Source organism: Scatophagus argus, chromosome 6 (assembly GCF_020382885.2).
Source record: "Scatophagus argus isolate fScaArg1 chromosome 6, fScaArg1.pri, whole genome shotgun sequence".
Taxonomy (NCBI): domain Eukaryota; kingdom Metazoa; phylum Chordata; class Actinopteri; family Scatophagidae; genus Scatophagus; species Scatophagus argus.
This window is the reverse complement of record NC_058498.1, coordinates 26,675,394-26,818,649: the sequence shown is the minus strand read 5'-3', so window position 1 is coordinate 26,818,649 and position 143,256 is coordinate 26,675,394. Positions and strand designations below refer to the sequence as shown.

At 41.9% G+C, this 143,256-nt stretch overlaps 4 protein-coding genes and 1 long non-coding RNA gene across 10 annotated transcripts; 1 reads left to right on the top strand and 4 right to left on the bottom strand.

Moving 5' to 3' along the window:
* Positions 1 to 9,780: 9,780 nt before the first annotated feature.
* On the bottom strand, positions 9,781 to 28,671 carry ndufa11 (NADH:ubiquinone oxidoreductase subunit A11). The gene is made up of 4 exons (XM_046392286.1): positions 28,517 to 28,671; positions 25,442 to 25,534; positions 22,155 to 22,277; positions 9,781 to 10,012 (listed from the first exon to the last, which is right to left on the bottom strand). The coding sequence occupies exons 1-4, from the start codon at positions 28,593 to 28,595 to the stop codon at positions 9,900 to 9,902; spliced, it is 408 nt and encodes a 135-aa protein (XP_046248242.1). The 5' UTR covers positions 28,596 to 28,671; the 3' UTR covers positions 9,781 to 9,899.
* A 12,616-nt stretch (positions 28,672 to 41,287) lies between these two features.
* On the bottom strand, positions 41,288 to 43,806 carry mrpl55 (mitochondrial ribosomal protein L55). Of its 2 annotated transcripts, none has more exons than XM_046392548.1 (3): positions 43,692 to 43,806; positions 43,026 to 43,245; positions 41,288 to 41,746 (listed from the first exon to the last, which is right to left on the bottom strand). In XM_046392548.1, exons 2-3 carry the CDS (start codon positions 43,230 to 43,232, stop codon positions 41,597 to 41,599), a joined length of 357 nt encoding a protein of 118 aa, XP_046248504.1. In that variant the 5' UTR covers positions 43,233 to 43,245; positions 43,692 to 43,806; the 3' UTR covers positions 41,288 to 41,596. The 2 variants fall into 2 exon arrangements, with proteins under 2 accessions (XP_046248504.1, XP_046248503.1); XM_046392547.1 differs by having other exon boundaries at positions 43,563 to 43,735.
* Positions 43,807 to 59,188: 15,382 nt separating this feature from the next.
* Positions 59,189 to 97,521, top strand: trappc8 (trafficking protein particle complex subunit 8). 5 transcript variants are annotated; one of them, XM_046391168.1, is made up of 29 exons: positions 59,189 to 59,489; positions 61,489 to 61,698; positions 65,265 to 65,354; positions 66,215 to 66,389; positions 66,733 to 66,886; positions 67,309 to 67,399; positions 69,328 to 69,590; positions 69,901 to 70,016; positions 70,143 to 70,293; positions 70,527 to 70,627; positions 71,257 to 71,362; positions 73,394 to 73,525; positions 73,966 to 74,190; positions 77,118 to 77,223; positions 84,434 to 84,628; positions 85,166 to 85,329; positions 85,448 to 85,522; positions 86,668 to 86,773; positions 87,040 to 87,197; positions 88,196 to 88,626; positions 89,948 to 90,104; positions 90,193 to 90,289; positions 90,753 to 90,821; positions 90,904 to 90,962; positions 91,804 to 91,998; positions 92,230 to 92,331; positions 92,609 to 92,748; positions 96,042 to 96,131; positions 96,758 to 97,521. In XM_046391168.1, exons 1-29 carry the CDS (start codon positions 59,333 to 59,335, stop codon positions 96,990 to 96,992), a joined length of 4,350 nt encoding a protein of 1,449 aa, XP_046247124.1. In that variant the 5' UTR covers positions 59,189 to 59,332; the 3' UTR covers positions 96,993 to 97,521. The 5 variants fall into 5 exon arrangements, with proteins under 5 accessions (XP_046247124.1, XP_046247123.1, XP_046247122.1 ...); XM_046391167.1 differs by having other exon boundaries at positions 69,325 to 69,590; XM_046391166.1 differs by having other exon boundaries at positions 67,306 to 67,399.
* Positions 97,522 to 104,464: 6,943 nt separating this feature from the next.
* LOC124060187 lies at positions 104,465 to 105,007 on the bottom strand. The gene is made up of 3 exons (XR_006843527.1): positions 104,843 to 105,007; positions 104,710 to 104,771; positions 104,465 to 104,630 (listed from the first exon to the last, which is right to left on the bottom strand). It is a non-coding gene; the product is annotated as an uncharacterized LOC124060187 (long non-coding RNA).
* Positions 105,008 to 114,481: 9,474 nt separating this feature from the next.
* ctns (cystinosin, lysosomal cystine transporter) lies at positions 114,482 to 131,722 on the bottom strand. The gene is made up of 11 exons (XM_046390819.1): positions 131,568 to 131,722; positions 129,923 to 130,011; positions 129,513 to 129,591; positions 123,280 to 123,370; positions 122,713 to 122,816; positions 121,613 to 121,750; positions 120,614 to 120,713; positions 118,118 to 118,237; positions 117,585 to 117,755; positions 117,074 to 117,191; positions 114,482 to 115,210 (listed from the first exon to the last, which is right to left on the bottom strand). The coding sequence occupies exons 2-11, from the start codon at positions 129,996 to 129,998 to the stop codon at positions 115,062 to 115,064; spliced, it is 1,146 nt and encodes a 381-aa protein (XP_046246775.1). The 5' UTR covers positions 129,999 to 130,011; positions 131,568 to 131,722; the 3' UTR covers positions 114,482 to 115,061.
* Positions 131,723 to 143,256: the final 11,534 nt, after the last annotated feature.

The following is a 143,256-nucleotide window of genomic DNA, read 5'->3' as shown; positions in this document are numbered from 1 at the left end:
GGCACAATACTGTCCTCACAGTACTGGATATATCAGGTCACAGTATCTGTATACTCATCAAGGCTATCCGCAGCAGCCCTAAACACGTCCCAGTCCGTTGAATCCAAACAGAAACGAAGGTCTTCCACAGCCTGGCTGGTCCACCTTTTAGATGTACTCACCACAGGTTTGGCGAGCTTCAGCCTTTGTCTGTATGTGGGAATCAGGTGGACCATGACGTGTCAGATAGACCAAGAGCGGTGTGGGGCACTGCATGATATGCTCCGTTTATTGTGGTGTAGCAGTGATCCAGTGTGTTCTCCTCTCTGGTCGGGCATTTGATCAGCTGATTGTATTTGGGTAATTCTTGGCTCAGATTTCCTTTATTAAAGTCACCAAGGACAATAACTAAGAAGTCTGGATATGTTTGCTCCACACACAGTACCTGAGCCGCGAGTACGTGCTGAGCCTTGTGCACGTCCGCACTCGGCGGGATGTAAACAGCGGCCACAATGAATGAAGCAAACTCACGCGGAGAGTAAAAAGGCTTACAGTGTATGAATAAGTACTCCAGAGCAGGAGAACAGTGCTGGGAGATCACAGTCACATCGGTACACCAGCCACTGTTGACGTAAAAACAGACACCTCCACCTTTAGTTTTGCCGGAAGGTTCCTTGTGACGATCCGCTCGGAGAAGTTGGAATCCCTCCAGCTGCAGCGCGCAGTCCGGTATCTGTTCACAAAACCACATCTCCGTGAAGCACAAAACACAAGATGAGGAAAAGTCCCTGTTATTTCTCATCAGCAGTGTCAGCTCATCCATTTTGTTGCAGAGTGAGCGTTCGTTAGAGAGAAAGATCCCAGGTAACAGTGTGCGCGTTCTGCGTCTGCGGAGGTGCACGAGTGCACCCACTCGCTTTCCTCTGCGTCGGCGCCTCACTTTTTTGACTAAAATGCGGAGTAAATCCGCAGCAGATGCTAAAAAAACTGGAGATAAGTCAATGGGTGTGGAATATCTGATGTTCATGAGCTCTTTTCTGGAGCATCTGGGATCATTTCAAAGATCCAGAAATAAAAAGATTAATCCCGTGACTGAGGCTTACCAACGGTGAGGGGAATATGAAGTGAAAGAATCCAAAATAACAGGAGCAGCCCATTCATACATGGCACACACAGCAAAAAGGTGAAATACAAAAGAAATCAAATCCTGGGGTCACAGCACACGAAGAGGAAACCACCACCGGGGACACCACCACCACCGTTGGCTCACTGCAGACTTATCTTAGCGTCGATGGTTCCAACACAGGTCCCGATCGGCAGGCGTCCTCCTGGTGAGGGACGAACCGAGACGGCTCTGCACGATCCGGTGTCACCCGGAGCCGTCGTGGTGCGCCGACGATACGTTCAGGGTCCACTTTACTTTTTAGAGTGTACGGCGGACAAAGATGATCGCCACCGTTCCCTGAACCACAATGGCCGGCTCCTTGGAGAACGACGGAGGAAGGGGAAGGTGGGAAGGAGGGAGGGCCCTCGAGCCAGGAAGCAAGAGGGTAAGCGGGAGACGCAGCCTTCTTTTATCCCTCGCCCTTCGCACTGATAGGCTAATGAGCCAGGTCAGGTGCAGAGCAGCAAACTTGCCTACATATAGCGAAAGCAGCATATTGTATTGCTACACATGGTTCCAGTGTGCTAATTGTGGGGCGGCCCGCAGCTATTTAAGCCGGCGGGTGGTTGCGCTCCTGTCTCTCTTCTCCCTCCTTGCGCGGTGGTATCCTGCAGCGGTAGCTGCGGTGGTATCCTGCAGCGGTAGCTGCGGTGGACGTGGGTGCCGTGGTGCTCTGGTGTCCAGGTATGCGTTTTGTCCCTTCCGTCTGTGTACCAAGGTACATTGAAGTCACAGCTGCTGTGATTTATTTTGCAGCGTGCGCTGTGGCGGCGTGTGTGTGGTGGGGCTGTCGTCTCCTCTTGCCTGTGTCCGTTTGTGGTGTTGGGACGGTAGGTTGTTGCAATTGTGTGCTAGCTGGATCTACCTGTGCTGACGCTATTCTTTTTTGATCTGCAGCAGTGGTTGTGACGGGAGTGGCTCACCCGACGTTAGCGTGGCTTCCCTTCCCTTCTCCTTCTCAGTGCACCGGGTAGGTGCTGCTGTTCTGATCGCGCTGCTGTTCTGATCGCAAAGCCGTTCTGGACGCGGAGCCCGTTTGTCTGTGGGACTGTTAAAAAGACTCTGAGTTGAACGTAGCAGCAGCCATGTGAGATTGCGTTGGTTGCGGTTTGTGTTTTATTTTTTTGTTTTGTTCCTCTTGATTATTTGCAATTTTGATTTATTGTGTAAATTTAGATTTTGTTGTAATCTCCATTGGGGTTGGATTATGTATGTATGTATGTATTTACATTTCTTTGGATTGTTTTCTGGGTTAAATTCAGTAAGGTATATATAGTTATTGTTTTTTTTTCTATTTTTTCTTTTTTCCTTTGTTTGTTTATTGGAGTGTGTGAGTGTATGTGTATTTTAGGTTGCCATGTTGTTGGGTCCCTGTGATTAATTTCTCTTTGTTTTTGCTGTACAGGAGCTGTGGCCTGGTGGTGGTGGTCCCCCTTTCCCGGTGCTGGGTTTTGTCTTCACATTCTTATTTAATTGGATTGTAGTGTCACAGTTTGTAGGTTGCTCCCTTTTCTTTTTTTGTGTGTGTGGTTTCCTTCCCACCCTCAGTACACCACAGCCCTGTTGGCCTTTGGTTTTATTTTGCAGGGCCCCAGCATACCTCGTTTGTGATGGGCAACAAATTTTAGTATTTATGATCGAATTTTATTGTTGTGCCTGTTTTTCTTTTTTTTGGGATTTAATAAAAATTGTTAATTGTACCTGTCCCTTGCCCTGTGTGTGACCTGTACCTGTGTGCCTGTTTGTATTTCCTGGGGTTGAGACACCTCTCCCCCAGGTGGCGTTGTCAGCAACTGTTGTCCATCTTTTACTTCCCTCCTGAACTCTGCCACATAAACATTTTGCAATGAGTTTTTTTGGTTTTGAAATATAATGATAGGCACAATCTGGTTCCGGTTGAGTGAATGCTGGCGCATTTTTTAGCTGTCGCTGCTCCCTGGCATCTTTTTAAGTAATTTTAATCTGTGGACTCTGCAGTTCTCTGGAAGAGGACCGGATCTTTTGTTAATCCAGTCTGCCTTTTATAGTATTTGAGCTCACATCCGTATTTGGTTGTGTTTGGGCTAAGTTGGCGTTGTAATTACGCCCTCCCGAGAGCGCTGCTGCAGTTACTGCAACTTGGCAAGAAGGGGGTGGGGGTGGAGGTACGGTCACTCACCGAGGTCAAACCACTGGAATAAGGAGGAGGGGGAACGGGGATCCTCCTAATTGTCCCACAGTTATGGAATCAAAAAGCACTCAAAGTAAATTTCATTCATAACACTAGATAGTTCCCTACTGTAGGCCTATTTCAAATTCCATACACTCTTGTTTATCGTCTGTGGGTTGTGCGAAGGCCAATAATACAGCCTTACTATTCAAAAATGAGATTCTGTACACCACCAATGTATTGGTTTAGTCTTGACCCCTGCTGTCCGTCACGTCAGAGAGCATTGGCATTAGCGTAACCTTTTGATTCTCAAGGCGACTCTGATTCAGGTAATACACATAACGGCCAGAAAAAGGCCAAAGCTATCGGGTGCTTATTTCAGAAAGAAAAGGAAAGAAGAAGAGGAGAAATGGTCCACAGACAAAGGTATGTAGCCAATGTTCTCTCTGTAGCGTACGTCTGTAATTACATTATGAAAAGGGGCTAACGTTAATTGTTTGGCGGTCATTAGCTTGTTTGCTGTTTTGTGTGCTAGTTTACCTGAGCATTATCTGAGTTAACATACATACATACCAATAACTGTGTCTACAATTAAGCCATCAGCACCTTTGCTGTCATTGCTTTGTGGCCATTTGGTTATCGCTGGGTACTGTATTTGGCCGTCGGAATTTTCCATGCAGTAAGTTGGCTTAAAAAGACGGACGTTGCCCACATTTCGCCCATTATTTTCTGTCTCAGTATAACGTTAATAGAATTTGGGCAATGTAGCATTTCTTCCCCGTTGGTTAATCTGTAGGTTAATAGCATGTAATAGGCGTAATGACATTAAGTGATAGCTAATGTATTTAAGTGTGCCGTTCGTGCATGTTTACATTGATGCACTTTTCCAGGGGCACTGCTAAAATATTTTGGAACGTCTCCTGCCCAGGATGAGTCTCCAGCAACAGAGGCCTCATCCATAGCAGAGGATGAGGAGATCCCATCCACCTGGCCGCTATGGCTTCTATGGCATCTCCTGCCATGTCTCAGGAAGGCCACGAGGAGTTTGCTGCTGCTTCTCCCCAGCGGGAGCCTATAGGTGGGCGGTATTTTGCTCTCATTTGTGTGTGTGTGTGTGTGTTTGTGTGTGAAGATAGAAGTAGCAGTGTGTTTTATCTGTGAATTTTACCTGCCTGTACACATTTTTTCCTGTTAGTTGTGATTAATCCAGTTTTGCTATTTCTTAAAACCATGTTTTGTTCCACTGCTGTATGCTTTGAATAACGTGCCAAATCAAATGTGCTGTTCTACAGAAATGCCTGAACCCCCACAAAGTTCAACTGCCACTGGGGAAGAGCCTCTTTCAACAGACCCTGCAGACTGTCCATCACCTCTGACAGACAGCATAAGGACAGATTTGGTACACAGAGGGCCAAGTTAGGTGGCATCAGATTTCTTTTTTCCTTGGAATGAGAGTGATGGGAGGTGTTGTCACCAGAAGGGTCAGGTTTTAGTTCTCTGTGTGTGAAGGATTTGTGTATTTTGAATTGTATTTTTATTTTTGTTATTTATATTCAATTATTCTTATTTCTTTGTTGTACTTTTCTATGCTTGTGATGTGCTTTATTTATAAAGCACTTTAAAAACAATATATAAATATATATCTTGCATATATTTATGGTTGTGCACATTAAATTGGTTGTTTAATGTTTAGTTTGTTTTATTGTATTTCTATCTTAATAAAGTTTATACATATACTTTTCACCCAATGTTCTCTTTGGGTTGGTGGGGGCGTGAGCCGGGGGGGAGGCTGTTCGCCCGGGGTACCATTCAGGCTAGGACTGCACCACTGTACCAAAGTGTATGTGAGGAAAGAGTGTTAGGGCATAGACCTATCACACAGAACACAGACTGAAACCAAATGATAATCTATTTTATGAAACTGTGCTCAATGGCATGCACTCTGAGTCCCAGTATCATGGCAATGTTGTTGCAGCAGGCAGTGTTGACTCCTGTTCTGGCACCAACTCATATTGTGCTGATCGGTTGTGGTGGTTCAAAAACAAAACAGGCCAGGCATGTGTGACCTTGAGATGGAGGTCTATGGTTGCAGGGTGATTGTGCCAATGTTAGTGGTTGATGGCCAGAGTGAAGATTTAATCATTGGTAACAATCTGCTGAGGTATTTGATCCAGCACTTGAAGCTTGATGAGAGTTTGTCAGACAACAAGTTGTCAACATCTGGTGGTAAAAGTGATCTCCAAAGTAGGCTGATGGCTGATGATGGCTGGGGTGGATCAGGGCACTGCAGACATGCCTACAAGAGATGGGACCAACTGAAGAAGGCTGTTGTTCTAGAGCCTATGACTGAACAGTTTGGGGCATGCTGTGGCAAATGGGTGATGTGTCTGCTGGTTGTACTGTCAAGATGGAGCCCACAAATGCCAGGTCAAGACATAGGTCAGTCTTGGTTGGGAGGTCAGTGGCCATGCTGAGAAAGGATGGGTGGCTGCCTATAGAAGTGATAAAGCCCGCTGACAGTTATGTTACTCTGAGATGCAATGCTAAGCTAGCTGATGTGTTTTCATGTGCAGTGTTTGAGAATTTTGGATCTCCGGCAGTTTCCTGTACCTCACAGTCCAGCTTGCAACAAACTGTGATGCAGCCAAGTACTGACCCAATTGTCTGTGTGGATAAGCACAGCCTGGTTTCTGAGATATCCAGGTCGTTGCTCTCACAGAAGACCTAGCTTTGGAGCAGTTGGAGCTGGTCTTTCGGCCGCCTCAAGCTTGCTCCAAGGAAATGCCACTTCCTCCGAACATCTGCCAAGTTCTTGGGTCACATTGCACTGATGGCATAACATCTGATGCAGATAAAGTGACAACTATCACGTCATTGATAGAGGCAGATCTTATGGAGCATGGCATGAACATCCCTTTGCAGCAGGTGTGGTCATTTCTTGGCATGGTGGCGTTTTACCAACCATTCATTGAAGGTTGTTCTGCCCTTGTTTGGTCTTACATCAGGCAGTAAATTTACTCGCGGAAAGGGGAGGAAGCACCGGGGGGTTCAGCAGAAGCTAAGTGCTGAGGACTGGACAGAGGACTGTAAAAGGTCCTTCCAGCAGCTGAAGAAAGCCCTGCTGGACCAGGTTACTTTGGCTCACCCTGTCTTAGGTAGGCCCTTTGTGCTTTCAGTGGATGCATCTAGTAACGGTCTCGGAGCTGTTTTGTCACAGGTTCCAGGATTCACAGGTTGGGTCGACTGCAAGGCCAATCGCCTTTGTTAGCAATTCACTGAACTATGGCCTGTCGAGGTACCCTGCACACAGATTGGAGTTTTTGCTTTGAAGCTTGCTGTGTGCGACAAGTTCCACCATTGGTTGAGGGGTCATCGGTTCACTATGCTGCCCGACAACAATCTTTTGATATATGTATTGTCCAAGGCTCTACTTTTTTTCAGTTTGACATCAAGTATATTCCTGGCCCCAAAAATGTGGTGGCTGATGCTTTAAATAGGGAGCCATTTGTGCATGCCAGTACCCTTCATCAGTTGACAAGGTGTTAGGATCTCTAGTCATGTGCCCAGGAGAACAATAGAGAGGCCCACTGTCCCCCCAGAAGCCTGAACTAGAGTGACTGACCGTTAGAGACAAACCCCACCCCTTTAACTTGTTAGATTAGATAAACTTTGGTTTACTGACTCCGTTATTGTGATGATAGTGTGGGACTCGAAATAACTGAGGTGGGCTCTTTATTTCCTTCTTCCATCCCTATCTCTTTCCCTCACACTTTTACACCAGGCATTGAGGCAGTGAACTACCTGTTCACTGAAGTATTGGGACAAGTTGGCAATGAAAAATGGTGTGCTGTATCGTGTAGCTAAAGACATCATGACTAAGAGAAAGATTTACTTGTACGTTGCCCCTTCTTCACTGCGTTCGACAGTGTTGCAGGGAGTCCACGATAACACTGGTCACCAGGGATGGCAGCATACATTGTATCTGCCAAGGCAAAGGTTTTATTGGCTGGGGCTAAGCCAGGATGTGCCAGAGCGGTGGTGGTGCGTTGTAAGTAAGTCACCAGAACCTGAGGCCAGGGCACCTCTGGAAAATATTCAGACATCTGAACCCCATGAGGTGGGGTGTGTCGATTTCTGGACAGCTGAAGACTCGTCCAACAAGTCTTTGGATGTATTCGTTGTCACTGATCATTTCACCAAAATGGCGCATGCCATTTTGTGTCTAAACCAATCTGCAAAAGCCGTGGCACAATTATTTTTGCAACTATGGATTTCCTCAGCATCTGCACTCTGATCAGGGGGCCAATTTTGAGAGCACTCTAATTGCTGAGTTGCTGTGTGTGGGTGGCATCCAGAAATACCACACAACGCCCTACCCCCCCATGGGCAATAGCTCCTGTGAGAGAATGAACAGGACATTGGGGAACATGATTCATGCCCTTCCCCCAGAGCGAAGCAAAGGTCGCCTGATGCTCTGAAGTCTCTGACCTTTGCTTATAACTGTACAGTTCATGAAACAACGGTATATGTCCCATTCTTGCTGATGTTTGGAAGAGCCCTGAGGCTCCTTGTTGATATGTTGTTTGGCTCTGTTCTCGACAATCCCGAGGTTTTCAATACAGTCGCTACGTTCAGTTTTTGAGGACGGAAATGAGAGAGGCTATGACCATTGTACAGGGTATGGCATCCAGGCAGTTGCAGCGGCATACAGATTTGTATAACCATGAGATGCATGGGGTGCCTATGGAAGTGGGAGACTGCGTGTTGCTGGCCAGCAAGGTGCCCATGGGAAGCGGAAATTTGCTAACTGCTGGGAGTGTGCCATTTATGTTGTGACTGGAAAGAATGATGCCTGTTATACTTTTAAGATCCAGCATGCCTGGAGAAGGTTGTGCATCACAATGCCTATTAACTTCCTTCCATTGACTGCCGTCTGAGACTTCCAGTACTGTGAGCCTGGAGACTGTTGATCGGTCTGTGGATGCCATAGGTAGGGGGAGACATTTGAGTCTGTGAGGAGTAGGATGTCACTAAACAAACTGCTCTCGATCATGGACAATCCATCCTGTCCATGGAGCAAGTTCTTTTTTTCAAGACTCATTAGACTCTGATGTCACTGAGAATGTTTTAGGAAATAATTCTTACCTTTCACCATAACACTATATAATAGCTTATCTCTATGTGGATGTGTCTCCAAATTCTTCTAAAAACTGGGAGTAAGGGCTAGTTGGTCTATGGAATACCACAAGGGGGAAAACATTTATTAGGGAACAGAAGTATAGATGTTGGAGATGGAGATTGTTTTAAGAGCCTCAAGTGAAATAAATTTGATATCATGTTTGGAGTTTAGGTTGAAAGACATAACCTCTCTATCACCAGTGTATAAATGTCTGTGTGAATGGGAGCATGCTGGCTTGTGTTGTAAAAAACTCATTCAACAATGTCTTTGTGGACCTTGCATTGTGCACTGGGGGATAGTCATGCTGTAATAAAAAAAAGGGCTTTCCCTAAACTGTTGGCACTAAGTTGGAAGCATAGTGTGACAGGTTGTCTCTCTCCCTGTCACTACATGGCACTGTCAACCCACTGAGTGCTCTGATTGAGGGGCGGCACAATGTGTCCCTATATAGAGAGGTGCAGATACACCTGCCTCTTCCTCTTCCTCCGCTTCCTTCTGGTTGCCACTGGTTTGGCGTGACCACCGTGATTGTTTGACGTGGCTGTTGCGGGTGCACGATCCTCTTCATTCAGCACGACCGGCTGCCGGGGCCGTGAGGATGCATCGCTCTGGTGGAGGCAATTCCTGGAGGTGCTGGCCTGCTCCTTTCACTGAGTGACTGACCCGCGACATGAGCTGGTTGTCCTCTGCCTCTTTTTGGCGTGACTGTAGCCCTAGTGAATGAGGCCATAGTAAATTGCCGACTATAATCAGCCATCCCTCCCTGGGTCTACACTGCTGTTTTGGCTTGATGTAATTTTGTTTCCTCTTTCGCTTCTGTGTCATTTTCCTTTTTGGTCCGGACTCCAGCAGCTGGCGTGACTGAAGCGCCCTCCACCTTTGTTCATTGGGACCGCGCTGCGTTTTCTGCTTGAGTGTGGCACGGACTGTTTTGCGACTGTATAGTGCTCACGCCAGCGATGCGATTCCCGGTAGTGTTACGCCATCTTTTATAGTTGTGGTTTCCTTTTCATTGTATTTATGAGTTTATTAAATTGCTTTCCTTTCATTTTCCCTTTTATTTAGGTAAATGTTTGTTTAGTTCACACCAGTTCGGTTGAACTTTTGGGCTTGTTTTATTAACTTTTGTTTCTTTTGTTGCCAGGTGTTGTGGGCTCCCTAAACAGCACCATAAAGCATGTCTGGATACTTTTGTCTATATAGTGTATGTTTGCATACATACTGTAATGACAATAAAATAATCATTAACAATACACAACAATTTTAAAAAACACAAAATGTAATAAAGCAGAAACTGCTACATTAAAGTAAATTTCAGAATTTATTATCTGCAATGATCAAATGAATTGTTTCTGGCACTTTGCCATTTTCAAGAACTTTATTACACTCTTTTTACAATACAACTCATAGTACAGTAATCTTCCTCCTCATACTCTGGGGGGACCAGCTAGCTTCCAGCCCTCCATCTTGCCGACTTTTGTGAAAAAGGCCAGTGTACCCAGACCCAGACATGCCGATGTACCGGTCATAGCACTGTGGGCTAAGAGAGAGAGACACACATACACACAGAGTTTAATTTTTACACTCTACTACAAAACAGCAATTAAATGAAAGAATTAATTAGTCACTTTATTTGCTTATTTGTTCCCAAAGGGACACTGGTTGCCGCTGCTGCTTGTGCCTGTCCTGACAGGTACTGCCCAACATTGTGGGCTGTCCCTATCCCTAAACACAATGTGGAGGAGCAGTATTCAATCAACACCTCCCCCTTCCTCCCCTGTGCATCGGAGGGACAGCGGTGGAAGTGGTCTCCAGCTTCAGGTACCTGGGCGTCCACATAACGGACGACCTCATCTGGAGCAACAACACTTCCTGCCTCATCAGGAAGGCACACCAGCGCCTCTACTTCCTCAGGTGCTGGACTGGGGAGCTCAGTCCTGACATCCTTTTACAGATGTGTGGTGGAGAGCGTCCTGTGCTCCTGCATCACTGTGTGGCACGGCAGCTGCTCTGCAGCAGAGAAAAAGGCTCTGCAGAGGGTGGTGAAAGCTGCACAGAAGACTGTGGGACACAGCCTATCCACCACCACAGACATTTACACCTTGAGGTGCAGGAAAAGGGCCTCCTGCATCATGAAGGACCCCACCCACCCCTCACACAAACTGTTTGTCCCTCTCCCTTCAGGCAGGATGCTGTGAAGCATCAAGAGCAGGACCACCAGACTGAGGAACAGCTTCTTCCCAGAAGCTGTGAGACTGTTGAACTCTGGAGGTCCTCTGTAGCCCCTGCTACTACCCCATACCTTACACCCCACCCACACACCCACACACACCCACCCCTTCCCGACAACCAGCCATGGAACACTGCACAATGCAGCCATTTGCACAGAACTCTGAACTACTCATTTCATTTGCACCACTGTCATTTGCACTACTCCGCCATTTTCACAATATAGCAGTACTGTTTATATCTCTTATTCTGATTGGTTTTTTGTATTTATATAGTGTTGTTTATATTTATTTGCATTAGGTATTTTGTTAGGTAATTGGGCTTATACCAGGACCGGGGAAACTAATTTCAGGCTTTTCAGGCTTTTCAAATTTTTCAGGCTTTAATTTCGAGGATTCATTTTATTATTGCACAACTACAGTTGCTTTCAGTCAATCCAAAATGTTAATAAATTTCAAACCTGAATATTTAAGGAAGTAAAAGTGGGGTTTTGGCTTTCTTAGGAGAATATCTATGTGTGCACAATTATTGGGCAACTATTAGTGTGCAGAATTATTATGCAACTAAATGAATAATAAACAAACAATTCAAATTTACAAATAAACATTTCTGACATTTCAAAAAAAAAAAAAAAAAAAAAAATCAGCGACCAATATAGCCACCCTTCTTTTCAATAACAATCATAAGCCTTTCATTCAGGGAGTCTGTCAGTTTCTTGATCTGCTGACAATCAACCTTTTGTGTAGCAGCAACCACAGCCTCCCTGTTCAGAGAGGTGTACCGTTTACCTTCACTGTAAATCTCCCATTTAAGAAGGGTCCATAAGTTCTCAGTAGGGTTTAGGTCAGGTGAGGAAGGGGGACAGATCATTATTCTTTCATCTTTAAGGCCTTTACTGGCTAGCCATGCAATGGAGTACTTCGACACATGCGATAGAGCATTGTCCTGCAAAAAAAAAACTGGATGCAGACTTTTTCCTGTACCACTGCTTGAAGAAAGTGTCTTCTAAAAACTGGCAGTTTCAATTTATGTGTCTTGCTTGGAGATGGAAAATATGCAAAACAATGGTGATATGGTCAAAGTGTAAATACCCTATATTCATGATGCTAATACTTTGTTTATATTAATGTTATACACAGTTATGAGCGGCATGAAATATGCTGTAGTAAGCTTGATTTGCTAATATTCTTTTAGTTTTATGCTGACAGTATCGCCTGACAGCCTTTAGACAATTCTTGAGTGAATTCTCAAAGGCGAGAGACTAGGAAGAGGCAATCACATCATTGTTTTGCTTGCTTGTGTAGTGCAGGCCATTAAGACAAAGTATCCATCACCTGAGGGATTGTACTAGGGATTCAAAGAAATAACTGATGCACAAGATGAACTATAATGATTTGATTCTCACATATTTTTTTCATTGACATTTTTTTCAGGAGCAGAACCACAATGTTCACCTCACACAATCACTGCAGTTTGCAACAGATTATTCATTTTTTCCAAAGCTTTGGTAAATAAAACTTTGAATATCTGATTGAAAAATATGGTTTGTGCTGTAGATTATATTTGCACACAGCTATTGCTGAAAAATATTCATTCACTCACCTGCATCATTAGTTGAATATAATCTATCATATATTACACCAAATTATTGTAATAAATTGCATTAATTGTATTGTAATATAGTGTTTATTCAGGAAAAAGTCTGATACCAAACTATAGAGATGCTGAGCTACTGATTTCCACACCAACCAGGACGCCAAATGTTTTTGTGCCAATAAAATTATTGCAGTAAGCACAAAAAAAATTGTAATCCTAGTGCATGAGTTATCATACATATAATTAATATTTAATTCTGTAACATATCCATGCTACTTGTGTATATATAACAACACAACCCACACCTGGTGATGTAGTCAAGCCTGTCCAACAGGAGCAGCCTAGGAGTGGCCTTGGAGGGCAAAGAACAGTTTTTTTTTAACTTTTGAGCTTAAGTGAACAGACATCATTAATAAGAAGCATCTTGCATTCATTAACATTCAATCTCTATCAGTACATACCAGAGGTATTCAACTAAAATTTAAAGAGGTCCAACTAGAGAAAATTTCTTGAAGCAAATGTCCGGAAGATCATAATGTCCAACTATTAAGTGTGATACATACTTAAGTAGCCTAGCAGTTGTATCAGCATCTGCATGTAATTGCCACGCCCTGGGTTTGTGTCATGTTTCATGTGTGTCTTGTGTTTCCATGTGTTATGATCAAGGATTTTGTCATGTCCTGTTTTATTTTGAAAGTGTCACTTCCCGTGTGTCCCTTTTTCATGTAGCTTTGCTTTTGTTTATCTTGATTGCTTTCTCCTCCCTTTATGTGTTTCACCTGCGTCTCATTATCTTGTCTTTTTAGTCCTCGTCTTCCCTGTCACTGTTGTCTGTGCGTTATATTGTCTTTTGCCTTCCATGGCAGGATTTTTATTGTCTTCTGTTCAGGATTTGCTTAGACCAGGGGTGTCAAACTCAGTTGCACAGGGGGCCAAAACTCAAAGCACACCTTGGATCGCGGGCCGATCTAAAGTTAACACTTTGAACACATTTTTAAACATACAGAATAAAAACAGACAGGAATATCATTCCAAAATAAATAAAATAAATTAAAATCTCCTGTCAAAACAAGTAAAAATACGAACATGCTACAAAAAAAAAAACTTTCTCACAAGAATGTTTGTAATAAGCTGAAAAGACTTGCAAGACATTATTGCTTGAGTAAATGGCATGATCTCACAGAGGACTTATTATGGCTCAATTAAAGTAGTTGGAATATAGTTTTATATATTGCTAGTGAACTACAATATTTATTATCACCATCAGGCATAGTTTCATTAACTTTCTTTGTAAAGCGCAGGCCTGGTGTTTGTCACCATATGAGCAAGTAGCAGATCAGGAGATTTTGTGCCTGACATATCAATGACATGTTACGGATAAACAGAAATAAGCAGAGGAAGAAAGCCAGCCATTCATTTTATTTTCAGAAAAACACCACCAACATCAGTCTGAAAATGCCGTGAACACACCAACATGTGTCGGGTGATTGTACTGAAAGTGATGTTTGGTCGTCTCACGGCTGCTACCCAGGCCATTCGGTGTCTCCTTGTTAGCTCACAGATCCGAGGTCCTTGGGTTTGCGTGCACGTAGGAAATGAGAAAAAAACTCACCCGATCGTTTATTTTACCGAAGCGATCATGTGAACGACTGTGGCAGTTAACGACACAGCACGTTGGCACCATGTTTTAACTTGTTGAAACAAAACAACAGAACACAAGAGCAGTATCATGCAAGCAGCAGGCGTAAACACACTTTTCAGTTGCCTGAAAAGCCCACAATGCACTGCGGTTTTCCCACTCCGATACATCACTCTTTCGAGCCCGGGGCGGCACAGATGAGCGTGTCGTGACCGTTTTCCGACAGGAGGGAGCAGTGCGCTAATTGCGCAAGTAGAGACGTTGTTGTTGTGCTGAAAGTAATCGTAAAAGAGCAAGCTAGGCCAACAAAATCAACAGTCTCGGTTGTATAAGGCAACAGAGCTCGACTTGATTGACGCAGGAATGTTCCCAGGTAGCCAATAGTAAGGCAAGGCGGCAGTTGCGCTGCATTATGGGACCTGTAGTTCATGTGTTATCAGCGCTTCATATTGGCGGGCCATTGGTCACAATAATAATAGATCTATATGAAATGAGCTCGCGGGCCGGATATAATTATACGCCGGGCCGGATGTGGCCCGCGGGCCTTGAGTTTGACACATATGGCTTAGACCATGCCAGGAAATCCAAGCCAAGATTTTTGCCACAGTTTATGTTGATCCCATGCCACAGTAAGTGTGTGCCTGTTTTGTTTTTTGATAATATTTATTAGAGACCGTTAGTTTAGACCTCTGCCTTGCCTCCCAGCTTTTTTTTTGACTCTGCGGTGGGGTTCTGCTCTTTCTGCGTCAGCGACGCAGTACCTTTGTGACAGTAATCAGTAACTGACTGTCAATTCAAATGAATTCAGTACTATTCAAAAACTTTTTGACAACATTTATTGTCACATAACATAAAACTGAACATTTATGTATGACTGCAGATATGTTTTAACATTCTCTCATTAACTAAATAAAAGCAAGGCTGCATTTCAAAATAAGAGAAAATCACTTGGGGGGGGGGTTAAATCAAGTCAGGGATCAGCCCGATGGCGGCGCACAGTAGAGCACCGGCTTCTTGAGCTCCCGGGACTAAGCCCTATTTTAGCTACTCAGAGGCCGTTTTTAGCACTAGAGCTAAATCCCCGTGTGAAGTAGAGCCCAACCGAACTTATGCTCATCAGAGATAGTTCGGTTACTACGATCTCACTGAAGCTGAAATCTGCACTTGGAAGACAGGCGCTCCTGAGGACGACGGAGTGGCGCAGCAGAGTACAGGGAGCGGCCGGCAAGAGGAAACGATGTGCCCGAAAACAAAAGCGAGGAAAATGGGCAGGCGCGCTTGCCCAGCTGAAAGCTAGCAGGCGACCAATTCCAACTCTCTTCCTGGCCAACGTCCGCTCCCTGGACAACAAAGTGGACCTGTTACGTCTGAGGCTGAGTGTTTCCACAGAGATGAGGAACTGTGCTATCCTTTGCCTCACGGAAACCTGGCTAAATCACAAAATGCCGGACTCAGCGTTCCAGATCGACAGCCTGCAGCTCTGCCAGGTGGATTGCGACCACCGGTCGGGGAAGTCACGAGGAGGAGGGCTCTGTGTGTACGTGAATGAAGGTTGGTGTACAAACTGTGGACTGATAAAAGCCTACTGCTCTGAGGCGATAGAGCTTATGACAGTGAAATGTCGGCCGCACTATCTGCCTCGGGAGTTCACCGCGGTGTTTGTCACCATTGTTTACATCCCACCGGGTGCTAATGCTAACAAAGCGCTACAGGAGCTACATGAAACTGTTAGCTCGCTGCAGACTAGGCACCCGTGGTTGCGGGGGACTTTAATCATGTGAAACTGAAGGACACTATGCCCAGGTTTTATCAGCATGTCACCGTACCCACACGGGGAAACAACACTTTGGACTGTGTGTACACCAACATCCGCGATGCATATAGAGCTCTTCCTCGCCCCCACCTCCATCCTGCTGGCACCAGCTTATCACCCCCTGCTGAGACAGATCAGGCCAACATAGAAGACTGTCACTGTGTGGCCCAGTGATGTAGCCACTGTGCTCCAGGACTGCTTCCAGTGCACAGACTGGCAGGTCTTCAGAGAAGCAGCTACATATGAGGGAGAGGTGGACCTGGAGGCATACACCTCCTCCGTCCTCGGCTTTATCTCCAAGTGCACTGATAATGTCGCCACTACCAGGACAGTAACCTGCTTTCCCAACCAGAAACCCTGGCTGAACGCTGAGGTGAGAGCTCTCCTGAAAGCTAGGGATGCTGCGTTCAGGGCAGGTGAGGCATCAGCACTGAGAGTGGCGAGCAAAGAACTAACGGCAGGCATCAACAGGGCCAAAGCCACATACGCTCGCAAAATTTAGGGGCACCTCACCTCCAACGACCCCTGGAGCATGTGGAAGGGCATAAAGTGCATCATGGACTATAGCATCAGAGATGCACAATGCCCAAGGGACCCCTCCCTGTCGGACAAACTCAACAGGTACTACGCTTGCTTTGAGGATCCTGACCCCCCCGCACTAGACTTACACCACTACCCGGTGACACGCCTCTCTGTGTGTCCACAGAAGATGTGAGGAAGACCCTCAAAGGTATCAACCCCCGCAAAGCTGCTGCCCCAGCCAATATCCCAGGGCGTGTACTGAGGAACAGTGCACACCAGCTGTCTGAGGTGCTGACAGGCATCTTATCACCTGTCACTGGCATCCGTCCCCACTTGCTTAAAGACTGCCACTATTGTCCCCATCCCAAAGTGTTCCACAGTGACAGGCCTGAATGACTACCAAGCCATAGCTCTGACCCCGGTAGTCATGAAGTGCTTCGAGAGGCTGGTCATGACACATATCAGAGACTCCACTGATGTCACTGTGGACCTCCACCAGTATGCCTACAGGAAAAACCGTTCCACAGATGACGCCATCTCATCAGTGGTCCACACAGCCCTCACCCACCTGGAGAGCAGAAACTCCTATGTCTGCCTGCTCTTCCTGGACTTCTCCTCTGCTTTTAACACCATCATCCCCCAGACCCTGGTACAGAAACTCTCCACCCTTGGTCTGAGTCACACACTTGGGAACTGGATCCTGGACTTCCTGACCAACAGACCTCAGACTGTCAGGATCCACAACTTCACCTCCTCCTCCATCACTCCTCCTCCTCAGCACCCTGTGCTGAGCCCCCTCCTGTTCACTCTGCTGATGTACGACTGCTCGGCGAGGCATCCCAGATGTCATGCAGTGAAGTTTGCAGATGACACAGCAGTGGTGGGACGCATCAACAACAACGATGAGTCGGAATACAGAGAGGAGGTGGAACACCTGGTGCAGTGGTGCAGAGAAAACAACCTCTGCATCAATGTGACAAAGACCAAAGAGATGGTGGGGGACTTCAGAAAGGACAGGCGCCCCACCCCTCCGGAGGAGTAGCTGTGGAAGTGGTCTCCAGCTACAGGTACCTGGGTGAGCATCTAACCGAGGACCTCACCTGGAACACCAACACTTCCCGGCTGGTCAGGAAGGCCCACCAGCGTCTCTACTTCCTCAGGAAGCTGCGGCGAGCTGGGCTTGGGAGCTCAGTACTGAGGAGTTTCTACCACTGCGCGGTGGAGAGCGTCCTCTGCATCTGCATCACTGTGTGGCACGGCAACTGCACCGCTGCTGAGAGGAAGGCTCTGCAGAGGGTGGTAAAGGCTGCACAGAGGACTATGGGGGGCAGCCTCCCCACCACCTCAGACCTCTACACAGCACGATGCAGGGGGAGGGCCCTCCGCATCATGAAGGACTCCACCCATCCTGCACCTGGAGTCTTCCAACCCCTCCCCTCAGGCAGGCGGCTGAGGAGCATCTGGAGCAAGACCACCAGGCTCAGAAACAGCTTCTTCCCTGAAGTTGTCAGACTGCTGAACTCCAGCCATGCCCTGTAGTCCCCCACCCCCACCCATACACACACACACACCCCTGACCCCCCACCCCACCCCCGTGCACTACAAACACTTTATGCTACAAGTGCAATACACAACAATGTTAAGGACTCACAAGTGCAATATTAAGGACCCACACGTGCAATATTAAGGACTACTTTCTGGACTACCTCATACTTGCACACACTTGCATATTTAGGCTGCTATATGTTAAAACCGGCTTCTAATTTAATGTTGTTTAGCTTATTTAAATGTCTAGTTTTATATTCTTTTTATATTCTATTTTCGGTTTAGCTTATATTCTATTTACCTCGTACTTTTATATTTTTTATATTTTTATAGTCTACTTACTGCTCCTGGGACCTGAGTCCTAATTTCGTACCATAAACATGTGAATGTGAGTTGGTATGACAATAAAGTTGAGGTTGAGTAGAGTTGGGTCTTGTTGATATTTGGAGACTATTGCTTTCTTTTTTTCACATCCTCACTCAAGTTATTCTAGGACAGATTACTTTTTGTTATCCTGTAATATGGTCAGCCAGGTACTGAATTCTACAATTGGAAACATAGTACTATCGTACCATGCACCAGTGGATTTAGTCCTCTACCCTCTAACTGAAGCAAAAAAAGCTTGAGGTGGCGTTTTAACAACTGTATGCTGAACAGGGAAGAAAACGGCAACTTTATTAAATCTGAAATGCAGGAATTCTGCAAGCACAATGAAGGCTCTATAGAGGACCATGGGTTTATGTGGGATGTTGTCAAATCCTTTTTGAGGGGGTGTATTATTCAAAGAAGTTCACATATCAAAAAAGGAGAGAGTCAAAGGCTACTTAAACTAGATCAAGATATCAAAAAGCTTGAAAAGCAACAAGACTCACATGGATACATAAAGTAAACTGAATGTACTTAAATGTGAATTAAATGACATACTGAACAGAAAAACTGAATTTGCCCTCTTCTGTACAAGGCAGAAATATTCTGAGCGGGGAGAGCGAGCTGGTAAAGTACTGGCACACAGAGTAAAACAAATACAATCTCTAATTATTATTTCATCGATTTTTGAGACAATAACCTTATCAAAAGAGAGTTTTATCAAGAATGGTATACATGGGGTCACGTGATACGCACGCAGCTGAGCTAAGAAGACATCTGTTCCAGAGCTCCAGAGTGATGGGGCTGCCTGAGGATCTTCTCAGCTCTCGACCTGCATCGTTTGATGGAAATGTCGGGTAAAGTTGTTCTGAATGTCTGCTCTGCTCGCGTACCACTTGTTGTCTAACAGTTGCTGTGGACAGTCCAAGATCACACAGCTTACTGACCAGCCTGGAGGGGACTATAGTATTGAATGCTGAGCTGTAGTCCACAAACAGCCCTCTCACATAGTTCCCCATCCTAATGTCTACGTGGGAAAGTGTTTTGTGCAGCAGGAAGGTTATGGCGTCATCTGTGGATCTGTCTGGGCGGTATGCAAACTGAAGGGGATCCAGGTTGGGGGGCAGAGAGGAGGTGATGAATGTTTTGACCAGCTTCTCAAAACATTTCATCACCACAGATGTGAGGGCTATGGGGCGATAATCACTGGGGTTACTGGGCTGGGCTGTCTTTGGGACGGGGACTACAACAGACTTTTTAAAGCAGGTTGGAATCACACACTGTAAAAGGGAGAGGTTGAATATCGTTGTAAACACCGGTGCAAGCTGTTCAGCGCAGACTTTGAGGACCGGACTGCTAGGCCCTGCTGCTTTCCTGGTGTTTACAGTTCTTAACATCCTCCTCACCTCCAGCTCCGTCACAGCGTCACCTCTCCACCAGCTGGGAGCACAGCTTCTTGCCCGCTGTCCGACTCGAAGCGTGCAAAGAAGTTATTGCGCTCATCAGCTAGAGAAGCGTCGTCTCTCATCGCGGGTGGATGTGTAAACTCTGTAGTCTGTGATGGTGCGTAGTTCCTGCCACAGCGCCCTGGAGTTGCTCCCCTCCATCTGCAGCTCCAGTCTTGCGGCGTAGCAGCGTTTAGCCTCCTTCACCGTCCTACGGACAGCGTAGGTGGCTGCCCTGTACAGCGTCGTGTCACCGGTGGCGAGTCCCGAGTTGCAGGCAGCGGTGTGGGCCCTCAGCGCATCGCGGACAGCTTTGTCCACCCACGGCTTCTGGTTGGGAAAAGTTCTGGTGGTGGCTGTTGGTGTTACGTCTTCCACCATTTTCCCAATAAATCCCACAGCCGCTTCCGTGAACTCGTTGAGGTCACTGTCCGAGCTGCACCGAAACATATCCCAGTCCGCTGAATCCAGTGCGCCCCGCAGAGCGGCCTCTGATTGGTCAGTCCCCCGTGTTACTTCTCTGACTGCAGGAGATTCCTGCTTCAGCCGTTGTTTGTATTTCGGCATGAGAATGACTGCACTGTGGTCCAAAAGGCCAAAGGGAGGCAGAGACTTGGCCCTGTAACCATCCTTGAAAGGAGAGTAACAGTGGTCCAAAGTCCTCTCTCCTCTGGTGGGGCAGTCGATGTGTTGTTTAAACTCCAGTATCACCTTCCTCAGGTTAGCACGGTTAAAGTCCCCGGCCACGATGAGGGCTGCATCAGGCTGGTTAGCTTGATAGGTGGATATAGCCTCATGTAGCTCGGTGAGAGCAGTGTCCGTGGTCGCCTGAGGTGGGATGTAAACAGCGCTGATGATGACCGAAGTAAACTCACGGGGCAGGTAGAAAGGACGGCACTGGATGGTCAGGAGCTCCAGGTCAGGGGAACATGAGTGTCTGAGAGACACAACATTCCTGTTGTCACACCAGTTGTTGTTTACCATCAAACACACACCACCTCCCTTTGATTTACCGGACTCTCCCGTCCTGTCCTTGCGGTGAACTGAGAAGAACTCCGCTGGTTGAACGGCGTGGTCCGGAGTCAGGGTGGTCAGCCATGTCTCAGTGAGGTAGATGACGTTACAGTCTCGTATATCCCTCTGGAACTTTATTCTGGCCCTGAGTTCATCGAGCTTGTTTTCCAGTGACTGGACATTGGCGAGTAGGATGCTGGGCAGAGGTGAATGGTGTGCTCCGCGTCTCAGTCTGTTCCTAACGCCGGCTCGTTTCCCTCGGGGCTTCTCCGTCTCCTGAGCGTCCATTGTTGTTGTTGTTGTATCCTGCCCGTAGGATGTCGACGGGCCAGGTCGGGTCCGGGATTAAGTTGATAGGAGCACAGTTTGAGTACTGTGCTCCAAGGTTGATTAGTGTCTGTCTGTCGTATGTGTTACGACCTACAACAGGATGGCTTAACAAGTTAAAAATTACGCTAAAAACGACTATATACAAACAAATTTCGGGAGCAGGTACGACAGCGGCCGACCTCACCAGCGCCATCTTGGATGAAAGGCATCATCATTTTCAATGAAAGGGATCGCGATACTTCCCGGAATGGCAAGCTAGTGGGTGTGGTACTAGACAGTTTCAATTGATGATGATCCCAAACAGGAAACCACTCCACAGAGGGAAACTCTGCCTGGCTGTATTTTAAGCTGAATGCTTTCTCGCGTGGGCTGTCTGCTCCAGGATTTCAATTCAGTGAAATGTGTTTTTTGAAAACATATGAGACGAGAAATGAATCATGCAGTATATCATGCAGCAATATACCTTCATTTCAGATAGATGACATCAGTTAATGCGTTTTTGGCTGAAGTTTTGCAAGGTGTCAAAGTTGGGCTGGACACTGCTCATCTGCATGAAGTTGATTTTCAAATTCATGCAAATGAGCCCAGCACCTCATCCTTCAAATCACAACACGAGTCCACCAGAACGCCTAAAACAGACCAATTCCAGTTCCTGGCCAGTCGATTGATGCATCTCTACTTAGAACGGTAACCTGCTGCAAAAGTAATATATTGGAATGATTACACAGATTTGCAAGGATTCCATGACCTATCCAGCAGAAAAATATTTCACTTTTTAACCAGTGAGATCTGGCACTTACACTAGTAGATCAGACAACTGTATTAAATGTGATTATTTGAGTAATTACATAAATATTTACCTATGGTAACAGTTGTGCACAACAAAGGAGTGCAGTTAATAAACTGGCCTGCTTGCAGGCCATTTTATCTTATCTTTGTAAAGTATTCATTTGAATATATTATAAGTCAAAAAAGATTTGCAAATCACTGCACTTTGTTTTATTTACTCTTTCCACAGCATCCCTCCTCTCTCTTCATCACCTCTGAGATGCATTTCAGTGTTTGGAGCATCCTCCACTATGGCATGTGTCACCAGATTTCCAGGGTCACTGGCTGGAGTAAGTCAGGTTAACTGTATACGTTCAAAGCGCCCAGGACCTCCCGTGCCAAACCTGATACTTACTTCTGGCTCCCAGGAAGATCCCAGAGGTACAGCCTCCGATGAAGTAATTAAGTGGGTCATCTGGAGCTTCACGAGCCTGAGCACTGAGGCACGTTGCCATTCCGAAGATGGCTCCCATGGTGGCTAGTAGAACACAGACATATAAGCACATCAGCATTAATAAATATGATACAATCTGTGGAAATGAAATATCAGTGCCAAATTAAGACAAAATGTTTGAACTACATTACTAAGACACATGCCAGTACTACAAAAATGTTCATGTAGCCCATGAACATTCTACTCAAGTCTCAAGTCACTGACATCAGTTCACTCCAAAACATCCCAGAAACAAGCAATAACTGAAGCTGGTCGCAGGGCTTTGCAAGTTCCAGACTTGTGTTTTCATTATTGGTAGCAGAGAGGTCAGTTTCTTTACATTGGAATTATGGACCAATCCTTTAAGAGGAAATTCTGTTTTTAAAGTTTCTGTTTTCAAAAGTCTCTCTTCATAGCAATTTTACATGGGTCATACTGGTTATACTAATGTGTTGTTCAGTTACTTTGCTTACTGCCAAATGCAGAAGCAGTGACAGATGAATTTGCTCAACTTAAAGCCAGTGGCAAGTAAATAAAAATAATGTTGACAGAGTGAGCCCCCAATGCAGACAGAATTGCAAATCAGCTTGTTTCACTTGCACAACTCAGCTGGGATATTAAGAAAAAAGTGGGGTTGCAAGGTCTGAAGTATGTATGCTTTATTTCCCATTGACTGGAATAGCTTAAATAGACAGAATTCTAAACATTGGCAAAAATTAATGTTTTTGAGATAAAATTCTGAAATTTACCACACTTCATCTACAAAGTTCAGACTTCAGAGTCTCTTCAGTCCTGTCAATTTTACGACTGAAGCTTCTAGATTTGCTGCAGTGATATTACTGCATGCGTGGAAACATTTAAAATTATTCAAAGCAGCATCTATAACTAATTAACTAAATTGTTAAAGAAAACATCAGTTCAAAACACAATAGACACCCCCTGGAAAGTTTGGGCTGTTGCTGTAAAAGGTAATATAGCATACAGAGACCAGTAGAGGTGGAATAAAATGTCCTTGCAGATGCAGGTTATCTAAATTTGTCTGGATGAATGACAAGGCAATGTCAGAACTGCACCTTACTTAAGTGTGCACTGTGGGTTGGGTATGTATGTGTGTGTGTGTGTGTGTGTGTGTGTGTGTGTGTGTGTGTGTGTGTGTGTGTGTGTGTGTGTGTGTGTGTGTGTGTGAGTGTGAGAGAGAGAGAGAACATTTCCTTAAAACTACAGTACTCCTGCATTATAGAAAACACGCCATATCTAAAAGTAAGACATTTGTCATAGTGTACAATGCAACCTTAATTTGACCAATAGTTAAGCGTGCAGTAGGATTTGGGTACCAAACTCAGTATTTTTAAGAGCACAGGCCAAAATACGTCGGTACTACCAAGTACCAATTCAAGTTAAATCAACTAGTGCCAAAATTTGGTAATTGAAAGCAAATCTAGGTGAGAGAGCAATTTAAGAGTATGGAGAGAAAGAAACAAAGAGAAGTCACTACTACAAATGTGGCAACATATTTCAAAACTCAACTCAGACAACACTTGCTGAAATATCTCTAATACAATACGCAAAGCTGGTCAGGGCAACAGTGTATAACTTGAAAAAAACATCTAGTCCAAACTAAATATATCTACAAGCGGAAGAGTGTATTGTATTTGACGGCCTAAAAGCTAAATCTCCTGCAGCTACTGCTATGGTGAGCATGATTGCAGCAAGCACTGTGTCCAGTATGCTATTTAGTGAGCTAAAAATGTCCAAAAGATGAGTATAAAACCAATAGTATGTAAACTGCATTCTATTTACAAGGAAATATTACAATATGTAAGGATTGTGGTAGTACAGTAGATAGTCAAAGCCAATGTTTTTTCTTCAGAGAAGCCAGAACACTTACTGCAGTGATGTACTGCTGCCCTCTAGGTCGAGTAAATTATAATATATTCAGAGTAAGAACTGTTTCTCCAGCTGCACCTACTGTATTATCATGTTTGGTAACTCATTTTTTACATCTGAAATTACATTTTTGTTATTAGAGAATAAAGTACAGCAAAATGTACACATGGGTACCAATACCAAATTCCAAGTCCCTGTTCAAAAGACCAATGGCTACTGTAGCCAACCCTAATGCACATTTGCTGAATGAAGTTTCAAATTATTGTAATGATTTCTGTTTTATGTCTTTTCTTTTCCAAATACTGTTGTGAGTAATATTGTTAAGTTACAGATACTTTTTGTATGCTTCTTTATATTGCAACCCTGGCACAACAATTTCCTGCGGGATCGATAAAGTTCTTATCTTATCTTTTAATTCACTGTATGGACCTAACAGCTATGCTGTTGGAATTTGGTACACATAGTACACCAGAGACAGTAAAAGATGCATATCACTGATATATCACTGATGGCTGATTTTAAACATTCCTAAGAAGTAGAGATGGTTTGTAAAGTTCAGTGCCAGTAGAAGCACATTAATGGTTTCTCAGGAAAACTCTAACCTTTTCTAATGGATATATCAGTGAAAGTAGAAGGCATTTATTTAATGATGATGCACTCAAGTACACTTTAAGACCTGCGCCAAAATGCTTTTGTTGGAATAATTCCATAGATTTGCAAGGTTCCCATGACTTCATGTAACATGTGACACAAGAGACAACTGTGCACATGTGGATTTTTTTAATAATAACATAACTACTGTTACGGCAATTTCATTTTCTGCCTGTAGTGAGTTAAGTAAAAGGAAAACACAACAAATCCGGAAGATAGCATGTACCAAAATGTTTTAATCTCTATAGAGAGGAGGCAACACACAGAACCAAACGGCAGCAAGGAGTTCAGAGTTGTGCCCCACTGGTTGAAGACTTCATCTCAACCAAGTCCAAAAATCTCATTTTATACTTTCTGATGTGTCTCTGGTTCTTTGTTTGGAGCTTCAAAGACATTCCTTCACGGTTGAAGGAAAAACAGACAGGATGCAATAACTGTTAGTTCCCCAATTCAGGTTTATCTCTTGTGAGATGAACATCTCTTCCTGCCCTCTGCTTTATCCAGGATGTTATTTATAACGGGGCTATAACAGTCAGTTCACCAGGTCATTACTTGGTCACTATAACACTACACAACTAAAGCTACAGATTAACTACATTAAGTCTGAAGTAAAGGTAAACATTATGTCATTGTTACTACAAAGCATACAAAATTTCCATCACACTACTTACCCATGGTAACAGTTGTATTGGTAGCCCTCTGCAGCGCTGTCAATGCAGACTCAGGCTGGAATGCCACGATGTGATAGGCTGAACCAACCAGGCCTGCAAACACACAAACAAAACTTGAAATCAACTCAAATGCATATCTGAATGTCAAAGTGTCCTTGTGTAAGACACTGAACCCCAAATTGCTCCCAATTGCATTTGATACCATACATTAAATATCTACATTATCAGACATTAAAACCAGGTGTGTTATTTATGCTTGTACTTGTAGTGAGTCATAACTATTCCATAAGCACCTTACAATTTGACACAATAAAAGCCAACGACAATTTTAAAATCCAAGTCTGGTCAGTATTTAACCAACACCGTCTTAGCATCACATCCCCCACCCCCCAAAGGCAGGGGAGGCAGAAGAAAAGTAGGGTAACTAATTGATGCAAATACCACCAGCAAGTGTAGCATTACACTATACCATCAAATAGCAATAAAGAATTGCAATAAATAGCTAATATTGTCTAATAGTGTGGATATATTACCAAGTATAATTTTTGTTTTTATTCCGTTTTTATGTGTAAAAACAACAAAACTTAAATACATAGTTTTCATTCTATTCTATTATTCTATACTATACTATTTTCAAATTATATCCCAGGGTGAGAAATAGGATGTAAAACAGGCAGCATGATTGCTATAAACACATAAACATGCAGTGACACTGTACATAATACTGTATGATGGATGACTCATACTGACAGACTCATACTGTCACTGCACTACTGGAGGACTATGTGAATGGAAGAATTAACAATATGTGCTTTCTAGCTTCCACCTTACACACCAAGTAGCTCCATTTGTGAGTCAGGGAAATTCCTTTGGGGACAAAGTGTATCTATCTATAAACTCTGACTTGTGTGTATGAACACTTCAGAGACAGGAGAAATTAGAGACTGAAGATATTGAGGCAGTGAGTTAAAGAATGTATAATAATGCCTCCCACATATCATATCAAATATTAACTATAGAGCCAACTTATCATTCAAACCAGCTGTGTTGTTTGCATTTGTAGTGAACCATAATAATTGTCTACTATCACCAATATTACATACCGTTAAAGAATTGCAGAACAGATAACAGTGCAACATTTTGATTAATACTTTGTGATGCAATACATATACATGTATTAACAAGTACGATTTTTGTTTTCATATTCATCTTCTGCTTAAAACGTCCTGCAGTCAACACAACTGTGCTGTCAGGTACACAGTGTTGGTGGCTGAAGAAAATCACTCTTCTTCATCTTCCTCTCTTTTGCTGCCATGGTTCACCATAAAGAACCACTGGTCAGCAAATTCATTTATGCACATCTATATAATGAAGTGCTTCACAGCAACAATTTATGGTTGAATGTGGGGATGGAGAGGTACAGATAAGAGGCTGGTCCACATTCCCATATATCCAAGTTCACTGTTTATAAAGAGAAAGTTGCAGCAGGTGTCTGCACGCCATTTTCAGTTTTGTGTGCACATACACTTTTAGTATGGATCCTATGCACGGTCTCATGAAAGAAACCCCAGAGCACTATAATAAATATAAAAACTTCAAAGTCAGAAGCATTTTTTAATATCCAAAAACATCTGTTCTAATTGTCTTATATCACTATATACTATAATGCAAGTCACACTAGACAATTGAAAGTTTAAGTTTATTTAGAGGAAGACAGAACCAAGAGTTTGCGTAATTTATATTTGTTTTGTGGCTTGCTTGAAACATTTAAACTTTAAACGTTTGCGTATGAACTCAGAAGTAGGACAATTAGAAATGTTTCAGCTGGCGACATATACTGACCAGTCACTATATCAGTGCTTCTCAAATAGTGGGGGGCGCGTGTTACCCTGGGGAACATGCTTTTTTTTGCCGTACTAGAATAAAGTGTAATTGCACATCCCCTACAGTAGTTGGCAGTGGCGCTCTCATTGTCAGAGTGTGCGCAGGGAGTATTAGCTCTTGGTATTAGCTATTAGCAGGCGATATGAAGTGCAGTAAACGAACCCTTAAGAGACAACATGAAGAAATTTTTAACAGGGATGAGAAGAAAGGCGGAGAGAGACGAAGATAATGAGACAAAAGTAACTCACCCGAAAGCTAAGACGAGGAAATATGACTAAGCATATGTAGCGCTTGGCTTCACTACAGTGACTACAGTGGGAGACGAAAGACCGGTGTGTTTACTGTGTCTAAACATGCTGGCAGCGGACAGCATGAAGCCAAATAAATTAAGGCGTCACTTGAAGACATTACATCCCAATCATGCTGATTAGCCGCTGGAGTTATTTAAAGATAAAGATGAACTTTATTGATCCCGCAGTGGGGAAATTCACCTGTTGTGGCAGCTCACAAGAAGAGTGCAAAAAGTGTGCATAAACAGTTACAAAAAATATAGAGGTGAAATAAATTAACAATTTACAAGGTAAGTAAAAATAGTACACTATAAAGCTATATACAAGTCCTCATAAGGGAAGAAAGAGGACTAGACCATAGAATTATACAGTCTAACAGCAGCGAAAACGTGCCGAATATTGCCAACAATCATCCCGCTTTGTGAATGCTACTTCAGTAAACCAGCGAGCACTGTTAGCATCATATTATTACATATTATTATTACTATTATTTATAGTCGCGGCGGAGAGTGGGGGGGCGCGAATTGTTTTCTTCTTGCTAGGGGGGAGCGCAACAGAAAATAATTGAGAAGCACTGCACTATATTAAGAATAAGGTAGTATTAAAGTCTTTAATGACAATAAAAAAATATTGAATTTTTGGTATGAATCACCCTCATCAAGCTGAATTTCAGGAACTGTGCCAGAAATCTATACAAGTCAGTCACTATGTGTTAGCAACAACCGTTAGTGTTGTGTTGGAACCCGAACACAGCTCGCTCTATACTAGCCCTGGGCTAACCTGCTAAGCTAGCTCACAATCATAAGCATTAGCTAAAATATTAACGCAAAGGCAGCACTTATCTTTAACTATCTTGTGCAATAACCATGATCTATATGGTTTTATAGTTGCTGATATTTACCCAAAGCCGTGCCTAGTTTGGTAGTGAGCCATGTTTTTTCGACGCAGTCTGTGCCCTCTGGTAAATCCCAGTACCCCATCTCAACTTAGCAAGGACAAGCTGGACTGGAAGGACTGAAATTCTCGCGAGACACTACTTCGTCGTTTTGTCTATGGTCTTGCTCAGGAAGAACGCCTTTTTTTTTTCTTTTTTTAAACTGCTTTATTCAACAACCATTTATGAAACAAACAATAATACATAAATGGTGGACAATATACATAATAAAAACTGAGAGAGAGGTAAATGATACCGAAAATAAAAAAACAGAAGTAAATAGACAAATAAGAATGAAATAAATAAAAATAGAAATAAATACATGCCCAGGGTCACAAGTAAAATAGGAAAAATAATTAACTTGAATTAAAAATATTATTAAAGTGGGAGCACACTCTCATAGTTTTAATAGCTTTCTTATTTTTAGAAGAAGAAACTGATTTAAAATACAATTCAAGTTCTTTCATAAAAAAGCAAAAAAGAGGTCTGGCTTTGGAAAATTTACATTTGTGGATGTATTTGCAAGAATTCTAATAAGATTAATTAAATAATATTCTCTTTCAACTGAAGTGTCAATCTTGAAAAAACCAAAGAGCACATCTTGCAAGAGGAGCTTAAAGTCACAGAAGATATTATTTAAAATAAAATCACAGATATCTTGCCTCAATTTACTGGTATAATTACAACTCCAGAACAAATGGGTAACAGTCTCAGCATGGGAGTCACTAAAAGGACAGTTTAAATTTAGATCATCATATTTGAATTTGATTTTAAAAAAGGATAACTGGGTAGCACAGATGAATAATTTAAAATGACATTTCTTTCACTTCATTAACCACAAAGAATTTTTGAGGGAGGGACCATATTTTTTCCCAACATAAGTTATTTACACAACTATTCCAAAAAGATATTCCAGGTGAAATAGAAACAATATTACTTTGGAAAAGAGCACAGATCTTACGGTTATTCTTACAACTAGATGGGTTGAAGCATACTTTACCAACTGGTGAGTCGGTTACAGCTGTAAAGGGGACATCAGGCATAGAAGCAGATATATTATTCTTGATTAACACAAGAACACCAGATGGTATAGCATCGAAGACTATAGCATACTGTTCAGGTGTTATAAGTATCCCACAGTGTTGAAGGTTCCTTCAACTCCTGATAAGAAAATAAAACACCATTGCTGTTGAATAGCTGTTTTACTCAGATAATATTATTGTTAAACCACTCCTCAAAGAAAAAGGATGCGTTTCGGTAGAGTAAACCCTTGTTATTCCAAATAGAGTAACGGTGTGGTGAGAAATTGTGCTTGTATATCATAGACCATGCAAGCAATACTTGTTTATGAAAGTTGGAGAGACAAACAGGAATTTTCTCTGTGTTATAGTTGCATACCAAAAGGAATTTTAGACCACCACAGATAGGGATACTATTCCACATTGAGTCAGGTTTTCTCAGGAATTGTTTGATCCAGTTAATCTTGAAGGTGTTGTTCAAAGATTCAAAATCCAAAAACTTAAGCCCCCTATTCTCATATGAGTTCATGACAACAGATTTTTTTATGTAATGGGTTTTATTCTTCCATAAAAAGTTGAACAATATCTGACCTATGTGTTTGATGGTTTTATTATCAATATGTAATGAGAGGGCAGTGTAAGTTAGTCTGGATATACCTTCTGCTTTTGTTATTAGCGTCCTACCTCGTAAGGATAGATCTCTTAGGAGCCAGATATTAAATCTTTTTTGGGTCTTTTCTATGACCGGGATAAAGTTTAAAGCAATTCTAGCTTTCTGATCTTTAGCGATGGAGATTCCTAAATATGTTACTGTATTTTTGACAGGGATGTTTGATATTGAGCATGTAGCTGAGTCTTTCACTGCCATTAACTCACATTTGTTTACATTTCAATGTAGCCCAGAGACCCCAGAGAACACACTGATTATGTTTATAGCACAAGATATCTGAGCAGAACCTTTTTTAAAAAATGGTTGCATCATCTGCAAGCTGACTGATAACGATTTCTCTTTCTGCAATTGTGATGCTTTTCAGAGCTCTTGATTTAATATGAATAGCTAAGAGTTGAGTGACAAGAAGAAAAAAATAGATAGATAGGACAACCTTGCTGAATTCCTCGTTTAATGTCAAAATGTGGAGTTGTGCCAGAAAGTTTAATAGAACAAGTACTATTAGCATATAAGGTTCGAATAGCTTTGCTGGTGTTCAACTGAATCAAAGGCTTTATAGAAATCTAAAAATAGGATATAACTGTTATCAGAGATTAGTTCAGAATAATCTAACAAGTCTAAAACCAATCTGATAATATTAGATATGTGTCTATTGTTCATGAATCCAGATTGTGATTCGTCTATGACAGAATCCAAAGCTAGCTTAAGCCTTATCGCAAAAACACCTTATAATCATTGTTGAAAAGACAAATGGAGCGCCAATTATCAATAAGCAGTACATCCTTATTAGGTTTCGGAATAAGTGTTATTAAGCCCTGTGTTAATGTTGGAGCAGTTCATTGTCTATGTTTTCTGTGAAAACCTTCAATAAGAATGGGGCTACCTGATCCACAAAAGCTCTGTAAGCTTTGGAGCATCACATTACCTCTGTCTGCATCATTAATATTATTCACCTCAATAGAGTCTAAAAAGGCAGATGCACTCCTTTCAACACAATCATTCCACAGACACTGATCCACAAGCTCAGTACTCTCAGACTGAGCTCCACCCTCTGCAACTGGGTCCTGGACTTCCTGGACAGACAGGCTGCAGACCTTGAAGACACACGATTGCTCAGCACAAAATCCGAGCTGCCTGATCATGAAGTTTGCAGATGATACAGCTGTTGTTGGACGCATCGTCAACAGCGACGAGTCTGACTACAGGCAGGAGGTGGAACACCTGGATGGTTGGTGCAGAGAGAACAACCTAACGTGAAAAAGACCAAGGAGATGATCGTGGACTTCAGAAGAGGCAGACATAACCCCCATCCTCCCCTGTACATCAGAGAGACAGCGGTGGAAGTGGTCTCCAGCTTCAGGTACCTGTGTGTCCACATAACGGACGACCTCATCTGGAGCAACAACACTTCCTGCCTCATCAGGAAGGCACACCAGCACCTCTACTTTCTCAGGAGGCTGAGGCGTGCTGGACTGGGGAGCTCAGTCCTGACATCTTTTTACAGATGTGTGGTGGAGAGCGTCCTGTGCACCCGCATCACTGTGTGGCACGGCAGCTGCTCTGCAGCAGAGAAGAAGGCTCTGCAGAGGGTGGTGAAAGCTGCACAGAAGACTGTGGGACACAGCCTATCCACCACCACGGACATTTACACCTCCAGATGCAGGAAAAGGACCTTCTGCATCATGAAGGACCCCACCCACCCCTCAGACAAACTGTTTGCCCCTCTCCCCTCAGGCAGGAGGCTGTGGAGCATTAAGAGCAGGACCACCAGACTGACGAACAGGTTCTTCCCGGAAGCTGTGAGACTGCTGAACGCTGGAGGTCCTCTGTAGCCCCTGCTACTTTCGTTCCACCTCATGTTTCTACATGTGTGAAATGACAATAAAGTTCCTTGAAGGTATACAACTTACTATAGAAGTCTGACAAAATGTAGCAATTAGCACAGGGTTATGACATACTGTACTATTAATTTTAAGTTGCTGGATAGAATTGGTTTTGGAATGAGATTTTTCCAACCTGAAAAAATGGCACAATTTTGTTCTCCCTCTTCCATCCACTTCAGCCTCGATCTAATAAAGGCACCCTTTGCTTTAAGCATACAAGTTGTCCAGCTTACTTTGACATTCAGTTTCTTTTTCATTTGTAGGGAGACAATCCGGGGGCTTTTGAGAAAGAGAGGTTATGGTAGATACTATCTCGTCTTCTTCTAAAATTCTCAGCCTGGCTAGATCAGAGCTATAGTTCCTTAAGTACTTAGTAATTTCAAATTTCATAAGTTCCTACTTGATACAATATTTATTGACAATCTGAGCATCATTCCAATATTTCTGAATAAGTCTTCTAACTTCAGCTTTTACATCTTCATAATTCAAACTTGAACTATTCAATTTCCAATATGAGGAGTGGTTAAAGCAATCAGAGGAGAATAGAGGGATAACAATATGTATAGCTTTATAATCAGTTAATGGAGTATCCGTAATTTGCATCGTTGTATTCTCTCTAAGACCTCTGGACAACAGCCAATAGTCAATCCTAGATTGGGAGGATCCAGTCTTATTAGACCATGTGTATACTCTGTCATTAGAAAATTTTTCTCTCCAAATATCTGTCAGGTCAAATTTTTGCATGAAAAGCTTTAAATAACAGCTTACATTAGTGTTTTGTCTTAATGGCCATCTGTCCACTACACCATCAAAAGCAACATTAAAATCTCCACCAATTAAAAGGAAGGCATTAGGGAACTTGTTTAACTATATTAATAACATTTGTTCTATGCTGTCAAACAGCATTTCATCAATCTTGTTGAAGTCAATTACCTGACATATAAAGTGACCATTAATATCAATATCCGAGTGCGATATGCGGTATGTTGCATTTCAGAGTGCCCACATCTGTCAGAGAAACGGTGTCGTGACTGACGCAGAAAAAAGGCTGAACCCTCATGCAGAGTCAAATGCAGGGATGCGAGGCTGAGGTCTGAACAAAAGTCTTTATTTAACAAAATCAAAACTCAAAAAGCACACACTTACTATGGCATGGGATCAATGGAAAAAAAACCTGTGGCAAAGTTCATGGCGAGGCATGACAGATCAAATCCTGGCATGAACCCAAAAGACAATATAATGCACTGACAACAGGTGACTGGAAAGACAAGGACTAAATAGACAAGACAATGAGACACAGGTGACACACATTAGGAGGGAGAAAGCAATCAAGAAAACCAAAAGCAAAGCTACCTGAAAACAGGACACACAGGGGAAGTGACGCTTTTCAAAATAAAACAGGACATGACAAAACCTTGAACATATGGAAACACAAGACACACATGGAACATGACAAGGACTCAAAAACCAAAATACAGAGAACCAAGGCGTGACAGAAACCTTGAACATAAAACATGAAAACACATGAGAGACAAACATGAAACATAGCACATGGGCTCAAACATAAAACATGGAAACACAAGAAATATGACACATACATTCAAAAACAAAAGGACAGAAAACTAGGACATGACAGAAACCTTGAACATAAACCATGAAAACACATAGGACAAACGTGAAACATGGCACGTGGATCAAGAAACTCAAGAAAATCAAGAAACAAAGCATAACAAAAACACCAGGCATGACAACACCTGCTGAATGTTCTGACCCATGTGACAGCCAGATATCGTTCCCCCACTGTAACCTCCAAAAATTAACCTCATTAGCTGTGGAATGAGTCTCTTGAAGAAAAAGAAAATCTGCTTCAAATCGCTTAGCATATAAAATAAAGCTTTGCGTTTTCCACTATCCCTTAGGCCCCTGGCATTTAACGAAACAAAAGATAAGATCACGATCATGAACCGTAACAAAGGCGTACGTGGCGCCCAACGGCTTTCGCGCATTGTTCTGTTCTGTGGACACGTAAGCCACGTCACGTGGGCTATCACCCCCTTGGCTCTGAATAACACGCCCGGCGTATTCTTCTGTTGCCATCTTGGTTTTGTTGAGTCATCACTCGAGTGTTCATTTGCTGCTTTGTGTGCTGAGTCACCGTTTGTGTGGTTGTTCACCATTTTGTGTGCTGATTCTCACTCATGTAGTCATTCGCCATTTTGGTTGTAGTTTCCCCACTCACGGGGCCATTCACCATTTTGGTTGTAGTTTCCCCACTCACGGGGCCATTCGCCATCTTGTTTTGTAGTCTCCCCACTCACGTGATCAGCCGCCATCTTGTCTCTCTCACACACACACATACACACACACATACACACACACTCCTGTATATATGTACACCTATGTATAGATATACTCTTGCTGCTGTACCTGTGTTATCTTTAGTTGTAGTTATTATAATAGTGTTTATTACAAGCGATACTTATCTCTGGATGGTTGTTGCTGGTTAATAAATCCTGTTATAGTTTAACCTGTCGTTGTCTGTGGTTACTGTGAATGTACTTGTAATAACAGTTGAATTCATGACAGTCAGTGCTCGGAATCATCCTTCATAATTTTAAGAGACTGTTATTATTACATATTAATTAATTTGGCTATTGGTCCCTGGTGACAGGGTGGTGCCCCGATTTTTATGTGTATAAGGCATACACTGATTTTTGCTTTAATGATTATTCCCCATAATCATTGACTCTTTTGCCAATAACCAAATTGCTCCTACCAGTGCACAACACCTCTTTAACACAGGTGAGCATAAAGATGAACAAGAGTAGAAAGAGCTCAGACTTGGGCTTCATCTTAGCTAGGGAAGGATGTAAAGCTCGTAAATTGTTCAAACTCTACTTTAGGCACTTGTGGTCAGAAAACAAGAACAACATAAGATTTATATGTACTGCATTCTTTATGATCGAAAAACGAAAAAGCAAACAAAAACAGTTGAGTTTGAATGTTCAACTGGTCAACAGGCAGTCTCTATTCATATTGTAGACTAAGTAAACAAAAAGAGCCCAAAAGTATTAGTTTGGTAACAGAACACAGATTCACAATTTGAGTAACGTGCATTCAGAGTAGGAAAAAAAAGTGCCTTGGTTTTTTGCTACATGAGGAAGAAGGATTTTTTTTTTTTCCCTCTTTGGTTTATGTATTGATTTCCTTCATAACAGTTTTATCATTGTCTTATTTTGATGGTGGAGGGAAAATCTCCTTGCTTTCAATAAAACCGCAACCTCCAACGAAGACACTTTTCTTTCCTTTCGGGCAGCTTCCACCAAAGGCCACAGCTTCTTCCTATTTTCTCTGTCGATCTCTGTCGAGGTCTTCTGCAAACCGCAGACCATGGTCACGCAGGTATCGGGAGTTTTTTGCCGCTACCCAGACAGCCGCCCTGTGAACCCGGGATGAAAACTGAATGCTGACACTTCTGGGCCCTTTCGCATTCTTTGTACCAAGGCAATTGACGGTGGCAATCACTTCTGGTAGTCGTTTTCTATCCTCTGGTAAGACGGCTTGACAAATTTTGATCACTTCGAGCCTTACCTGCTGGTTCTCTACTGTCGCAGAGCCGTAGGTTCCAGCGACGAGAGTATCTTTCCAAGTCTAGAATCCGCGTTTCTAGGATGACAGTATGCTTTTTTTCTTTGAGGTAAAGTGCTCAACTTGAGCTACCTTACTTTTCATTGAGTTGACATCCTCACAAATAGAGTGGATTTGTTTCTTCAGGTCTGTTATCACAGTTTTGTTTTGCAGAATCAGTGACTCAAGTTTGTCGGGCCGAGTCAAAAGTGAGGAGAGAAACTCTGGAGCGTCCGCTAAGTCAGATACCATAGTGTCGCTGGCTGTACCATGTTTACTTTTCTTACTGAGAGGTGATTTAGTTGGGGTAATTGGCAAGTAGGGGAGTTCATCTATGTCCACCACACTGTGTTTCATCCCTTCATTCACCGCATAATCATGGTAGTTGTCTATCAGAATGTTACAGTTGACATTAGCTTTGTTGCTAGCAGCTCCCATTTTCCATTACGTGATTTTCTTTTGTCCGCACCCGAACTCGACATTTTCCCATTTGTTTTGACAAATTCAAAAAGGATACGCTTGCAACAGTCGTTTTAATCAAAGGCAGGCTTTCTATGAAAAGTTATTCACGTTAAAATAACGTTGGTAGCGGAGCTTGATACAAAGTGTGTTCACAGCCCCATCTTGGTCCGCCCCCTTCCAAACATATTGTCAGGAAGAACTCCTACTGCCCTTCCAAGAAAATTAGAAGAGTTAGATATTAGAGTTTATAGATAAAGAGTTTCTTTGGAACTGTCACTCTCTTACGCCCTCGGTTAAGTAGTGGGCGCTTGCGAGATATAAATCGCAAAATGTAACTTTTATGGTGCAAAAAATATTTCCCTGTTAACCTTCTGTATGTTTTCGGTGTGAGCGGTAGAGAGATACATTTCTATTAGATTGGAATTCCCTGGCTTTTTGTGATGAAATACACATACTAATACAAATAATACAACAATACAAAAGTATACGCACCAGTTTACGGCATTCGCCATTTTGATTTCACGCATCAAGCACAACTTCGTGTTTTGTTGTAACCATGCTTCTAACTTCTGTTGTAGTTGTCGTTAGGCAAATGCATTAGGACTATAACACACAAAATCTAAACCGTATTATTGTGGTTATGTTCACGTCATGATAAGTAAAATTAGTCCACCGTAACGAAACGCTACTAGTCCTCAATCTTTAACCGACCAATTAGCATACATTAGCAGAATGCTAGCGCTTTATGGGCAAAACAGTCTTCCCTGTAAGAACAACGAATGGGCATTAGTATTTTCTTTTCAATTCTGAAATATGATGGAAATTTTCATCTTGTAAGTGTGTAAATAGTGTAAAGTCTAGTTCAAATAATTAGCCAAGAATCTAAAATTAGCCCCATTTGAGCTTCCATTTACTCCCATTTGTTTAGGACTATCTCGCGAGTGCCCCCTTGGTGAACTGCAGTCAACTCTCGGTGCAATGGGTTTTAATAGGTAGTGGACAGACTGTTCTTAGAAGGGCTGTGGTCTTCTTCTTCCTATTATTATTCGTTTAAAGGCAGCTTACACCCTTGGAGTCATCTCAGACCAGGATCTCATATATGAAACAGTGAGAAGGATCCATGAAGTCCATCCAAAAGTATACATTCACACCAAAGTCAAAATGACGTGCGCTAAATATTGTAGATTTTATAAGACAGTGCACATGCAAAACACACTTATAAACCACATTTTACCTGGAAATGTGCGCACACTGACTCATATCCCGCCCTTTACACACTCACATTCAACCAACCAGCCAGGGGGGGCGCGTGTGACCCTGGGGAACATGCTTTTTTTGCCGTACTAGAATAAAGTGTAATTGCACATCCCCTACAGTAGTTGGCAGTGGCGCTCTCATTGTCAGAGTGTGCGCAGGGAGTATTAGCTCTATGGTGTAGCGGTTTTTTTGCACCAAGCAGGCGATATGAAGTGCAGTAAACGAACCCTTAAGAGACAACATGAAGAAATTTTTAACAGGGATGAAAAGAAAGGCGGAGAGAGACGAAGATAATGAGACAAAAGTAACTCACCCGAAAGCTAAGACGAGGAAATTTGACGAAGCATATGTATCGCTTGGCTTCACTACAGTGACTACAGTGGGAGACGAAAGACCGGTGTGTTTACTGTGTCTAAACATGCTGGCAGCGGACAGCACGAAGCCAAATAAATTAAGGCGTCACTTGAAGACATTACATCCCAATCATGCTGATAAGCCGCTGGAGTTATTTCAGCGAAAACGTGCCGAATATTGCCAACAATCATCCCGCTTTGTGAATTTTACTTCAGTAAACCAGCGAGCACTGTTAGCATCATATTATTACATATTATTAAATATTATTACATATTATTATTACTATTATTTATAGTCGCGGCGGGGGGGGTGGCGCGAATTGTTTTCTTCTTGCTGGGGGGGCGCAACAGAAAATAATTGAGAAGCACTGCATTAGGGAATATTATCCAGAAGAATTCCATCAATTTTCATTGCTATGCTGATGATACACAGCTATACTTATCTATAAAACCGGATGACATCAATTTGGAAAACTGTCAGAAAGACATTAAGTCCTGGATGTCCTATAACTTCTTATTACTTAATTCCGTCTTTATCTGTTAAACTGTGTAGTCTGGCCTTGGTGTCTTGCACTCTCTGTGTCTTCACAGATTTCCCCAGAGCTCCATCCCCCTGCACCAACCTCCACCTGCATCACATCCTTCACTCTGCTTCTACCCTGCCTGGCGTCCCTGTTCATTAACCAACCTGCTGCTCCTGCTTTCCCTGTTTACGGTCCAGCCTGTCCACCAGGAGCTGCCTCCATCAGCTCTCCCCTGACTGAACATTTCCCATCTATCCCATATTTCATGTTGTTAACTGCTTTCCTGCCTGTATAACATTCATTGCACGCCTGCCTGTCCTGGGTGAGGGATTCCTCCTCTGTTGCTCCCCTTGAGGTTTCTTCCATTTTTTTCCCTGTTAAAGGTTTTTTCTGGGAGTTTTTCCTTAGTTGATGTGAGGGTCTAAGGCAGGGGTGGGCAAACTTTTTGACTCGAGGGCCACAATGAGTTCTAAAATTTGACAGAGGGGCCGAGCGAAGAACAGATGGATGGAATGTTATATAAATTACATACAGGATTTGACCTATTAATGATTAATGATTAATTTAATTACATTTCAGTTGAATAAACACAGCAGGAAAACACACCATCAGTTTCAGTGGGAACAGTGTTGTTGATCTCCCTGTTTTGTCAGTGCATCAAAGTCTGAAGTTTTGTTGTAGCAATTCTCAGGATAGATCCGAGGTGTTGGTCAGTTATCCTGGATCTGTGACGGGCTTTGTTCATGTTCATACAATGAACGTGTCATACAAATCCTCTCCCCGCGTTGTTCCCTTCAGGGACTCCATGGTGAAAAACCGCCAACAGCTTGCTGGCATAATTGGCATGCTTCGTAGCAAAGTGACGGCTAATATTGTATTCCTTAAAAACCGCGACACTTTCTTGGCATATCAAGCATACAGCCTTTGATCGGACTTCTTTGAAAAAATATTTTGTTGTCCATTCTGTTTTAAACACTCGGCACTCACTGTCGACTTTTCTTTTCTTTGATAAACTCATGTTTGTTTTTAGAAGGGGGAAAGCTTTACCGCGGAAACCAAGAAGGAGAGTGCTTCTTCTGGGACCGCGGGAACCGCGAAGAAGAGGGGGCAAATGCTCAAGCGCGCCATCTATTGGGGAAATGTGGACATTACAGGGAAAAGTAAATGAACAAGGTTTGCCGGTATATTTTGATATAACTGGGAGATGTTTGGCGGGCCGGATTAAAAAGACCAACGGGCCGTAGTATGCCCATGTCTGGTCTAAGGGCAGAGGATTGCCGTTTGAGACAAACTGCTTGTAAAAATGGGCTATACAAATTAAGTTGTTTTGTCTTGTCTTGCCTCAGTTCTTTAATGTTTGATGTTTATTGGGCTTCTTCTTCTTCTGCAATGGCTGATGATATCATCATCAAGAAGTTACCTTACAGTCTGGTCCTCTCCTCTGCACTCCAGGGGTGGAGAATGTGATGATAAGACAGTGCTGATTAAATACTGAACATACTGATTTAAAATTATAGTTGGCTTGTATCTCTTTAAATTGAAAGGTGCTTATAGAATAGTTATGGCTGATACTGGTGCCAAAGATGCTGTACCCCAAGGACCTCAACAGCTAAAGGTCCTCTCTGCTGGAGAAGGACTCCCTGCAGGAGACTGACTGCACAGAGGCAGGCTGCTTCACCCCAAAGTGTTTGAAGGAGCATTACCTGCTTGATGTGAGACTATACAGCCAGCACTGCTCTCAGCAGACCCCATCCACCCCACCACAAACTGAACTTCAGTAAATCATTGGGCAATATTGTGAATATTGTGTTTGTGTATAGTTTCTTTAAGAAACATTTAATGTAAATACTCCCTGATTTTCTTTGTATATTTTTATTTGACTTTATTCGATTTGAACCTTTATTCGCTATCCTTGTGCTGCTGTGTCAATGTAAACTTTCTCTTCTTTCTCCCATTCTTTGGGTTTTAGAAGGGTCTGCAAATGTTACATACCTTTAAGTACTTAATTGAAAAGACACCATCTCCTACCTACTCTAGTACAACTTCTTGATTGAAAATGGAATCAAAGCCTCATTTTCACTCAGTTAATTTGAATGTTTTTGTATTTTTTTCACTTGTGTCTATGATACACACATACAGCAATGATTCGTCGACTTCTTTTTGCATCAACTAGATTGACATTGCCAGATTTGTCCCTAATCCAAATCTTGACATTCGTTTGAAATCTGTACTTCTTCCCAGTAAATTTTATTCCACAAAATGGAATTTGCATAAGTTTTCTCCTCTTCCTCCCTGATTTCTTTCCACCGTTCATTTCAAACTCACCCAAGTTCACATTTCTCACTGCTCACTTTCCAATTTAAGGTGTATTACTGCCACTTACTGAAGTGGAGTAAGAAGTATCACATTGGCATGAAAATAGAAGAAAAAAATACATCAAATCTGTGCTCAAGTTTTCTTAATTAAGTAAGTAACAGAAGACTCAGTCACATTCATTTATTTAGCTCAATTCAGTTTTCCTTTTCTCATTATGTTTACTAAAAAATGACAAACATACTTCTGCTACTGGGTGTTCATGAAGTGTCTAACTGAATGCTTTGTTCTAACCTTAAATAATAATAGCAATTTTGCTACCCACATACTTTTATATGAGATTTTTTATGTTTTCAACATCACAGTAATGTACACAACAGCGTTCTTCCAGTCTGTATTAAATTAATCCAATCTGGTAAGCCAACTCCAGGATAAGGTTTTGATTGGAGGGTTTGTTTAAAATGTCATCTAAGGGTTGACAGATGACATGTGGTGGTAATGCCTGATTTCTAAACTTGCCTCACAAAAAGGTCATGGTCCCATCAAGCCCATCAACATTTCTCAAAAGCAGAATTTGGAGAGCTTCAAGCAACATGTTTGTGTGTTTTGTTAAAATGTAATAAATGGATACACAGCTTTCAAACAATTTATTAACTTAACATTGTTATGGTGTCCAGCTTTAACAGGTTACTTACAATTCAAGTAACCCAAAGTCTGAACATATCTCAGCATCAGAGCTTCCCCTTTGACACATGGTGTTCAGTCATCCCTCTCGCCATAAAAACGTCCCACAATCGAATCCTCTGGAGGACTTTTTTTTCTGGCATGTAGGCAATTCAATTTAAACATACTGTATGTATATGGAAGCTTGAGAGTGAGTGGGAGTCAGATTTTTAGATATGCTGTCCCATTTGTGCTTTATATTCACATATTAAGACGTTATTTATTTTTCCAAAACTGGCTGTATTTATCAGCTTTGAAGTCATCTTCATCATGGACAGTTGTCTGTTTTTTTGTCTTCTTTACTTGTCTCTTTTTCTGTCGAGCTCGGCGCTCCTCTTCAGACAGAGTAGACAAATTAACCGGCATCTTTTAAAACACACAAAGAAACACGAATAAACACCAATATGAAAATAGGGACCCATATGGTATTGGACCAGTGCACCTTATTATCTTGTTATTACAGCAATCTGTCTGTTAGACAGTGTTAACAGGGCTGATTTAGCATTGTGACAGAGCAGTACTACACAACCAGTGAAAGAAGTTCTCTGCCTCTTGCAGAGCTTAGTCAAGTCTGACAAAATAACCCCAATTTACATATGACACATAAAAAAGGTTTTGTCTCTCCTCTTTCACTGCCATATACTACAATTATATAGCAACAGGCACTGTGCAAAAGCTTGAAAACCATCACAGGATTGTACCTTAAAATAACTACCTATTGTGGCTTATTTACTCTGATTCATATGGTTAGCTTGAGAGAGTAGCCTCAGGCAAATATTGAACAATAATGCCAATATTATATGGCATTATTATATAATAACATGCTATATACCAATGGGTAAATTAATGTCACAATGGTAACTGCAAGTAGAGGGTCAAAATTAACACCCACTAAGCACCAAATATGGGCAGATTTCAAATGTACCAAGTAAATCTCTAAAGGTTATCCACCACGCTGGCAGGTAAATGGTTGTGCCACTGTTTACCATACAGGACATGAACTGCTCAGCTGTCCTCTCCACACATTAGAGAGTTTAAACCCATAAATGTTGTGGCACTGAAGCTCTGTCAGGGGTGGGAGGCCAGACTTCATGGAGTTTAAGTTGACTGAAATGATTAAGCATTCAGTATGTTGACATAATCTTCAAGTTTACTTTGATACTTTACCAGAAAACACTTAAATAGAATTTTGAGATCAAGACTTCTTGAGCTGTTCAGGGTTGAACTTATCAAAATAAAAAAATAATAATTTTACTTTAAATGTTTTTCTGCATCCCCTTGTCCAGTGACTCTGAAAGGTAATTTCGGACACTGCATGTGGACATACCAAAACGGCATGACAGTAAGAATCATCATGAAGACAGGGGACAGTGACATAGTATTTTACAGCTAACTTTTGATCTCAGAGCTGCTGCAAATTTATTAAAATTTGTCCCTCTTCAAAGGGTGTCTTAATCTTGTGAGCCTAATTTACTGCATCTGCTTAAAAATGCAAATGTTGATGCTGGTCCAGATTCCATTGAAAATAATAAACTGTGTTGGAAATTGCATTTTCATTTAAGTGGCTTTATATATTTATCTCTTATTAAGTGGTTACAAAACTGCACAGAGACAGTGATGAGAGTGAAGGAGTTGGTGTACTAACCAAGAGGATGCGTCTGGGTTCTTTGTATTTGATGTTTACTGTCGAGCCATCAGGTAGGACCAGTATCACAGGGTACAGTCTCTCGTATCTCTGCCTACCACAGCGCACCAGTGCCGTCCTGTTGGAGCTGAGTTGTGGAATCTGAGTATGAACCAGCGAAGCCTGGCCGAACCCTGCAGTGTGTGCACGGAGCGGTAACAGTGGCATGCGACCTGTACGGCTGAATGCAGGGCAAACAGACCCACCCACACATGCACACGACCACCACACGCACACACACACAAACAAACGTTACTGTAGTGAACAATCGTCGAGACAAAGCAAAACGGACACTTAAGTCTGTTTACCTTATACAGATGTAACGTTAGAAAACACGCTATCTTTTGTCATTGGAGGAAATTAAACATAATCTGGGTTTAACGTAATTTGACCTCAATCCTCCTCACCATTTTTTCCAGGATGTCCGAGCACTAACCAAGTCCTATCTTACTCTACTTTGCAAACATGCAATTCCAAACATTATTCTGCGACTCTTACCATAACAGACTCTGTGCCACACATAGCTTCATTAAAAACATGACCACGACGAATACGTTAGTGAATCAAGTCTTCTTGTTTAATCGTCGACAGCAGCCGAGAAACGATGGCGCAGACATTCACCCTTATCCGAAACAGGAAACTCATGTACTTCTACTACTACTTCTTCTTCTTCCCCTCCTCCTGGTTTTTAAGGGCGGATGGCAATCAGCATATTAGGTGCATCACTGCCACCTACCACTCCGGAGTGTGGACGACAGATTAAATCCCACCCTTTAATCCGAGGCTCAACGCAGAGGCAAGTTGAAAAAAAAAACACATTTTAATATACTCACAAAATTAATATATTACAAGTTGACAATATTATCTGCAGTAGCGGAAAAATCAGCCGAAAAGGGGACACGATACAGTATCAGACTCCTCATCTCTCTGTTCCTCCGCTGTGTATCAGCACGGCCACGGACATGCTGCATTCAGTTACACTCGGAATATGACGTTTCTCTTTTCTTCTCTCCCTTAAGTAGCTGATGTACTTACCCAGAAGTATTTTTAAATGCTCGAAAGACGTCCAAACAAACATAAACTTACTGTGACTGGCCATGTTTTCCGAGGTTGCGCAGTGAAACACATTTAGCTCGGAAGTCGGAATTTCCGACCCAGATCCGAGTGTAGATGAACGCAGCAGAAGCAGCGTTTTCTCAGCCACACCAGGCTGTAGTTCTGCACTATTTTGTTTCAAATAATCACAGCGGTTTTTACAAAGCCAACTTACTTATTTTCCTCCCAAGCTTCCAACATCTCACAAAGAGAAAGTTGATGCATCCGTTTTTCAGAGTTTTTAAAAAGTGCCGTGCTGCTCCTGCCTGTGACCTGTACTGATAGTACAGTCGTGGATCAGCGGTTAAGATGAAGATGATGAAAGTGACATATTTTGTCATTGGAGGGAACTCACTCCAACGAAATTCGTGCTCTGCATTTAACCCACCCAAGTGACGTGCACACACACACAGCAAACCCGGGGCAGTGGGCGACCGCATGCAGCGCCCGGGGAGCAGTGGGGGTTAGGTACCTTGCTCAAGGGTACCTCAGCCATGGACACCGGTACGGGGAATCGAACCAGCGACCCACCGGTTACGGGTCCGATACCCTAACCGCTGATCCACGACTGCCCCAGTCGTTAGAGAACCTGGTTAGAGAACTCAGCTCTGTCATGATCACAGCAGCCTATATGCCAGCGTGAGCTAATGCTAAGATAGTGCTGGAGGAGCTGTAGTGCCTGATTAGCAGTCAAATGAATGCTAATCCAGAGGCGGCTGTGATCGTGGCTGGGGACTTTAACCATGTGGAATTAAAAGCTGTTCTCCCCAAATTCCACAAATTCATCAACTTTTCAACCAGAGACTACAACATACTGGACCAGGTTCATTGCAACATCCCAGGAGCATACAAGACTGTAGCAGCTCTGCCTACAGACCTCTAATTTGCTGCTGACCTCAAGGAATACATGTCATCTGTGCTGTCATATGTTCACTTCTGCACGGATGCAGACAATCACTGTTTACCTAACCAGAAGCCATGGGTGGACGCCACAGTGTAGCTCCTGCTAAAAGCCCGGGATATAGTCTATAGGTCAGGATATAGGCTGGCTTACAGCAGGGCCCAGAACGAACTGAAAAAGGGCATCCAGTTGGCAAAAACAGGTACAAGCAGCAAATTGAGGAGCACTTCAACAACAACAATCCACATAAAGGAAACAGGACCATCACTGATTACAAGCGCAGCAACCAGCAGGCCAGCCATGACCCCACTCTGCATGATACCTTAAACAGCTTCTTCACACGCTTTGACTCTCCAAGCAACAGAAGCATTGCACATCATCTCAGCTAGTTGCAGCATCAGCCTCTCGTCCTGCAGCTGCCCCAAGTGACCTCCGTCTTGAGGAAGATCAGCATCAACAAGGCTGCAGGTCCAGACAAGGTGTCAGGTCATACCCTGAAGTCACGCGCTGACCAACTGGCAGAAGTTTTCCTGGACTTCTTCAACCTGTCCATGCATCTTTCCATGGTGCCTGTGTGCCCGCAGTCCTGTATCATTGTGCCTGTTCCTAAAAAAACAACCATCACCCGCCTCAACGATTACGACCTGTCGATTATCCTGAAGTGCTTTGAGAGGATCCTCCTAAAATACATCACAGGTGCTATCACCGCTGGTCTGGACAGCCTGCAGTTGGCCTACAGGGCCTACAGGGAGAACCTGCAGAGGATGCTGTCTTGTTAGCACTCAAGACCCTGACTCACCTGCAGCATCCTAACACCTATGTTAGATGAAGCTTCGCAACCTGGGCTTGTCAACTTCACTCTGCTCCTGGATCAGGAATTTCCTCACCAACAGGCCCCAGGTGGTGAGGATAGGGAGTCTACATTTGCCCCACTGATCCTCAACACTGGCACACCGCAAGGTTGTGTGCTCAGTCCTGCCTTATTCACCCTCTTCACACATGACCGCTCTGCTATCCACCCCACAAACATGTTCGTTAATGGACAGCATTAAGTTCCTGGGCATCCACATTTCCTCTGACCTCTCCTGGTCAGTGAACACTTCACACCTGGTGAAAAAGGTGTAACAATAATAATGGTAGTAGCTGTACAGAAATCAGATTATGACTAAACAGTAGTAATCGCAGTAGGTTTAGAGCAGGACCACAGCAGGACCGCAGCAGGAGGTCCAACCACGATCGATAGGAATCTGTGGGACAAGAAAGCACAAGGACACCAGGGAAGAAGTTGAGTTAGTAATATGCATTAATGGGACATAGATGTGTGCAGAAGGAGAAGGAGAGGAAGAAAGAGCTCAGACACAATGTATCAGGAGCTACCTACTCTCCTTTCAAGTGCATCAGGAGTGGCAGCGACTCACTGATAATACAATTGTGATGATTATTGACCCTCAGCTCCCGTGTGCTCACTAGCCCATCGGTAAGGTGGTTAAGTAGAATGAGAGTCCAGATGGATACTGTCATGCCTGGTGTTTTTCGTTATGCTTTCTTTTGATTTCAGTCCATGTGCCATGTTTCATGTTTGTCTTGTCATGTGTTTCCATGTTTTATGTTCAAGGTTATGTCATGTCCTGTTTTATTTTGAAAGTGTCTCTTCCCCAGTGTGCCCTGTTTTCATGTAGCTTTGCTTTGGTTTTCCTGATTGCTTTCTCTCTGCTGATGTGTGTCACCTGTGTCTCGTTATCATGTCTATTTAGTCCTTGTCTTCCCAGTCACCTTTGTCTGAGTGTTGTATGTTTTTTGTTTCATGCCAGGAGACCCCTGCCTTGCCAGGAGTTTTTTGTTTTTTCTATGATCCCTTGCCACAGTAAGTGTGTGCTTTTTTGATTTTGTTAAATAAAGTCAAGTCAAGTCAACTTTATTTGTATAGCCCATTTTTACAAGCAGTTTGTCTGAAAGGGCTTAACATAACATCAGCAACATCCTCTGCCCTTCGACCCTCACATCGACTAAGGAAAAAGTCCCAGAAAAACCTTTAACAGGAAAAAATGGAAGAAACCTCAGGGTGAGCAACAGAGGAGGGATCCCTCACCCAGGACGGGCAGACGTGCAATGGATGTTGTACAGGCAGGAAAGCAATTAACAACATGAGAAATGACGTTACTAAAAAGATAAGTAAAACAAAATCTCAACTGTTTAGTTTCACTTTTTGCTACCACCTCAATATGATTTTAACATTTCACAAGTTATAAGAAAATTATAGTAATGAAAATTATAATGAACTGCTGTAACATTCATGTATTCTTTTTTTATGTGATGTTGAGAATCACTATCCTATCAGTTCGATTTTGGTCCGTAGGGAGAACCACCCCGCGATAGTCGGTACACAGAGGAATGACAGGCAGATGTCAACAATACACATTGGGTTGGTCACAGAGCCGGCTACAGTTCAACTTGAAGATCTGGATGGAGAGATACCTGCAGAAAGATACAGAGAGAGAGAGAGAGAGAAAGGGAGGGAGAGACACAAGACTACGAGGAGAACTGGACACAGTTAGTGACATAAAATAATGAACTGCATGTTAATCTGACGAGGGGAGAGGATAGAAGAGGAGAAGGAGGAGGGGAAACTGCTTGGTGGATCATGTTTGTGTCCCCCGGCAGCATAGGCCTATAGCAGCTTAGCTATGATAGAGATTTAAAGATTAACAGTTAGTCAGACCTATTCTACCTGTGGCTATATAGCATGAGGTGAGTGAAACTATGCCTACCAGCCCTACACACTTTATTTGGTGCTAACTATATGCGTTACTAAACACAAAGGTTTTAAGTTTAGTCTTAAAAGTGGAGGTGGTGTCTGCCTGTCGAACCCAGATTGGCAACTGGTTCCACAGCAAGGGTGCCTGATAGCTAAAGGCTCGTCCTCCCGTTCTACTTTTATGAATTCTGGGAACTGTAAGTAAACCTGCACTCTGTGATCTGAGTGATCTATTGGGAATATACGGGACTATTAGATCCTGCAGGTATGATGGGGCCAGTCCATTTAGGGCCTTATATGTAAGTAGGAGAATTTTAAAGTCTATTCTGAATTTTACCAGAAGCCAGTGAAGAGAAGCTAAGATGGGGGAGATATGATCCCTTTTACTGATTCCTGTTAAAACTCTAGCTGCTGCATTCTGGATCAGGTTCAGGTTCAGGTTATTAATAGAGTAACTTGGAGTAGTCCAGCCTAGAAGTAACGAACGCATGGACAAGTTTTTCAGCATCACTCTGAAAGAGGACGCTCCTAATCTTAGCAATATTACGCAGGTGAAAGAAGGCGGTCTTAGAGGTCTGTTTAATGTGATTAATAAATGACACGTCCTGATCAAAGATAACGCCGAGGTTCCTCGCAGTCGTACTGGAGGCCAAAGTAATGCCGTCCAGAGAGACAATATTATCAGCTATTCTATTTCTAAGGTGTTTGGGGCCTAGAACAATGATCTCAGTTTTGTCTGAGTTTAATAATAAAAAATTGGAGGTCATCCAGTCCTTTATGTCCTTAAGACATGCCTGGAGTCTGGCTAACGGCTCTGTTTCTTCAGGCTTTAAGTAATAATAAGTACAGCTGAGTGTCATCAGCATAACAATGAAAGTTTATGCCATGTTTCTGAATAATATTTCCTAGAGGGAGCATGTATAAGGTGAACAGGATCGGCCCAAGCACTGAACCTTGTGGAACACGGAGGCTAACCCTTATATATGAAGAGGAAACATTATTAACTTGAGCAAAGTGAAATCTATCTGTTAAATATGATTTGAACCAGCGTAGCGCAGTCCCTGTGATCCTAGTCTCATGTTCTAATCTGTGTAATAAAATGCTGTGATCTACAGTGTCGAAAGCAGCACTGAGATCTAGCAAAACAAGTATGGAGACAAGCCCGCGGTCTGATGCCATGAGGAGGTCATTTGTGACTTTAACCAGTGCTGTTTCTGTGCTGTGATGGGCTCTGAAACCAGACTGAAACATCTCAAAGAGACTGTTCCTGTGTAGGTGATCAATCAACTGATTTGCAACCACTCTTTCGAGTATTTTAGATAAGAACGGGAGGTTGGATATCGGCCTAAAGTTTGCTAAGATGTCTGGGTCAAGTGAAGGTTTTTTAAGTAAAGGTCTAATGACAGCGGTTTTAAACACCTGTGGTACATAACCTGTTGTTAAGGATAAGTTGATCTGATCTAAGAAGGAAACGCCAATCAAGGGAAAGACGTCCTTGAGGAGCTTAGTTGGGATGGGGTCTAAGAGACATGTAGTTGGGTTAGATTTGTTAATGCTGGAGGTCAGCTCGGGGAGGTCTATGGGCAGGAACCTGTCCAGAGATGGAGTAGGTTTAAAAGAGATTTCTAGAGATGGCACTTTATCGGCTATTCTGGGAAGATCTTTATTGATTTTTTCTCTAATGTTATTGATTTTATTGGTGAAGAAACTCATGAAGTCTTCACTACTAAGAGCTGCAGGAATACAAGGCTCAACAGAGCTGTGACTCTTGGTCAGCCTGGCTACAGTGTTAAAGAGAAAACGTGGGTTGTTCTTGTTTTTCTCTATTAATGTTGAATAATAGGCAGTTCTGGCTTCACGAAGGGCCTTTTTGTATGCCAATAGACTGTCTTTCCAGGCTCTCTGGGATTCAGCTGATTTGGAGGAGTACCACTTCCTCTCCATCCGTCTTGATGTTTGTTTAAGTGTTCGTAAATTTGAATTATACCAAGGAGCTAGCCTCCTATGATTTCTAACCTTCTTTCTCAGTGGGGCAACCATATCTAAAACTGTGTGCAACGTGGCTGCAGTGTTATTAACAAAAGAATCAATAGCTGCAGGAGTAACATTTAAATCAGTACGGTTTGTTGTACTGGTACATGGTGCTGAGGGGAGCTGTGATGGGATTGCATCCCTAAATCTGTCTACACTATCTTCAGAGAGGCATCTGGTGTAGTAGACCTTTTTGTTGTGTGCTGTAAAGTCTTATAGAGTTAGTTCAAAAACTACAAGTGAACGGTCTGAAAGGAGAGGGTTTTGAGGGGCAACTAACAGGTTCTTAGTTTCTAGGCCGTAGGTGAGAACCAGATCGAGTGTGCGATTGTGGCAGTGTGTTGGTTCATTCACTATCTGAAGGAAACCTATTGAATCTAAGAGTGAACTAAAGGCTGTCTTAAGACTGTCAGAGTCAACATCCATATGAATGTTAAAGTCACCTACTATAATGACTTTATCTGTACTGAGCACTAAACTAGATAAGAAGTCAGAAAACTCAGACAGGAACTCTGAGTAAGCAGCAGCAGGTGGGCGATACACAACAACTAATAAAACTGGCTTTTCTGACTTCCAGTTTTGGTGAGACAGGCTGAGAGTGAGACTCTCAAATGAGCTATAGATAGATTTAGGTTTGGGGTTCATCTGAAGGCTGGAGTGGTAGATTGCTGCCACTCCTCCTCCTCGGCCTGTTCCTCGAGGAACATGATAGTTAATATAACCAGATGGAGTTGATTCATTTAAACTAACATATTCTTCATCCCGTAACCAAGTCTCAGTGAGGCAGAATATATCGGACTGATGATCAATAATTAGATCACTGACTAGGAGGGATTTAGAGTGGAGGGATCGTATATTTAATAATCCACATCTGACTGTCCTATTTTTTTGCTCTAAATATTTGCTAGTTTGTATTTTTATGAGGCTATTATGATTAACACTTCTCAAATTTTGTGCTGACTATGGTTGCTGGTGTCGGCTTCACATATCGCAAAACAGAATCGGCAATAACCAGGGTCGGTTTCTCAGCGGGTGTGTCGCTGAGTGGGGAAAAGCGGTTCGACACATGAAGCGGTTGGTGGTGAACCACGGGCCTTTGTTTTGGACTACGCTTCTTTCGAACCGCCACCCAACCTCCCTGACTTCCCGGCTGCTCGGGGGCTGCTGGGGGGCGGCTGACATCAGCTAAAGTTGCTAAAGTAGTCCGGTCCGCACAGGCTAACTGCTGCTGGCTAGCTGTCGGGACTAATGGACTGTGATCTACAGTACGAAGCCGGGCCTCTAACTCACTTAGCCTCGCCTCCAAAGCTGTGAATAAACTACACTTTCTACAGATCTCACTCTCACTAAATGAGGCAAAGGAATAGCTAAACATTTCACACACCTTACAGAAGACGGGAGAGGCAGAGGCAGAGGGAGAGTGAGTGGAAGAAGCCATGTTAGCACTAAGCTAAGCTCAACGACAAACAGGACGGGGATCAGAAAAGGAAATAATCTAGATGATCGTGCGGTTAATAAACTTTTCCTAAAGTGCTTGTGTACTTATTTGTAAGAACCAACCACAGTAAAAGCTAACACAAAATATGTCGACTGAAGTACACCAATACCACCGAACACCAAACGCTAGCAAGTGAATGAGTAGTGCAGGAACAGGAAGTGACGCAATACGCAATACGTTACCCAACGCAGGAGTCAACAGTCCACGTGTACTGAAGGACGAAGTCTGTTGAAAGACTGTTGTTTGGACTGTTGTTTGGACCTCTGCCTAGTCTGCCTGCCCATTATTGACTCTGCATCAGGGTTCAGCTTTTTCTGCGTCAGCCAGGACGCCCATTTGCAGCAAGATTTGCCTTTTCAATTCAGTTTATTTATATAGCGCCAATTCACAACAAAAGTTATCTCATGACACTTTCCAATTTGAGCAGGTCTAGACCAAACTCTTTAATTAAACTGTAAATACAGAGAGCCCAACATTCCCCCTTGAGCAAGCACCTGGCGACAGTGGCAAGGAAAAACTGCCTTTTAGAAGGCAGAAACCTCGGAGCAGACCCCGGCTCAAGATGGGCGGCCATCTGCCTTGACCGGTTGGGTTGGGAGAGAGAGAGAGAGAGAGAGAGAGAGAGAGAGAGAGCAAGGGAGAGAGGGAGAGGGGGTGGGGTGTGAAAGAAGGAGCACACAAGCAGAGATGCATAGCAGCAGTAATAATACCAGAAGTATCGGAAATGTAGATAATGATAATGACAATGAAGTATACAGAAGGTATTATGGTGATTTTGATAACAATAGTAGTAACAATAATGGTAGTAGCTGTACTGAGTCATAACAGAATTAAATCAGATTATGACTAAACAGTAGTAATTGCAGTAGGTTTTGAGCAGGACCACAGCAGGACCGCAGCAGGAGGTCCAATCATGATCGATAGGAATCTGTGGGACAAGAAAGCACAAGGACTCCAGGGAAGAAGTTGAGTTAGTAATATGCATTAATGGGACATAGATGTGTGCAGAAGAAGAGGGAGAGGGAGAAAGAGCTCAGTGCGTCATGGGAGGGCCCCCGGTAGTCTAAACCTATAGCAGCATAACTAGGGGCCAGGGCTAGGCCAGCCCCACCTATAAGCTTTATCAAACAGGAAAGTTTTTAGTCTACTCTTAAATATAGAGAGGGTGTCCACCTCCCAGACCGAAACCGGAAGATGGTTCCATAGTAGAGGAGCTTGAAAACAAAAGGCTCTGGTTCCCAATCTGCTTTTGAGGACTCTAGGAACCACAAGTATCCCTGCATTTTGGGAACGCAAAGCTCTGGTGGGATAATAGGGTACTATTAACTCTTTAAGATAGGACGGTGCCTGACCGTTCAGGGCTTTATATGTGAGGAGGAGAATTTTAAAATCTATCCTGAATTTTACAGGTAGCCAATGTAGAGAAGCCAGTACAGGAGAAATATGATCTCTCATGCTGGTTCTTGTCAGTAGTCGTGCTGCAGCGTTCTGGATTAGCTGGAGAGTCTTTAAAGATTTATTGGGGCAGCCTGATAGAAGGGAGTTACAATAATCCAGTCTGGAGGTAATGAATGCATGGACTAATTTTTCTGCATCTTTCTGACTCAGGATGTGGTTGGTCTTGTTGGTGTTGATCCTCCTCAGAGCGGAGGTCACTTGGTGCAGCTGCAGGACGAGAGGCTGCTGCTGCACCTCTGGCTGAGGAAGGTGTGCAGTTCTTCTGCTGCTCGGAGAGTCGAAGCGTGCGAAGAAGCTGTTTAAGGTGTCAGGTAGGGTCGGGTCATGGCTGACCTGCTGGTCATTCCGCTTATAGTCTGTGATGGTCCTGATGCCTTTCCACATGTTACGTGGATTGTTGTTGTTGAAGTGCTCCTCAATGCGCTGCTTGTGCCTGTGTTTAGCCAGCTGGATGCCCTTTTTCAGTTCTTTCCGGGCCCTGCTGTAAGCCAGCCTATCTCCTGACCTATAGGCTGCATCCTGGGCTTTTAGCATTGGCCACACTGTGCCGTCCACCCATGGTTTTTAATTAGGAAAAACCGTGATTGTCTTTGTGGGTAGGACAGCATCAGTACAGAAGTGAACATAGGACAGCACAGCTGACATGTATTCCTCCAGGTCAGCGTCTGCTTTGAACACTCCCCAGTCTGTGTGCTCAAAGCAGTCCTGTAGAACTGAGGAAGCCTCCTCAGTCCAAACCTGGATGGTTCTGGTGGTGGGTTTGGTCCTGCAAATCAGAGGTCTGTAGGCAGGGATCAGCTCCACGGAGATGTGATCTGACATGCCCAAGTGAGGAGCTGCTACAGCCTTGTATGCCCCTGAGATGTTACAGTAGACCTGATCCAGTATATTGCAGTCTCTGGTCGGAAAGTTGATGAATTTGTGGAATTTGGGGAGAACAGCCTTTAATTCCACATGGTTAAAGTCCCCAGCCACGACCACAGCCGTCTCTGGATTAGCGTCCATTTGGCTGCTAATCAGGCAGTATAGCTCCTCTAGCGCTAGCTTAGCGTTAGCCCTCGGTGGAATGTAGGTCGCTATGATCATGACCGAGCTGAGTTCTCTAACCAGTTTAAACGGTCTGCACTTCACTGCCAGATATTCCAAGTCATTTAACATCTAACATTTAACATCTGTAAATATCATTTGTAAATTGTGCCTACACTGGATGCACATTACAGCACATATCCATCTGTATAGTATGTTCATAGTACTTAGAAACCCTGTATATTATGACAACTACCTGTATATCATGTTTATAGTATATCTGTAGCATAGACACCTGTACATACTGTAAATTACTGTATACCTGGCACTTACTGCTTATTGCACTTCTGGTTAGATGCCAAACTGCGTTTCATTGCATTGTACTTGTACATGTGTAATGACAATAAAGTTGAATCTAATCTAATCTAATCTAACAGTACAAGGACAGAGATAAATCCCTTGTCTGATGCCAGGAAGAGGTCATTTCTGACTTTGACCAGTGCTGTTTCTGTGCTATGATGAGCTCTAAAGCCAGATTGAAAATTTTCAAATAAGTTATTATTTTGAAGAAAGTCACATAACTGATTGGCGACTGTTCGTTCAAGGATCTTGGAAATAAATGGAAGGTTAGATATTAGTCTATAGTTGCTTAAAACCTCTGGGTCAAGTGTGTATTTTTTAAGGAGAGGTTTGACTACAGCTACTTAAAGGACTGGGGTACATAGCCTGTTATCAGGGACAGATTGATCATGTCTAATAGACAGGTGCTAAGTAAGGGTAAAGCTTCTTTGAGAAGGTTAGTAGGGATGGGGTCTAAGAGGCATGTTGTTGGCTTGAATGAATATACAAGTGAATATAGCTGATGGGGATCAATAGGTGAAAAGCAGTCAAAATGATTATCTGTTTCTACTGGTGGTTCTAAGACACTACTGTTTGATGTTACATCAGTACCAGCTGAGGTCAGTAGGTGTTGAATTTTGTCTCTAATGTTTAAGATCTTGTCATTAAAAAAGGTTATAAAGTCATAGCTGTTAAGGGTCATAGGGATACAAGGCTCGATAGCACTATGGCTCTCTGTCAACCTGGCTACAGTGCTGAAGAGAAACCTGAGATTATGCTTGTTATCCTCAATTACTTTTGAGTAATAGGCTGCTCTGGCAGTCCGTAGGGCCTTCCTATATAATCTAAGACTGCCAGATTGAGCGAGATTCAATAAATTTGAAGGAACGCCATTTCCTCTCAAGGTTTTGCAGACTTTGCTTTAATTTGCGAACCTCTGTATTATACCAGTTTCTTTTGCTTTATGAGTTTCTTTTTTAGCGGAGCAACAGTGTCTAAAGTGGTCCTTATTAAGCTTGCAGCACTGTCCACGAAATGGTCGATTGGAGAGGGATTATTGTATTGTTCACTAGTATGGGGACATGATACTGAAGTTAATGACAATAGAACTGTTTCTTTAAATTTAGCCACAGCACTATCAGACAGGTATCTAGTGTGAGTTTTTTCTTGGTGGTATGAAGTCAAATAGTATAAACTCAAAAGTTATTAAACAATGGTCAGACAGAAGAGGATTTTGTTCAAAGACTATTAAATGTTCTACATCAATGCCATATGTCAGAACAAGGTCAAGAGTGTGACTGAAGCAATGAGTGGGTTTATGTACACACTGACAGAAGCTGATTGAATCTAAGAGAGAGATAAATGCTGCGTGAAGGCTATCATTACTGTCATCCACGTGGATGTTGAAATCACCCATAATAATAACTTTATTAGTTTTAAGGACAAGACTCAATAGAAACTCTGGAAATTCCAGTAAAAATTCAGAGTATGGGCCAGGAGCACGGTACACTACAACAATAAAAATTGGTTGTATTGTTTTCCAGGTAGGGTGTGAGAGACTAAGAATAAGAATTTCAAATGAATGGTATTTGACTTTGGGCTTTGGACTAAATGATAGGTTTGGGTCAAAAATGGTGGCAACTCCACCTCCTTGGCCGGTGTCTCGAAGAATGTGAGTATTAATATCACTTTGGGGAGTGGATTCATTTAAGCTGACATATTCTTCTGGCTGAAGCCAGGTTTCTGTTAAACACAATAAATCTATATTATTGTCCAATATTAACTCATTCACTAGTACAGCTTTAGATGAGAGAGATCTAATATTTAACAGTCCACATTTAATTCTCCTGTTTGTTGTAGCTGTGGAGGTGTTGGTGTTGATCTTAATCAGATTTTTATGTATAACTCCTCTTTTTGAATTTGGTTCAATTAATTTAAGTGGTCGGGGGACAGACACAGTCTCTATGGGATATTGGGTGGGTAACTGTAATGGAAGTGCAGAACCGTGGGCTTGTGCTTAGGACTATGCTTCCTCCGTACAGTCACCCAGCCTCTCTTGTTTCCCGGCTGCTTGAGACCTACCGAGGGCGGGCTACGAGCTATGCTAGATCGGTCCGCACCGGCTAATGGGGGCTGTCTAACAACAGTAGCTAAAGACTTTGTTTCCATATTGTGGAGCCGTGCTTCTAATTCACTAAGCCTCGCCTCCAGCGGTACAAGTAAACTACATTTATTACATTTACCATTTTCACTATAGGAGGCAGAGGAATAGCTAAACATTTGACACACCAAGCAGGAGAGAGCAGGAGAGAGCAGGAGAGCGAGAGGGAGAGAAGCCATTGCTAATGAAGCTATCTTAGCGGAATTTAGCAAATGCTAATCGGTTATCAGATTAGCGTCAAATTACTAAAGTGAGTGATGAAGTCTATAACTAGAACAGACGTTCAGAATAACAGTGTGAAATTACTCGCTACAGCAAATAGTAGAACAACTTAAGTGATCTTTAAGTAAAGCACAGACGGAGCTGCTCGTAACACCAGTAACACACAACAACAGGAAATGACGTAGGACGCTTAACGCAACAGGAAGTCCACCTCAGTCGCCATGCCTTGTTTGTTGTTGCCGAATTAAGTTAGAGGTTTTGAGTTTTTTTGATAAAATTAAAAGAATATTATTTTGGACCTCTGCCTGCCTACATTCCCTGCCTTTTTGAGATTCTGCATCGGGGTTCAGCCCTCTGCGTCAGCGACGCTGTACCTTTGTGACGCCTGTTTGATAAAGCTTATAGTTAGTTATGCTGCTATAGACTTAGACTGCCGGGGGTCCTCCCATGATGCACTGAGCTCTTTCTTCCTCTCCCTCTCCTTCTGCACACATTTATGTCCCATTAATGCATATCACTAACTCAACTTCTTCCCTGGAGTCCTTGTGCTTTCTCATCTCGCAGGATCGTGCTTGGAGCTCCTGCTGTGGTCCTGCTCGAACTTACTGCGATTACTACTGTTTTGTCATAATCTATTTTAATTGTTACTACTACTCTGTACAGCTACTACCATTATTATTGTTGCTAATATTGCTATCATAATCACCATAGTACCTCCTGTATACTTCATTATCATTCTCATTATCAGTTCCAATATTTCTGCTGCTATACATCTCTGCTTGTGTACTCCTCCCCTATCCCCCTCTCCCTCTTTCTCTTTCTCTCTTTCTTTCTCTCTCTCTCTCTCTCTCTCTCCCTCTCTCTCTCTCTCTCTCTCTCTCACTTTCTATCTTTCTCAACCCAACCGGTCAAGGCAGATGGCCACCCATCTTGAGCCAGGGTCTGCTCCGAGGTTTCTAAAAGGCAGTTTTTCCTCGCCACTGTCACCGAGTACTTGCTCAAGGGGAATGTTGGGTTCTCTGTATTACAATTTAATTAAAGAGTTTGGTCTAGACCTGCTCAAATTGGAAAGTGTCATGAGATAACTTTTGTTGTGAATTGGCGCTACATAAATAAACTGAACTGAATTAACCTTTGACACTGGAAAATGAAGATGCAAGTACAGAGCTAGTATCAGGCCAAATAAACTCCTCCTTCCCTTGCAACCCAATTTGCATTCTGTACAATAATTCTGGTGGCAGATATACAGTTGTCAAGTTTGCGGCACAAGTCAAGAGGTGGGCTGTCAGCTCTTCTGTGTGCATAGTAAACAAGATTCAGTTCAGACAGTTCCCTCTGAATAGTGTTAATATGATCTTGTAGGATGTTATAGAGATCCTTTTTAGTCACAGACCTTTTGGCCACCTTAATTAGTGCCTTTCACTGCTCATAAATACTTTCAAAGTGAAGCATTAGCTCTTTCATTTGTCCTCTTTGAAGTTCCTTCCCTTTTTCTGTTTATGTGTGGGATCTTTCACTTCCACAAGGCTCATCAGAGTGAACTGCTTGTTACCCATTAGACCTGTCTATCTGTTCTAGCTCTGTTACTTGCTCTATGACAGACTCATTATGAAGAAACAACATTTTCAGTTATTTTGAAATTACCTGTGCACCTTGTTCATACAGATTAATAACCATTTTCACAAAAAACTTGAGTATTCAAAATTATGAGGTCACTGTCTTTCACAATCAGCCCTTCAGAAAAAAGCAAGTATTGAAGACTTATAATATTACAAAGTCAAATTCAGTGAACAAACATTTTTATGTAAACACTTCAGTAAAGTATAGAAAATGCTGAAACATAAACAGAGAAGTTTCCCTTATCAACTTACTTCAATACACAAATGCCTTTCTTCTTAACTTTCACAGTAAATTATCTTCCTTGACAGGATAGTAAAGGATTTAGTATGATTCCCCATTTAGTCTGTTACGAATAATTTAATTTTTGTTCTATTTTAAAGTTACCTTGTTTATAATCTAATTTAGGTCTCCCATATTCCCTCTCCCTTTGCCATTAATCCAGAATCAACTGAGATGCAAGGTAATACAGTTAAATGATAGAGAAAAGAATCATAGTGCGTAGAAACACTCCACACAACACACGCACCTACACCACAAATTACGTTTTTAATAACTGTAGGAAATATACAATATATACACATCAATAGCTACGTGTCACTGAAACAGTTCAACTTTATTATACTCGCTCGTACATCAACATTCTCCAAAAATGTTGAACTGTTTATATCACCACTATATTACTGGATGAAATGGAATTAAAAGCATGGGATCTACAGTTAATATGCTGTTTGTGGTTGACTTTATGCGTTGCTCACTTTTTTGGCTGGTGTCCCAGTCTGCATCAATAGGTGGCGGTATGCATTCAGAATTATTAGAATTATTCGATTATATTAGAATCAGAATTATTAAATGAACAACAAAAAAATCCACCTGTTTCGCTAAGCATTGGGAGATTATTTCTTAATCTAATTGTTTGGGTGTCTAAACAAAACTATTTCGATTGTGTATGATATAATATTCGTGTCCTCCCTATGTGTCTACAGGAAATAACTTGACGTTAGGCATCACCTGACCATCTGATTTCTACAGGAAGTGGGCACGCGAATTCAATATGGCTGTCGTCTGTAGAGGATAAGTTGTCCTAACCGATGAAAGACTTCTGAATTTGTAGGATAGTTGACTCAGTTCATTGTGTGTTAGCCGATTCTGACGCTGTTCAGACATGGCCCAATGTGTTCAGTCTGTGCAAGAGTTCGTTCAGGATTCGTTTGTCCCAAAAGTGGCCGTTTTATGTAGTGAAGAAGCGGAGAGAGTGACTCGCAAGAACAACCTGAATTTCGCGGAGCTGCTGAGGCCTTTTTGCAGACTAACGTCTGAAGGTAAGAGAAGCTACTAGGAGCTCACCGTGATGACCTACTGTCAGTACCATAAATAAAGTCCAAGTAAGGTATCTTTAGCCTGACAGGGGTTATGGTTGACATTAGTTCCAGGTTAAAAGCAGACTGGATTGTGACTAAACAGCTGTGCGTTAACAAGAGGAGATATGGAAATCCAGATTTGATCTTAAAGAGGGACCGGCTGATCATTCAGCCTTTGTAAGATGTTTTCAAGGATAATTTTGAGATAGCCAAATAACCACTGTGTTGATTTTAAATTATGAAAGCAAGCAATAAATGTGCGAGGCAAGCAAGCTAACCGGCTAATGGGCTTAATTAGTTGGAGAGTCCACACATGAATGCTAACGTTAACTCGATAGCCAAGTAACACCAAAATGTAAACCATTGTCAGCATAACAGGCTCAATGAAGATGAATTGTGTACAGCCTTAAAAGTAGACAAAAGCAAGGGGGTGATGACAAAATGCTACAGTCAAGGTATTTGGTTTATTTGGGGTGGCAAGAATACAGATATAGATATAACATTGTTTTACTTACCGTCCAGTGGCGGTTCTCAAAAATTTTAATTGGGGTAGCTCAGGAGTGGAAAATGGATGTTTAGAAGTGGCCACAGTGTGCTGTTAGTTTATGTACACTGTGCATAATTATGTATATATATTCTCTCTCTCTCTCTATATATATATATCTATATATAGATCTATATATCTATATATAGATATATATACATATATATATATATATATGTTCTCTATATGCAATATGCAATTCACAATTTGCAAAGGTGCTGTGTGCAGGTGAAGCAGGGTAGGTCCTTCAGTTTTTGTTTTTTTCTGTCTTGATCAAGCCATTTTAAACAACTTCCACCCAACATTCAAACTTCCCTTCCCAGTTAGGTTTCTAGAAAAAATAGTTACTGTGCGACTCATTGACCACGTGAATAGCAACAGGCTCTTTGATAAATTTTGGTCCGATTTTTGAGCAGATCATAGCACTGAGCACTTTTATTTGTTTTGTTCCTACCTCTTTAGTGGGAAAATCTGTGGAGCCATTGGTGTGTTTAAAACTTACCATTTCTCTTATAGAGCACCTCAAGGCTCAGAAGTGGACCCTTTAACTATTCTCCATTTACATGTCTCTTTTGATTTCAAAAACACTACACATTTGCTTAAAATGCAGTCCTGTCTTACGGATGTTAAAATCTGTCTGCCTCAAAACCTTCGTCATTTAAACTCGGATAAAAGATAAGCCATTCTCATAGGTCCAGAGCACTTCTTCCATTAGGTTCTCTGGCATCACAGCCTAGTTCAGAAATCTTGGTCTATTCTTTGAACAAAGGTAACTTTGACTAATAGGTGAGATCAGTTGTTCTCTCTGCACTCTGCAACTTAGTAATATCTCAAAAATCAGATCTTTTTTTATCCACTAATAATCTGGAAACTTCCATCCATGATTTCATTACACCCTGCTTAGATTACTGAAACTGGCTCTATTTCTGTCTCATTCCATACAAGGCCAAGGCCGAACTTCAGTTGGTTCAATATGCAGCAGCAAGACTAGTCACAAAATCCAACAAGAGTCCACATTATACCTATTTTATGCCTTTTTGACATTTTTTTAATTTTAGTGATTACATTTTAAGTGTCTGGGGTTGGCCCCTGATAATATCACTGATTTACTAACTTAACAAATCTGTTCTTATTATTCTTATTATTAACACTATTGTTATTTCTGAAAATAATTAACAGTAACTTTTTAATTCTTGCTGAAATACATGCAACAAATATTTAAGAATATATAATAAGCTATTTTTATGCAAATTAACTAAACTTCACTGAGACCATAGAATAGTTGTAGCTACTAGGAAACAGCAACTGCAGTAGTTCTACATACTTCTCACAAGGCTCCAAACCACAGCCATGTACAATGATAATGGATGACTGAACTGGCTGTTGGCCATGTCTTCTTTTTCTTCTCTTCTCTAGGTCACATACGGGACCCTAATAACCAGGTGCAGGTTGTGAAGAACCTGCGCATCTGTGTCAACAATGTGATGACAAGCCCACACATGCCCTCTGGTGCCCTTAGTCCTGCCCAGTGCCAACTCCTCAATGAAGTGGTGTTATCCTGCCAGCCACAAGAGGGCGGTGGGACCAATATGATCGCAGCAGGGGACTATCATCTCAGCTTCAGTGGTAAGGACAAGGACTCAAATCATGCAGGCTTATTATGGCCGAGTTTGATATTTGAGGATTTTAGAAAACGAGTTATTAGCCCATTATTTTTGTAAAATAGGGTGAGCAGAGCAAAGTTTTGTCGATATGGGTCTAGACATACAAACCTTTTCAAACCCTAGTCGAATGACTCTCTCTCCATCTTGTTCTCCAGTCTCTGCTCCCTGGACAATAAACTGGACCTTACCGACTCCAGGGGGCTACACGCCTTGAGTTTAGAGACTTTGAGACGTGTCTTTGTTTTCATGGAGACATGACTCATCGACAGAGTACCCGATGCCGCCATTCAGCTAGATGGGCTTATCTTGTTCTGTGCCAACAGAAATGCAGCTCTGTGCGGCCCGTAGTAGCTTATGTGGATGGCAGTGGCGGACCGTGCATTTGGTACCTGGGCCTTCAGTGGGGACATACCCGACTTAATCCACCTCTTAATACAAAGACTATCACGTCGCAATTATAAAAAAAACCCCAAAAACATCAGTACTATTCAAAAACGCAATATGACAAGGCGTGGCATTAGAGAGAGAGGAATTTCGTGTGTTGATGATAATTACCACTATTAATACAACAAGAAACACAGTTAAGACAACTCCAAACCTCTAAACTACAACCCCAACTGTGCCATGTACATCATCTGGAGCAGTTCAGAATCAATATTTATCTAATAACATGACAAAAACAAAAAAATTAAATCAAATACATCATACTCACCAGAGATGCTGATTATTTATAGACAAAATCCATCCTCCTTTCTTTGCACAGGACTTCAATGACTCTGTCATAGAGTTGATCTCTGCATTTCAGGTCCATCAGTAAATCCTTTTCTATAACCATGGGCCCTGGGAAGTGTCAGCGTTCTTCCATCCTCTGATTGGTCTAACTGTTAATGGCTAATATAGTCTAAATTGCAAGTGCCAGCACTACCGATCCTGAAGGCCCTGCGCAGATTAGACTAACATGGCAACACATAGAAGCTGAAATCTGATTGGACAAAAATTGAATATCCACATACACTGGAAGCAGTGCAGCTGAGAGAAATGCTAGAGAAATGAAGAAAATAATCTGTTGGGAATAAATTAATAATAATAATAATCCAGTTTCTTGGAACAAATATTAGAAATTAGGTTGTAAATGTAGGGCAGTGCTTTTGATAGTGTTTAGGCCAGCAGAAAAGGCCTTGCTCGCCCTGACAGCCCGCCACTGGTGGATGGTGTTATTTCTAACCATTGCTCATCGTTGCTAGAGTTTATCACCGTCAGATGCAGGCCATTTTACTTACCATGGGAATTCACCACTTTGCTCATGGTCTGTGTGTATATTCCCCCCAGTAGTAATGCAAAGGGGTGTTGAAGAAATTCACTCAAGGAAGAGGGGTCAACCTTCAGCAGGCTAGATGTGACGCCGGGTTTGTATATGACATACGTGTCCTTAGTAGTGGGTGTAAGAAGGGAGTCATAGACAGGTGGCTAGTGTGATACCTACTTTGCATATGACGAGAACAATGGTCCACCTAGAATGCAGACATTTTCTTCCTCAGGAGGCACTCTCAGCATGCGCTGCTGAAAATCAAAAGACTCAACTTTCAGAGATGGTGACAGGGCATCCCTAACAACTGCAAGGGCCAAACGGTCTCGGGTCATCAGAGAAGCAAAGCGCAGGTACAGGCCCAGAGTATTCGCAGCCACTTTGAGAACAGCGGCAACACTTGTAATAAGGCATCCGGGCCATCACTAACTAAAGGACATCTTCACCTGCCTGTGACAATGATGCCTCCCTACCGGATGCACTCAACCACTTCTTTGCCAAGTTGAGACACAGAATGACATGGCAGCGAGGAAGTCCACCTCTCCTCCCTGCGACCAGGTGCTCTTTTTTACCGCGGCTGATGTGAGGAAAATACTATGTGGAGTTAACTCATGAAAAGCCGCTGGACCAGACAGGATTCCTGGTGTAGTGCTCAGGGGATTAAAGACCAGGTAGCAGATATCTTCTCTGACATCTTAACATTTCCCTGAGCCTGCCATTGTTCCCAGGTGCCTCAAGTCAACTACCAACATCCCCATGCCAAAGAAGTCTCCAGTGTCCTGCCTCAATGACTACCATGCACACTTGATGAAGTGCTTCAAGAGACTTGTCATGAGACAACCCTGTTGCCACCCTCTGTGGACCCCTTGCAGTACGCGTATTGCGCTAACCACTCCACCACCTGGCCTTACCCACCTGGACAATGAGGACGCATGCTGTTCTTGCACTTCAGCTGACACAACACGACCGTGATGGATCTCATCACTAATAACGACTAGTCAGTGTACAGAGAGGAGGTGAAACAAGTAGCATCCTGGTGCAGAGCCAACAACCTGGATTTATACCACACGGTGCATCCGCAATGCGATCAGCATTGTAGATAATGCCACACATCCCTGACGCATTCTTTTTCCTCTTGCCGTCTGGTGGGAGGTACCGAAGCATTCGGTGCACCACTACCAGACTCTGAAACAGCTTCTTTCCCCAATCCATTAGACTTGTTATTTTTTATATACCTTTTTCCTTATTCTATATTCTGTTTTTTGTTTTTTTTTCTTTCTTTATTTTTTTACTTATGTGTCGTCTTTTGTATAGCATGGTGTATCATCCTGGAGGAATGCTGTTTCATTGCTCTATTTACTACACATACATAGCTGTAATGACAAATACAGCTCCTTGTGTCATATGGTAGTTTGCTTTCATCTACCACTGTATTGGTGTGCAGTGATAGATGACGATGTCACTGCAGGACCTCAGTATACATGACTGACGTAGTGCGACACAGCATTCAGTAATCTGACAGTCCTGTATGGTGGAGAAAGTGAGAAGGGCAACAAGTGATGATAAAGCAGCTTTTTTGTGGTAGATATTCATGATTTGTGATACTGTTAGTGCAATTGTGATAAGAAAAGCTCTGGAGCTCATGAAAAAAAACTGTGTCAGTGGCACACATTTTGAATCCCACTCGTTATTTTAACCATTTGGAGATGAGGCATTATGATAATCAGTCATTTTACTTTGACTGAAGTCTGGGGAAATATGAGGAAAACTTTCCCATTACTCCCCATTATTTTTACATTATTATTATTGGGGGGCAGCCGTGTCCTAGTGGTTTGAGAATCACCTTGTGACCGGAGGGTCGGGTTTGATTCCACCCTGGACTGGCACGAAATAATTTGGGTGTGGTGGAGTGATTAATAATGCTCCGGGCCTGAAATGGCAAGCCCACTGCTCCTGTGTGTTTCACTGCATGTTGCATATGTGTGTTTTTCAATCAGTGATAGGTTAAATGCAGAGTAATGCAAGTAATTTCTCATCTTGGGATTAATAAAGTATATTTAAATTAAATTAAAAAAATATTTCTCTTTACCATCTTAGTGATTTTGTTATGCCATTTTGTGCTTTTATCAGAGTATAGAAGAGAGAGACTATTTCAGGCTAAAAACATAATATGATACAATAGCTGATTTGTTTCTGTTCTCATTTTGTCTTTGTGTTTCCAGCAACCACGCCCTGGTTTGAAACCTACAGGGAGAACTTCCTGCAGTCAATGCCTGCCTCCGACCACGAGTTCCTCAATCACTACCTTGCTTGTATCCTTCCAACAGCATACAAATCCGGCAACTGCTTGTGGTTAACAAGCTCTGGTCAGAGGATTTCTTAAAAGTGCACTTGGCTTAAACACTGTCCAGGTTGATGTGAATATCATTCATGTCACATTCTCTGTAAAACATCAAGTCTGTTTTATTTGTTAACTCCACCTTTGCTTGGGCATACTGTCAGTAAAAAAAAAAAATTACTCGTTTTCTGTTAAATTGATGAGATCATATAGCCCACAGCACCTGTCACCAGATGACAGGCTCTACTGGTTAGAGTAATGTTAGAGGACTTCAAAAACAGAAAAAATGCTAAGTAGTGGTGTCCTGTTTAGGAGTATTACAAGTTTATTCAGATGACAAAGGGAAGATAGCTGTGCACTATTTGCTTGAAAAAAAGTGGCCAGTCTGCACTGCAGCCTGCACATTATCTCCATTAACCCTCTGATGTGTATGTATCCACCACAGTGTCATCAAGTCCTCAGCAAGACTATAAGACTCAATACTGCTTATTACCTGTCTATTCATTATTCTTTGGTCCATGAATATTTAAACCCAGCAAGTCTTGCATAACTAAGCTAATCACATTAGACAGCATTGCAGCTAGACAATGTCATGATACCGGTGGGTATCACTCCTTTACCCTTTTAAAGGATTTATAAATGGTTTATAAATAGTTTATATAAATAGTTTATTCCTGTGCGTATTAATATTTTATAAATGAATAAGCCATTATAATACATTATATATACACATTTAGTTTCTGCTCCCATACACTCCCTGGTTGGGTGTATCTCTTCTCTGATGGGTCTACGTGGTTTATAGTAGTGGTGTCCTTGACATTCTGGTCCTGACAGGTCTACTGGTAGTGTCTTCAACTGATGCCGTCCCTGTGGAGCAGTTCCTCAAGCTTTCTCAGGAGCAGCACAGGATTCAGCACAGTGGAGAATATATTAACCCCAAGTGGTTTATTCCCAACACCCTCAAGTATTATGTCCTACTGCATGACGTGAGCGAGGGGGATGAACAGAGGTACTGAAAAGAAGCTTCACTATCAACATGCTTTTACAAGTTATTGTTATACCTTCTAAGATTTTTTTGTTTGTTTTTTTGTTGTTGTTTTTTTGCTACTCCTTGGTTTTAAGGTGGTTTGGGTTTTTAAAGGCATCAGTGCATGATTAGAGAAAGGCTATCAATATTAAGTATGTCTTAAAAAACCCAAATCAAACCATTTGCAGAGCCAATACTGTTAAATGATTGAAAAAGCAACAAACCGGAACCACCGTGGATGAGTTGGTTATGTTGTTGAACTAGCTGTGTTCTTACTAAGAGCTAACTGTTTTGTGTTTGATGAGTGTTCCTGCTCTCTCTCCAGGGCAGATATGGTATATGAGGATATGAAACAAAGGTATGGTTCTCAGGGCTGCTATCTGTTGAAAATTAATACTCGTACCTTCTCAGCTGAAAAGGATGAACAGATTCCAGACCCTTGGAGTCAATATCTGCACAGGAATAATCTGCATTACCAGGTAAGCACTGTAGCTTCCTCCACATGGAGTGACTGATTGTGGTCCAGTGTCACTAGCTACTGAAACAATAAATTTTCAGCAGAGAGCAATATCCACATGCCTCTCACTGAGGCTAAGACTAAGCAAGATATCAAAAATTTTAGCTTTATTAATTTACAACAATACACTGACAGGTAATGTAATTTTAAGTAGCTTTAATATCCACTCTGTAGAGTGCAAATTAGTTCGTTGTTTTTTTTTTTTCAAACCCTGTGTCATAACTTGTTTTGAGAGTGAATGAAATTCCAAAATTTATTGGTGAATGGAGTTGTGATTAGGTGGTGATTAATGTGTTTTCACCGTCAGTGAAATTGTGTTCATTTTGACAGTTTTTTTCACATCAGATATGTGCCTGATTTTAACATGGTAACCCTTTTTAGCAGGATATGCTTGAGGATATAGCTCCAGCTGTTGCTGCTGTTGAGAAAAGTGTCACTGCAGCTGAAGTGGACTGCCATGACTCAACAGAGAAAGGTAAGTTAATTCAGCAGCTCATCCATATGCTGGCTTTAGTTTCATGTTGTTGCACAACCAGTAGCTACACTGGTCAGCCACAAACAAAGTGTTCCTGCGTGTGTGTGTGTATATGTATGTGTGATGTGTGTGTGTGTATGCATACATACATGTATGTATGTGTATATACACAGAAGCCTGGGAGTTTGAGGGTTCTGCGCAGTATCTTAGCTGTTCCTAGGACTGCTCTTCCAGTTTGGGGGTTGCAGCCCCCAGTACCCAGGTTACCACTGGCACTATTGTTGCTTTTACTCTCCCCAACTTTTCTAGCTCTTCTTTCCACTTTTGACATTTTTTGAGCTTCTCTAAGGAGGTGTCTTCCATGCTAACCTTGGGACTTCCAAGCCCATACTCAGTGCAGATGTTCCTGTAAACTGCGAGCCGCTTGGTTATGGCATGTGTGCTGAATAGTCTCAGGGGAATCTTTGCACAGCCTCCACCTGTGGTCCTGTCTGGTGTGGTAGACCCCAGTCTCTATTGATTTTATATTGCGTGGCTGTTCTTGTGCAGCCATGATGAGTGGTTCTGTGCTGCTTCAATCCAGCCTTCTCTAGCCATTGGTAGGATTTCCGTCAGCCACTTCTTCTATCTGTCAGTGGTACATGCCGTGCAAGGGCTTGTTCCTCAATGATGGTTCGGCCTCTTCTGCTTCATCTTTGCCAGGTTTCTGCTGCCTGATGTATTCACTTAGCAATTAATCTCTGGGTACCATCTTTCTCACGTACTCCTGGATCTTTGTTGTATCATCCTGGACAGTGGCCAATGGCCCAGACCTTGTTCTTACCATTTAGCTGACTTCTCAGGACCTGCCTCACTCTGTGTAAGTATTTGACTGCAGCTGACTTTGGCCTTGCAGCCTCCGCATGGTTTACATTTGCCTGCGGAATCCCATGGTATTTGTAACTGTCCTGAACATTTCAGTTCTGATCATCTTCCCTCTCTTTGTTACCATCAGACCTCACTTATTTAGTCCAAATGACATTTTGATGTCATTGCTGTAGATCCTGCTGATGTGAATCAGAGAGTCAGTGTCTTGCTCACTCTTGGCATACAGCTTGATGTCATCCGTGTAGAGGCATTCTCCAGTGCCCCAAGTATACTCTTCATTGGTAGCCCTGAGAGCCAACTGACTTCTCTCTGTTTTACCAGATCTTGGCCTCCAGCCTCCTCTTCCATGGCGGATAGTGCTTCTTTCTCCTTGTTACCGTATTAACCAAGAATCTGAAGGATTGCTGTTGCTGTGATGTGCATCACCTCGTTTGTTTTTGATTATCAGGTTGGTAGGGATAGTCTGTTGTGCTGCATTCACATCTTCTAGCAGACTTTCAAAAGGTACTTTAACACTTATCTTTGGCAATTGACTGCCAGGTATCCAGCTTTGTCATTATTTTCATTGTTAGGTCAGCTGCCCTTGTGTACAGGGACTGTGTGTCTGTTATTGAGGCTTAGTACCCAATCTTGAAGTGTGGGGATGATGATATCTCACCCCTGACCTGTCGTCCTGGCTCCCTCTTGCTGTAGTTTTGTTGTGCCTCATCAAACTCTAGTTGTCATAGCAGTTGCTGTTTGCGGATGTTGGAACATTGTGCTAGTAGTTGCTTCTTCATGAGCATAGATGTTGGTTTTAAAAGCATCCATATCTCACAGCCTCTGCAACCTTGAATTTATGGAATGAAACCAGGGTTCATTCAATATATTCAGTTTCATTCCATATATTCAAGGTTCATTCCATATATTCAGAGTTTCATTCAATATATTCAAGTTTCATTCCATATGGTTCATTCCATATATTCAAATATTAATTTCCTGAATGGCATGCCATATATGTATGTATCACACATATGTGTGTGTGTGTATTATATTATAATGTGTATGTGTGTTCCCAGCAGATGGAATGCCTAACAGGCTGGAAAGCCATCCTCTCCAGCTGGATACACCAAACAGCCCAGGGAGCCTGCACACCCTCAGTGCTGTCAACACTGACCTGAAGAAATGTGCAAAAGATCCAGAAAGTGTGACGGTGGCAGCAGGAAGCCACGGTGCATGTCTGACCCTGAATGATCATGACCACATCAGACAGTTCATTCAAGAGTTCACCTTTAGAGGCTTGCTGCCACACATAGAGAAGAACATCAGACAGCTCAATGACCAGGTACATCTCCCAAGTTTGGAGTTTTTTTAATTGTTCATGTTCAGAAATTTCCAAAAACACAGCACAATAATGAGAAAATAAATGAAAAAGAATTTTCAAAAAAGATTTAAACAAAATTTTGACCATTATATGGCATTTGTATAGCATCCTGTTTTTCCACATAATTACTGGATTCTGAGGTTCAGTAAACTCTATGAGCTTTTAGTCACAGTATATTCTGAAAAAAAATGGCTGGGACCTTTCTTTACCTCAGCAGTGGAAGGTAACAAGTCTTTATATGAAGCATGCTGATCTGCCTGTCTGTCCACAGCTGGTTTCCAGGAAAGGTCTGAGTCGGTCTCTTTTCACTGCAACCAAGAAATGGTTTGGTGGAGGGAAAGTTCCAGAGAAGACCATCAGTGAACCAAAGAGCACATGTGGCCTTCTGTAAACTCCCCAGCACCACTCCCCCCATCACACTTAAATGCTTTAAGATTAGACTTCTTTTTATAAATTAACACCATGCTACACCTTAAACACCCCCGGTTTGATCTTTCAAATCTCTGTTGTCAGATATCCCCCAGAAGCCCCTGAGCTGCAGATCAGAAAGATGGCTGACCTTTGCTTCCTGGTTCAGCACTATGAGCTGGCCTACAGCTGTTACCACACTGCTAAGAAAGACTTCCTGTCAGATCAGGCCATGCTATATGCCGCAGGGGCACTGGTGAGAATACACACACATTCACATACACCTTTTTATCGTTCCTCATGAGGGCCGTATGTCCATAGTTTAAATTCCCTGACTCAGATCAGCTGTATTAAGGATTGTAATTTTTTTGTGGAGTGTGCCAGAGAGGATGGACCATGGTTTTGCAACCTAAGAATTCAGTTACACCACTTTGGATTTTTTTCCACCACTTTGGAAAACAGTAATGTGTTTCATGTTTTGTCCTGTAGGAAATGGCTGCAGTGTCAGCTTTTTTGCAGGCTGGAGTTCCCAGACCATATCCAGCACATTATATGGACACTGCAATTCAGACTTACAGAGATGTCTGCAAGTATGACCAAATTACATAACTTATTTTGTCTGTTGTTTCAATTCAAAGCCATGTTAGTGTGCTATTGCAGTGTCAGTTACCCAGTGTCCTAAGTGAATCCAAGCATTTGACCTGCATCACATAGGGCACATGCTGTCCACACTGACATAGTTAAATATAGTTTTATTACATGAAGTAATAAGCATGTAACTATTAGATATGTTCTGTACATCAGACCAGATACTTAGTCACTTAAGTAAAAGATGGCTGGGTTTGCTATGGTAGCCTTTCTCTTTCTACATTTGTAATTTTTAAACAGCAAATGCACATTTTGTATTGTGACATTTAAATGTTTCTTTATTGGAAATTATGTACAATATAGCCACATACATGTCAACTGAGATAATGACAGAGGGCATTCGAGCAACGAGCTGGTACCCAGCAGCTAGCTTTATGTTTGTGGTTTGTAGTAAAATGAGTAAAATTGTTTCAATGCAAGTGACACTCATGCTTGTTTTGTCACTAATGTGCACTGGAAATCCCTTTTGAGTCTGTCAGTATCTGTGTCTGTTGTGTTGCCAGTGGTTTTTAATCCAGCATATTAGCATGTTTTTTCTCTTGACAGCACCTCTCCCTTTTGCCCTCTACAGGAACATGATGCTGGCTGAGCGCTGTGCTTTATTTAGTGCTGAAATACTCAAGAGTCAGGGCAAATATTCAGAGGCAGCAACACTTCTCATTAAGATGACCAGTGAGGTAAGGAAACATACTTCAGTTTCAGTCTTGTTATACCTATGGAAATGGCCCAGGTGCACTGCTGACTTAATTCCACTTTAAGGAAACATGTACATCATACTCCAGTAATTGTCATATAAACAGCCTCGGATAAATTGTGTGTTAGATTACATGTTTTTTTTTTAACCACAAATCGCTTACTTTTTGCTACATAGTCAATTATGTCATGCACTGGCTGTTTTGTAGTGATGTCCAAATGAGAATTTTTATGTCTTTTATATAATGGACACAAATTATTCCACAATATCAGTGGTTGCCATCATGCACTGTCAGGCAGGCAAAAAAGTAAATGTACAGTGACTGGCAGAAGTATTCATACCCCTGGAACCTTTCCACATTTTGTCACATTACAACCACAAACATAAATACATTTTGTTGGTGTTTTATGTCAAAGACCAACACAAAGCAGCACACAATTGTGAAGCAGAAGGAAAATTATACATGATTTCCAAATTTTGTACAAATAAAAAACTGACATGTGGTGTGCAAATGTATTCAGCCCCCTTTTCCCTGATTGCAGCCAGTTGCCATCAGAAGTTGCCTGATGATTGCTGAATGATCGAATGTTGACCTAATGATTAAATAGAGTCCACCTGTGTGTAATCTAATCTCAGTAGAAATACAGCTATCTCTAACTAACAGAAGTTTGTTAAGAGAATGTTGGGAAGCAAACAGCTTCATGAAGTCCAAGGAACACACCAGACAGGTCAGGGATAAAGTTGTGGAGAAGCTTAAAGCAAAGGGTTAGGTTATAAAAAGATTTCCCAAGCTTTGAACATCTCACAGAGCACTGTTCAATCCATCATCTAGAAATGGAAAGAGTATCACACAACTACACTCCTACCAAGACATGGCTGTCCACCTAAACTTACTACCTACATGGTAACTCTGAAGGAGCTGCAGAGATCCACGGCTCAGGTGGGGGAATCTGTCCACAACTATTAGTCGTGCAGTACACAAATCTGGCCTTTATAGAAGAGTGGCAAGAAGAAAGCCGTTGTTGAAAAAAATGCCGTAAAAAGCCATGTGGGAGACACGGCAAACGTGAAAGAAGGTGCTCTGGTCTGATGAGACTAAAATTGAACTTTTTGGCCTAAAAGCAAAACGCTATGTGTGGCGAAAAAGTAACACTGCACATCACTTTGAACACACCATCCCCACTGTCAAACGTGGTGGTGGCAGCATCATGCTGTGAGGGTGCTTTTCTTCAGCAGGGACACGGAAGCTGGTCAGAGTTGATGGGAAGATGGATGGAGCCAAATACATGGGAATCTTGGAAGAAAACTTGCTGGCGAAAGACTTGAGACTGGGGCAGAGGTTCACCTTCCAACAGGACAATGACCCTAAACATAAAGCCAGAGCTACAATGAAATGGTTTAAAACAAAACATAGTCTGTGTTAGAATAGCTCAGTCAAAGTCCAGACCTAAATCTAATCAAGAATCTATGGGAAGATCTGAAAACTGCTGTTCACAAACGCTCTCCATCTAATCTGACTGAGCTTGAAGAAGAAGAAGAAGAAGAAGAATGGACAAAAATTTCAGTCTGTAGATGTGCAAAGCTAGTAGAGACATATCCCAAAAGACTTGAAGCAGTAATTGCAGCACAAGGTTGTTCCTCAAAGTATTGACTCGGGGGCTGAATACATTTGCACACCACATTTTTCAATTTTTTATTTGTTAAAAAGTTTGGAAATCATGAATAATTTTCCTTCTACTTCACAATTGTGTGCCACTTTGTGTTGGTCTTTTACATAAAATGCCAATAAAATTTATTTATGTTTGTGGTTGTTACGTGACAAACTGTGGAAAAGTTCCAGGGGTATGAATACTTTTGCAAGCCACTGAAACCAGATGAGAACAGTGACCACAGCACTGTGGAAACCGCTGTTTTTATGTCAATGGATTAATTTGCAGTTAAGTCTTATGGAACAGAATTATGAAGTAAAATTGCAATGCACTGATTCCCTTTGGTAATTTTTGTATTTGTTTAGGACTCTGACCTACGCAGTGCTCTGTTGTTGGAACAGGCCGCACACTGTTTTATTAATATGCGTAATCCTATGGTGCGTAAGTTTGCCTTTCATATGATCCTGGCTGGTCATCGTTTCAGCAAAGCAGGACAGGTGAGCCTTTCACCCTCACTGATCTATGCAGTTCAACTTAACATAAGAGCTCTGAACAAGTTTTTACCTGTGAATGGCATAATGTGCCTGTGTCTGTCACAGAGTGTCATTATATTATATTGAACATTAACATTAACATTATATGTTGTTTCCCATTCACACCTTAGGATTCTCATAAATGTGCTTGTTATTTGTTTTAGCCAAGGTTACATCTCCACAGCATTGCAAATACTTACTGTCCGAGGTGTGTTTCACTTTGTTAGTTAGAAACAAAACCCTAACCCTCTATCTACCAGAGGCTGAATTTATTCAGGTCTTTTTGTCCTCAAGTTTCCCCGTACTCGTCTTCCTCCTTTTTCTGCTCTTCACTTGATGCATTATGTGCTGCACAGCCTCTTCTTTCTCTTGTCCTTCATCCTCTCAACTGTGTCTTCATGCAGAGGAGGCACGCACTGCGCTGTTACTGTCAAGCTATGCAAGTGTACAAAGAGAGGGGCTGGTCTTTGGCAGAGGACCATATCAACTTCACAATCGGCCGTCAGTCTTTCACACTTCGCCAACCGGAGAATGCGGTAATAGCCTTCAGACAGCTCCTGACCAGTGACAGCAGACAGACATCCACACAGCAGGGTGCCTTTCTCAGAGAATATCTCTACGTTTACAAGGTATTTACAGTATGGAACCATGACTGTAACAAGGTTGTTGTCAGTACCTTTTCAATGCCACATGTTTACAATATGATATCTGTATTTATATCGAAACAAACGTACCTGTAACAAAAAAAAACAGAACAAAACATTATTACATCTGTACTCTACCTTCATAATCCGCAGGTTATGAAGAAAATATATATATCTCATTCTCAAACTTCTTCTGCTCAACATTCACATACATCTGCCAGCTAAGATTAAGATTAAGAAAGGTACGATTAGTAATGACGTAGACCAGACACAGATTTACTTAATGAAAAGTGACTGAGTAACCGCATTAAACAATCCAGTTATTGAATGTGAAATTAGAAAAAAAGGGCAGAATGCAGCTGAGGTTGAATGTCTTTAAAGTTTTGACTTTTTTGTCTAATCAAGAGCAAAACAGACAGAAACACTGAAAGACCATCCAGTGTGCCTTCTGTTAAATCTGTGAGAAAACTGAGATTTTATTCATTTTACAACATATAAGATGACCATTGTTAATAGGAATGTCTTCAGTGAGAGTAACTGCGCAAACACTGTAAACATGCTTATGATGCCATAGGCTCCTCCATACTCCAAGTTGCTGTAGTCTGCTGTTTCTGCAGTTCCTCCTTCCTTTAGCTCAGGAAAAACAATTTTTGTTGGTTGATATAAACACATCCCTACTGGTGCGGTAGCAATGTAAAGTTGCCAGACTTTACTGTGAAATATGCAATATTATTTAACAGACTTTCAGTTTTGTTTGTAAGTCTTGCACTGCAAGTTTAAATCCTCCTTGAGAATGCATTTCTCTTGATGAAGAAGAGACTGAAGTGAGAAACCCCCAAAATGAATATCAGCTGAAAAACTCTGCAACGCTGAGTTATCCAATAAAATGAGAGTTTGTAGTCTTCTTCAAGCTACACAGACAGTGGTAAGAACACAATAAGATAAAAATATTTATATATACAGAGTTATATATACAGTTACCTATATACATATTTGCTCAGGAAATGATTCTGTGCAGCCCTGTGATTGACTGGCGGACCAGTTCAGGGTGTACTCCGCCTCTCGCCCGTCGTCAGCTGGGATATGCTCCAGTACCCCTGTGACCCTGACGGATAAGTGGTATAGAAAATGAATGAATAAATGATTCTGTGCATTTTTAAATTTAAATCTGGTTCAGTGTAAACAGCAGCAACAAGATGACGATGATAATATGGTTGACATTTTCAGTTTGACATCTTTTTGGAGTTAGATCTCTATAAAGATGTGGGGACAACAGTCTCTCAGTCTTTGCTGCTTGGCCAGCCTCAGTCCCATTTCATCAGTTTCAAGTTCCTGTGACCGTACAGTAGCCAGGAATAGCCAAGTCCAAGCTTGGTTAACATGGCTCCCATCTTCAATCTGTTTCCTCCGAGGAGGTCAAACTAGTCTGGTTGAGCCATCAAAAGGTGCCATGTGCAGTGTTCATCCCAGAAAATCAGCTGCTCTTAATCCTGCTCTTAATATATTTGTCTTTTGATTTCAAACCCAAATTCAGTCTTCAGTGTGAAGACTGAATATCCAATATCCAATTTAAAATATCATGAGAGCACTCACTAGAGAAAGATAATTATGTTAATTGAATGAATGAAATTAAAGTTGGACTTAGTAACACTGGAGCAAGAGTATTTAGATTTTGAACATATCTAGATGAAAAGATGTTTGAGAGCAGCAAGTTCACTGTATTCAACAAGCTCTCCTTTATAACATATCTGTGGAGATTCTCAGTCATCCAGGTCATATTCACTCAAAGAGTTAAAGCAAGGCGTCTGGACTTGTGAAGATTAGGCTTGAAGACGTTTCACTGCTAATCCAAGCAGCTTCATCAGTTCAGAAAAAGCTGACTGGTGGGGAACAAATATATACACCTCAGTGGGAGTGACTAAGTGAAACTAACTAAAACAAAGGATCTGATAGTCCTGCAAATTTGTCTATGTAGTTTGACTGCCAGTGATGGCCCTACGTGTCTAACAACTGGCTAATGGCTGTGAGACTGTTAATGAGTTCGGGTATGACCGGTTAATGACCTATTGTTCTTATGGATTTCATGTGGATTGGAGTGAAACTTCCTGGGTATGGATGGGAGGACAGCATTGTAAGTGGAAGAAAGATGATGTCTAAGTCCACCACCTCTGTTAAGTGAAGGTTTTTCCAACTTAACATAGATGGCTTCCTTGACCCCTCTTTCGTACCACCTGTCCTCTCTGTCAAGTTAGTGTTCTTTTAGTTAGTGTGCTTTTTACTGATTTTTAGCTGGCAGAAACCTCAGAGCAGAACCCAGCTCCAGGTGGACAGCCTTGACTGATTGGGTTGAGGGAGAGAGTGACGAGGTGGGTGGGGAGGGGGGAAAATTGCATTGTAACAGCAATTGTAATGGACATAATGAAATTATGGTTAATAATAGCGAAGATATCTATAATAATAATGATAATAACAAGATTAAATAAAAATAGGAGTTGGCTTCAAGCAGAACCTCAGCAAGAGATCAGATCCTGCCACACTGACACACTGACACGTGCTTTCTCATCACGCAGCTTACTGCGTGATGAGAAAGCACAGAGACTCTGTGGGAAAATGCCAGTTAGTAATATGCATTTAATAGTATACTATTAGGTCTTTCATATGTGGTGTTTAATGGTACCTGACCATTAAAGACTTTGCATGTGAGGAGAGGAATTTTAAATTCTACTCTGGATTTTACAGGGTGCCTATAGCTGCACTTTCTATGCCATTCTGATTTTATGACTATATTCATTCAGAGCATTTAATTTACTGATTGTCGTTGGAATGTTGAGAGATTTTTCCTCAAATACAGCAAAAAAGGAAGACAACAAATAAAATAAGACCTGCAAATAAATAGTGTGTGTATTTTTCAGAGTGTGACAGAGGAAAATGATGTCAGGCTTCCCCAGCTGCCTCTTCCCTGCATCCACAACTCAGCCACAAGGGTCTACTTTGGACATGAACGCCGCCTTGCAGAAGGTAACACACTGATAAGTAATTTTGATCTCTTCCAAGCTTGATTAGAGGAATGGTGATTTGTGCACATCACCCTTGACCTTTTTGATAAATCCTCTGGATTTTTCATGCATCATACACTGACACACCAGTTCATTGAATTCATTGATTCAGGTAGAGTCAAGGCAGAGGCACTGTGTCTCACACATCATGTGTCAAATATTGCCTGGGCGTGCAGCTTTGTTTATAATTGGGCCCTCATGTTTGAATTAAGATCTTAAGGAGCATTAAGTGTAAAAGACACCTACATCTGAGTGAAATAATGCCATTACTTTAACATTTTAACAAACCAGATGAAACATATATAAACTAAAATTTAGATTGTTTTTGCTGAGTTGTAGTCGGCGCCATCAAGCCTGCTCACTCCGGTGTACAAAGCACACCAGAGTGAACAGTAACCCCCTAAGCCGAGGAACAACTGCCAGCACCAACAGACTGTCTGCCCAAGTGAGTCAGGACTAAGCACATACCCACAAAAGTGAACACTGACTGTGGAACTGTGACTGAGACCTGAAACCTTCATGTGTTTTCAGAGGAGTGGCTTTCAAGAGAGAGGTTGGAATATCAAATTACTTTTGCTCATTTCTTTAACTTTACTAATCCCAGCTTTAATACCTGAATGACAAAACACGATCACTTTCTCAGATGAAACCAAATGAATCATCTATGAACTAAATATCAGCTTGTGTTTTGTTGAGTTTCAAACCTCTGGTAAGCATTGTGCTATGGAGAGAAATTAGTCTAACAATGGTACGAAATTTTATTATTTGGTCTACACATGAAAATTAAAATGTACAAATGTGTAATTTGTGCATAAATTTGGTTACTCAAAAATGAGTAGTAAATTCTTAGTGCATCTGGACTTCTCTTCTTCTTGAAGACATTTTGCCTCTCATCCAAGAAGCTTCTTCAGTTCAAAATTTTGGTGGGGAGTGCAGAGTATTTAACCTCTGTGGGTATTCCTAAACAAAAGGGACTGTGAACCTTATCCCTTAAATGGGTTGTTACATCCACCTGAGAGAGGTGACAAGGGTTGTTAAGGGGTCTGATGGGCCGTTGACCCCCCCGAAGTTGTTGACTAAATTATTATGGTAAAAAAGGGGGTCATTAGAATGAGACTGGGCTGTGAATTTCCTGGGCACAGAAGCCAGGAGGGCTTTGTGATTGGGGGACAGGTTGTGGCAGAGCCCACTTCCCTTGTTGAGTGAAGGCTCTTCCAGGTTCACAAATATGGCTTCTTTTACTCCTCTCTTAAACCATCTGTCTTCCCTGCCTAGAATATGAACCTTGTCATCTTCAAAGGAGTGTCCCTTGGCTTTGAGGTGCAGGTGGACTGCTTAGTCCTGTCTGGAGGTGTTGGCTCTCCTGTTTTGTGCCATATGTCTGTGGAGTGGTTGTTTGGTTTCCCCATTGTATTTCAGTGCATTCCTCACTGCACTGCATATACCATGTTATCAAGAATCAAGATTGTCATTATACAAGCATAACGAAATTTTGTGCAGATCCTTGGCTTAAAAGCACACTTATATATAGCAGCAGAAAATTAAAATTGCACACTTAAGAAAAATATAAAATACAAAATACAAGTAAGGAGTTTGTGTCTGGAAGTTTTGTCCTTAGGGTGTACCAGTTTCTGTTTTAAAGCGTTGCTGGGTTTGTAATGTACCCGGATCTGATGTTAATTAAAAATCCTTCTGAGTTTCTCTTATACTCCTGCAATGTATGAAATGGTGATGTTCTTCCTCCTGTTGTCCTCCAAGAAGGAGACTGAAAGACAGAAATCAGAGAAACAGAGAAAATCCTGACCAAACAAAATCAGCTAACCAAACACAAAAAACTTGTAGGACATCATAATGAAAATATAACCTGACATATTATAAAATATATATAAAAATGTTTATATTAATTTATGGAGATATTGTGTACACAAATATCCCGTGACTACAAAGCCCCGGCAACTGTGTCACAGCTAGCCTGCCAATCAAGCACCATGTACATCAAATCTGGCTTCATTTAGCCTACTAATAATTTAATTATGTATGAGATTTAGTTGACTTTGGTCTACCGGTTTGCAACCCCTATTTTAGGTAGGCTATCCCATGTTAGAGAAGGCACTTTAGCCCCATCAAAATGCGCATTTGCCAATTTATCCCTCTTTTAAGAGTCAAACAATCCAAACATCTCCATGTCAAAAGTAGCCTAGTAATAGCCTATGTGATAGCTGTTTTTGGCTAAATAAAATGACTGGTAATATCAACGCCAAATGTTTCAAATATCAATGTCACTTTTTTAAACGTGATATAAGGCTGACTGGCTTGTAGCCTAAACGTTACTCTAAAGGCCAATAAAGATGTTATATATAAAAACTTCGTATAAAACAGCACAAACATAGGCCCAACAGTTGCACTCAGAGTGGAGGGAGAAAAGGGGATATAAGAGGGGCAGAGGGTGGGTGTGAGCTGAATGCTGAGCTGAGAAACGGACTAAAACTGGACTGTATTTATAGGCCCGTCCTATTTCGTAAAGGCCCACCTGAATAAAAATTTCTGGTTAGCCACTGCCCCCATGCCTGCCGTGACCTTCCTCCGCCTGTACAAGGCAGCTTCCCACAACTTCCGGCCTGTGTTCCTGGGGAGGCGAGGCGCCCCCCTAAAACAATTGTAGGGGAAACATTCCTGAGCTGTTTTCAAAATGTTAAGGGTAAAATGTCCAGATGGGAGAGTAGTTTGTTTTTAGTGCCAAAAAATGTAAAATTTAAAAAATTACATTTCCTGCAGAAGAAGCAGTGTGAAGGAATGTAGACAACTGCAATACATTTCAAAGCATTGCTGGAAATGCAGGAATGTGTAATGAATTCGCTGAAAATTTTTTGTATGTATTGCACTGCACTGTTAAAAAAACTGGAAGCTGTTGTTACTCAGTGTGTGTATATCACAGAGAAAATCCCCACAAAAATAGAAAACAGTTTGTGTGTATCTGTGCATGTTGGTCAGTCTCAGTTGCTAGAGTAGTCTCACCAAACCATTTAAAATGTAAGTAAATTTGAAATACAGAGTGTGCAGAAATAGAACAAGAAATTCAAAATGGAGGAGGTTTGAAGCCCACAATAACAATTACCAATCTGATGCTTTCACAAAAATGTGGACTTTTGTGAAGTGTGAAGTTTGGTGGAGAGGGGATTGTGGGGATGTTTTTCAGAAGCTGGGCTTGGCCCCTTAGTTCCAGTGAAAGGAACTCTGAATGCTTCAGCATACCAAGAGATTATAGATAGGTAGACAGATAGATACTTTATTGATCCTGAGGGAAATTCAATTTTGGACAATTCCATGCCTCCAACTTTGTGGGAACTGTTTGGGGATGGCCCCTTTCTGTTCCAACACGACTGCGCACCAGTGCACAAAGCAAGGTCCATAAAGACATTGATAAGCCAGTTTGGTGTGGAAAAACTTGACTGGCCTGCACAGAGTCCTGACCCCGATAGAACACCTTTGGGATGAATTAGAGTGAAGACTGCGAGCCAGGCCTTCTCATCCAACATCAGTGTCTGACCTTACAAATGCGCTTCTGGAAGAATGGTGAAAAGTTCCCATAAACACATCCTAAACCTTGTGGAAAGCCGTCCCAGTTGAGTTGAAGCTGTTACAGCTGGAAAGGGTGGGCGGAAGTCCTATTAAACCCTATGGATTAAGAATGGGATGTCACTAAAGTTCATATGTATGTAAAGGCAGATGAGTGAGTACTTTTGGCAATATAGTGTGTTGAATATGTTGAAGAGCAGCAATTGGAAAACCTTGAATTTTATCATGAATGACTACCGCCCGGTTGCACTCACTCCCATCTTTATGAAGTGCTTCGAGCGACTAGTCTTGCAGCACAAGTCTGCCCTGCTTCCTGACCTGGACCCTTTCCAGTTTGCTTATCGGTCCAACTGCTCAACCGATGATGCCATCTCCACTGCCCTCCACTCAGCCCTCACGCACTTGGAGACTAAAGGCTCGCACATTAGAATGCTGTTCATAGACTTCAGCTCAGCATTCAACACAATCATCCCCCAGCAGCTCATTCACAAACTGGACCAGCTGGGGCTCAATAGCTCTCTGTGCAACTGGCTGCTGGACTTCCTGATGGGGAGACCACTGGCAGTTCGGGTTGGCAGCAACACCTCCAGAACCATCACACTGAACACAGGGGCCACTCAAGGATGTGTGCTGAGCCCCTCCTCTGCACTCTGCTGACCCACGACTGCACACCAACATACAGCTCCAACCTCTTCATTAAGGTTGTAGACTGTGGTGAGTCTCATCAACAACAATGATGAGACAATCTACAGGAGAGAGGTGAGCCGTCTGACTGTGTGGTGCAAGGACAACAATCTCTGCCTGAATGTGCAGAAGACGAAGGAGATTGTTGTGGACTTCAGGAGAGTGCACACCCAGCATGCTCTTCTGACCATCAACGGTGCTGCAGTGGAGAGGGTGAGGAGCACCAAGTTCCTGGGTGTTCACATCGCCGAACACCTGTCCTGGAGCAACAACACTAATGGCAAAGACATCTGTTGTGCACTAGTAGGAGCAATTTGGTTATTGGCAAAAGAGTCAGTGATTATGGGGAATAATCATTAAAGCAAAAATCAGTGTATGCTTTATACACAAAAATATATTAAATAAATTAATTAATAGGAAAACAGTCTCTTAAAATTATGAAGGATGATTCCGAGCACTGGCTGTCATGAATTCAGCTGTTATTACAAGTATATACACAATAACCACAGACAACGACAGGTTAAACTATAACAGGATTTATTAACCAGCAACAACCATCCATAGATAAGTATCACTTTGTAATAAACACTATTATAATCCAAGTTTTATCAACACACATTAACTATTAACTAGGGATAACACAGGTACAGCAGCAAGAGTATATATATACATAGGTGTGCATATATACAGGAGTGTGTGTGTGTGTGTGTGTGTGTGAGAGAGAGACAGATGACAACAAACAAGGTGGAGGCTAACAAGCTAGCGGCTAAAAACAAACAAAATGGCGGTTAGCAAGATAGCGGCTAACAACATAGCAGCTAACAACGACAAGCTAGTGGCTGACTACAATTAAGATGGCGGATGGCCACATGAGTGGAGAACTACAACCAAAATGGCGAGTGGGGAAACTACAACCAAAATGGTGGAGGACTACATGGGGGGGGGGGTCAGCACACCAGGATGAACAACCACATAAAGGATGACTCAGCAAACAAAACAACTAGTCACACGCAAGTGATGACTCAGCAAAACCCAAAATGACTACAGAAGAATACGCCGGCCGTATTATTCAGAGCCAAGTTTGTGATAACCCACGTAATGTTGCTTGTATGGTCACAGAAGAGAACAATGGGCGGAAGCCTTTGAGCGCCACCTACCCTTTTGTTACGGCTCGTGATCGCGTGCTCGGACTTTCGCCTCACCGTTCAGAAAGAAGAATGTGAGGAAAGATAGAAATGAAAATACAAGGAACACAACCCAAATAAAGAATCCACTCCAATTCTTTGGAGCCTCGCGTGTCACCACACAATAGCGGAGTCAGTAAACCGGAGCTTATCCGTTATCTCAGATGATGCGGAGTGTTGATCTCTCGGCGACAGCGGAGAAAATCACAGATGAAGAAGTTAACAAACTTTGTTTTGTCCTTAACAAAGTTGGCGCGCGGCTCGCGATCAGCTGATTGCCCAGCGATCTACGTCGGAAAAAGAAAAAAGGAAAAGTTACAGAAAATTACAGCAGTCTGTTTCTCGGCCTGCGAGTTGCAAAACTGTGACCCGGGATCTAAGATGATGTTAATCAAAACGTTTGATTGTTGCTCCCTTTGGGTGGTTTGGACACCTGGAGAGCCTGGAGCAGCTCTCACTGTCACAGCACGCACGGGAAAAAGCAGGGGCTGATGGTCGCAGTGACCTTTTATTACCTGAGTGACGTCACCTTGGACCCCCGTGGAGATGGCTGGCACGCAGCCAATGTCCGTGCCGGTTCTGAGTTTGAACTCAGGAATTTATGACTAGTTGCAAGTCATGGGTGGGGTCTCTAACTGCTAGTCACTCTAATTCAGGCTTTATGGGTTACATGTAGGCCGCTCTATTGTTCTCCAGAGTGCATGACTAGAGATCCCAACACATCAATGGCCAAAAAGCCCAACAGCGCCTGTACTTCCTCCACAAACTGAGAAGAGCAAGAACCTCAGTCCCCATCATGCACACCTTCTACAAAGGCACCATCTAGAGTATCCTGACCAGCTGCATCACCGTGTGGTACGGTGCCTGCACCGTGTCCTGCCGCAAGACCCTGCAGCGCATCGTGAGAGCAGCTGAGAGGATCGTTGGTGTCTCCCTCCCTTCCCTTCTGGACATGTACAACACCCAACTCACCTGCAAAGCCATCAGGATTGCAGATGACCCCACCCACCCACTGCACAGCCTCTTCAGCCTGCTGCCATCAGAGAGGACTTTGCAGAGTCTCCGGTCCAAAACCAGCAGGCACAAGGACAGCTTTATCCACCAGGCGTTCAGGAGGCTCAACTCCCTCCCTACTCTGCCCCTCCTCCCCCCTCAGCCCTCTGTCACAGATTCTGCCTGCACACCCCCCTGCCTCCCCTTCAGCATCTGACATCATGAGCTGGAGAGGAGGAGCTAATCCTCAACTGAATTCTACGCATTCTGACAAAGTGAAAAATAATTTTTATCTGTTGTATTTTATCTTGTTGTAATCAAATCTGCCCTAAAATTTTATGGGTTGTTCCTTGTTGCACCATTCCACCAAGTTCCATGAAATTTGTGCCGGTAGCTTTTCCATAATCCTGCTTACAAACAAAGAGGCAAACCAATGAATTGTATCGCAAATATGCGCTCCTTATGGAGGTAATTGGTAGCATTTAAAAGTGAATTCAGTCTAATAAAACTTAAAAGAACAAGAGTGCAAATGCTGAGTCAGACACCAATAAAAAGCAAATATAACCACACAAGCTCTCATACAAAAATTTCAAGCTATATTATCCATTATGTTTTGTTTTTCATGTTTAGGTTTAAGTTGATGAACCCTGCAAACCAAGATGACTATACAGTATCTAAGGTGTGAGTGTCGAATAAGCAGCTAATCAATTTTTGATTCTATCTATATCTGTGCAGGGGAAAAGCAGGCAGCCACTCATGTGTCACTGGACCAAGAATATGACCAGGATTTGGCAACTATGTGGTGCCACCTAGAGGAGCAGCTTGTGGCAGCTGCCAACCGTGGGATTGTCCCAGTAAATTTCCAGCCCACTCAGTGCTGCCTGAACAGCCAGACAGACAACCTGCGCCATCCACTGGCTGTGATGGAGGGTAAGAGGGCTTCAGCAGACAAAATAGAAATATATTTAAAATGATAATTAGGCTATTACAGTCGACTGTACAATAAATCGCGGATGAAGCCACTGTGACATCACCCATTGGTTTGTGGAATACCTTTTTTGAAGCCTTAAAAAGAAAGGGTCCAAGTACAGTCTACTGCATTTTACTTTTTGAGCTGGTGAGAATATCCTGATTAGATCTGACTTTTCAGTCATAAGATAAATGTGCCTGAGAGAGAGAAGTACAAGTAGAATAATTTTCTTAGTAGCTTACATGCAGTCAGACCTGTGGCGTTGCCCCCTCCTGTACTTCAGAAAGGATGCTGATTCAAGTTGCAGTGGCTTTACTTTTCAGACCCCGAATCTGCAAGCAATTATACAGCCTGTGACTATTACTTAATTGTAGTCTAATGGATGCTTGCCGTAGTATAAAGGACAATAACATGAGCCATCCCATCAATATGTAATCAAATGAAACTGAGATGTACCTGCTCAGTGTATAGACATCTTTCTGTCTCTATCTTTGCAGAACCAATCATAGTGGAGTTGACTTTCAGGAACCCTCTGAAGGTTTCTCTGGCTCTGTCCGAACTCTCACTCCTCTGGAGTTTCACTCCAGGTGGTGCATCTCCATCGAAAGAGGAAATGACTGAGGAGTTGACCATCACCAATGAGGAAATCCTGCCTCTAGGGGTGGGCAACTGGGGCAAATTTCCTTATAGAAACTGTTTTTATCCAGTTTGGGGGATAGATTCCATAAAAGTCAATGCGATTATTTTCATAGTCTGATCAAAATCTTTTACCCTGACAGATAACAAATAAAGATGACATCATCACCACTGAGGTCATCCTGGAGTTTCACATGGGTCCAGAGGAGACAAAAATGGTGAGGTGTTCACATGACTCCAAAGGTTAACTGTGGAACACTGACCATTGGTAACGTAGAAGCACAGTGTCTTGATGCACGGGCTAGGATTGTTCATATCTTGTGATCTACCAACCAATTATAGACAGCAATGCTAGTGTGTGACATCATGGAGAATGTGGATCAACATTCTGTTGACATTTCATATCTATTCACATCACATTTATAGCATTGTAAATAAATAAGGCTCAAAAATCTGCTCACGTAGCCCATAAAGATGCATAAAAAGCATTGAAATCAAGTACAGTTGTGTTCAAAATAATAGAAGTGCAACATGACTAACCAGATCAATCACTTTTTGGTAGAAATTATATGATTACATGCCAAATAATTTACCAGTAAGTGTAATCGAGTCAGAGAAACCAACAGACCCAACATTCATGATATGCATGAATGTTGGGTCATTCAAAATACTCAAATACTTGAGGAGGTCATGCTGTTTTATGTTGAAGAGGAAATGCCCTTGGAATGGGTGTTTCAACAAGACAACAACCCCAAACACACCAGTAAGTGAGCAGCATCTTGGTTCCAGACCAACAAGATTAACGTTAATGAGTGGCCTCACCAATCCCCGGACCTTAATCCAATAGAAAACTTGTGAGTGACATTAAAAACGCTGTTTCTGAGGCAAAACCAACAAATGCAGAGGAATTGTGGAAGGTTGTCAAATCATCCTGGGCTGGAATACCTGTTTACAGGTGCCAGAAGTTGGTCTGGCTCCATGCAGCACAGATTTGAAGCAGTTCTCAAAAACAATGGTTGTACAACTTAATATTAGTTTAGTGATTCACAGAAATGCTAGATATTAATGTTTTTTCAAGTTTATTGAGTAAATATTTGAGTTTGTAATGTAAAATGCAAACACTGCTATTTTTTTTGAACAGCCCAATATCATTTTTCTTCATGTTTTGATGTAATATAACGTGCAGTGTTCCCAATGAATGGAAATAAAACATGTTAGTTTTTTGAGCTTTACTCATGTTTTAAAAAACACTGGTATTATTTTGAACACAACTGTAAACCTTCTTTGGATCATAAAAATCCAAAGGCTGAACAAAATGTCATTATGATGTGCTGTTAACAGTCAGTGTGACCTTTGATCTCAGGCTCGACTCAGGCTGTTGCCACACAGAACAGGCCAGCTGAACATTGTGGGTGTGGTGTACAACCTAGCTGCAACCTCCTCTGGAGAGATGGCTCCCAGCAATGAAAGTAATCCATGCATAATTGCTCTAGTATCAGTTCATAGTCATTTTGGTGTTAGTAAAGGATTGATATGTCATTCATTTGTAGTTTTGCTGCTTGAAAGGGTTTTTTTTTCATCTTGGAAACATACTGCTGATTCACATGCAACTGAGTGTGTACTCTACTGGCTTTGCCTTTTTCTTCTTTCTGTCAGTTTAACATTTATCAAAGAAAATGCAAATCTCAGGATCATGCAGGGCTGACTGATTGTGTGGATTTCCTCCTGTCTACAGCCCAGCAGACACTGGAATTGATGACAGTCCGTGGCAAACAGGACCTGAAGATCCAGGGCCCTCGACTAAATCAGACCAAGGAGGACAAGATGTTAGTTCGACATGGTCCTGATCAACGTCTGAGTCCCATTATAACACCACCCATGCCTTTAATGGAGGTACCATTGACTCACCAGCAGTAGAGATTTATTGATGCATAATGTTGATTTGTTCCTTTAACTTTCCTTAAGTCCTTGAGTTAAGCTATTACAACTTCAACTACATGTCATAAATGGGAATGTATAATGTTTATTGGGCAGAGGAATTATTAGCCTGATAATGACATGACACGAAATAACATGAAAATTGTATTATCAGCTGATAATACAAAGCCAGGCTGCCTCCATTGGCTTGACAAGTGCAGCATCAATACACTGTGATGCAGTGGGTGGCAGTATGCACCTTTACACTTGGTTTGTGATCCACCAATAGATAGGGAAGGGAAGACTGACTTACTCATTTATTTGTACTTCACAACAAAGTACAAATAAATAGAAATAATAGAGTAAGTAGTAATTAAATAATAAAAGCAAGTCTAGACAGGTGGGTCTTTAGTGTTTGTAAAGATGTCCACAGTATTCAAAACTCCAGTGAAAGAGCCACAACTGGAAAGACTCAATCTTGTTTGGAACAAACAAAAAATGCTCAAAGGCCTACTAGTGATAAAGTAAGCCTGCAGTAGATCTGCAGATTCAGATTCAGACAGCTTTGTTTATCCTAGTGACCTGTCTTACATTCACAAGTAGCATCAGGAATATATCACAGACAATAGTCAGAGACACACACTGATACTGGTATGATGACTTATGCACGATGGACAAAGATGAAGTTCATACAGTTAAGTTCTCTAATGACCGTGACTGTGCAGTGTTCTAAAAGTGATTTGAGTAATTTTGAATTGGATCTGGTGTTGAGTCTTCACCACGCTTGATCATGTCAGTTTTTCTAAAAAGCAAGATTCAGTTATTCCTAGTCACATTTTACATAAGATTATTTTTAGTATTTACAGTAATTTTGTAGTTAGAACCATGTGATGCAGTGGTCACAAACCTAAACCAGGTGCACTTATGCCAATGTTGATTGTTCATCAGTCTGTGTGTGTGTGTGTGTCTGTCAGGTCTTCTTCCTGCAGTTTCCCACTGCTCTGCTTTGTGGTGAGGTCAGAAAGGCTTACGTTGAGTTCTGTAACGTCAGCTGTGTTGCCTTGTGTGGCCTTCGAGTGGTGTCCACACACCCCGATTTCTTTACCTTTGGCAGCCAAGCCACACCCTCCACATCCCTCAGCCCAACCTCAGCTGAAAACAGCTCTGCCTATAAAACCACTGCCCCACCCACCCAGGCAGGCTTAGTGTTATCTGAGATGGTGGTTCCAGCTGAGGATTTCAGCCAACCGTCCAGAGTGGTGGAGATTCCAATAGATGGCAGCACGTTGCAACCAGGGGAGTCCACCCAGCTTCCTCTGTGGCTCAGAGGACCAGACCAGGAGGGAGTCCATGAAATCAATTTCCTGTTCTACTACGAGAGCACAGACAAAGGAAACAAAATCAGGTAAAAAATTGGAATAAACTAAAGGACTTTTGAATTGGCTTCTGGGCATATATAATATGAATTATAGGTGCAGACCACTCATTTTAAAATTAGCATTCTGTCTGACAAAGGGTTAAAGGGGTTAAAAATAATGAATGAATATAATCAATATGGGAGAAATCTGTATATGTACCACCTTGTGTCTTGTGGTGCTCAGGGCTCAGATAAATCTGAGCAAAATTTTAGACCAGTTCATCAAAGACCCCATTTGCAGGAGGCCCAGGAACCACTTCAGGAAATTTATCTGTTCTTTTAACTTCGTTCAAAGAGTGAACAGCGCTGCTTGGCATGGGTTTATTTTAGAAGGGAGCCTGACCATTTCATAATTAGTGAAGTTAAATACACATATACATACATATACATATACATACATTTTCTAGGGTGTTTACAGTAGTTGGAATTTTCCTGTTCTGCACATCTTTTTCATTCATTCATTACATTAATTCAAAGACCATTGTCGCACAACAGTAGACATAGACAACACCTTGGGATTAGAAACCATATGTTTGATTTGCTCCCATTTTTCAAAAAAATGAATTAAAAGATGACCAAAATGCCTCCCACTTATTAAGCTGCCATCCCCACTTTTCATTCACTAGCAGCAGAGAGTGAGTACATGCAGAGGGCTTGTTTAGTGTCGTCTTTCTGAATCGTTGATCTGACTTTTGTGACAGTTAGAATATATGGTCCCGATAATGGCTCTGAAATATCAGCAGTCTTACTGTGTTGTGTAGTGAAAAATCCATTGCATTGCTGTCTGTGCTGCTCTGGGATTTGTAGTCACACATTTTTCGCTCAGTCCTGTCCTTCTGTTGGTTTCATCTTAGCTCTAGCATTCTCAGTTCTGTACTATACTGTATGCTGTGTTCTATAGAGTAGTTACACTTCATGATCAAAGTGGCAGGTAGCAGAGGAGTGAGAGGATCACAGGGACACACGGCTGGTTTTATTAAGTAACAAAGTCATTATCCTGAGGTGTAATGTGCGTTGGTTGTTGGTGTCTGGGCAATCCCCACTGTTAAAAACAAACAAATCTCCAACTGTCTATATCCACTGGTGTGATGAAGTATGATTGAAGCTCTCTATAATACAGCATTACTCAAATTTTAAAATGTTTTAAAATGTGGCTTTTTAACGGTTATAAATTGAAGATATAAAGGCTGTATGCTGAGGTGTCTTCATTGACATTACATTAACCCAGCAGTGGGTGCAAGAATGCTTATCATGTGCAGACAACCCAGACAACGTGCATCATCTCTTTCTCCTCTGTCTTCATGTGAAGTCATCGGGTGTTACGCCACACAGTGTTTATCTGTGCAAGTCGGTCTCTGAGTGTGCAGGCATTGGCTTGCCGCAGCAGTGTTCCTCCACATCATAGTATGGATGACAAAGATGGTGGCGGAATGCTGGTCTTTATTGATGTGGAGAACATCAGTATGGTGAGATACACGCATGCCACACATGCTTCCAGTATGCATTTTTTCACCTTTCAATTTTTGTTTTAATATGACTCTTCTTGGCTTTCAGAGTGAAGCTGGTGCCCGTGAGTTCCATATTGTCCAGGTGTCTAGCAGCAGTCAGTACTGGCACCTCCACAAGTGTATCAACCCAGCAGAGGAAAAAGGTGGGTCTGACATAGTGAGTCTTTGTTTCATTCTTCAGTGGTCTGTTTCACCCACACATGGAAAGAAAAAGAAAACAATGTGGATATGTGTTTTTTCCGCTTATAATCTTTCATTTCATTAGTGATTTGATATGAAATTTATAAAAATGTATCAAATGTATAATTTAAAATAATAATAATGATATAAAATTTCTAATCCGTTATCAGTTATTTGCCTTTACCCCACAGTTCAGTGCAAGTATAGTTCCAAATTCATCTGGGGGATGTCTCTGAATGTGCTTGTTACATGCATCAATATTACATATTGTATAGTCCATGTGCATCAGAATGTGGCCTTCAAATAGAAGGATCATTACAGCCCAAGTAGTGTCTTAAAATCTTCCCATAATGTTTTTCTCAAGACAAACCTGTTTGATGTCAGTATCCATCACAGCCTTTCTCATTCTGCCCTCTTCCCTTCCAGACAGTAAACTCACCAGCAGAGAAAGAGCCAAGCTGTGTTTCAAGGCCACACAATGCAAGACCCACCAAGGTACCCCACATAGATAAAAGAAACCACATCAATCTACTCTGTTTACAGTTTTGAATATTGTCTGCATTATTTCTGTTTCTAGCTACCACAGATGCCATTGAGAAATTCACCTTTGCAGACCTGAATCTGGGAAAAGAAATGGTAAATTGAAAGTAAAATATTGATGTTAGTGTAATTTGAAAGATGTATGTTCTCATGTTGACACTTTTTGCAACGCATTTAAATTGATTTATTTGACTGAAGGAAAGGAACTATGAAGAAAACACTAACCTATAACCATCTTTAAAATTGATATGTTAGCAAACAGTTGCCTATAAACATATGAACCAGACATGGAGCATGTCCACTTGATGAATGTAAGTCCAATATTCACTGTCCTTTTAGTTGTCTATTCATCTTTATCAAATCTTCCACTGTGTTCACAAGCTACTTGCTAACTGTACCTTTCAGCTGTTTGGTGCTTTTTCACAACAATCTGAGAGAAGCCAGAATAAAGCTGTGGGGAACTGCAGAGTTGATTGACAGTTCATTGTTGTGCAGTGTAGGAGCAATTTTGGTCATCTTGTGAACAGAAGTGACATTGATTTATGATTAAATTTACTAATGTTAATAAAGTCCATCCTAGAGAAATTATCCTGGTTTTGTTCACTATGAAACACATATTTCATATACAAATGATCCATTGACTGTATAAAAACAATATTCATTTTAGCCAGTTAAAGGTTATAGAAAACACAATGTAAAAGACACAAGACCCCAGGACGGGAGGGCTGTCCACAATTCCACATGTTGAAGGTTTGCATAACAAACACGTAAGCAGTGGTACATTACTGCACTGACTAATGGACCACTTAGTGAGACTTAATTTTATGAAGAATTTTTTTGTGTGTAATTGTTATGATGATCTTGGGTTTCTGTGTGTTGTTCCTGCTCTCTGTCTGCTAACCTCTACCCTTCACCTGTTGGTACTGTCTCTTTGTAGATCATCAGTTCTTCCACACCTTGTGGAGATTTTTTCTTTCGTGGCTTTCACGCTTCAGAATCTCAGGAAGTGAATATTACATCATCTGGCAGCAAGAGTCAAAGCTGTGTCCTGACTGAAGACAGAGCCTCTGACATTACCAACATTGTCAAGAAGTGTAATGAGCTGGATCTCAACATTATCGTCATCTGGAAGGTACCTATAACAGCGTCAAATAATGCAAATAATTCCATAATGCAGTGTCAAGCTTCGTGAAGTCTGAGAGAGCCTTGGACTCATGTGTGAGGTATAGACTGTGGTTGTTTGATCTAACCAAAGCAAGCACAACAAAGCACAGAGTTGGAGTCAGTTATTCATATATATATATATATATATATATATTATTGAAATTTGTTTCTTCAGTTTGTGATGTGTGTGTGTGTGCAGGCCTATGTGGTAGAGGACAACAAACAGCTGATCTTAGAGGGCCAGCTCCATGTGGCACTACACACTATCGGAAAAGATGCCAGTTCTCTCACTCCGAGAGAGGTACAGTACACATGTAAACACATGACCTTGCAGAAGGTTTGCTGCTGGCAGTGGAATTACATGACCTGACAAATAGCAATGCTGTCTTAATCATGTTTATTGCACCTTCTGGGCACTGAAATCATGGAAATAATACAGAATGAAGACATTTAGACCAAAAATCTGATGTGATTCGTCAGCAGGACTTAATTTTGAAAACTGATTGAGGCCATAAAAAAAGGGGGATGTGTTGTGCATTGTAACTTAGAATGTGTCTGTCTGTGTTTTATTGTTGCAGGAAGCTCAGGAGATGGTGCTGCTCAAGTTTAAATCAGAGCTGCCTCCTCCAGTCATCTTCTCCCCTGCAGAGCTGTCCCAACTTATCAAAACCAACCTGCACTATCCTCAGACCTACACGCATCCGTTTGTCCAGCATAGGTGGGACACACACACACTTTCATCATTCATACTTTCATCATTCACACTTGCCTTGTAACATCTATACTTCTAAAATAACTAATAAAGGATAGAAACAATTACTTGTCTGTTAACCACTAAATTGTCCTGTTCTTAAATATATCACTGATTTACTTGGACATAAAGCATCCAGTATCACCTCAGGTCTTTTCTCAGTGGTGCTATGGATGTTTTTGTCTTTTGTACGTGTTGTACAATTGATAACTATAGTGCCATTCATTCAGATCAGGCAGTCCCCCACAGCCTACACGTACAGAATGTTCACGTGTCTTGTCCAGATATTGCAATTGCAGCAACAGTCTACAGTCCATCTTATAGATTTTGGAAGAGGATAGCCACAACACCCAGTATGCATGCAATGCACTTGTCCAGAATTTCCCATTGAGAATGTTGGTGATAGCCCAAATGGCATTACAAGTTGCGCTTCCATGCCACACATGTCTTCCAAAATGTTATGAAACATTCAAGCCTTTGGGATTTCTGTACATCATATACACTGATTTAGACTCATCACCTTTTTATGTTAACCTGGAGCAAAATAATAGTCATTTCTAATTTTTGCTGAATAATTGTGTTAACTGGCCCACACGTAACTTTTAGCAACCAAGTCTGATCTCATCGGCTAAGCTGATACATAACATTTCAATCTCAAAAGTTGATTGGAAACACACAGTGCTGGGTTTCATGTATTCAGTTTCCAGTAGACTGTATCTCAGATAGTGTATAATGAGGGATGATTGTAGCATCATGCAGCTCAGACAGGGATGCAGATCAGCTGGCAGCATGGAAGCCTGGTGGTCCATCAGAGCTCTGACTAGTTTATTGCAGTATTATAAGCAAAGGGTTTTTCCTCACTCAAACTGAGGGACAGACCATAAATCCCACTCACTCTACAGACTGTATATCCCACTGAAACATTGTCCATCCATCCATTTTCTATACCGCTTATCCGTCAGGGTCGCGGGGGAGCTGGAGCCTATCCCAGCTGACTACGGGCGAGAGGCGGGGTACACCCTGGACTGACAAACAACCATACACTCTCACACTCACACCTAGGGGCAATGTAGAGTAGCCAATTAACCTAATGTGCATGTTTTTGGTATTGTGGGAGGAAGCCGGAGTACCCGGAGAAAACCCACGCAGGCACAGGGAGAACATGCAAACTCCACACAGAAGGGCCCAGTCCAGGATTCAAACCTGGAACCCTCTTGCTATGAGGTGACAGTGCTAACCACTGCACCACCGTGCCGCCCCACTGAAACATTGTTATTTGTGGTTTTGGGCCATATAATTAAAATTGACTTGTAGAGGGTTAAGCTGGAGGAGTAACAGAGGAGACACTTTGGGTTGGCTGTGGCTCAGGAGATAGAGTGGGTCATCCACTTGTCAATAGGTTTGTGGTTTGATCCCAGACTCCTCCAGTCTGAGTGTCAAGGTGTTCTTGAGCAAGACACTGAACCCAACCCCCGATGCTGCACCATTGTGTGGATATTTAGGTTATAGCTTTCTCATGGATAGCAGGCGCTATCGCAAGTACAGTCCATTTACCATGCTGTAGATGGTTCAGTGTCAGACAGCCTCATTCCTATTCCCATAGTGCAGTCTGGGAGTAAAATACACTTTGTGCACACATGCATATACAGCAATTGTTTTCCCATTGTTGTGGGGACATTTCAATCACATTTCTATCATAAATAAAGTCAATCCACTGGATCTTGGCAGTCTACACACAGCTAACACACAGTTCAATTGTTTTCCCATTCCTGTGGGGACATTTCCATCATAATTTTATTTATATAGCACCTTTTACAATCAAAATTGTCTCTAGGTGCTCTACAGAAACCCAGAGCCTGAACTCCTGAGCAAGCAGACCGTAGCAAGGAAAAACTCCCTTTTAACAGGAAGAAACCTTGAGCAGGACCCGGCTCACGAGGGAGAACCATACTGCTGATAGTCAGCTGATTAAAGGAGGAGAAGAGGTAGACAGGACAGAGAGGATGAAAGAGAGAGAGAAAGAGAAACATACATGCAGTAGGCATCATACATTACAAACATGACAGGTTGTTAGCTGATATGTTGTTCAGGTTAATTATACTAGCACTATATAAAAGAACGAGATAGGCAGATGTTGACAGTAGACACTGGGTTTGTCAGAGCACCGGATGCAGGTCAGCATGTAAGTCTGGACAGAGAGAGACCTGCAGAAAGATACATATGAGGATAACTGGACACACAGTTAGTGACATAAAATAATGGATCATAGGTCGACCTATAAACAGGATAGGAGGGGAGAGGAAGAAGAGGAGAGGAGGTGGGGGAATAGCGATGGAGGTATTGAGGAGGTGGGGACAGAATGGAGATCAGCAAAGGACAGAACCCAGAGGATCGTGCAGTTAATAAACTTTTACGAAAGTGCTTGTGTACTTCTTTGTTAAAACCAACTACAGTAAAAGATAACACAAAGTATGTCAATTAGAATAAATCTGCTGGCTGTACTGGTTCTCATCTGGTTAAAAATATACAGTGATTCCATGCTTACAAACATTGAAATGTGGAAACATTGAAATTCTTGTTAAAAATATCCAGAAGTGGAGCAAGTTATGGAAGTAAAGGCTGGACTACTGACAAGGCAATTCAGACAGTTTAGGAGCAATGTTTTCCATAGGAGAGACAAGCCCCTCTGGGATGGATTTTGAACTTGCAACGCTGCAGGTCTTTTACATGCGCAAAGCCATATAATGCAATAAAGGAAAGGGGTGAAGAGGTTAGAGATCTGGTTTAAGGGGAGCAAATTCCCCCAGAAATCCATGTATAAACAGAAGGTAGAGGTATATCAATATTCATGGGTCCATACATTTTCATTGTTACACAGATGAAATGCAATTATGCCTTTGTATCAAACCTGATGAAAAAAAACAAACAGCCACTGGTACCCAGTGCACAGTGCAGGGGAACCAGAAAACCAGCTCCAGTTACTCACCAGTCAAGCAGAAACAAGGAAACCTCCACATTGGTCTATTTGCCATTCAACATGCTGAGGTCCCTCCACTTTTGGAAAACCCCAGTAATGTTAATGTGACTCTTTGCCCTTGCCTGATCACAACCCTTGTTTTTAAGTTTTTGCTCTGCTGACCTTCTCCTCCATGACTATTTCTCAGCAATCTCCCTTTTCTGACATTATGATCACATGTTAGCAGATTAAAAATTTATTGTCTCTTTCTGGTCACTGAAGCTGGTTTCCTCTCCATGTCTAGTCTCTGTGTGGTGCCAGTTACTCTCACTCTGTCCAACTGTTCCTTGTCTCAACTGGATGTCAATATTGACTTGCGACACAAAAGCACCAGGTAAGTGTGTGTCTGTGTATGTCTGTCTGCCTGTATAACATTAATTTTGCAATAAGTGTGAAATTATTTACTAAGTAATTTTATTTATTGACCTTTGTCATTTATGGGCTATGTTCAACTTGGGTACTTGAGATTTGAACTGTAATCCCTACATTTCAACTTATAACTTGTAATTTATTTTTCCATTCTTGTTTCTGAAAATATTTTTTGAAAGTTCAAAAAATACATTTAATATTTTCTTTGTAAATCATGAAGCTTTAAAAACTGTTGTCTCGCATTTTCATGTTGCCGTTGAAACTGTGTAATTTGAATCAATGGGATGAAACTGATGTCAGCCACACTTCTCATTGTCATGATCAAAACATTACAGGTGATTCTGAGGACCTACTCCTTTCCTCTCTCCCCCTCCCCCCTTTTTTGTATACAATAAACACACACGTAAACATATACATGTTACATTATTAATGAGATCATGATCCTATAAAATGCCCATTAGGAAGAATCCTGTTTTACAGACCTATGTATCCAGTGATCTGTACAGAGTGAAAGCATGCTGCTGTCTGAGAGTTGTTTTACGTAGTCTTGATTAAAGTGAACATATTCTCATTTGCCCATTCTATTTTCAGCACAGAGTTTGTGGAGGTCCACAGCTCATTCACCTGGGTGGGTCAGACCCAATATAAGCTGCAGCTGAAGCCTAAGGAGGTACTGTGCCTCGCTCTGCGAGCCTGTTTCCTCCAGGCAGGAGTCTACAACCTCAACACGTCACGAGTCTTAGCCAAGCCAAAAGAGCAGGGGGCCATGTGTGAGACAATTCAGCAGACAGTTAGTCCTGCTCTGATAGTCATCAACAATGCCTGAGGAGATCATGGTATACAGACTCTGTGAACACAGAAGCCACTGAGCATAGTCCTCTAAACACATGACCTTACTTGTTCTTCTTGATTAATGCCGGACAGCACAGGAAACATATGATTTGTACCAAATACTAATAAAGAAAAAGGTTTTTAGAAACTTATTAGCTGATGTTACAGATGATGTGGTCAGACAGTGTATGGCGCTCACATGTAAATTGCTTTTTCTGTACAAGCCCACAGGTTTACCTTGCCACCATCCCATCGTGACATTTTAAAAAGAACTGTTCACATCCTGAATATTGTACCCCATCTTCCTGTCCATTATCTGTTATTTCCCTCTGTCAGTACAACAGACAATTACCTCATGTTCATACAGTAGAGTTACTGCTGACCTGTCAGCTTACCCCCTAACCTGTGTGTTTAACCTCACCGAGTTCTTGTATGCATTGACAGCTTTTCTGAAATATATGTATTATATTTCTGTACCAAATTGGATGTACATAGAAAATAAAAATGTAACTAATAATAGTGTATATACTGTGAAAGGCTGGTATCTGAAGTTTGACCCTGGATTCTACTCATATCTATAAAGTACTGAAAAAGACAAACCTTCAGCACTGTAATAAATGTGTGCTGGAATTATTGTCCCACAATATTACAGGATATGTCACTGAGTGCTGAAATTGATAACCCACAATCAGGATTATAACCAAGGCCCTGTTCTCTGTATTCTTTTTTCCAGTGTATTTGGAAGGTTCTAACACCCTACATTTCAGAATGAAATACTCATACATAATAATGGGTATGATGGAAATGTTTTTAGGCCAACAAAATAAATATGTGACAGATTCTGCTTTTAAAGCAGTATTTGTGCCAGGAAGTGTAGAAAATGGTGAAAAATAACATTTACAGAAAATACACATTATAACACTATATGTTACTATAATAACTTTATATAACATTTTAAAAAAAATAACCTGAATTAAGATAATAAATTAACTTTAAAATCATTGCTGTCTGTTGCAGTTTTTTATAGGTGGGTGTGTAGGCAGGATTGATGACTTTAGTAGTTCCTAGTATAGTCCAGCACACATCAACTTCTTGTATGTATGAAAAGAAAAATGTATGGTTGTAGAAGAGTAAGAACAGTAAAGTTTGTCATCATTTAACTTGTTCAACTAACTGCACACTGTGTGGACAAGGCAATAGCGAGATCATTTTACTCATACCTGAGTGATTTGAATTACCTCAGAGCAGAGAACAGACAGATCAATGAAGACAAGCAACATCAGCATTAAAGTCAGAGTATCCAATTTAGGACAATAAACAGCAGATACTAGTAAGCAAAACATGCTCGATCAATCATACCACTTTGTTTCTTCTATTCTATGCTACAACCCACTCTATTTAGCTCTGTGGCAAGTTTGTGGATTGCAGCAGCATGTGGTATCTACGCTGGTAGGTGGAAGCTGTGGCAGTGGAGTCATGACATGCAAATGGTAAATGGCCAGATTTATTAGGGTTCAAGATGATGGTGCTGTAATGAAGGGCCAAACATTACATTGTGTGAAAGGCCACACTCCTCAGAACTCAGAAAAAAACTCCAGTTCAATGTCCAAAAGTGATCATTAAAAAAGCGGCTTATGAGTAAAAGCTGTCCATTCAACTTTCATTTCTGCACAGTACCAGAATATACTTTATACGTTTAGATCCCATGTGTTGGTATTGATGTTATGTTAGGGACAGTTTTCTAATAGTCACAGTCTGGGTGTGAAAGAACTTTATAATGTGCCTTGAAGTCAGGGTGCAGGAGTTACCTACCATTTTAGGATTTAAATTATCAAATGTCATGATTTCTTGCAACCTAATCAGAAGAAATGCCTCATTCAAAAAATAAATAAATAAAACAAAAAAAAAAAGGAAATCATACCGGCATCATACCAATTTCAGTTGTTGTACCGAGGTAGCAAGAAATCAGCTCAGTAGTGGCTTTCCATCAGGCCTGAGTATGCACATCACCTTGTGTGTAGAGTGTAGTCACCACACTGATTTCAGAAAAAACTGACTGTTGGATGATTCTGGACAAAATTTTGCCGATGTTTAGTTTGTTTGGATTACAACCTTCATTTGAATTTCATCATATTTTCAATATTCAGCTAAATCTACATGATGGCCAGGATAGTTTTCTTGGAAAAAGCAAAGGAATCCTTCATGTACAGGTTATACTAAATATATACCACGGCAGTAATGATTGCTTGTCTACTGATTTTAACGTGGATTTGTCTAGATTCTAGACGTATTTATTATGTACGCTTGTTCTATTGTCTAGAGCAAGTGTACATAATAAATAAAGAATTGTTGACAGCTTGTAATAGTTTGTCATTTTCCTTTTCTGTTTTGTGTTGCACAACTAAATAACTGCAGGTATGATCTTAGAATCTGATGCACTTTCATTCTGTTCTGTTATTACCTAACCTTATAGAATGGACCACTAAAATATTATCATTGCTGACTCTGAACTTTTTTGGCTCATCCAAACATCAGGGTACAGCCACTCTATCCAGTTACCCCAGGGTCGGGCAATTAATTTCTACATGCGTCCATAGATAAATAATAAAAACAGCAGGCTTTTTAAAATAAAAGCAACACAGTTGTATTGCATGCACAGCACAGTTTGTTCATTTATGTTTATGACTAGTAAATGCCCGGATCTGAGCTACACACTTGGTCTTCATTACACTCTAAAAACTCCCACAACACAACACAAAGCTGGAACAACAAGTCAAGTCAAGTCAACTTTATTTGTATAGCCCATTTTTACAAGCAGTTTGTCTCAAAGGGCTTAACATAACATCAGCAACATCCTCTGCCCTTCGACCCTCACATCGACTAAGGAAAAACTCCCAGAAAAACCTTTAACAGGAAAAAATGGAAGAAACCTCAGGGTGAGCAACAGAGGAGGGATCCCTCACCCAGGACGGGCAGACGTGCAATGGATGTTGTACAGGCAAGAAAACAGTTAACAACATGAGAATGACATTACTAAAAAGACAAGTTAAACAAAATCCCAACTGTTCAGTTTCACTTTTGATACCACCTCAATATGATTTTAACATTTCACAAGACTGAAATACTAATAATGAAATTATAATGAACTGCTGTAACATTCATGTATTTTTTATGTGATGTTGAAAGTCACTATCCTATCAGTTCAATTTCGGCCCGCAAGGGAGAACCACCCCGCTGATAGTCGGTGCACAGAAGAATGACAGGCAGATGTCAACAGTAGGCATTGGGTTGGTCATAGAGCCGGCGACAGTTCAACTTGAAGATCTGGATGGAGAGATACCTGCAGAAAGATATATATATACAGAGAGAGAGAGAGAAAGGGAGGGAGAGACACAAGACTACGAGGAGAACTGGACACACAGTTAGTGACATAAAATAATGAACTGTATGTTAATCTGACGAGGGGAGAGGATAGAAGAGGAAAAGGAGGAGGGGGAACTGCTTGGTGGATCATGTTTGTGTCCCCCGGCAGCATAGGCCTATAGCAGCTTAGCTATGATAGAGATTTAAAGATTAACAGTTAGTCAGACCTGTTCTACCTGTGGCTATATAGCATGAGGTGAGTGTAACTATGCCTACCAACCCTACACACTTTATTTGGTGCTAACTATATGCTTTACTAAACAGAAAGGTTTTAAGTTTAGTCTTAAAAGTGAAGGTGGTATCTGCCTGTCGAACCCAGATTGGCAACTGGTTCCACAGTAAGGGTGCCTGATAGCTAAAGGCTCGTCCTCCCGTTCTACTTTTATGAATTCTGGGAACTGCAAGTAAACCTGCACTCTGTGATCTGAGTGATCTATTGGGAATATATGGGACTATTAGATCCTGCAGGTATGATGGGGCTAGTTCATTTAGGGCCTTATATGTTAGTAGGAGAATTTTAAAGTCTATTCTGAATTTTACCGGAAGCCAGCGGAGAGAAGCTAAGATGGGGGAGATGTGATCCCTTTTACTGATTCCTGTTAAAACTCTAGCTGCTGCATTCTGGATCAGCTGCAGGTTATTAACAGAGTAATTTGGACATCCTGACAATAGTGCGTTGCAGTAGTCCAGCCTAGAAGTAACGAACGCATGGACAAGTTTTTCAGCATCACTCTGAAAGAGGACGCTCCTAATCTTAGCAATATTACGCAGGTGAAAGAAGGCGATCTTAGAAGTCTGTTTAATGTGATGGATAAATGACATGTCCTGATCGAAGATAACGCCAAGGTTCCTCACAGTCGTACTGGGGGCCAATGTAATGTCGTCCAGAGAGACAATATTATCAGCTATTCTAGTTCTAAGGTGTTTGGGGCCTAGAACAATGATCTCAGTTTTGTCTGAGTTTAATAATAAAAAATTGGAGGTCATCCAGTCCTTTATGTCCTTAAGATATGCCTGGAGTCTGGCTAACGGCTCTGTTTCTTCAGGCTTTAAGGATAAGTACAGATGAGTGTCATCAGCATAACAATGAAAGTTTATGCCATGTTTCTGAATAATATTTCCTAGAGGGAGCATGTATAAAGTGAACAGGATCGGCCCAAGCACTGAACCTTGTGGAGCACCGAGGCTAACCCTTATATATGAAGAGGAAACATTATTAACTTGAGCAAAGTGAAATCCATCCATCCATTTTCTATACCGCTTATCAGTCAGGGTCGCGGGGGAGCTGTAGCCAATCCCAGCTGACTACGGGCGAGAGGCGGGGTACACCCTGGACTGGTCGCCAGTCAATCGCAGGGCCAACACACAAAGACAAACAACCACACACCCTCACAGTCACACCTAGGGGCAATTTAGAGTAGCCAATTAACCTAATGTGCATGTTTTTGGTGGTGTGGGAGGAAGCCGGAGTACCCGGAGAAAACCCACTCAGGCACAGGGAGAACATGCAAACTCCACATAGAAGGGCCCAAACCGGGATTCGAACCTGGAACCCTCTTGCTATGAGGCGACAGTGCTAACCACTGCACCACCGTGCCGCCCCAAAGTGAAATCTATCTGTTAAATATGATTTGAACCAGCGTAGCGCAGTCCCTGTGATCCTAGTCTCGTGTTCTAATCTGTGTAATAAAATGCTGTGATCTACAGTGTCAAAAGCAGCACTGAGATCAAGTAAAACAAGTATGGAGACAAGCCTGCGGTCTGATGCCATGAGGAGGTCATTTGTGACTTTAACCAGTGCTGTTTCTGTACTGTGATGGGCTCTGAAACCAGACTGAAACATTTCAAAGAGACTGTTCCTGTGTAGGTGATCAATTAACTGATTTGCAACCACTCTTTCGAGTATTTTAGATAAAAACGAGAGGTCGAGATATCGGCCTATAGTTTGCTAAGATGTCTGGATCAAGTGAAGGTTTTTTAAGTAAAGGTCTAATGACAGCGGTTTTAAACACCTGTGGTACATAACCTGTTGTTAAAGATAAGTTGATCTGATCTAAGCAGGAAACGCCAATCAAGGGAAAGACGTCCTTGAGGAGGTTAGTTGGGATGGGGTCTAAGAGACATGTAGTTGGGTTAGATTTGTTAATCCTATTGTTGCATTGTTGTTTGTTTAGCTTCCAAGATCGGACAAGATCCCCAAGGTTCTGTCCTTGGGCCAATATTATTCAGCCTGTATATGCTCCCCATTGGTGATATTATTAGGAAACACTCCATACATTTTCATTGTTATGCGGATGACACACAATTGTACTTATCAATGAAACCAGATGAAACAAATCAGCTAGTCAAGCTTCAGGCATGTCTTAAAGACATAAAAACCTGGATGACCAGCAACTTCCTACTTCTAAATTCAGACAAAACCGAAGTTATTGTTCTGGGCCCCGAACACCATAGAAATAAATTATGCAGTGATATTGCATTGATAGATGGCTTAGCCGTGGCCTCAAGCTCCACTGTAAGAAATCTAGGAGTTATCTTTGACCAGGACATGTCCTTTAACTCGCACATAGCAAATATTTCAAAGACTGCATTCTTTCACCTCCGAAATATCGCAAAGATTAGGCACATCCTGAGTCAGAAAGATGCAGAAAAATTAGTCCATGCATTCATTACATCTAGACTGGATTACTGTAACTCCCTTCTATCAGGCTGCCCCAGTAAATCCATAAAGACTCTCCAGCTAATCCAGAACGCTGCAGCACGACTACTGACAAGAACCAGCATGAGAGACCATATTTCTCCTGTTCTGGCTTCTCTACATTGGCTACCTGTAAAATTCAGGATAGATTTTAAAATTCTCCTCCTTACTTATAAAGCCCTGAACGGTCAGGCACCATCCTATCTTAAAGAGTTAATAGTTCCCTATTATCCCACCAGAACTTTGCGTTCCCAAAATGCAGGGCTACTTGTGGTTCCTAGAGTCCTCAAAAGTAGATTGGGAACCAGAGCCTTTAGTTATCAAGCTCCTCTACTATGGAACCATCTTCCGGTTTCGGTCCGGGAGGCGGTCACCCTCTCTATATTTAAGAGTATGTGGCGGCGCGGGGGGGGGGCGTGACCTCCGCGTGCTAGAGAAAAAGGGGCTATGGAAATCGACACCAGTTGCCAGACAACGCCACCCTGGGAGTTTCACCCAGGGAATTCTTTCCAGGGGACTAACTCCCCAAGGATAGGTAGTATAATCAGGTTCGTCCACAGCTGAGGCAGAGACCGTAGCTCGTAAAATTAATAATTTTATTTACAATAAAATTAAAGGAACCAGACACTGAAAATACATGAATTCAAAAAAAGAAAACACAAACCTGTCACTCAAATACAAAACAAACCAATCAGTCAGGGCTGAACCTCCTGGGCTTGATCCAGACAATAATAATAAAAAAACAAGAAAACCCCTGGAACACCACACGTGAAGCAAACCAAAACTGGGACAACAAAATCCACCCGACGTGCAAAACACAAAAAAAGGGACACCGCCACCAGGACCATCCACCACCGTAGGTTCAGCACCTGAATGGGGGAAACCACAAAAATCAACAGGTTATAAAAAGAAAAACAAACAACCACTAACCAAGAAAACAAAACAAACGAAAAGAAAAAAACGAAACTATAGACACATACACACACACCAGAATAATCTCCCGCTACTCACTCGTCGCCATACACACACACGCACACAGTAGTGCACGCAAACATATACATATGAATGTATATCGGCTACACCGCAGGGAGAAGCTCCAACCAGCCGAACGGCCAGCCAGAGGCCAAGCCGGCTGCAGTGGGACGGCGCAGGCCCGGGGCGAAGCAATCGAGCCCAAGGCGAGACAAGCAGTTAATCCCGCTGACGGCACGCCGTATCCAGCGCAAAGCGGAAGCGGGCAATCTCTGTCACCAACGACAATCTCCGGTATGAGGCAGAGCAGTTAGTCGCTGTTACAGCCAATGATCTCCGGTATGAGGCAAAGCTGTTAGTCGCTGATACAGCCAACGATCTCCGGTATGAGGCAGAGCAATTAGTCGCTGTTACAGCCAACGATCTCCGGTATGAGGCAAAGCTGTTAGCCGCGGTTGCAGCCAACAATCCCCGGCAAAGCAGCAGTGGTTTCCCTCGCTGATCGGCCGACACTGCGCAGCAGCTGGATTATACTTCCCCCTACAATCGTAATCATAATCATACAACATAAACAACTCAGAAGTGGCTGGAGGAGGGACCAAAGCGCTAGCTTACATACCAATCAGGCAGTCCTGGACGACACAGCGTGGAGGAGAGGAATAAACGCCGCACAGAAACAACCTGCAAACAAATGCACAAGTTGCCACAAGTACAACGCCAAATAGGAGGACACCAGAGAACAACACACCTACCCGCAGCGAGCAATCAGTGGAGCATAGCGCACCCCCAATGGCCTCTACCACCACGCCAGGACGGAACTGGGGGAATGCCAGGAAGTGCTACGACCCAGCCTCTGACAAGCCAAAAAAGGAAGACAGGTGCTCTCTACCCGCTTTTAAGCAGTCTCCTCCCACAATGATTGGCCAAAATCCCAACCCAGCTGAAACTGATCGGACCACCGATTGCGTCCTGCCACAATCAGACTAAAAACTTTCCTCTTTGATAAAGCTTATAGTTAGGGCTGGCCTAGGCCGGCCCCTAGTTATGCTGCTATAGGCTTAGACTGCCGGGGGCCCTCCCATGACGCACTGAGCTCTTTCTTCCTCTCCCTCTCCTTCTGCACACATTCATGTCCCATTAATGCATATTACTAACTCAACTTCTTCCCTGGAGTCCCTGTGCTTTCTTATCCCGCAGATTCCTAGCGATCATGACTGGACCTCCTGCTGCGGTCCTGCTGTCGTCCTGCTCAAAACCTACTGCAATTACTACTGTTTAGTCATAATCTGATTTAAATCAGAGGCAGTTTTTCCTCGCCACTGTCGCCAAGTGCTTGCTCAAGGGGAAATGTTGGGCTCTCTCTATTTCACAATTTAATTAAAGAGTTTGGTCTAGACCTGCTCTAATTGGAAAGTGTCATGAGATAACTTTTGTTGTGAATTGGCGCTATATAAATAAACTGAATTGAATTGAATTGAAGATTGAGTTCGGGGTGGTATAGCCATAAGCCATAAACATGACAACATATCACTTTTAGGTTCTTCTAAAGAATCCCACATCATGCCGTAATCACGAGTACAGTCCTTCATGTAATGAGATTTGAAAACCAGATGACCTGACCTGTTAGCCTAAGTACATTGGTCTTCCCCGTCTCTGCTCAACCATCAGCTGTTTTGGTGTGCTCATCTCAGTACGTTTGAGTAGGTGTGGCTGATGGGTAATGGTTGCACCTGAAATGGCAGCAATTCCGCCTTAGTGCACCTCCCAACTCCAGCTTCACCTCATAAGATCTTGGGCTTACAGGTTTAATTACTTTTGCCACTTTCCAGATCTGTCATGGCTCAAAAAGCTGGGCTCACTGTCATCGGTTTTCAAACTGTCCATGTAATATTTCATATTTTGTATTTCACCATTTGTAATATTTTTTACTTTTTACTGCCTCACCCTGTGAAACTCCCTCACAAATGATTAATATATTATCAGCAATGATGTACACCCCTGGTAAGCCCTCCAGTGCTTGCATGAGCTTCTTTTGGAAGACCTCCAGTGCTGGGCTTATTCCTGTGGCATTCACAGTCAGTGGAACCAGTCAAATGGGGTGGTGAATGTGGTGAGATAACTTGTCTCCTCCTCCTCCAGTTTGACATGCCCAATACTGTGTTTTACATCACAACATGTGAACATTTTTGCTTATAATCAGGGAGAATGTCGTCAATGGTGGGAAGGGGAAAATGGCTCATTTAGAGTGCTTTGTTAAAACAAAGGCCCGTGGTTCACCACCAACCGCTTCATGTGTCTAACCGCTTTTCCCCACTCAGCGACACACCCGCTGAGAAACCGACCCTGGTTATTGGCGATTCTGTTTTGCGATATGTGAAGCCGACACCAGCAACCATAGTCAAATGCATCCCGGGGGCCAGAGCGGGCGACATAGAGGGCAATTTAAAGCTGCTGGCGAGAGAGAAGAGTAAATATGGTAAGATTATAATTCACGTTGGCGCTAATGACACTCGGCTACGCCAGTCGGAGGTCACCAAAGTCAATGTCGGACTCCGTAGCATTCTCTGGTCCCCTCCCGAATCTGACCAGTGATGATATGTTTAGCTGCATGTCATTGCTCCGTCGCTGGCTGTCACGGTGGTGTCCAGAAAACGACGTGGCCTTTATAGATAACTGGGAGACTTTCTGGGGAAAACCTGGCCTCATTAGCAGAGACGGCATTCATCCCACTTGGGGTGGTGCGGCTCTTATTTCTACCAATATGGCCAAGTTTATTAGACAACCAACACCCTGACAACCCAGGGTCGAGGCCAGGAAGCAGAGTCGCTGTCTTACACACTTCTCTGCTGCTTCTGTAGGACTGCCGCCCTCCGTTAAAATTAGAATAAATAAAAATATAAATGCACACAGTAATACTAAGTTTAACAATCCCATAGAAATAGTGTCAGTGCCTCGTCCTCCCATAGTCCAACCAGCACAAAATTTAAGAAGTGTTAATCATAATAACCTCATAAAAATACAAACTAGCAAATATTTAGAGCCAAAAAAATAGGACAGTCAGATGTGGATTATTAAATATACGATCCCTCCACTCTAAATCCCTCCTAGTCAGTGATCTAATTATTGATCATCAGTCCGATATATTCTGCCTCACTGAGACTTGGTTACGGGATGAAGAATATGTTAGTTTAAATGAATCAACTCCATCTGGTTATATTAACTATCATGTTCCTCGAGGAACAGGCCGAGGAGGAGGAGTGGCAGCAATCTACCACTCCAGTCTTCAGATTAACCCCAAACCTAAATCTATCTATAGCTCATTTGAGAGTCTCACTCTCAGCCTGTCTCACCAAAACTGGAAGTCAGAAAAGCCAGTTTTATTAGTTGCTGTGTATCGCCCACCTGCTGCTGCTTACTCAGAGTTCCTGTCTGAGTTTTCTGACTTCTTATCTAGTTTAGTGCTCAGTACAGATAAAGTCATTATAGTAGGTGACTTAAACATTCATATGGATGTTGACTCTGACAGTCTTAAGACAGCCTTTAGTTCACTCTTAGATTCAATAGGTTTCCTTCAGATAGTGAATGAACCAACACACTGCCACAATCACACACTCGATCTGGTTCTCACCTATGGCCTAGAAACTAAGAACCTGTTAGTTGCCCCTCAAAACCCTCTCCTTTCAGACCGTTCACTTGTAGTTTTTGAACTAACTCTAGAAGACTTTACAGCACACAACAAAAAGGTCTACTACACCAGATGCCTCTCTGAAGATAGTGTAGACAGATTTAGGGATGCAATCCCATCACAGCTCCCCTCAGCACCATGTACCAGTACAACAGACCGTACTGATTTACCGTATTTTCACGACGAAAAGGCGCACCGTACGAAAAGGCGCAGTCTCAGTTATGTGTGCAATTATTGTATTTAACACACAGATAAGGCGCATCTGAAGATAGGGCGCGGGTTTTATATACACGTTTTATATACACGTCCGCCCCTGTGTGTATTCATATACTACGTACGCCCGCCTGACAACACACACGTGCATATTTAAAAATAGATCGGGAGCAAAACTGAGTTTGGTTGTGCTTTATTTAAGTATTAATTACAACAACACTAAAACAAGCACATTACCGGTAACAGTCACTAAAACGCATTGAAGTCCTCATCCTCTGTGTCGGAATTGAACAGCTGCGCTAAATCACACATGGCAGGTTCACGTTCCTCACTGTCAGAGTCAGAGTCCGTGCCGTGCGGCTCCCCAGAAATGATGCCGACTTTAGCAAAAGCTCGAACAACAGTGCCAGCAGACATGTTAGCCCAAGCAGCTACAATCCAGTCACAAACTGTGGCGTAACTCGCCCGGCGCTGCCTTCCAGTCTTTGTGAAACTGTGGTCTCCTTCGGTCATCCACCGCTCCCACGCCGCTCGCAGCCTCACTTTGAACGGCCGGTTCACGCCGATGTCCAGCGGTTGGAGTTCCTTCGTCAGACCTCCCGGAATCACAGCAAGCGTAGCGTTCATCTGCTTCACTTGCTTTTTGACGTCGGCGGTGAGATGGGCACGCATGGAATCACAAACCAGCAGCGATTGTGATGTGTGGAAAAAACCACCCGCAGCATCATGGTTCTCAACTACGTCCGCACACAGATAGGGCGCTCTGGACGATAGGGCGCGCTGCACATTTTGAAAAAAATCTAAGACGTTTATATGCGCCTTATAGTCGTGAAAATACGGTAAATGTTACTCCTGCAGCAATTGATTCTTTTGTTAATAACACTGCAGCCACATTGCACACAGTTTTAGATATGGTTGCCCCACTGAGAAAGAAGGTTAGAAATCATAGGAGGCTAGCTCCTTGGTATAATTCAAATTTACGAACACTTAAACAAATATCAAGACGGATGGAGAGGAAGTGGTACTCCTCCAAATCAGCTGAATCCCAGAGAGCCTGGAAAGACAGTCTATTGGCATACAAAAAGGCCCGTCGTGAAGCCAGAACTGCCTATTATTCGTCATTAATAGAGAAAAACAAGAACAACCCACGTTTTCTCTTTAACACTGTAGCCAGGCTGACCAAGAGTCACAGCTCTGTTGAGCCTTGTATTCCTGCAGCTCTTAGCAGTGAAGACTTCATGAGTTTCTTCACCAATAAAATCAATAACATTAGAGAAAAAATAAAGATCTTCCCAGAATAGCCGATATAGTGCCATCTCTAGAAATCTCTTTTAATCCTACTCCATCTCTGGACAGGTTCCTGCCCATAGACCTCCCCGAGCTGACCTCCAGCATTAACAAATCTAACCCAACTACATGTCTCTTAGACCCCATCCCAACTAAGCTCCTCAAGGACGTCTTTCCCTTGATTGGCGTTTCCTTCTTAGATCAGATCAACTTATCCTTAACAACAGGTTATGTACCACAGGCGTTTAAAACCGCTGTCATTAGACCTTTACTTAAAAAACCTTCACTTGACCCAGACATCTTAGCGAACTATAGGCCGATATCCAACCTCCCGTTCTTATCTAAAATACTCGAAAGAGTGGTTGCAAATCAGTTGATTGATCACCTACACAGGAACAGTCTCTTTGAGATATCTCAAGGAAATTCAATCGAATGCAACTGGACTTAGTTATTTGTCTTTGAAGACGTTTCACCTCTCATCCAAGAGGCTTCATCAGTTCATGCTCGCTTGACTAGGCTGGGACTAGTCCAACTAGCTGGTGTGGAGACCCAGGTATTTAACCTCTGTGGAGGCATTCACATGACCAGTGGTGTCATAAGCTCGTTTAGTGTTCCATTGTGACAAACGACAGTCGTTGAGACAGTCGTTGGGGATGGTAAAGTTGGTTTCGACTTCGTTACTGCTCTGTTGTGTTGTAACGACAGTCGTTAGAGTCACATGGGGTCCTTTGTGAATGGCAGTTTTCCTTAGAGGCTAAGTTGTGGAATCTCCTGGGAAGAGATGAAAGGGCAGCATTGTAAATTGGAGATAGGTGGTGTCGCAGACCTCCTCCTCTGTTGAGAGATGGTTTTTCTAATTTCACATAGATGGCTTCTTTTACTCCTCTTTCAAAAAGAAGCCATCTATGTGAAATTAGAAAAGACAAATAACTAAGTCCAGTTGCATTCAGAAACATGGCATAAACTTTCATTGTTATGCTGATGACACTCATCTGTACTTATCCTTAAAGCCTGAAGAAACAGAGCCATTAGCCAGACTCCAGGCATGTCTTAAGGACATAAAGGACTGGATGACCTCCAATTTTTTATTATTAAACTCAGACAAAACTGAGATCATTGTTCTAGGCCCCAAACACCTTAGAAATAGAATAGCTGATAATATTCTCTCTCTGGACGGCATTACATTGGCCTCCAGTACGACTGCGAGGAACCTCGGCATTATTTTTGATCGGGACGTGTCATTTATTCATCACATTAAACAGACCTCTAAGACCGTCTTCTTTCACCTCCGTAATATTGCTAAGATTAGGAGTGTCCTCTCTCAGAGTGATGCTGAAAAACTTGTCCATGCTTTCGTTACTTCTAGGCTGGACTACTGCAACGCACTATTGTCAGGATGTCCAAATTACTCTATTAATAACCTGCAGCTGATCCAGAATGCAGCAGCTAGAGTTTTAACAGGAATCAGTAAAAGGGATCATATCTCCCCCATCTTAGCTTCTCTTCGCTGGCTTCCGGTAAAATTCAGAATAGACTTTAAAATTCTCCTACTTACATATAAGGCCCTAAATGGACTGGCCCCATCATACCTGCAGGATCTAATAGTCCCATATATTCTCAATACATCACTCAGATCACAGAGTGCGGTTTACTTACAGTTCCCAGAATTCATAAAAGTAGAACGGGAGGACGAGCCTTTAGCTATCAGGCACCCTTGCTGTGGAACCAGTTGCCAATCTGGGTTCGACAGGCAGATACCACCTCCACTTTTAAGACTAAACTTAAAACCTTTCTGTTTAGTAAAGCATATAGTTAGCACCAAATAAAGTGTGTAGGGTTGGTAGGCATAGTTTCACTCACCTCATGCTATATAGCCACAGGTAGAACAGGTCTGACTAACTGTTAATCTTTAAATCTCTATCATAGCTAAGCTGCTATAGGCCTATGCTGCCGGGGGACACAAACATGATCCACCAAGCAGTTTCCCCTCCTCCTTCTCCTCTTCTATCCTCTCCCCTCGTCAGATTAACATGCAGTTCATTATTTTATGTCACTAACTGTGTGTCCAGTGCTCCTCGTAGTCTTGTGTCTCTCCCTCCCTTTCTCTCTCTCTCTCTGTATCTTTCTGCAGGTATCTCTCCATCCAGATCTTCAAGTTGAACTGTAGCCGGCTCTATGACCAACCCAATGTGTATTGTTGACATCTGCCTGTCATTCCTCTGTGTACCGACTATCGGCGGGGTGGTTCTCTCTACGGTCTGAAATCGAACTGATAGGATAGTGATTCTCAACATCACATAAAAAAAAGAATACATGAATGTTACAGCAGTTCATTATAATTTTCATTACTATGTCATTTCTCATGTTGTAAATTGCTTTCCTGCCTGTACAACATCCATTGCACGTCTGACCGTCCTGGGTGAGGGATCCCTCCTCTGTTGCTCACCCTGAGGTTTCTTCCACTTTTTCCTGTTAAAGGTTTTTCTGGGAGTTTTTCCTTAGTCGATGTGAGGGTCGAAGGGCAGAGGATATTGCTGATGTTATGTTAAGCCCTTTGAGACAAACTGCTTGTAAAAATGGGCTATACAAATAAAGTTGACTTGACTTGACTTTTGGATCAGTGCAGGTAATTAACCGAAAGCAACCGAAAATCACAGTATGTTCCCATTCAGGGTATCTGAGGAGATCGAAGCTGAAACGTGCTTACTTACAGTGCTAACTGGAATAAATGTGGTGCCATTCCTGTTCAAAGTTCTCATGTAAAGCATTGTAAAAAAAACACAAAATGCCAAGAAATCTGTTTTATATCAGCCATTTGCTGATTCTGACTAGGTACATCCCCTCTAGCACTCGGTCTGCATTTCACTCTAAAATCTCGCAGTCACAACACTCCTTCTGTTACAATGACCACTGGGACAACTTGAAAACAAAGTATTCCAGAATGAAATTTGTGCCAGACAGCAGAGATGGAGGAGAATTTGAGCTAGGTGAATAGAACACAGACTAGACTTGTGAAAGACCTAGTGTATCTGTATCGGGTAATAACGTTAAGGTAACTTCTGATTTCACCAGTGATGCATGTCACATACAGTGGTATGAAAAAGTTTGGGCACCCCTGATCATTTTCAGGATTTTCCTTTATAAATCATTGGTTGTTCGAATCAGCAATTTCAGTTAAATATATCATATAGCAGACAAACACAGTGATATTTCAGAAGTGAAATGAAGTTTATAGGATTAACAGAAAGTGTGCAACAATTACTTAAACAACATTAGGCAGGTGCATAAATTTGGGCACCCTTGTTGTTTTATTGATTTGAGTACCTTTAGCACTAATTATTGGAACACAAAGTTTGTTTGGTAAGCTCATTGACCCTTGACCTACATACACAGGTGAATCCAATCATGAGAAAGGGTATTTCAGGTGGCCAGTAGCAAGTTGTTCTCCCTTTTGCATCTTCTCTGAGGAGTGGCAACATGGGAGCCTCAAAACAACTCTCAAATGACCTGAAAACAAAGATTGTCCAACATCATGGTTTAGGGGAAGGATACAAAAAGCTGGCTCAGAGATTTAAGCTGTCAGTTTCCACTGTGAGGAACATAGTGAGGAAATGGAAGACCACATGCACAGTCCTAGTTAAGGCCCGGAGTGGCAGGCCAAGAAAAATCTCTGATAAGCAGAGGCGAGGAATGGTGAGAACGGTCAAACTCAACCCACAGACCAGCTCCAAAGACCTACAACATGATCTTGCTGCAGATGGTGTCACTGTGCATCGTTCAACTATTCAGCGCACTTTGCACAAGGAGATGCTGTATGGGAGAGTAATGCGGCGGAAGCCTTTTCTACGCACATGCCACAAACAGAGTCGCTTGAGGTATGCTAAAGCACATTTGGACAAGCCAGCTTCCTTTTGGAATAAGGTGCTGTGGACTGATGAATGTGAAATTGAGTTATTTGGACATAACAAGGGGCGGTATGCATGGCGGAAGAAGAACACAGCATTCCAAGACAAACACTTGCTACCCACAGTAAAATTTGGTGGTGGTTCCATCATGCTGTGGGGCTGTGTGGCCAGTGCAGGTACTGGCAATCTTGTAAAAGTTGAAGGTCGCATGGATTCCAGTCAGTATCAGCAGATTCTTGCCAACAATGTTCAAGAATCAGTGACAAAGTTGAAGTTGCGCCGGGGCTGGATACTTCAACAAGACAACGACCCCAAACACTGCTCAAACTCTACAAAGGCATTCATGCAGAGGAACAACTACAACGTTCTGGAATGGCCATCTCAGTCCCCAGACCTGAACATTATTGAAAATCTGTGGTGTGATTTAAAGCGGGCTGTCCATGCTCGGAAACCATCAAACCTGACTGAACTGGAGATTTTTTGTAAAGAAGAATGGTCAAAAATACCTTCAACCAGACTCCAGACCCTCATTGGAAGCTATAGGAAGCGTTTAGAGGCTGTTATTTCTGCAAAAGGAGGATCTACGAAATATTGATGTCATTTTTCTGTTGTGGTGCCCAAATTTATGCACCTGCCTAATGTTGTTTAAGTAATTATTGCACACTTTCTGTTAATCCTATAAACTTCATTTCACTTCTGAAATATCACTGTGTTTGTCTGCTATATGATATATTTAACTGAAATTGCTGATCCGAACAACCAATGATTTATAAAGGAAAATCCTGAAAATGATCAGGGGTGCCCAAACTTTTTCATACCACTGTATCATATAATTTCATCCACACCATGTATTGTACTTACGTATATATACATATATCATGCATGATGCCTATGAGGAGCTTCATCACCAGCATCATAAGTAGTAAACAAACTAGTCAGCCACCTTGATTTAAAATGAAAACCTGCAGGCTAATTTTCATGTTACCAGCTTTTCCAATGGGGACAGTAAAGTCAACTCTTAGTTTAACAATGTAATCTAACATTCAAGCTAAGCTTCTGCTGAATAAACTTAAAAAAACTACATAGATATATAAAAATTTGAATTTCAGTACAGAAACCTCATGAAAATGTCACTATTAGTCACTTTCTATGCCTGCAACAGTAGAGAGCAAGAGCAGGTTGATGAGGAAACAGGTGCACCTTCAAGGCTTCATTGAGGTTTTTGAGTTTGATTTTGATATTAAGCATCAGCATTACAGCTGGTATCAGGATATTCTGAAAATAACTGTTGAAAGTCAAGATATTTGTTAATGAGTTTATTTTGGGAAAAAAAAATACATCAGAACAAGTTCATTTCACCAGTATTTCACAATTCACTCAATATTTAAAATTTCCCTCAAAAATAAATGGCACCCCAAGTCTATTAAACAAATGTTTGTATATATCTTATCACATCCCTGGGCATCTCCTCCAGATGCACAAGATACTCTGTAACATAAGGCCCCACTATGCATTAAATATCTGTAAAACATGAAAGCCTCAAAAAAGGGCTGAAGTTGGGCTTGAATGGTGAGTCACTGGGGTAAGTGACAAAGATAATAATGTAAATACTATATTAACTCAATATTAGAGACCAAACCTACGCCCTGAATAGCTTGAAACAGTGTAAAATTACATCAGTGTTACCTGATGACATACAGTGAAGTTAAAAAAAGACTACTCCTGATCCAGAAATATGTCAAAACACTATGTATCTGCTCTGGAAAGCCCCAAAATATCTCATATTTATTATACCATATTGAACATGACAACTGACATCTTTTTACCATCTTGAATCATTTCCTCACTTTGTGTGTTTTATAAACATTGCACTGATTATCATCAGTCTTCTAATTGCTCTGAAATAACTTCATACTGTGATGTCTGTTTGTAGAGACAGTAGTGCTGAGTCATGAAGAGAATGTCGAACACCACAGAGAATAGACCAAGACCAAACTTTGTAGGATCACCAAATATAAGCCTCCACTCATCTGTAGAAAGACACACATTACAATTAGTATACAACATGCTCTCTCAGTCAGATAAACAGTATGCCATTTGTTATAGCAAATGTTGGTGCATTGTCAGCAGCTGGTAAATGTATTTTTTCTAATCAATTTAAATCTCAGTGGATACACTGTCTTCTGATTTAAGTTTCAGACAGATACCCAAAAACAAAAAATATACTCACTAAAATCATACATTAGATAGGTATTGGAATTTCACTAAGCATACTCAGATCAAGCTTTTAATCATTTGTGTCAGCAATATGCATTTTATGTTGGCAGTGTGTTCTCCTAATACGATGCTCTGAAACAGATCTGAAAAAGCACGACACAGATGTGGCAGAACCTGATATGTGTAACATTTAAATGTTTAAGTCTATTTCTCCCGAAACCTAACCAGGCAGTTATGAATCCTAAAGTTAACAGAATGGTATAGGTCATGTGACTAAACAATAAGGTCACATGGAGAAAGTCCTTGTTTTTGTTCTTTCCTGCATCCTTAAAACTTATAACATGCAGTCTAAAAATGACATGAAAACCTTAAAATGCCTGAAGTGATGTGTTTTTTTTTCTTCTGAGAACGTCAGCATCATTTTTCAGTCATACCTACTGAAAAGGGAGTGTGTGCAGAGCAAGTATGGCACCCAGAGTCCCACCTTTTTGTGTTTTCAGAAAAGGGCTGGGATCACCAATGTTGCTCTTTTTGTTTTTTTTGCAACTAATCATACATTAGCGGGATTGGTCACCCTAGTAACCAAAAGAATAGAATAAAAGGTTGTTGACATTTATCAGACACAACAGAGACACTAAAGCCAATTTCGAGGAGTCCTTTGAGTGTTGCTGCTCAGTGTTGTACTTTTACCACCCCATGAGGCGAAAGTTTGTTGTTCAGTGTAGTTAACCCTTTGTACATATAGTGTTAAGATAGCTTCCTAGCAAATGTCAATCAAAACCAATGTGTAGTGTTCTTTTTCCACTGCACAAGCTCGTCATCCCAGCATTCACTACCAACACCTTTATTCCAGAAAAGAACTGTGTTGATGTCTTTGTAAACACAGATCAAATGCTGGAAAAGTAGCTCTTATATTTTATGCTCCACAGAAGTAGAACAAGGTACAGACATTTGAAAATGGTCTTTTTAGCTGGTATGGAGGCGTGTGAGGTCTATAAATGTATCACTAAACTACTACTGTTCCTACTAGTCTGCCCTATTGCCAGCATATCTGCAAAAAATACAAATTAAGACATTTCTCAAAAATCAGCCAAAACATACACAACATTTTACAGTCAGTGTGCATAGGGTTAGTCAGGGAGGGTTAGAGAGAGTGTAACCTGATAAAAGAGGGGAGAACAGCTACACTCCTCAAAACTCTACAAGTACTTCCACTAAACATAGAAGATAAAATGATATGTGTGTGTGTTCAGAATTGTACAGTATAAGAACTTCAACTACGCATGACTGGCCATAACATAGCCCACTCAACACAATGTTAACCCATGCTACTCTTGTAAGTGACAGAGGGATGGGGTTAAGGGTTTTTTTTTGCCAGTATAGACGTGAAAAAGGTGATAAAATGCATAAAATAATGGTAACATATCTGTGGATGTTCTCAGTCATCTAGGTCATATTTACTCAAAGAGTTAAAGCAAGGCGTCTGGACTTGTAAAGATAGGTTTGAAGACGTTTCGCTGCTCATTCAAGCAGCGAAACGTCCAGACGCCTTGCTTTAACTCTTTTGAATAAAATAATGGTCTTAAAAAGTCTCAAATTTAACTTATTGATACTTGCAGAAAACTGTATGAAGTACAGCAAGAGTAAAACATAATATAAAGTACAGTAGTAGTTACCGTTATTGTAAGACTGTAAGATCATCTGTAGAATACTAAAGATTCCACCAGTGAAATCCAGCAACACGTTGCCAATACTCCAACCCTCAGTACTCTGTCTTCTGTAATTCATGTATGCCTAGAAAAAGAGTGGGCAAACCACCAACAGGCGGTTTAATGAATAAAAGGAATAATAAATTACATAATAAAAGGAGATTGCATTACACGTCAATCAGTGTGTTTTCTATGCACAGACAGAACAAAAAAATATAGAAACGTGGACATTGTATTTTCAAGTCCTGTCACAAATCCTACCATATTGAAATTTTATTTGTTGACACTATCAGAGTTGTAGTATTTGCTTTTGCCGTATTTTTTTTTCTCAGAACAATAACGTCACAATAATAACAAAAAAAAAATCTAATAAAAACACAGCTAACGTAAACTGAACATCTGAACACAGACATATTTACTGCATGGCAATTGTTCCCAAATATCTCAAGTTTTTGGTCCTCCAGTGTGTACTGCTTACCTGTGGCACATATTTGATTAGAGTGACTGCTAGTTTAATATAGGAGAAATAGTAGAGGTAATCCAACCAGGTGATTTGTTTGGCTACAGCAAGAAAGAAGCTAACCAAGGCAAATGTCCAGCCAATCAGCAACAAGAACAAGGCCATCCAGGAGACTTTTTGACCTCCCCTCTGGAAGAGAGAATAAATGGAGGATAACACACCAATATAAGGATATCTTATCAGATAAGCTGCAGGTTCAAACATTCACACACAAACACATCTGACAGGATGTGATTTCACATATATATATATATATATTAAATTCTACTTAGTGTAATGGCTCAAATTCCTAAATTAACATGTACTTTCCATGGCATTTAAATAGTACAACAACAGAGTCATGTCATACTCACCACTCCAATGAGAAATATTTTTGACAGAGATACCATTTCTATTCCTTCTCTAATTCAATTCAACCCTACTCTGTTGATTACTTGAGTTCTTGGACTTGAAATATATCTGCCACAGGCTTCTCCCTATTAGACACACACCTCATACACAGCAGACTGAATAATGTAGACCAAACAGAGAAGGACAGCATGGAGACTGAAGAAGACGTCATTAGCACTGACAGGGTTAATTCCATTAGGGTTCCTCCTGAGAAACTCCTCCTGCAGGGTAGGCATAGCAGCTTAACAGACAGTCAAAATATATTTCACGTTTCACTCAACACTTACTGGTGCGCTAAACAAAGGCAAGTTGTGAAAACAACTTTACGATTGAACAGTCTAAACATTTCATGTAAATCAAGAAATTATGTAAATAAAGAAATACCCAATATAGTGTAGCTAAAAATGTTGCATTAGTTGAAATATATGGACAAATATCCAGCTTTTTTTTAAACAAAAAGTAATTCAAATCTTGAACTGTAATTTATCAGAAAAAATGTGCAACAGTGTGATCAGCCCAGGCAGATCCATCGATGACGCCATAACCTTGCTGCTGCACCAGACACTTTCCCACGTAGACACTAGGATGGGGAACTATGTGAGAGTGCTGTTTGTGGACTACAGCTCAGCATTCAATACCACAGTCCCCTCCAGGCTGGTCACTAAGCTGTGTGATCTTGGACTGAACTCCTTGCTGTGCAGGTGGATCCATGGCTTCCTAACTGCACAAAGCAGGACCTCTTGGCCCTTAGGAGGGTAGTCCGCTCAGCTGAGCGGACGATCAGAACAACTTTACCCGACCTGCGGGACATTTAAATCAAACGATGCAGGTCGAGAGCTGAGAAGATCCAGGCAGCCCCATCACCCCGGACACTCACTCCTCTCCCTGTTGCCATCAGGCCATCGGTTCCGCTGCCTGAGAACCAACACGGAGAGGATAAGGAAAAGTTTCTTCCCCCAGACCATCCGTCCGCTCAACAGTGAGCATTAATCTGGACAATCCTACTAAATGTAAATACTGTACATGTAAATATTGCACATTTTTAATTTTATTATTTTTATAAGGTTTCTATTTTACAATATTTAATTCTACTTACCTATTTTTTGGTAGCAGGGACAAAAAGAATTTCACTGCACATTGTACCATGTATGATTGTGTGTGTGACAAATAAACCTATCTTGTATCTTGATTAGGAAAATAAGAATGAGATTTAGATCACCATGGTAACTCATGCTGCACAGTTAATTTGCTCTGGAGAAGGCTATTTTCATGTGTGTTAAAATGGCTATAAACACTGCTGTCCTGTTCACTGATACTTTTCCTGACGATATTCCCTTAGAGCCAGATAGATTCTCAGCTGGGGAAGCATGTTCACACTCACCAGCCACTTTATAAGGTACACCTTGCTAATGTTGGACCCCCTTTTGCCTTCAGGACGGCCTTAATTCTTCACGGCATAGATTCAAAAAGGTGCTGCAAAACATTCTTCCGAGACCTTGATCAATACTGGTATGATAGCATCACACAGTTGCTGCAGATTTGTCAGCTGCACATCCATGATGCAAATCTCCCGATTTCGCCATATCCCGAAGGTGCTCTTTTGGATTGAGATCTGGCGACTGTGGAAGCCATTAAAGTACAGTGACCTCATTGTCACGTTCAAGAAACCAGTTTGAGATGATTTGAGCTTTGTGACATGGCATGTTATCCTGCTGGAAGTAGCCGCCAGAAGATAGGCACACTGTTATTATAAATGGATGGACACGGTCAGCAACAATACTCAGGTAAGCTGTGGTGTTTAAATGATGCTCAGTTGGTACAGAGGGGCCCAAAGTGTGCCCCCACACTATTAAAACAGCACCACCGGCAGCCTGAACCGTTGATACATGCATTTAAGCCACATTCTGACCCTACCATTTGAATGTTGCATGTTGAATGTTGCAGCAGAAACTGAGACTCATCAGACAAGGAAATGTTTCCAATCTTCTATTGTTCGATTTTGGTGAGCCTGAGCAAATTGTAGCCTAAGTTTCCTGTTCTTAGCTGACAGGAGTGGCATCCAGTGTGGCCTTCTACTGCTGTAGCCCATCTCCTTCAAAGTTCAATGTATTGTGTATTCAGAGATGGTCTTCTGCATACCTTGGCAGTAACAAGTGGTTACTTGAGTTACTCTTGCCTTTCTATCATCTCAAAACAGTCTGACCATTTTTCTCTGGTATCAACGCATTTTTGGATCATTGGATGCTTGGTCTGAACATCATCTTCACCATGCCTAAATGCACTGAGTTGCTGCCATGTGATTGGCTGATTAGATAGTCCACTTTTCCCCTTTTTTTACAGTAAAACTCTTCTGGCAATATAAGGGGCACAGTCACTTGACTGCAACTTGAATAAATCAAAATGTATGCCTATTTCCTGTGGATTGTAATTTAAGGCTTATTGAAGACTATGACTGAATCTGTTGACAAAAGTGATACACCAGAGATTTAGCATTTCACTTCTAAAAGGTTTCACAAAGCTAGTAGTACAAAACATGCCTGGTAGACTGATCTCTGTGTGTCTGAACAGTGGAGTGCTCCTTTAAAGAATGAAGTTACCTTTACATAAGGCACCCAAAACAGTCCTATGTTGAAGACACTGTACGCGATGAAGCCAGTTAGGTTGAGAGCCAAGAAGTCAAAGTTGAGACCTACAACACTAAAAACAAACTTGTTAGTATTACTTGTCTGAGTTCATTTTTTTCTTTTTACTCTTTTTTTCTCCATATATCTAAGGACAATCCATGAGCCTTAATTAGACATTACATAACAAAAGATGGAAGAAATATCACAAAAATATTAATCCCTAATTAGAAATTCTATTCTTTATACATTTTGAATTAATGTGTCTGCAAAAAGATTTCACTGATTTACCTTTAATTAGTTCCCTCCAAGAAACTTCTCTGTAAATTATTTGGAAATTCTTATTTTTATTTATAAAAAATCTAGTTTTACTTTTACAATAGCTTGTGAATTACTGCCAGAGTCAGTCCCCTGCAAAGACTCTTATTACATGCAAGTCAAGTCAAGTCAAGTCAACTTTATTTGTATAGCCCATTTTTACAAGCAGTTTGTCTCAAAGGGCTTAACATAACATCAGCAACATCCTCTGCCCTTCGACCCTCACATCGACTAAGGAAAAACTCCCAGAAAAACCTTTAACAGGAAAAAATGGAAGAAACCTCAGGGTGAGCAACAGAGGAGGGATCCCTCACCCAGGACGGGCTGACGTGCAATGGATGTTGTACATATGTGGAAGCTCCACCTTTTCATTGATTTATCACAGATTAGAACTTGCCTAGTCCTGTGGCTAACCCTTATAACTCAAATGCAACCATAACTGCAAAATTTTATAAAAATATACCATTGAACTATTATTTGACAGCAGCTGTTACAGATGGTGCACAAAGCATGATTTTAGTATATACAGTATAGTTTCTTGAGATGCTGTTACATCAAAGATCGTGATGTTGATATCTGACATCCTATTTAGTTAACTTGAGCAAAACTTCAATAGCAACCTAAACCTAAATGAATGAAAAAAGGGCAGAAGATAACCTTTTCCTTTTCCCGTTCTGCCAGGCTTGTGGATAGAAGGAGACAGACCAGGCCACAAAGTAAATCCAGCCAATTATTTGACTGATTACTGACAGGACGTTGTTACGTACAACCATAAATCGGATCCTGATGGACAAACTAGAAGAGAGAGAGAATCAAGCTTACAGACACAAATAAACTGGACAGCCGGACTGCGTAATGATGTGCGAACATATTTATGTTATATATTATGTTAGATATTCTATTAGATATTCTGTGATAGATTTCTGTAGAGAATTCTGGCTGCTGCTAGTCACATTATGAAGAGTTTGACAAGTGCTCCTGCTTGACAGTACTGATGGGCCCTCTGCTCAAGTTCTATTACACCTATATTGCAGCAATCATGGACCAGGACTTAATGGAATAACAATGAAGAACAGCTAAATTGTTGATTGTTGACTTCAGCTTAGAATTATCCTGAAGTACATTTGTCGTGAGGGTGCAGGGTATGTCCAATGGTTGGTGAGTCTACTAAAGATGAATGAATTCAACTTGAAATGATAACCAAACAAGAGTGCTCTAATGCTACCTAAGGCAATCAACTTTAAGCTTATTCAGAAAGCACAATAATGTTAAGTGCATGATGAGCTGACTTATGAAAAGGACAAAAAAACAGATGATGTTCATCCATTAACATGGAGCAAACAATAGAATGTTGCGAAAGTCTTAACTAGTTGATTTAAAAAAAAACATGCCAACATGCATTTGTGTAGACCTGAACACAGGTTGCTAAACTTATATTCTAAAAGAACATTAGAAGGAAGGCTGAATACTGTTAGAGTGGGAATAAAGGGAAGTCAGCTCTAATGAATCAACTACGTATAATGTTAGTCTCTTACAGGACAGTTGTCATCCTATATAAATATTCTCTGTATACCAGTGTTAGCTGAAAGACATCACTGGCAACATAACAAAGCCCTCTTCATTTATGGTACATGAATGAACGTGAATGTAGGTGAATAAAGTGATTCTTACTATCATGCTGAACTGATGAAAGAACAGGCTGACTCAGAAGTTGAGTCAAGGAAAGTTAAATGTTGTCAGTGAGTGCAGCTACTCACCTGTTGAAGTCTGTGTAGTTGCTAAGCAGGTATGTGGTCACCTGACCGACATCATGGGATGTCACACTGAAAGTGACTGAGGTTGAATTCACCGGCAGCAATAGCTAAATAAAAATCAGAACATAAAGCCAAGTGGTTTAAGTTTTGGCAGATATATCAGGGATGAGTGTATAGAAATAAACTGTCCTGATGTCTAATTTGGCTGATCTATGCCAATAATTCTGCACTCTTCAAGCACACACGTTCTCAAGTGGTACTTGTGTGACAAGACCTTACTGTGGTTCTACATGTTTCTTGATTGTGGAGGCGTGACCATGCTTAACACCTCTTTGAAGGCCCAGAACCGACAGCAAAGACAGAGCAAAACTAGCAGCAGTCAGGTGCTAGGAACAAACTGCCAGTGCTGGTGATAGTACATCTGGCAGAATCAGTCAGAGTAGCAAAATCTACATGACACTGCAATCGCCCTGTGAGATTGTGCTATTACCTTTATTGGGCAATGGAGCAATGGCACAAAGAATATATATAATAATGCAGCACACATTCTTATTTGGTTACATGTGTTACCTGCTCAGGCACTGTGAGCACAGATGACCAGTTCCACTTCGAGCTGTACGTTACATTTAAGTAAATCACAGCTGACTGGTTGACAGGGGAACTAGAACAAGACACAGAAGTGCAGTTAGACACACACTCTTGAAGTACAGAAGCATTAAGACATACCAGAATCTGGATTTTCATTTTTAAACTTGCTGAGAATGTTTGCTTTTTTTTTAAGTTACCTTGTGCATTGTATTCACTTAACAGGTTCAAAGAGTAAAGTGTGATTCAGACTGGTCAGACTAGAAGTACTGTATATAGCTGTGGTCAAAGGTTAACATACGCTCATCATGTTTATTGTTGTTGTTATGTTTATGTTATCTATCATGTTTTATGTCAATATTGGGTTTCTATTGGTTTCTCTGGACTGTTCTTTTCCTGAAGTGGAGTAATTGTACAATGTACATCTTTAATAGACCAAAAAGAAAAAAAAACAAACTGAAAAAGAATGTGGTGCACAGGTTTCAGTTTGTGTTTTCTGCAATCAACATAGGGTCAAAATTATACATACAGGGTCAAAAATATACATACACCTACACTGATTCTTTAATTTTCCTCTTAACTTCCTTTTAATGATCATGATTGACTACACCTGTGTGCCAAAAATTTTTGTGAGAGTACTCATTGACGTACACACAGCTCATATATGCCATGAACCAGAAGCTGGCGGAATAACTTCAGAATCAGAATCAGAAAAGACTTTATTGCCATGTAAGTGAAGAGGTTTCACATTACTAGGAATTTGTCTTGGTGATTGGTGCATACATAGAACATAACAGTAACATATAATTGAAGAATAAAATAAAATAAAAAATAAAGATAAAAATAAAATGGAGTAAGGTAACACAAAATAAAATAAGTGAAATAAATATTTTTCTGGAGGTAGTTCAAAAGTAAGGTGCAGGGTGGAGTATAGTGCAAGTGGGTGAGGTAGACAGTGCAAATGAACAGCAGGTGAACAGTGAATGAGTAAAATCAATTGCTAAGGTGCAGGGCAGCATGTTAGTCAGTTGTGTTCAACAGTCTAACAGCACAGGGGAAGAAACTGTTCTTGTGGCGTGAGGTTTTGGTCCGAATGGACCGTAACCTCCTGCCTGAAGGGAGTTTTACAAAGAGTCCATGTCCAGGGTGAGAAGGGTCAGCTGTGATCCGACCTGCACGCCTCAGAGTCCTGGAGGTGTACAGGTCTTGGAGAGATGGAAGGCCGCAGCCGATCACCTTCTCAGCAGAGCGCACAGCACGCTGCAGTCTGTGCTTGTCCCTGGCGGTGGCCCCAGCGTACCACACAGTGATGGAGGAGGTGAGGATGGACTCAATGATGGCCGTGTAGAACTGAACCATCATCTTGGCAGGCACCTTGAGTTTCCTCAGCTGCCGCAGGAAGAACATCCTCTGCTGGGCCCTTTTGATGAGGGAGCTGATGGTCAGCTCCCACTTGAGGTCCCGGGTGATAGTGGTACCCAGGAAGCGGAAGGAGTCCACCGTGGAGATGGGGGTGTCTGTCAGGGTGAGGGGGAGCGATGGAGCTGGCACTTTCCGAAAGTCAATGATCATCTCCACTGTCTTCTGGGCGTTCAGCTCCAGGTGGTTGCTACCGCACCAGGACACCAGACGGTCCACCTCCCTCCTGTAGGCGGACTCATCCCCGTCCGAGATGAGAACGATGAGGGTGGTGTCGTCTGCAAACTTAATCAGCTTGACAGACTGGTGGCCGGAGGTGCAGCAGTTGGTGTAGATGGAGAAGAGCAAAGGGGAAAGTACACAACCCTGGGGGGTACCGGTGCTGATGGTCCGGGTGTCCGAGATATTCTTCCCCAGCCTCACATGCTGTTTCCTGTCTGTCAGGAAGTCAGTGATCCACCGGCAGATGGGGTCAGGCACATTCAGCAGGGACAGCTTGTCCTGGAGGAGAGCTGGGCGGATCGTGTTGAAGGCAGAGCTGAAGTCCACAAACAAGATCCTAACGTAGGTTCCCAGGGAGTCCAGATGCCGCAGGATGAAGTGTAGTGTCACGTTGACTGCATCGTCTACAGACCTGTTGGCTCTGTAGGCAAACTGCAGGGGGTCCAGGAGGGGGGTTGTGATGTTCTTGAGGTGGGACAGAACCAGGCGCTCAAATGACTTCATGACTACAGATGTCAGTGCCACAGGTCTGTAGTCATTAAGTCCAGTGATCCTTGACTTCTTGGGGACTGGGACTATGGTGGAGGCTTTGAAGCAGTCTGGCCCATGGCATGACTCCAGAGAGGTGTTGAAAATATCTGTGAAAACTGGAGTCAGCTCATCTGCACAGTGTCTCAGGGTGGAGGGGGACACACCGTCTGGTCCAGGAGCCTTGTGAGGGTTCAGTTTCCTGAACAGCTTGTTAACGTCCTCTTCCTGGATAAAGAGGGCTGTGGTGGAGGAGGGGGGGTCCGAGGTGGATACTGGTGGAATGACCTCAGGGGTGTGGGGGGTGTGAATGGCCGTGTTGATGGGGTGAGTGGGGGTGTCAGGGCCGGCAGATAGTCCATCAAAGCGACAGTAGAACTCGTTCAGACTGTTGGCTAGTCGCAGGTCGTCAGTAGAGTGGGGGGCTTTGGGCTTGTAGTTGGTGATTTGCCTAAGCCCTTTCCACACAGAGGCCGAGTCATTAGCTGAGAATTGCTGTTGAATTTTCTCAGAGTACAGTGATTTAGCGCTTCTCACCTCCTTGCTAAACCTGTACTTGGCCTCTTTGTAGCTGTCTCTATCCCCACTCCTGAAAGCAGACTTGTCACTGTCTATTGGCAATAGAATTTTACATCACTGTGGATTCAGAGGATGAGCTGGGGGCAGTCGTGGATCAGCGGTTAGGGTGTCGGACCCGTAACCGGTGGATCGCTGGTTCGATTCCCCGTCCCAGTGTCCATGGCTGAGGTACCCTTGAGCAAGGTACCTAACCCCCACTGCTCCCCGGGCGCTGCACGCGGTCGCCCACTGCCCCGGGTTTGCTGTGTGTGTGTGCACGTCACTTGGGTGGGTTAAATGCAGAGAACAAATTTCGTTGGAGTGAGTTCCCTCCAATGACAAAATATGTCACTTTCATCTTTCTTCACTTTCATGTCATCCAAGAAAGAAACCCCTGCTCCAAAATCGACATCTTCAGGGTCAACTCAAGTTTGCAGCTGACCACAAGGAAAAAGGGAGAAATGCTTGCTGGAGGAACGTCTTATGGTTAGATGACACGAAGATTAAGCTCTTTGGACACAACTGCCAGAAGAATATTTGCAGGACTAAAGATGAGGCATTCAACCTGAAGAACACTTGACCAACTGTTAAGCATGGTGATTGTAGCATCATGCTATGGAGATGTTTTACTGCCAGTGGAACTGGTACATTGCACAAAGTCAATGGAATAATGAAGGGGGAGAACTAACTAAAAATTATTCAGCTAAATCTCAAATCATCAGCTAGACAATAGAAACTTATGCACAACTGGGTCTTACAACATCACAATGACCCCAAACACACATCAAAGATGTTCGTAGAATGGATGAAGCAAGCTAACATTAAAGTTCTGGACTGGCCTTCTCAAAGTCCTGACCTCAACCACATTGAAAATTTGTGGACTGTGCTTAAAAGTAATGACTGTGCCAGGGAACCAACTAATTTAACAGATCTCTACCAATTTTGCCAAAAAGAGTGGTCAAATATCCAACCGCAATTATGCCAGAAGATCGTTGATGGCTACCGGAGAAGGTTGCAAAGGGACATTTAACCAAATGTTGAGTGTGCAGAAGCACCACAAAATTAATCAGTGTGAGTGTATGCAGAATTTTGACCCTGTATGTATAATTCTGACCTTATGCTGATTTCAGAAAACACAAAATAAATTAAAACTTGTGAATCAATGTCTTTTTCTACTAAAGACCTACACTGTATAATTATACTACCTCAGAGAAAGCACAGTCCAAAGAAACCATTAAAAGACAAATACTAAAATTTATGAACATGATGAGTGTAAAGCTTGGATCACAATTGTAAATACAGGCCATTTAATTTAGCAAACCACAGACGAAAACAAAATTCATGTAATTTTTGTCAATTTCATCTTCCATTTCTTTCTCCATTTCTGCCTGGATATGCACAGTTGCTCACAAACTGCTCTCAACCAATTAGAATTATGAGGAGCCAGATTACATTTTGGCTTCATCATAAATGATGCATGATTACTCACAAGAACCAGCACTAGAGATCATATTTCTCCCATACTGGCTTCTCTACATTGGCTGCCTGTAAAATCCAGGATAGAGTTTAAAAATTCTTCTCCTCACATGGTCATGTTGATGTTGACCAGCATTTCTGGTGAGTCACTGCTATTTCCACTGAATCTACCATCCTCTGTGTTAAATTTTAATTTCAGTGAGGTCATTTCATTGACACCATGGGAGTGATGACACAGAGGAAAAAATGTTTTGCTCAGGAAGTCCAGGCACCATCATACCTTAAAGAGTTGATAGTACCCTATTATCCCATCAGAGCTTTACTCTGGATCCCAGAGCAGTAGATCAAGAACCAGAGCCCTTAGTTAAGGGGTCAAGTTCCTCTACTGTGGAACCATCTTCTGGTTTCGGTCCAGGAGGCGGACATCCTCTCTACGTTTAAGCGTAGACTTAAAACTTTCCTTTTTGACAAAGCTTACAGTTAGGGCTGGCCTAAGCTAGTTAACCTAGTTATGCTGTTACAGGCTTAGACTGCCAGGGGATCTCCAACAATGCACTGAGCTTCTCTCTTTCTGCACACATTTATGTCCCATTAATGCATGTGACTAACTCAACTTCTTCCCCTCTTTCTCTCAACCCAACCGGTCAAAGCAGGTGGCCGCCCACCTAGAGCCGGGGTCTGCTCCAAAGTTTGCTCCTTCTAAAAGGCAGATTTTCCTCGCCACTGTCGCCAAGTGCTTGCTCATGGGAGAATGTTAGGTTCTCTGTATTACAAAATTTTATTAAAGAGTATGGTCTAGACCTGCTCTAATTTGAAAGAGTCATGAGACAAAAAAATAAACTGAACTGAATTGAAACCCAGCGCTGTTACTTTGTTTTAACTTTTTAGTATCATCATCTAAATCACAGTTTTCATTATCTTTAATCAGACTGTAGACCACTTGTCACCTCATCTATTTTTATGTTTTTCAGCTGAGCTATAGACTCATCCTTGTAGTCTTCCTTGCTCACATGCATCACTGCTCCAGAATGTCGCTGACAACATCACAGAATTATTTTGTCTACCTGATTACCTGCACATTTTCCTTAGTTAAGAAACACTGGGCAAACTGATTCTTTGCACCACATTTCTGACAATTTATAGCATCTTTTTCATTTCAGTATGGTGGGCATGTTTGGTAGCACCTCTTTTGGAGTTGCCTCTTAAAATTTATTTTTGTTTCTAGGCATGCAATAGCTCTCAACACATAGTCAGTGTACAAAAAAATGGACCTAACCACTACAGGGACTTTAATGACATTGCATTCTAAATGCATACACAGCTTTGCAGCTATGACACCTTCCACTCTTCTGGGAAGGCTTTTCCCAGAGTGTCCCCATAGGGGTTTTTGCCCATTCATGCAATAGAGCATTTGTGAGGTCAGACACTGATGTTGGACCAAAAGGCCTGGCTCACAATCTCCATTCCAGTTCATGCCAATGATGGGGTTGAGGTCAGGGCTCTGCACCGACCAGTCAAGTTCTTCCACACCAAACTCATCCAACCATGTCTTTATGGAACAGTTATGCTGAAACAGAAAAGGGCCTTCCACAAACTGCTGCCACAAAGTTGGAAGCATAGCATTGTATACTGTGTATACTATTCTATACTATACATTGGATACTTTTGTCTATATAGAGTATTTCTCTATGAAGACAAATGTGTGGACACATCCAGCAGAGCACCATAGTCATGAAAAGAAACATTTTATGTGTGTCCTTCCCTTCTTCTGCTTCTAAGGCAATCAAGTATGCTTCAAAATTATGTAAACATTGACTCTTCTAATGTGAGTCCTACCTATGTTAAAATTAATTTTAATGACAATACTACTCGTATCACGAGTTGAGGAGACAGGACACTGTGACTGAGTTAACTCTCAAGGTGCACATCACATCTGTATCATGCAACAGTGACACTGCACTGTTACAAAGTGAATACCACTGAAACTGTTATACAGACTGTGTTTCTGTTGGTACCTGGAAGTAATGGTTATGTTGGCTTCAGAATATTCCTCAAGGGTGACAGCATCAGGAGCAAACAAATACACTTTGGACTCTGGAGAGCAAACAGAATAATACAAAAGGACAAGGACAATAAATCCAAGATGCTCACAGAAGCAAACAACACATAGTTTGCATTCAAGGGTGGTATTAATTGGCATTGTCATTGGGCATTATATATTCACAATTACACCCCATGTGGTTACTGCTTCAATGGTGACTCAAAATGTGCAACATTTTCAGAACATGTAGATCTTAAACATCAAAAACATTAAAAACATTTTTTCCTCTGTGTCATCACTGCCATGGTGTAAATGAAATGATCTCACTGAAATTAAAATTTAACACAGAGGATTGTAGATTCAGCGGAAATAGCAGTGACTCACCAGAAATGCTGGTCAACATCCACATGACCAGCAGCTGTGCAGGAAGCCATCTCTTTGCCAAGTCCAGACAAGACATTTCTGCAGCCAATCTAAGGAATGCAAGACAGAAGAAGCTTCAGCAATTACACAATGAAATCTCCAGCATTATTGTTATTGCTGCTCTTCATTACTGGGGTGAATGCTGATTCAGAATGCCTGACAGTATTCAAAAGAAACCAAATCCAAGTTTAACAGACTAGAGCACTACTCAGCAGTAAAGAACGAGACTGGTTGACTTGCGCATTACCTAAACAGCTCTGCGGTGAAGAAAAGAACTCTCTGCTATGTCTGTGCAGTGCAGCAGAGAGACTGATATCCACTCCACCTTCAACTGATACAATCTGCACTTTTTGAATGCCATCTGTCTGAGTGACTGAGCACTGTCACAGGTGAGATGATATTACCGTAACTTGCTGATTAAACCACCACAAGCTTGTTCCATTGTTCTGATTGGTGTTTTCATGTTGAGGTGGGTGGTAAGATTGTAACCATATACTATAGGAGCTAACAAAAGCAGTCCACAAAGTTGTAAATTACACAGGTTTTTAGGAAATATTTTGCTGTTTTACTGTTAGCTCATTTAGGCACTACAGTGTCCCAAATCTGGCTTGTACTTACCATTTTGACAGTTTCAGTTTTTGACATCTTTAATTTTATTTGGGTTAGGGTAGTATGTAGCCTACAGTATAAATGTGGGAAAATTAGAGTGAATGTATCACATAATTCACAAAGGAGTTGTTTCTTTAGACAAGTGAACCATTTTCAGTCTTGGCATACAGATTCACATCTACAGTGCATCCGGAAAGTATTCACACCGCTTCACTTTTTTCACATTTTGTTATGTTACAGTCTCATTCCAAAATGGATTAAATTAAATTGCTCCCTAAAAATTCTACACAAAATACCTCGTAATGACAAAGTGAAACAAGTTTGCTTGAATTTTTTGCAAATTTATCAAAAATAATAAAACCAAAAATATAACATGTACATAGGTACTCACACCCTGTGATCAATACTTTGTTGAAGCCTCTTTGGCAGCAATCACAGCCTCAAGTCTTTTTGAGTATGATCCTATAAGCTTGGCACACTTATTTTTGGGCAGTTTCTCCCACTCTTCAATGCAGATGGGAGCGTCGGTGCATAGCCATTTTGTGTAGAATTTTGAGGGGAAAAATGAATTTAATCCATTTTGAAATTAGACTGTAACATAGCGGTGTGAATACTTTCCGCATGCACTGTAAATACTCGTAAAAGGTTCCAGTTGGTCAAAATCAACAAAATAAACCCATTAAAAGATTTGCCCTCATAACAATAGTAGCAGATGGCAATCGTGCGTCATATCAGGTGCGCGGCAGACGGGGAAGGGGAATATTGTAGTATGTATGTAAATTTAGTCAAACTCAGTCAAACTCAATTTAACGTTAGGTGTACAAATTTACTGTTTCTGTTTTTATTATTCTGTTTGGGAGAAGACGAACTATAACGTTAGACACATATTACAAGTTATTGACGTAAATATCATACTAAAGAAGCTTAATCCTCAAACTTAAAGCAGTTTAAACCTACATTTGCTTATTCCGAACGAGTAAAAAAAGACTATACTTACAGCAGCGTAAGAATTGTGTCGACCACTTCCTTATCAGCAAGACAACGTCGTCTTCTTCTTCTTCTTCTTCTTCTACTACTACTTCTTCTTCTTCTTCTTTCAGACTCGGTTTGCGTTAAAATTGTCGCATTACTGCCTGCCGCAGGTAGGTAATTCAATTCAATCCAATAGCGCCAAGTCACAAGAAAAGCTTTTTCATCACACTTACCAAACAGTGCAGACCATACTCTTTAATATAGTCTTTAATATAATGCATAAATAATAACAGAAAACAGCTAATAATAAAAAAATATTAATAACTACAGTAAGTCCAATAATAATGTAGCCTCGCATAAAAAAACCTACTTGGATTCGTTGGGTTTCTTCTTTATTTCTCAGAATTACACAGGCTACTGTCGGCCGTAGCCACCATAGACATAATAAAGAAAAGACGCCGCATCGACCGCTACTGCCTACTGACGCTGACGAGCCGTGGGGCCGCCATCTTGGACCGGTCACCCGCTCCACTCAGTGCTTTTTTTTGTTTGTTTTTTTTTTCGGTTTGAAGTCACTTTTTTTTTTTTTTTTTTTTTATTGAAATATTCAATACAAAGCAGTTATTATAATGTACATTCATACAAACAACAGAACGTCAGCCAGGGGGTAGGCTACTTAGATAAATGCAGAAAATGTAGAGCACCAGTGATATGTTTTCATAGCTTTCTTATTATTAGATTCACAGATACTTTCCAAATACTGTTCTGTTTCCTTTAGAAATGCAATAAAATAGGGGCTTGAGTGACTAAATTTGGCTTTGTGTATGTGATATTTACATATTATATATATATATATTTAATATAATTATTAAGTTTATGACATACAGTTCTTTTTGTTTTTTACTTTTAACATCATGAACACCAAAAAGTATATTGTTCTATTGTTAAAGGAAGTCAATCTTCAGTTTGACGTAATGCAGTACCTCTTTCCAGAAGATGGCAGTATAGGGACAGTTCCAGAACAGGTGCATCATAGTTTCAGGCTCAGATCCACAGAAACAGTTCACACACACATCCCTCCCAAATCTCAGCAGGTAGTGTTTGGTAGGATAGTATTTATGGATTAATTTATAAGACACTTCTCTAACTTTGTTTGTAATCAAATATTTGTATGGAAGATTCCATATATGAACCCAGTTCAACCCGTTAACAATATTAGACCAGTACTGGACAGCATATGGGGTAATGGTAATATCAGATTGAAACAATGATCTGATAAGACAATTTTTTTTCTTAGTTTTGATAGAGAAACACATATGCCCCACTGATGTTAATGTGGGGTCTAAAGGAGGACAAACTGGTTTTCCAGCACCTCTTAAAAGAGTTAGGATACCAGAAGGAATGGCATCCATTACAATTGCAAAGTCTTTGGGGGTAACAGGAATACCATATGTTTGAAGGAATTCTGTATAATTTAGCAGATTTCCTTTATCGTTGAGTAGCTGGGTAACTAAAATTATGTTATTATTAAACCGGGAGTTAATAAATAAAGATTTGTTTTTATATTTGATATGTTGATTATTCCAAATAAAGCATCTATGTGGAGAGAAATTGTGTTTATAGATTAAGGACCATGCCAACAGCATTTGCCTATGAAAGTTTGATAGAGTTAGGGGAAGTTTTTCTATTTTGTAATTATATAGTTGCACATATTCAAGGCCTCCAATGGTAGAAAAGATATATTTGGGTATAAAGTTCCAAGTGGAAGTAGGATTATGTAGAAATTGCTTTATCCAGTTAATTTTAAATGTATTGTTGAGGGTAATAAAGTCAAGAAAATTTAAACCACCAGAGTCATAAGTGTTCATAACAACAGATTTTTTCACATAATGCGTCTTATTCTTCCATATAAAATTAAATAATAACTTATCAATGACATTGCAGATCTGCTTTTCGACAGCCAGGGGAGTAGCGGCATAAGTGAGGCGAGACAACCCTTCAGCCTTTGTTAGTAACACTCTACCTTTCAGCGAAATCTCTTTAGATCTCTTTGAAGCCATTGGTTCAGTTTTTTCCTTGTCTTGTCTATAATCATATTAAAATTTTCAGAGCATCTATCTGTCGGATTTTTAACAATAGTAATTCCAAGGTAAGTGAGTTTGTTTTTATTATAGATTGTGGATTCACCGCAGTCTTTGAGAGGAAACAGCTCACATTTTTTCAGGTTTAAACAAAGTCCAGAAGCTGCAGGGAATAAATCTATTGCATGGATAGCAAAGGGAACCTCCGTGGCATTTTTTAAGAAAAGCGTGATATCATCAGCCAGCTGACTTATTATAATTTCTCTATCTGCAATAAAAATACCTTTCAATGAGCTATTTTTTTATATGAGTGGCAAGTAGTTGAGTGCATAGGATGAATAGATAAGGGGAAGCAGGACATCCCTGCCGCATGCCCCGCTGTAAATCAAATCTCGGGGAAGTCCCATTTTTTAGTCTGATGGAGCTGTTACCTCTTGAATACATAGTTTTGACAGCTTTACAGAAGAAATCACCAAAACCAAAACGTTCAATTGTTTGAAAAATAAAATTATGTTCTACGGTGTCGAATGCCTTATAGAAGTCCAAAAAGAAGATAAGACTGTCGTCAGAACATAGAGAGGAATAATCAATTAAGTCTAAAACAAGACGAATATTATTGGAAACATGTCTCCCTCTCATCAATAATTGGGTCCAAAACATTAGTTATATCTTCAACAAATGTTTGATAAAATTCAGCGGAAAGACCATCGACTCCAGGAGATTTGGTTTTTTTTAGGTGTTTTATCGCATGAGTGACTTCCTGTAAAATTATAATCCCATCACACATCTCTCTGTCATCTTCAGTAACTTTAGTGATGTTATTCAGAGAATTATTCAGAGAATTAAAGAATAAAGTTGTGTAATAAAGAAGTCTGCAATTCTACGAGGATCATCAGTTAGATCACCATTAATGTTAAGTTGTTGGATTAAATTAAGCTTCCCGTGATGTCTTTCAAGGTTAAAAAAATAGGCTGAATTCTGTTCTCCTGCTTCGATCCACCTTTTTCTTGATCTTACAAAGGCACCTTTAGCCTTTTGCAAATATATTTCATTTAATTTAGTTTGTACTGAAATCAAGTCAGAGCGCTCCCTTTCTGACATATCAGTAGAATTTTTCTGAGATAATGAAATTATTTTAGAGACTACTTTCTCTTCTTCTAGTCTTTGGTTTTTGGAGAAGGTACTTCCATAGTTTCTTAAATACTGGGCAGTTTTAAATTTCAGAAGTTCCCAGTTGCTACCATAAGCATCTTCAGCATTTGCTTTATTCCAAAATTCTGCTATTATCCTCTTTATGCCTAATTTGACTGCCTTGTGATTTAAAAGAGATCTGTTTAGCTTCCAGTAAGCAGATCTATAGACCTTTGTGAAAGCAGAATGTAAGGGGATAAATATGGAGACTGCATTATGATCAGTTAGTGGAGTTGTATCAATGTTCAGATTGTTAGAAACTAACCAAAAATCAAGCTGCGATTTCCTGATGGCATTTCTGTTACTCCATGTAAAGGTATTAGTGTTATAATTTTGGTGTCTCCATACATCAATCAATTAATTTTTGCATAAAAGCTTTCAGGTTTTTATTAACTGCAGCAGAGTTGCGTGGAGGCCAACAGTCCAGATTGTGATCAAGTATCATGTTAAAATCACCTGAGATAGGAAAGTTACTAAAAGCATTATCAATATGATTTTCTAAAGTTTCCAGCATTATATTATTATCATTGTGCGAGTTATAGCCGTAAATATTAATAATTGCTATTATGATATTTTCAATATCTATCACTTGAAGGATAAAATGGCCTGATGGATCACGAATAGTTAATAACAACGACCCTGAAAAGTTATGGTTTAAAGTGGTAACACCAGCAGAATATTCAGAACCATGAGCCTGCCACAACTCATTACCCCATTATCCCATTGGGATCTCCAAAATTTTCCATCATCAGTAACTGAATGTGACTCTTGGATAAAACAGAAATCAGAACAGAAATGTGCTTCTTGGCAAACAAAAATAACGCCTTGCGTTTAACATTATTTCGTAACCCCCTGGCATTGAAAGTAACAATGGATAAGGACATAATAATAACAATGAATAGAACAAAATATGTCTAAGGATAAAATAAACTCAGATAATATTATCCTTCTTAACGATCTCAGGTTCTATATGCAGTGAAACATATAACATGTAAATACAGCCGCTCCACTCAGTGTAAGCTGTATGGCAGGCGCTGTGAAGTGTCAGAGCATTTAATCAATCATAGCTCACTGAACACTTCACTGATTTTCACAAGGTTTTTTGCTGCAAATGTCATACATGTAGCTATGATACAGGACACATGGGGAGAGAATAAAAATGTAGATTCTCAAGTTAAACACAAGAAATTGACACCCCCTCGTCCCAAACCATATTTACACATTCAAGGATTCAAGGAGCTTTATTGTCATTTCACACATGTCAGAATCAGAATCAGAATCAGAATTCTTTATTTGTCACATGTGGATGTGCATCCACAGTGAAATGAAAAAACAACACTCCTTTTTACAACTGTGCAAAAATAATAAAAATACAATTTACATGAGATAAAAGATAAAAAGTTAAAAAATAGAATAGAATAAAAAATAAAAATAGAAACATGAGGTGGAATGAAATTAGTTTTACTGGTCCCAGTATAATCCCAATAACCTACAAAATACGTAAATACTATAAATATAAAACAACACTATATACATATAAAAACAACCAGAATAAAACTGCTCATGTTCATTGCACTACGGTCATTTTGCACTACCCTGTCAGCCATTTTGCACTACTGTTTATACTGTTCACACTGGTGTTTATATCATCTACTGTTTTTCACTTATATTACACTGTTTTTATACTATATAGCATTGTTTATATTTATATTTATTTTGTTAAGAAACTGGGCTGATACTGGGACCGGGGAAACTAATTTCGTTCCACTCATGTTTTACGTGTGTGAAATGACAATAAAGCTCCTTGAATCCTTGAATCCTTGAACCAGAATAAAAAAAAATATAAACAGTATCAAGGATGACAACAATATTTACAGCAGTATTGTGCAAATGAAAGATGCATGCATGCACAAAGCTGCTAATGAAAGTTTTAATTTTTTTTAATCATGAAAGCTTTTTAATTTTTTTTTAATTTTCCCTCAAATCCCCCAAAAGACTCTTTACTGTGGTCTTTGCTCTCTTTTCTCTTGCCATGGCGTTCTTCTCTTGTTCCAGACTTTCCACTGCTAAGACTTCATTGAGTCTGGCCTTAAGAGAGGTAGGAGAGGCAGGCAAGGCATAACCATGATCCTAGTAGAAAGAGGGATGGACATGGTTTGATTGTCTCACTTCACACACACATCAATTTGACACCACTAGAGCATGATCCACGTTCTTTCTTATAGTCATCACCTGTCAAAGCCACTGCCAGGACTGTGTGCGTGTGTGTGTGCCAGGAATGCATGCTAAACATGTCTTCAACTGTGTGTGCACAGGTTTATTTGTGAGTGTGTTTAATATGAGTAGCAGCAAATAAGTGAGATTTTAATATGCCCAGGACCATTATGATATGATGTTTAAAATAGAAATACTCACATCATTAGGCTGAGGTTGTGGGTGTGACGTTGCAGTTATTGGGGCCTTTTGAGAGGCTCTTCTGGAGGTAGTCCTGCCCTTTTCCAGAAGGAAGGAGCAGTGCCTGGAGAAGGGGTGGGGGCATGGTGCCCACCCTGCAGGGTAATGGGAGAGGGGGTTGGAACCTGTGCAGGGCCTGATGTGGGAAAAGATGGGGTATTGTCCTGTGGCTGACTGTTCCATCTCTGGGCCTGTGGCACTTCAGTTCCTCTGTACAGAGCCAGCCTATCCCGATGTAGGCCCCCTTCCTTCCACGAGGGGGCAGCTGGACCCTGTACACTACCTCTCCCAGTCGCTCCAGGACACTGCAGGGCCCCACCCACTCACTGTCCAGCTTCAGGCATCTCCCGTTTTTCCTCTGTGGATTGTGGACCCAGACCAGCTCCCCAACTGCAAAGTGTCTTCCTCTGGCATGTACATCATAGTTCCTCTTCTACCTAGCTCCTGCACTCAAAAGCTGGTTTCTGGTGTTGTATAATTGATAGTGATGATGTGAAGATGTTGAAGGAGATCTCTGCTGACACCATCTTACTTGTATAATAAGTTTATTACATGAAGCATAGCATCAAATGCAGCATGTGCATATGAGAGGATTCCAGCCAATATGGATCACTCTACCAAAAGGTCTGTGGTCATATGCTTATATAGGGTACTTGTTTACAACAAAAGAGGTGTATACATATAGAAATATACAAATGGCCTTTCCAAGAAAGAGGGGGGAGAAAGACCATCTTCCTATGTATCACATGCCTTTAGGGTTATGATCACTGAGAGGCCCCAGGAAACCATCATTCCTACTAATCACAAGATCTCAGAAAGGTATCAGTGGTGCTAATCACCAGATCCCAGGATGACTAATCTCCAGACACCACACTGGCAAATACATGTGCAGACTCCAAGCGATCCTGAAAAAGTTCCAGCCCTGGTCCATGTGGATAACTTCAGAAACCCCAAATCTGCTAAACATCCCTTGCATTAGTGCATCCACAATGGTTTCAGCTTCTTGGTCTGGCAGACTGTAGATAGATAGATAGATAGATAGATAGATAGATACTTTATTGATCCCGAGGGAAATTCAAGTAAGCCTCTGACCACTTGGTGAAGTAGTCCATGACAGTGAGGATGTAGCGGTTACCCCCCTCAGTGCAGGGAAAAGGTCCCAGGACATCAATCCCCACCCTCTCCATTGGGTCCATGGCATTTAACTGGTGGAGCTGGCCATGAGAACACCCTGTGGGGCCTTTACGTGCAGTACAGCACCTGCAATAATCATCCACATCCCACCTTTTTTGGTCCCAGTAGAAACCCTGTCAGAGTCTGCTGGCGGAGAGTCTCCCCTCTCTGTGGCTCCCTCTTTTCACAGTAGGTGCAACCATCAGTCTGGAAGGGTCAGCGAGAAAGAGCATCAGCATTACCATGCTGAGTCCCTGGTTGGTGGACCACCACAAAGTTGTAGGCCTGCAGCTCTTCGATCCAGCGTGTCAGCTGCTCTTTGAATGACTTGGAGAAAATGGTCGGGCTAACTCACTCTAGATGACTGGTGGCATGTGGGTATAGTTGTGGTGAACAAGTCCCTCAATGTTTAGCCAGCCCCCTCGGTGTCTCCCCGGGGCCTCGTTGGCGGCTACACTGTTAGAGTGGAGTAGGCTAGCTGTTGAGCATAACCCAAACCGCCTTCTTAAAGCTCCCACCAAAACATTGTACTCACTTCTGTCATCTGGGCTCAACAACAGCAGGCACGACAGAGTAAGTAAGTAAGTAAGTACCAGTAAGGCACATGGCTAGATGAAGGGCCTTTTCCTCAATGGACCATTTAGCAGCCCAGGCCAAAAGTTCAAACTGTGCATGAAAGGCATCCCAGTCAGCTTTCCCATCATACCGGGGGACTTTCATGGTGGGTGCAGGGACATATCTGGCCTCCTTGTCGGCCGCGGACGTATCCACTGTTCTGGCACGGTCAGGTGTAATGTGGCAAGTTAAGCCAAACCGGGCCTTCGTGGCTAGCTTCCGTGTCATTTCTCTCACTCGCTCTTTATGCTCCGATGCTGGCCTGGCTGCAGCCATGGTGTAATTTTCCCACTCACTTTCATCCTCCTCCCACTCCTCCCGGAGGTCTCTCGGCAGTGAGCCCCTCGCCGTCCACACACTACTGTAGCACTCACAGGCGGTAGTCACGTTATGGCGAGTGGCAATAAGCCCCGCAGTATGAAGTTCTCTTGTCTCTCTCCATACACACACAGAACCAGAAAACAATCTCTGCCTACTTAACAGCTGCCAATCACCAACGTCAAAACTCAACAAAGCATTGCAGAACTACACAACTCTGTAACTAAACAGACAACCTTCTCCCAGTCCGTTACAGTATATTTACCAACCCCCATCTGATTGTTCTATGTTTTGGTTCTATTTGCTAGTGTGTATTTTTAGGAGGGTATTTTCATTAACACTTCTTAACTTGTACTAGTTAGACTGTGGGAGGACAGGAGACTGATACTATTTCTATGGGATTATTAAACTGTGTGTTACTGTGTGCATTTATATTTTTATTTATTGCATTTTTAGTGGAGGGTGGCAGTCCTACAGAAGCAGTAGAGAAGTGTGTAAGACAGCGAGTCTGCCTCCTGGCCTCAACCCTGGGTTGTCAGGGGTTGGTTGTCTAATAAACTTGGCCATATTGGTAGAAATAAGAGCCGCACCACCCCAGGTGGGATGAATACTGCCTCTCCTCATAACGCCAGGTTTTCCCCAGAAAGTCTCCCACTTATCGATAAAGGCTATGTTGTTTTCTGGACGCCACCATGATAGCCAACGACAGAGCGATGATATGCGGCTAAACATGTCACCACTAGTCAGATTCAGGAGGGGACCAGAGAACACTATGGAGTCCAACATGGTTTTTGCCAAATTACACCCTGACTCCATGTTAACTTTGGTGACCTCCGACTGGCGTAGCCGGGTGTCATTAGCGCCGATGTGAATTACAATCTTATTATATTTGCACTGATCTCTCGCCAGCAGCTTTAAGTTACACTCTATGTCGCTCGCTCTGGCCCCAGGGATGCATTTAACTACATGTCGATTAGAGTAAATCTGCAACACCAAACACCAGGTGAGCGAGCAGGACAGAACAGAAACAGGACGTGACGCCAGAAGGGTCAGTCCACTCTCTGTTCCTATCCAGGTGGTAAATGTCAAACAACTGAGGCTCTGCTCTTTATTTATCAATTGTCATGGTTAACCTTTGTATCAGAGCTCCACTGATGTTGCCTTTTCTCATTCCCAAAGCATCCGCTTAGTTCAGAGTTAAGACAAAACAAGACAACTTTATTTGTATAGCCCATTTTTACAAACAGTTTGTCTCAAAGGGCTTTACATAACATTACACACATAACATTATAGCAACATCCTCTGCCCTTAGGCCTCCCAGTCTGAACCCAAGTCCATCAGTGCATGTGGCACCAGGACACCCTAGGTCGAAGATCAATGATCGACTGTGTGGTCGTATCATCTGACCTTCGGAAGAACCGGGTACTCTGCACTGCTGTTCAGCCCATAGGTAGGTTAGGCCCATAGGCTGAGACAACAGTGAGGGACCTATCCCCGACTTGAAGGGGCAGGGAAACAACCCTCATTCCATGTCCCCATAGCCAGAGTTCTTGTCCAAGGTTTGGGTTGCCGGGGCCCCCACCTGAAACTGTCCTCCAAACCACATTGCACCGGCTCCTTCTGTACCCTCCCACGGGTGGTGGGCATACGGGAGAGCAGTCCCACATTGCCTATTTGGGCTGTGCCTGGTGGGGTCCCATGGCAAATGCTATGTTGAAATGCTACATCTGAACTTCCCGAGTTTTGCCGGCTGGGTCTGCCCACGGGACCCGGCCACCAAAAACTCCCCTGCGAGCCCCAACCCCAGGCCTGGCTCCAGGGAGGGGGCCCGGTAACGGCAATCCGGACGACATACACATCCTTGTTGCCATACCTGTCATTTGAGGCTATTGAACCGTTCTTAGTCAGATCTGTCACCTAGGATCGTCCTCCTAGATCGTCCTCGCACTGGTGTGGACAGGTTTGGCATTCTGGGACTCACCAGGCCACATCCACAATGGGAGTGTAGAATGGGGTGCATGCTTCCAGGTCTTCACAGGTGCCTCCCTGGACAATGTGGGAGGGACTTCCAACCAAGATGTTTTTGGGAGGCATATGGCTGAACTTCCCCGGCAACATCAACACAGCAGTACAGGAGGTGCTGCACCACTTCAGTTCACAGCCGAATGAGAAACATGTCATGGTGAAATCCATCTTGCCTTGGGAAGATGGGAACACAATCCTCTTGCGTTTCATGCTGGTGGTACAATCTCTTATGGTCTGGAGGTTGTTGTGAAGCTGCAGCTGAATGTTGTGTGCAGTCAGTGCCACACTGCAGCAGCTGCTCTTACAAACGTGCCGACATCTGGGCTCATTTCATCGTAACCGACTGAAGCGTATGCTCACTTACAGAAGCCCATTTTTAAGCCAGTTAATAAAAAAAACTCCCAATCTAAATTATGAGATACTGAGTCAAAAAAAAAGTTGAGAGGGTGAAACTGAGCAACTTGTGCCTCTCAGCCAACAAAGCACAGCCAACATGTTAAGGATTGGTGGGAAGCCAGGACCTCAGACCTCAGCAGAGCCTGTTCCACAGTGGTTGTGCCACATCCATTTTGGGCATATTGGCAGCAGTGGTCACAGCACTGTGGTGATGTACTATGCAACTAAACTAAATCCTTTCCAGGATTCATCTCATAAACATATTTACCTTTCCCTATATTTTCATGAGTGCCCAGTCAGCACTGTCCATGTGCAGCTCTCAGCAGAGATAAGAAGAAAGATAGATAGATCACACCTTGAGTACTTTTGTCATGAGCTTCACAAAAATCTCAACAGGGCAAGTTAGATTTAATAGCATGAGGTAGTGTGACCGGTCGTCTCTCTCCCTGCCACTATATGGCATTGTGCCAAAGGACTGAGCGCCTTGATTGAGGGGCGGTGCGATGCGTCTCTATATATGGATGTGCGATGCACTTGCCTCTTGCTCTTCCGCTTCCTTCCTGTGGCCACCGTGATTGCGTGACGTGGTCGTTGTGGGCGTATGATCCTCTTCGCTCAGAGCGCGACCGGCTGCCGGGCCGTGGGGATGTGTTGCCCCGCTGGTAGTTTTTCCTGGAGATGCTCACCTGCCCTTTCGCTGAGTGATTGACCCGTGACGGGAGCTGGTTGTCTTCTGCCTCTCTCTGGCGTGGCCGTAGCCTTACGGAATGAGGCGAGGGTAAACTGCCGGCAAATATCAGCCACCCCTCCCTGGGTCTGTGCTGCCGTTTTGACTCTACTACTGTTTTGGCTCTACTCCCGTTTTGGGCTCTATTATTGTTTCGGCCTTATTGTTGTTTTGTCCTTATGTGGAGTTTGTTTCTCCTTTTTTCTCTGTGTTGGTTTTTTTTTCTTTTATTGTATTGATGAGTTTATTATATTGTTTTTCTTTCTTCTTTCTTTAGGTAAATGTTTGTTTAGTTCACGCCAGTTATATTAACCTTTGGGCTTGTTTTATTAATCGTTGTTTCTTTTGTTGCCAGGTGTCGCGGTCTCCCTGTGGCAGTTAATCCCTGGTGGTGGTGTGCTCTTCACGACCCCCCCCCCCTTTTTTGGTTTTGTGTGTTCGTGTGTGTGCAGTTTCATGGGTGATTCTTTTGAGGACCTCCCTCCTCCTTGTCTTGTGGTTGTCCTGCCGCATGGTAGCCCCGGCCAGCTTCATTTGCCCCCTGGTTTATTTTATTGTGTGTTTAATTGGTGTGACTGTTTTTGAATTGTATTTTGTTTATTTCATTTGTTAATAAATTGCTTTTGTTGTGGAACCGTCTCGCCCCGTGGTGCTGAATCTGTGTGGCCTTGGTCTAAATAACCAACACAGTTGGGCTCAGATTTCCTGGGGTGCAATTCCCCAGGTGGCGTTGT

Bases quoted from the DNA above. Each gene is read 5' to 3' on its own strand.
- ctns (XM_046390819.1), bottom strand. From the start codon at position 129,998: ATGTCTTGTCTGGACTTGGCAAAGAGATGGCTTCCTGCACAGCTGCTG. The intron at 118,238-120,613 runs GTAACTTCATTC...CCTACCCTGCAG, and splicing joins TTTGGGTGCCTTATGTAAAG to GAGGAGTTTCTCAGGAGGAA. The intron at 117,756-118,117 runs GTGTGTGTCTAA...TCTCTCTTCCAG, and splicing joins TTCAGTCTGCTGTGTATGAG to AGGGGAGGTCAAAAAGTCTC.
- trappc8 (XM_046391165.1), top strand. From the start codon at position 59,333: ATGGCCCAATGTGTTCAGTCTGTGCAAGAGTTCGTTCAGGATTCGTTT. The intron at 67,400-69,324 runs GTAAGTTAATTC...GTGTGTTCCCAG, and splicing joins CCATGACTCAACAGAGAAAG to CAGATGGAATGCCTAACAGG. The intron at 70,628-71,256 runs GTATGACCAAAT...TGCCCTCTACAG, and splicing joins ACTTACAGAGATGTCTGCAA to GAACATGATGCTGGCTGAGC.
- ndufa11 (XM_046392286.1), bottom strand. From the start codon at position 28,595: ATGGGGTACTGGGATTTACCAGAGGGCACAGACTGCGTCGAAAAAACA. The intron at 25,535-28,516 runs GTAAATATCAGC...GTGTGTTTGCAG, and splicing joins CAAACTAGGCACGGCTTTGG to GCCTGGTTGGTTCAGCCTAT. The intron at 22,278-25,441 runs GTAAGTAGTGTG...GTGTTCTACTAG, and splicing joins CAATACAACTGTTACCATGG to CCACCATGGGAGCCATCTTC.
- mrpl55 (XM_046392547.1), bottom strand. From the start codon at position 43,603: ATGTTTTTAATGAAGCTATGTGTGGCACAGAGTCTGTTATG. The intron at 43,246-43,562 runs GTAAGAGTCGCA...CCCTGCATTCAG, and splicing joins GTGGCACAGAGTCTGTTATG to CCGTACAGGTCGCATGCCAC. The intron at 41,747-43,025 runs GTTAGTACACCA...GTGTTTTAAAAG, and splicing joins AACCCAGACGCATCCTCTTG to ATGCCGGTTAATTTGTCTAC.